This window comes from Electrophorus electricus, chromosome 2 (genome assembly GCF_041902795.1).
Source record: "Electrophorus electricus isolate QZ-2024a chromosome 2, ASM4190279v1, whole genome shotgun sequence".
Lineage (NCBI taxonomy): Eukaryota > Metazoa > Chordata > Actinopteri > Gymnotiformes > Gymnotidae > Electrophorus > Electrophorus electricus.
The window spans coordinates 39,205,935-39,350,113 of record NC_137498.1 but is presented as its reverse complement, the minus strand read 5'-3'; the positions used below and the strand labels follow the sequence as shown (position 1 = coordinate 39,350,113).

General features: G+C 42.0%; 4 protein-coding genes and 1 long non-coding RNA gene across 35 annotated transcripts in view; 2 read left to right on the top strand and 3 right to left on the bottom strand.

Moving 5' to 3' along the window:
- phf14 (PHD finger protein 14) overlaps positions 1 to 43,854 on the top strand; it is a 58,091-nt gene extending 14,237 nt beyond the window's left edge. For 2 of the 18 annotated variants that reach the window (XM_081703040.1, XM_081703029.1), the window contains exons 8-18: positions 4,910 to 5,056; positions 5,385 to 5,655; positions 6,639 to 6,745; positions 8,498 to 8,593; positions 13,347 to 13,453; positions 13,613 to 13,744; positions 15,206 to 15,368; positions 19,489 to 19,545; positions 19,737 to 19,858; positions 30,176 to 30,293; positions 42,570 to 43,854. In XM_081703040.1, coding sequence (XP_081559166.1) covers positions 4,910 to 5,056; positions 5,385 to 5,655; positions 6,639 to 6,745; positions 8,498 to 8,593; positions 13,347 to 13,453; positions 13,613 to 13,744; positions 15,206 to 15,368; positions 19,489 to 19,545; positions 19,737 to 19,858; positions 30,176 to 30,293; positions 42,570 to 42,656 — 1,407 coding nt within the window. In that variant the 3' untranslated portion in view covers positions 42,657 to 43,854. Of the gene's footprint in view, positions 1 to 4,909; positions 5,129 to 5,384; positions 5,656 to 6,638; positions 6,746 to 8,497; positions 8,594 to 13,346; positions 13,454 to 13,612; positions 13,745 to 15,205; positions 15,369 to 19,488; positions 19,546 to 19,736; positions 19,859 to 20,221; positions 20,348 to 20,728; positions 22,597 to 24,643; positions 25,850 to 30,175; positions 30,462 to 42,569 lie in introns of those variants that run through there. The other 16 variants (XR_014118779.1, XR_014118783.1, XM_081703008.1 and 13 more) reach the window with 16 other exon arrangements.
- Positions 43,855 to 52,203: 8,349 nt separating this feature from the next.
- Positions 52,204 to 54,867, bottom strand: LOC145660387 (uncharacterized). The gene is made up of 3 exons (XR_014126723.1): positions 54,185 to 54,867; positions 53,256 to 53,336; positions 52,204 to 52,560 (listed from the first exon to the last, which is right to left on the bottom strand). It is a non-coding gene; the product is annotated as an uncharacterized LOC145660387 (long non-coding RNA).
- A 1,983-nt stretch (positions 54,868 to 56,850) lies between these two features.
- smap2 (small ArfGAP2) lies at positions 56,851 to 70,798 on the bottom strand. 5 transcript variants are annotated; one of them, XR_003410636.3, is made up of 11 exons: positions 70,323 to 70,798; positions 62,481 to 62,614; positions 61,958 to 62,043; positions 61,780 to 61,858; positions 61,624 to 61,683; positions 61,464 to 61,539; positions 61,232 to 61,347; positions 60,878 to 61,079; positions 60,131 to 60,426; positions 59,778 to 59,968; positions 56,851 to 59,655 (listed from the first exon to the last, which is right to left on the bottom strand). XR_003410636.3 is itself a non-coding variant. In XM_081702975.1 (11 exons), exons 2-11 carry the CDS (start codon positions 70,084 to 70,086, stop codon positions 59,843 to 59,845), a joined length of 1,269 nt encoding a protein of 422 aa, XP_081559101.1. In that variant the 5' UTR covers positions 70,087 to 70,090; positions 70,323 to 70,798; the 3' UTR covers positions 56,851 to 59,842. The 5 variants fall into 5 exon arrangements, 4 of the variants coding, with proteins under 4 accessions (XP_081559101.1, XP_081559105.1, XP_026865938.2 ...); XM_081702975.1 differs by adding an exon at positions 69,993 to 70,090 and having other exon boundaries at positions 56,851 to 59,968; XM_081702979.1 differs by lacking the exon at positions 70,323 to 70,798 and adding exons at positions 66,190 to 66,265; positions 66,513 to 68,660 and having other exon boundaries at positions 56,851 to 59,968; positions 62,481 to 62,615.
- A 223-nt stretch (positions 70,799 to 71,021) lies between these two features.
- On the top strand, positions 71,022 to 88,199 carry col9a2 (procollagen, type IX, alpha 2). Its single transcript, XM_035529246.2, has 32 exons — positions 71,022 to 71,638; positions 73,016 to 73,090; positions 74,208 to 74,243; positions 74,437 to 74,499; positions 75,035 to 75,088; positions 75,659 to 75,694; positions 76,123 to 76,146; positions 76,407 to 76,460; positions 76,951 to 77,004; positions 77,423 to 77,473; positions 78,213 to 78,269; positions 78,414 to 78,467; positions 80,186 to 80,239; positions 80,350 to 80,403; positions 80,941 to 80,994; positions 81,084 to 81,137; positions 81,221 to 81,274; positions 81,443 to 81,496; positions 81,599 to 81,652; positions 82,242 to 82,286; positions 82,481 to 82,534; positions 82,697 to 82,750; positions 82,965 to 83,018; positions 83,179 to 83,250; positions 83,765 to 83,800; positions 83,900 to 83,944; positions 84,059 to 84,091; positions 84,267 to 84,413; positions 84,752 to 84,806; positions 85,472 to 85,660; positions 85,813 to 85,890; positions 86,252 to 88,199. Exons 1-32 carry the CDS (start codon positions 71,567 to 71,569, stop codon positions 86,455 to 86,457), a joined length of 2,076 nt encoding a protein of 691 aa, XP_035385139.1. The 5' UTR covers positions 71,022 to 71,566; the 3' UTR covers positions 86,458 to 88,199.
- Positions 88,200 to 88,332: 133 nt separating this feature from the next.
- On the bottom strand, positions 88,333 to 139,557 carry col16a1 (collagen, type XVI, alpha 1). 10 transcript variants are annotated; one of them, XM_081702951.1, is made up of 68 exons: positions 139,317 to 139,557; positions 135,388 to 135,485; positions 131,558 to 131,626; positions 129,999 to 130,116; positions 126,887 to 127,010; positions 125,674 to 125,955; positions 124,208 to 124,288; positions 121,584 to 121,658; positions 117,496 to 117,528; positions 116,738 to 116,842; positions 115,890 to 115,937; positions 115,473 to 115,508; positions 115,301 to 115,345; positions 115,110 to 115,148; positions 114,868 to 114,930; positions 114,067 to 114,111; positions 113,842 to 113,937; positions 113,291 to 113,329; positions 112,678 to 112,713; positions 112,354 to 112,443; positions 111,373 to 111,408; positions 110,760 to 110,795; positions 110,530 to 110,646; positions 110,059 to 110,094; positions 109,902 to 109,955; positions 109,134 to 109,265; positions 108,897 to 108,932; positions 108,683 to 108,790; positions 106,787 to 106,909; positions 106,518 to 106,571; positions 106,312 to 106,353; positions 105,796 to 105,831; positions 105,590 to 105,643; positions 105,439 to 105,507; positions 105,063 to 105,116; positions 104,461 to 104,487; positions 103,811 to 103,867; positions 103,611 to 103,652; positions 102,621 to 102,692; positions 101,441 to 101,494; positions 99,586 to 99,624; positions 98,901 to 99,026; positions 98,582 to 98,623; positions 98,384 to 98,461; positions 98,150 to 98,194; positions 97,560 to 97,604; positions 96,041 to 96,094; positions 95,807 to 95,860; positions 95,537 to 95,590; positions 95,371 to 95,415; positions 95,151 to 95,204; positions 94,860 to 94,895; positions 94,713 to 94,775; positions 94,325 to 94,396; positions 94,018 to 94,071; positions 93,706 to 93,750; positions 93,438 to 93,482; positions 93,258 to 93,311; positions 93,057 to 93,110; positions 92,908 to 92,958; positions 92,715 to 92,804; positions 92,563 to 92,598; positions 92,358 to 92,402; positions 91,464 to 91,658; positions 91,245 to 91,308; positions 90,901 to 91,077; positions 90,716 to 90,793; positions 88,333 to 90,546 (listed from the first exon to the last, which is right to left on the bottom strand). In XM_081702951.1, the coding sequence occupies exons 2-68, from the start codon at positions 135,461 to 135,463 to the stop codon at positions 90,350 to 90,352; spliced, it is 4,731 nt and encodes a 1,576-aa protein (XP_081559077.1). In that variant the 5' UTR covers positions 135,464 to 135,485; positions 139,317 to 139,557; the 3' UTR covers positions 88,333 to 90,349. The 10 variants fall into 10 exon arrangements, with proteins under 10 accessions (XP_081559077.1, XP_081559078.1, XP_026865920.2 ...); XM_081702952.1 differs by having other exon boundaries at positions 103,623 to 103,652; positions 139,317 to 139,556; XM_027010119.3 differs by lacking the exon at positions 116,738 to 116,842 and adding an exon at positions 116,306 to 116,341 and having other exon boundaries at positions 139,317 to 139,556.
- Between the last annotated feature and the right edge of the window lie 4,622 nt (positions 139,558 to 144,179).

The following is a 144,179-nucleotide window of genomic DNA, read 5'->3' as shown; positions in this document are numbered from 1 at the left end:
GTGATTATCAAACAGCCCCCTGGATGCTGCTGCTGCATATGGAATACTGCAGGGCCCACTACAGAGGAGAAAGTTGTCTCCCTCATTCAGGCACTGCCAAGAGTGTTAGCTTATTTTCACCGCTCCATACCTGCAACTGTTTAGTGAGATCAGACAGGCTCAAACATCAAGCTGTCAAGACACCTATTAACTCCATGTTATTTGTATTGAAAAAAAACAAGAAAATCTTGGTGTTAATTGTAATGGTTTGTTCTCCTTCCTGATTTACACTGGGGATCAACTAACCCCAGTGTAACAAGTTCAGGAATTCTCCTAGTGCTAGCCCATGGTTACAGCCCATCAATTTTATGGCCCAAGTATGTAGGCTGTATCAGAGGGGCCTGTGGCACAAAGGTGACGCTCAGCACTGATAAACACTTGGGGATGGGGGGTGTTGGTGGGGGCCTGCTCGCAGCAATCCACTTAAACCACTCAGCTGTGCAAAGGGCCTGGTATCAATGGCTAGGCGCGCTGATAGTGTCCAGCGAGAAACCTTAAGCCTAAACGATTCGGTGGGCACAGGGAAAATGGTGGTTCCACTGGTGGCCTCAGGGGGAGGGGAATGGTCAGGTTTTGCACGTGGGCGGATGTGCACAGGTGGAATTCAGGGCTGCTGAGGAGAAATATCACCTTTGTAATGGCTCAGATGTGACACAGCATTTCTTATTCTTAACATTATGGGCCTGTAACATCTTTCATCCCAAGGGAAATTTGTGTGTAACAGCAGCACTGTTTAGCATAGAACAGACACAACAATGCAATAAAATATGTTGAGATAAAACATAATGAAATGACATAAAATAAAAATAAATACCTCTAAGAGTTGCATCTGTTATCTACCAGACATAAAGTAATGTATTATCTCTCACATTACATATTGATAATAAAAACTGTTTGGAGCGATTCTTAAGTAGTTATCCGTGAGAGAGTGAGGAAGACGAGGAGTAGTTAGAATTATAGTCTATTGCGCAGTGATTGTGTATGAAGGCAAACAGCATAAGGCATCAGTAACATTCTAGTCCCATGTTGCTGCAGCAAGGGGAGGAGTTATACAGTTTAATGTGTACCTGCAAAAACATCTTTCTGTGCCTCTCGGTGGAACATTTTGGGGGGGATCAGTGCCGCTGATGGTGCTCTTCATCTTAACAAGTCTGTCCTGAAGGAGTTGGAAGGTGTTGTGTAGAATCCTCATCACCTTATTAAGCATCCTGGTTCAGTTCCAACTCCTATGACAGAGCAGGCTTTCCTGACAATCTTTTTCAGTCTGGAGCTATGTCCTTTATATCCTGGTCCAGCACACCACTGCCTAGAAGATGGCACTGGGTACTCGGTGCTGAATGATTATTGGCCCCCATGGATAATAAGATCCAATATTCAGCATTTTCCCTATCATCATAATTGCCACTTGAACTTGTTTCCTTGACAATAAAAGTGTTGTTGTTGTTTTATATATGTACGGATTTGATGCAGCGCTGATGGGGGGGGGGGGGGTGTTTGGGGGGGGGGACAGATGTCTGTAGTCTGGCCCAAATGTCCAGCCCATAGTGTTATTGGGTTACTTGAAATATGGATGACGCATCAAGTATAACACGCAAACACCTCTATAGTCTCTCTGTCACAGTGCTGTTGGATTGGTATAAATGTTGGACCACATCAGACCCAATCAAACATGGTTTTCAGTGTTTGTGATTAATGTGGGAATGAAGCAGCGCCTGCATTCATGTCAAGGTTCAGCCACTCAGCTGCCAAAAAGCAAAATGCACTTGGTCATATTTCACTCACCCTCACACACACAACTTGAGATGATGACTGTCAGTATACTTTTTGCAGAGTTTTTGTTCCGATGCACAAGTACACTCTAGCCAAACAAACGTGACTCATGCACGCAGTATAAAGCCTGCCTGAAGCATCACATTTGTTTGGTCAGAATGAGGTTTCTGTGTATGGGAGCACACATAGTGTGCAGACCCATTCTGCTTCTATAGTAGTTTGAATGCATTTGGATCATGTGAGCCTAAATCCCATTTTACACCAGATGTGCAGTGGCTGCTTGCTAAGTCACACCGGATGTGACTTACTCAGTTATCTGCATGTATAGGAACATAATGAAAAATATTCCTGCGAATTGGAATGAGCTTTACAGAAGCCTTCCATGGGAATGATAATACAGTATCTGTTAACAACTCAGTAATGGCGATTGCATTTTTTCTGCATGATTTAATCTTTAATCTGGCAAAAATTCTGTTGTACCATTTTTGGGTAGAAACTGTTGGTTTGCCACATGGCAAGCAGCAAAAATTGACCCAAAGAACTTTTGCACTTGCTGCAAACATTAGTTTCAATGCTGCATACCACATGCAACTAGTGTAAAAGATTGCACTGATAGGTGCATGTGCCTGGCTCATGACATGGAGCATCTAGGGTAAAATGGGGTGTGCACACATGGCACACTATGCAGACAAGCATAAAACATTGTTATACACAATTTCTGGTCAATTTCATTACTATTTTCATTCAGTAAAAGTACACACATCTACCAACATGCTACATCTAAGGATTCTACTGTTTGACTTGGGCACAACAGTTGTGAGTAAGAGTTGGATTATTGCAAATTTTCACACTACAAATATCAAATTTATGGTAATATCGGTTATCAGTGTCCTTGATCACCTAATAGTCAGTATTGATATCAGCCATGAAAAAAACATATCGGTCGACTCCTACTGTATACCACTGCCTGATAGAACCTCTTGTTTCAGCAGGATCTTGTTTCAGACATTGTAGGAGTGCAGTCTCTGCAGGAAGTAGTTGTCTCTGGCCCTTCGTATAGCAGGCCTCCATGTTCTTGGTCTAATGCAGTCTGTCATCTGTACTCCAAGGTATTTTTAGTAGTGGACATGGAGGCATAGGTCAAAATACGCTAATTCTGGCACAAGTCCATGACCAGCTATTCTGTCTTGCTGATATTTAGCTGCAATGGTTCCGGTTATGCCACTCCATGAAGTTGACAGTCAGTCCACTGTATTCTGCCTCCTGCTGCCTACTGATGCAGAGTCATCAGAACATTTCTGAAAGTGCCATGAAGTTAGAGGGCCACAGAGTGAACAGGAAAGGAGAGAGAACAGTCATCTGAGGGGGCCCCTGTACAGGCTGCTTTCTACTCTCACATACTGATAAGGTAGTCTGTAGTATAGTTCATAAGTGGAGCATCCAGCTGCATGTATCTGAGTTTATCTCCCAGCAGTAAAGGCTGTATGGTGATAAAGGCACTGGAGAAGTCAAAGAACAAGAAGTCAAAGGGAATGCCTTTTTGGGCACAAGCATCAGGCATGTTTTCCAGAATCTGAGAACCCTACAGAGTCTCAGGCTTGAACGTATGTGGAAGGACTCCACAGAGCTGTTCTGCTCATCTCTTGAGTACCTCTGCGCTCACTCCATTGGATCCTGCTGCTTTGAATGTTTGCAGTCTTTCAAGTTGCACTTTCACCTGTTCACATGTGAAGGTTGGTATGAATGGAGAGGGGAGAGGGGCAGTTCCAGGGACCTGAGCACTGCTAGCAGGGGGCTGTATAGTGATTTGGGAATGGTTGAGGGGCCAGGGGGCCAACAGTGATTCCAGTGTGTCAATCTTTTAAAGGTTTAACTCATTTAACTTGTTCAACTCTTTTTGCCATTAAGGAGAGTCTTTATGTCCCTAGTAATCTAGGGTTTGGTATTAGGAAAACACCATACTGTGCTGGTGGGCAGGACATTACTCACACAGAAGTTAATGTAACTTGTGATGCATTCTGTCAGCCCATCTATATCCTCACCTTAAGGCTCAGTTAGAAATTCCCAGTACTTAACCTAGAAACAGGCTTTCAGTGCTTCAGACCCACCCTGCGACCATATTGTGAAAGATTTTGGTGGTAACAGGTTGCCAATAAACTAAAGCCTTGTATAGGAGTGAGCTGGACAAAGTTATGATCTGATCTGCCAAATGGTAGGACAACCATGGAACAGAAGCTCGTCGGTTTCTGTGAAAAAATGGTAGCGGAACGTTTCCTGGAAGCCACGCCATAAAAAGTGGGGAAATTTACAGACCTGTTGTTGTGGTGTATCCGTCACAGTTATCTGCACGTGCAGAAACTACTGTCTGGTGTGCCGGGTGTCATTACCACAGAGTGCAGAAGGGGTGAGCATGCCTCTCAGTACACACTCCTATCTCACCTGATAATGAAATCATACATTAAAATTATCAGGCATACTGGGATTGGAGAACACAAAATGATTTCTTGAGAAATTGCCATGTAACAATATCTAGAAATGTGAGAGGATACACAAAACTTTAGAGCTTATATATTGTGTTTTTAAATCCATGAACTTGCATTGCGTGGTTCTCTGTGCACACTACATCAACTAGGAGCTATAATTGGACACTAATATTATAAGTTTAATTTAAATTTTGTTTAGATTGTAGCTATGATTAAATACTTAAAGGCTTTTTTGGTTCAGATCTTCCCACTGCCAGCATGGTTGTATCCTGGCAACAGCTTCTTGACCAGATAAATTGACACGAACAAATTCCAGCCCACTGGCTTGTGATCTGTCAAATTAACTAGCTGCCTTGGTTCAGTTTTGGATGCTCAATTTGTAGCCAGAAAAGAACACGCTGTAACTAGCAATAAGACAACAAACCATATTGCATCTATTTATCCCAAAGAATGCACATGCTCACAGTATCCAGCACACACTTCATCTACTTTGTATGAACATACTGCAACCTTTAGACATCTCTCCATGAGATCTTATGCACTCCAGCTTGGTCTCGTGCATTCACATATAAAACTGTTCGCCATGTCTGCCTGTCTATGGTCATGTTTCTCTGCAGGACATAGCCGACCCATTCTTTGCCTACTGCAAGCAGCATGCTGACCGCTTTGACAGGAAGTGGAAGAGGAAGAACTACCTGGCCCTGCAGTCCTACTGCAAAGTGTCTCTGCATGAGAGAGAGAAGCAGCTCACCCCTGAGGCCCAGGTGTGTTCTAAAACACCACCAAAGTTGCCAAGCCTCACAGTTCACTGCCCTCTGCAGGATCAAAGCATTCAGGTTCTCTAGTTCCTCCACTGTCCATAAGCTCTGCAGTATTAGTAACTTAATGACATTTAGAGCTCATTTCTGTCCCGTTTTGGCTGTTATACACTGTATATGGACTCAAGACAATGGAAGTGCTATTTTACAATATTGTCAGCATGCAAATAACCCAGAGATTAACCATTATTAGAAGACTTTAGCTTGAAACAGCTCTAGGATTGGATCTCCCTTGTGGTTTCTTTCCTAATGATGTGTGTGGGTCGATCCCCAGGCGAGGATCACCACACGACTGCAGCAGTACCGGGCCAAAGCGGAGCTATCACGGAACACACGGCCGCAGGCCTGGGTGCCACGAGAGAAGCTGCCCCGCCCACTCACCTCCAGTGCCTCAGCCATCCGCAAGCTGATGCGCAAGGCCGAGCTGATGGGCATCAGCACGGACATCTTCCCCGTGGACACGTCGGACACCAGCGCCAGCGTGGATGGCCGGCGCAAGCACAAGCAGCCTGCCCTCACCGCTGACTTCGTCAACTACTACCTGGGTGTGTGCCCATTCTGTGCTAACAGACTGAGCAGCTACTAACAGTAAAGCTAAAGCTGTCACTGACACAGAACAATGGTTTTCGCACTTTGTTTTGTTGACAATGTCTTTACAGCAGTACTGTATTTCGGTGGTATTTTATGCCATTTTCAGAGCCCAAAAGGATAGTGGACATTGAAGTACATCTCTTAAACATATCCTCTATGTCCAACATAACCATATCATTGCTAATAACCATGTTTGTTGTTCGAGTATTGCAGAATTTTCTATCATGTTTTAAATATTTTTCCATAAGTCCTTTTCTTGTGGTTATATAGTAAACACCTGGAGTATGGAATATAATGTGTGGGTGGCTGGCTGTGGCTTACCCTTTAAAGGCGCCCATTAGGGCCATTCCATAGACTGGCCTGCATGTTCGCTGCTGTGTTTCTCAATGGGCAGCCTAGAGAAACACATGCCTCGAACTATTGTAATGTTCTAAAGACCTTAAAATGAGCTCACTAAGCACATTAGTTGGCCATCCAGAAATGTGCTGTTTACGGCTGCCTCCGAAGCTTTGCTCATTTGAATGTAGAAATCCCCGTGTCCCCGCGTTACTACTCATCCCTCACTGCAAAACAGCAGGCAGAATTAAGAAAGTGAGTGCCAGACATGCATTTCACTCGGTATGTGGCCTTGCACAGAGCCACTCGCCCTCCAAATGAGTGATGCTAAGAGCAGATGTGTGGGGTAACCTTGGGTGCACACTCCATTACGCTCCAGCAGGAGGCCTACCCTCCTTCAGTACTCTCACTCTCTCCCTCTCCCTGTCTCTCTCTCTCTCTCTCTCTCTCTCTCTCTCTCTCTCTCTCTCCCTCCTTTCTGTCTCTCTCTTTTTTGCTCTCACTCTCTCTCCCTCCCTCCCTCCCTCTCTCTCTGATGTGCTATTTTTCCTGTAAGTAGATAACCATCTTCACATTGATCTGTGTGTCCATTGGTATTCAGAGCGGAACATGCGGATGATCCAGATCCAGGACAACATCTCAGAGCAGAAGAACCTGAAAGACAAGCTGGAGAGCGAGCAGGAGAAACTACACGTGGAGTACAACAAGGTACAGGAGAAAAGGAGAAAACCACCACCACACCCTCCAGGTCCTCTTGTGTGACCTGTGCAAGCAGGCGAGGGTGATTAATAACCGGAATCAGGGTGAAGTTCTTCTTCTCTTCCTTCTGTTTAGTGCTTCAGTGCCTTCCTTGCATAGCAGACATTTTCTTTTAAATAGCATGTGAATGACATCCTCCTCCTCTGCCTAACACCAATTGTCCTCCATTTATTTACCTGAACGTTACTTAAGAAGCCAGCCACGGGAAGAAATAAACTAGCATACATGGAATATATTGACATGGAATCCTTTTATGCAGTAGGCCACACCTACCATACTCTTCTTCTTCTCCCCCCACCAACACAGTCAGCCACCTGCACCACAACTGCTATTACATAATTTCCCTGGCTTTTCTTGAGTGTGTGACCCCTGGCAGTATGAGATTCCATGAGTCCTGGACTTCTGAGGGGGAAGGCTGTAAGCGGAGGGAGTTAATGTTGCGTTCACTATTCCTGCGCGACACATATTAAATGTTATTAATGGAGTGTGTGTTGCTAATTGCTCCGCTTGAATCGCTTTAAGATGACTCTGGCCTTGGGAGAAGGCGGTGACAAATTGCTGTTGGATACAGTGGAACTGGTACAGCACACATAATGCAGATATATGTCTAAAACATGGAGGACGAGAGTACAAACTTTGAAATATCGGTGATGCTGCTCTCTGATGTTGTCCCTGAAGAGATAACTGGAGGCCACATTCTCTAATCAAAGTGCAGTGTAAATACATAGTCAAATGTAATATAGGAGCACAAATTGCTCATATAACAAGACTCAGTAGTCATGTACCAGTCAGTTCAAAATGATGTCTCTGATGACTCTAATCTTGTGTCTTTGAACATTTGTTGATATGTGCAAGCAAACCACAGGTTTTAAGTTAATAGCATTGAGTCTACCAAGCAGAGGTTTCTGAACCTTTGACCCAGGTGTGCTTTCAGCCTCAGGATGGGTGTGAGCCTCTCGTCTACACAAACTGGGTTTTTTTACTTTTTATGTTAGCTCTCTGTGCATGGTCTCATCTTCAAATGGGAGGGAGATAAGAGGCAGCACTCTCCAGTTTGGATTCCCACTCCCATAATAACTTCACCTCTCCACTGTTCCCTCTCATCATCCTCTCTATCGCTCTGCTGCCTGCCGCTTATCTGCTGTCTGGAGCTCCGAGGGGCCTCCGCACACTCAAATGCCAGCGCTTAGGGTGTGTGTGCGCGTGTGTGTGTGTGCCTGCGTGTGTGTGTGCCTGCGTGTGTGTGCACATGTGGGTATGTGTGCACGTTTGTGTTGGTGTCTGTATGTTTGTATTCTCTCCTGTGTGAGGGATGTGTACTGGGGAAAGTGGGGTGCTGTTTCTCTATATTTCATTGTTTGCTCCAGCTTTGTATATGTCTTAAGTTCAAGATATTGTATCACATATGTGTTTTAGGGGGCAGTGATTGGGTTTATAAACTTTTTATGTTTGCTCATATACTTGCATGTGCCCACTTGAACATTCACTGCATTACCCTTGTATTTGTGGACAGTTTTTCATGCAGCTGTGTGTGTGCGTGCATGTGAGTGTGTGTGTGTGTGTGTGTGTGTGTGTGTGTGTGTGTGTGTGTGTGTGTGTGTGTGTGTGTGTGTGTGTGTGTGAGTGTGTGTGTTAATGGACAGGTGCCAGGCCTGTCCTTGTCTTATCTTATCTGCAGCCATGTGACTCTTTTATCTGCAGCTGTGCGAGTCTCTGGAGGACCTACAGAATGTCAATGGGCTTCTGAGGACGGAGGGCCAGGCCATGTGGAGCATGATGGGAGGCATCCTGGGACAGGTACACTGCCCGTCATATGTCTGCACCTTCAGCCCCACACTCCCTGTCTCTCCTCCCAGCTTTTCTGCTACCAGCACTGCTCTTCACTCACTCATACCCACACACAAATACACAGACTCTGCTCCTCATATCACTTCTCTTCATCATACCGACAGTGTGCTCACTGAAGCTTTGATGTACAGACTGAAGAATTGAAACATATCATAGTTAAAATTAACAGACATAATTATAGTCTTTGGGGTGCATTTTATACAGTCTGTACATTTATACTCTGTTGCCATGCACAGTTTCTTTGCCTTGCTCTGCCTCATAGAGACATAAAGACATAATTCCTGTGGTCTGAATGAGATGGAAGATGGATAGCAGTAACTGTCAGTAACATGTTTATAACCACATGTTTCTGATGAAGTTTAAAGGTGTGATAAGCACGTAGTGGCACATGCCCCAGGGAGAGAGTTTCTTCTGGAGCATCACCTCACCCCAAAAAAACGAGTGTCAGCTCAACTTAAAAAGAAGCAGGCGAGTCCACTTATGCATCATTATATGCCAAAATTGCTTCTGATCATTTCAGGCTTCTTTTTATGAGGTGATTTTTTTTTGTTTGTTTATTTGTTTGCTTTTTTGGCAGCAGAACACTCCAGTGCTTGAACCAGTGTCCAATCAGTCAGTGTTCTGAGATTCACATTAACAGATCCCTTGCTGTTTTCTGTTGGTCATATTTGAGTTCTCGGAGCATTGCGAAAGAGAAATCCACACGTCGGCCTGTCACGCTCACACCATGGGAATGAGATGTGATTGAGGGAAATCTAGATTGCGGGCAGCACTCCCATGGGGTTGCTAGCGTCGGGTAATTCCCCCTGCTGTAATGACTCTCCTGTTTGCGAAATTCTTTCATTTGTGCTAACTGATTGACCTGTCATTGGCCGTGCTCACAGCCCACACTCAGCAGCTAAAAGCTCCTGACCCCTGCACCCCCCTTCACTATGGCAACAGCATCGCTGAGGTGCGTCGCCATGGGTGACGGTCACTTAATGAATGAGAAACGCGAAAGTCTGACATGTTCTGTGCAACCTTTCTTTGTTAAATACCAGTGCTCACTAACAATGCCATTTGCCATGGTGTGTGAGACTCAGTACCAGCTAAGAATATTTATGTAAGAACATGTGAAAGATTGTCCTGGGCTTATTTAAACCTGAATTTTCTGAACAGTTGCAATTAGATAGGGTATAGCTATTAAATTTTTTTTTTTTAAAGATAAACAATATATAACATTTGACATATCTTTATTGAACAAATGATTTTAAATGATAAAAGTCCTTAATGGAAAAGTAAGTTGAAGCCTTAAATTTACTAAATATTGAGGCTGATATTAATGAAATAGTGTAGTCTAGCGTAGCTACCTCATCTGTTGGCAATAAATTCATCGAGATAGTCTCTGTAGCTGCTTATCTGTCCTGCACAGACGTTTGAGGTATTTTGGAATAATTACACTTTATAAAACTATTCTGGTATAATTATGCGATGTCTTGCTTGATTAGCCATTTTGAGATCACATCACAGGATTTCAATAGGACTGAGGTCAGCACTCTGACTTGGCCATTCGAAATGCAGAATTTATTCTGTGTGATGAACTCAGTAGTATCAAAGTCATGCTGCATGACCATACCCCTTTTAGATCACAGGCAAACATGGTGATGTTCTGCCATTGAATTTCATCTGGAGACCTTGCAGGAGACAGAGGATTTTAGGTCAACAAGACCAAGAGACAGCAAACCTGTACATGCTTCACAATTGGGACTTAGTTTTCACATTTGGAGGTAGGCACTTCTAGTCTTAGTAGTGTTCTACACAAGGTCTGTATATGTAATTATAAATAATAATTTTTAAAAACGCTGTAGTAGTGATGCGATGTTTTTCTTGATAGTTTCCTTCATCATAGTTTCCCATGAAACGCCACTCATGTACTGTGGTAGGCTCATGAACACAGATGTTGTTAAGTGCTGCACATGTCTGCAGAGCCTTAGCTGTCACCCTGGGGATCTTTGTCACTAGTGAGTGGATTCTATAGCAAGCACGTGCACTAATCAACCATCTGGCTGACTGGACTAATGGAGACCCACGTCTTTAGAAATCCGTTTGTCTCCCTTATCAGTCTTATTAGACCTCTTTCTGTTAAAGCACTCTCAATTCTCTTTTGACTGGGCCATATTGTACATATTGTTATTTTCATAATTGCAGAATCCAACTGTTAAAAGCAGGTAACCAGAATTGTGTGCTTTCTTGTATGTGGCAAACTCAGACTTTAATTGAATAGAACATCAGTTCCAATTATCTTCTTTTAAAGAGGTTATTTTTGTAGCAGTTCACATAGTTTTGTTGTATGTGTACACATACTTTTATTGATATTGTAATTTAAAATATGTGTGTTTGTTAAATTAGCCTGTGTTTTTATTATTATGACTTTGAAAAAGTCAGGTGACATTGTAGGAACCATTTATACGGAAATCCAGGTAAAGCAAAAGGGTCCCCAAAACTTTTCTTTCTCTAAATATTAATGTGTATACTGCAGCTAACTCCAGCTGGCAGCTCATATAAGTCCCCCAACTGGAGTTCTCTTCTGGAATCTTCCACTGAGTACTTCTGGGGGGGTCATTAGGTTGTGAGGAGTTTAGAATGACAGTCGTTACCTCAAACAGCAAGCTGCTTCAGAGAGACTCGTTCAGGCAGCCGTTTCAGCTCCTGCTGTGTAGAGGTGTGAATGAGTGAAGAGCACAGAGACGAAATGAGAAATTACTTTCAGACAAGCTGTAAGACCTACACACACATACACACACACACACACACCCCTATGCACAGAGAGATGGGTTGTCATTGAGAAAGTATCACCAGTAGTCTGTGTTTTGTCACCTTGTTAATCACTTTGATGCACACAGGAGCACAGGAGCTGAGGTGCTGTGTTAAAGTGAGCATCTTTAATACTAGTAGTAGTGTGGATTTTGTTGCTTGTATTAAAAATATGATATGAAAATCAAACTTGGAGGGGGAAAAAAACAACTTTATACACGTGCAAATGCAGATGTGTGCATGCATGCGCATATCCACAATTAAAGGTGTAATTCTGCAGATGTACTCTCCCCATCTGGGCTGTGCCGCTGGAAAGATCTGTATGCCGCATGCACCTATGAGACGTGTAAAATCATGGGAGCCATTTAGAGTTACTGTGGCATACTCAGCAAGATTTCAAACTCAAGCACCCACAATCTTTCAAAGTTCCTTCACACTAAAGAAATGGAATAAGAGAACGAAAGGCCGGTTAATTAAAAGAATGTGAACATTTCTCAGCAGGTTGGCTAAATGGTATAATAATGGAGTGGGAACAGGGAGGTGGCTGGCGGCAGTCTGGATGGAAAGTGTCAGCCAGTCCGCGACAATGGCCATAAATCACATAATTAGAAGACGTGTGCTGTTTAAGTAGCAACATCAGTCAAAGTGCCTCATGTCTTTGTGTCATCTATCCGCTACGTTTTCATTCCTGATCAGTCACTGGTGTCTGTACATTACCCCCAAATTATTGATGTCCCTGGGAGAGGGCCACATCACTCAGGGCAGCCAGAGTGAAACAGGAGTTTGCAGCAGAACACTTTGAAGAGAATTTTGAAAGATCTGTTAGAGGTGACATGGTCTTGGGTGTCTGTGTGAGCATCTAGTCATACAGTCCTCAGGGCTCTCAGGCCTCTTCATGAAGCATAGTGCTTCAGGGAAAATAACTGCTTCTTATAAAATGCTTCTTATATAACTGCTTCTTCTAAAATGTTATAAACTGATGTTTGAATGTATCATTGCTGTCATTTGAACTTTGTGAAATAATGAAAATAAAAAATAAAGATAAAAACTAAAACTGAAACTCAGAAACTTCAGCAGGGGGTTCAAAGTGTTATTGTGGACTCCCAAGTGACAGAGGATCAGTCATTCACATGACCCTTCCCAGGATGCCTTGGGGACCTCTGAAATGCTCATAAGGTAGCAAAACCCATCTAACTCCCACAGCACCGCCACCAGATGGCCCTCCGCCTGCTGCTTGTGTAAGTCCAAGATGGCCAATGTTTTTTTTTTGTTTTTTTTTTTCTTCCAGTTTTTCCTCTAATCTTGCCTAAATTGCTGCTGAATAGAGATGGGTACTATCTCTGTGCTAGCCCCGAGGGGCAGAGCGCGCAATGCGGGAATCTCACTGGCCTGTGCCCTGCTCAGAGGCCAGGGCCCTTCACCCGCCGCAGAGAGCCCTGGGGTGCTGGGAATCGAGCGCACTCAGATTAGAGCCACTCCAGAGACTAGGCGGACTTAGCTGTTGTGGCGCCTGGCCCTGTGAGAGAGTTTTTCTAATTAACCCAGACAGCCACGATGCAGTAGAGATGGTGAGGGAAGGAAATGGAGGCGACCCCCTCTGTTTTCTGCCGATATACCACCATAAACTCCCTTTCCTCACAGAGATGTCCCTGTCCTTCACTGCCTTCCTTGAGGGTCACACTCCCAAGAGAAGTTGTCTTAACTTTAATGACTTTGAATGTCTGGAGGTGGGGCTTGGGGTGGGGTGTGGGGGGGTGCTTAAAATTTGGTTAAGTCATTGTTTGCAAATCCATTCGTTTGTTTTTCATATTTATGACATTGCATATGGTACCCCAAGGAGCACAGTAAAGTCCATCTGGCTGTTTTTCCTCTAACAAGGAAGTGACATCACATTGATCTATATCCACAGAAACTCAACACGCCAGCTGTGTTGAAGGCTCCTAAAGAGCGAAAGCCCAGCAAGAAGGAAGGTGGAAGTCCAGGGAAGTCTTCCAACCTCCCAGCCGTGCTCTACAGGTGACCTTCAGCCCACCATTGAACATGTGCTGAAAGGGTTTGACCTCACTCTACGCTGGCAATAGATCTGATTAAGCATGCACATCCACAATGCTGTAGCCACGCCTTGCTGTACAGGCTGCGAATGCTGATTGTAAACTGCTGACATGCTCTCTGTAGCTGTGGGATTTGCAAGAGGAACCAGGACCAGCACCTTCTCCTGCTGTGTGACACTTGTAAGCTACACTACCACCTGGGTTGCCTGGACCCGCCCCTCACCCGCATGCCCAAGAAGACCAAGAACAGCTACTGGTAGGCTGAATGCAGCAGACAGCAGCACACACACATTAAGGGATTCACATGGTACTGCGGCATGTGGCAAACATATGACTCTTAAGCTCAGAAGAAGGTTGGCCTTCCTGTTTCTCATTGGTCCTCAAACACAAAGATGCATATGAAGTAAGCTACTTGGTCACTCCTGGAGACAAGGAGTGCTCCAGGTGCCAAGGTGCATAAGGAGTGACATTTTCTGAGAAGAACAGCCAGCAAAAAAGCACCTTGGTTAAGAAAAACCCACACAAAATTAACTTGTGTTTGGGGATTAGGGGTATTGGAGATTTGGGACAATTCATTTAAGTTCTTTACTCTGACTGGTGAAGAAGTGACCTTGGTGACCTTTCTTTACTGTGACTGGTGTAGAACTTGCACTTCTTCATTGTCACAGGTGAAGCATTTATATTTACATTTTTATCCAAAGTGATTTCCAGTCATGTTTGAGTACACCTTTGAGCAATTGAGGGTTAAGGGCCAACAGTGGTAAATTGGCAGTGGTGGGGCTTGAACTTGCAACTTTGCAATTACAATTACAATACCTTAACCAGTAAACTACCACTACCTCGTGTGCAGTGACCCTTCTTCATTGTTACTTGTGAAGTAGAGTCCCTTGTAACCTTTCTCTTACTGAAAACTAAAGTGCTCTTCCATTCTAAATGTCCTTTGTTTGAATTTGTTAGGTAAGCTTATTGAAAGGCCTGTGTATTTGGACTGATAGGTAGTTATATTCATATTTTTGAAAACAGGATTTTTCCTTTTCATTCTTCTTAATGAAAATGAGTCTTAACGGACTTGTTTCTAACCTAAGATGGTGAATTATCATAGGTGCTCCAAATGTGTGTGTGTGTGTGTGTGTGTGTGTGTGTGTGTGTGTGTCTGCTTGGACATGTCTGTACACTCCTGTGCTTGTATCTGTGTGTCTGTATGTGTCTGTGTGCGTGTGCGTATGCGTGTGTGTATTGTTTACTTGTCTGAATGAGCCCAGTGCTTTTGCTGCTGATTTGCGTAATTCATTTAATCCTTGAATAAGAAAGTGAGATGCAGTTCTGCACTGCCTGATGTAATTAGAATGCATTTAAGACAAACTTCTGAATTGGCAGTGGGGTGGGGTGTAATGCCTACTTGTTGTCACCCACATGCCAGGAACACGACAGAATCCAAAAGGTTTTGAACCTCTTCACGGATTCCAAACAAATTCTTCAGTTTCATTATGCATAGCTTTGGAAACCTTGTGTACTCAGACCTTTGCTACTTACACACAGAGACACATACATATTTGTACCTTTTTTCCATATTTAACATACTCATGACTGTGATGGAAAGACTCAGCAGGGATCTTGGGAGACCTTTTTTCATCTGGCAGATTCTTCCAGCTTGGGAAATCAATAAGTCAGAAAGGCAGCAAGTGAGATGTGCTCCTCTGTCCTTTGCCCTTTCCAGGCAGTGCTCCGAGTGTGACCAGGCCAGCAGTGACGAGGCTGACATCGCCATGGAGACACTTCCAGATGGCACCAAAAGGTCCAGGAGGCAGATCAAGGGGCCAATCAAATTCATCCCTCAAGACATGTCACCAGAGCCTAAAAAGCTTCAAGTGAGGGGCACGGTGAGTATAAGTAATAGTCGTGGACATTAGCTATATGAGGTATCTGCAAGCATGTGTGCGGGCGTGGGTGTGGGTGTGTGTGTGTGTGTGTGTGTGTGTGTGTGTGTGTGAGTGAGTGAGTGGCATTCACTGAAAAAACAAGCACTTGGAAATGCCCCACTGTCTAGCTTTTATAGAATTTGAAGTAATTTTCACAGTCAGCTTGGGCTTCTCAACAAGACAAAATGAAAGAATATTAAGGTTTACAGTAGCTTACTTGCCTCTTAGCACCATAGTGAAGTTTGAGGTTCTCTAATTCACTCACCCAGTCTTGCATGATGCATTTCCACAGGTGGAATGTATGTATTAATTAATGTATTAATCTCTAATTGCTTGCCTGCCCCTCACTCATGAGAAATAATTGACCTGCACTCTGGAGAACTCTCAGGTATCCTCAAGGTCAGGTGTACACTGCCCAGTATTTGGGAATGTGCAGTGAAGAGCTCTTGTAAAGCTTTTATGCAGCAAGCACAAAAAATGAAAAATAAGACTTTTATTTTTTAGGAAGACTGATGGAAGGCCCAAGAAGGACCATCAGTGAAGGGGAGTGCCACCCCCCTAACCTAAACTACTAAACTTGCTATTTAATATCTAGTGCACAAGCAAGCTTATGCCTGCTGTACCTTTTAGCCACATCAGCTCTATGGAATACACACACACACACACACACAGACACTGGCGCATGTGTGTCCACGTGTGCGTTCTCAGAGCTGGACGCGGGCGTAAGATAGGGCTTGCCTGTCAGGCTCTCTGTGGCTTTCACTTATCACTGTCCACCACACTCTGATCCCCAGATAGTGCTCCGACAGCCCTGCTCCCTCCAGGGAGACAAAAGATCTGTATCAGAGAAAAGACGAGCTCGCCGCATCTCGTGCATTCCGTCTTTTTCCGCGGTCCTTTTGTTTTTAAGCTCCGTCAATAACCCGGCACCCCTTCTGGGAGGAAGGAGACTGGGAGGAGCAGAGTGAGCTTTCTTCCAGGCCGCTTGCACTTGCTGACAGGGGATGGGGGGGGGGCGGCACAGAATTTGAGATGTGAAAGTTGTATTTTGTAGCCAGTTTTTTGCAGAGTGCGCGAGCTAATGTGTGTGTGTGTGTGTGTGTGGTACAGACAGGGTTTGTGTGCGTGTGTATGCTACAGACAGGGTTTGTGTGCGTGTGTATGCTACAGACAGGGTTTGTGTGCGTGTGTATGCTACAGACAGGGTTTGTGTGCGTGTGTATGCTACAGACAGGGTTTGTGTGTGTGCGCTACAGACAGGGTTCGTGTGTGTGTGCGCTACAGACAGAGTTCGTGTGTGTGTGTGTGTGCGCTACAGACAGGGTTCGTGTGTGTGTGTGTGTATGCGCGCTACAGACAGGGTTTGTGTGTGTGTGCGCTACAGACAGGGTTTGTGTGTGCGCTACAGACAGGGTTTGTGTGTGTGTGTGCTACAGAAAGGGTTTGTGTGAGTGTGTTCTACAGACAGGGTTTGTGTGTGTGCGCGCGCTACAGGCAGGGTTCGTGTGCGTGCTCCAGGCAGGGTTCGTATGTGTGCACGCGGGCTACAGGCAGCGTTCGTGTGTGTGCGCACACGCGCTACAGGCAAGGTTCGTATGTGTGCACGTGCGTGCTACAAGCAGGATTCATGTGTGTGGGTGTGTGCGCGCACGCTACAGGCAGGGCTACAGGCAGCTTTATTCCAGGACACTTGCACTTGCTGACGGGGGATGGGGGGCACAGAATTTGAGATATGAAAGTTGTATTTTGTAGCCAGTTTTTCGCAGAGTGCGCAAGCTAATGTGTATGTGTGTGTGTGCGCGTTACAGAAAGGGTTCGTGTGCGTGTGTGCGCTACAGACAGGGTTCGTGTGTGTGTGCACGCTCTATGTGCGCTTCTGCAAGTCACAGAGATGTGAAGGTGCAGTGAAGTTGTCCGCAGAATAAAGCAGTTGGATTAAGGGCTCTCTCTGCCTTTCCCTCTCTCTCTCACACACATTTTCTCTCTCTCTCATTCACACAAACCCTTGCTTTCTCTCCCCCCTCATCGACATGCACCTTCTCTCTCTCCCTCCCTCTCTCTCTCACATCAGTACATACACACACACCCTTTCTCTCTCTGTCCCTCTCTCTCTCTCTCTGTCCCTCTCTCTCTCTCTCTGTCCCTCTCTTTCTCCCTCCTTTTCTTCCCCTCTCCCTCTCTCTAGGTGCTTCAGTACAGCATTTATCTTCAGACAGCAGCATGGTGGTGCAGCCACTCAGCTGAGCCATACTTTGCATTTTTAATGCAGTGAGCAGGGTGACACAGCGATGGTGGGCCCTGGTTTAGCCACTTCCCTGTCAGAGGAATCCACAACTCCGCCCCCTGCTGGCCCGCTACTCTGAGTCACTGACGCTGATAGCAGCCAGCAATCACGGGGACGTGTTACGCTGCCATTTTGACCCATGCACCAGTCATTCTACTCCCTCCTTCTTAAAGGCCTGATCGAGTGAATTCATAAATGTCACTGTGATATTTTATCAATCCATTTCTCTGGTTTGGAAAACCTGTCTTTCTTGTTGACACTTCTGAGGGCACTTCAGATGTCACCATTTAGATAAAAATGCTGTAATTAGCGCCAGTGAGAAAAAGAAGAATCTGTAGACAGAGTTCCTCCATTGGGTTAACAGAAGTTATTATTATCATTTTGCTTCGTCCTGCAGGACCATTGCCATTAGTCTTGTGGGGGCTTGGCAGCTGAGAACAACTCCGTCCTAAGCTTCGGTGCGCTCGGCTAATTTCTCCACTCCTACGAGAATTGATTCAGGCCTTGTTAAAGACGCAGCCATGTACTTAATTAAAAGATTGATTTTAGCCAAGTTGTCCTCCACTTCATTTCCTCCGTCGGGCGAAGCCTGGCTTTGACTTGAGTCAGCCACTCTACCTGCTCACCCCTCCTCCCCTCATACCCCCACTGCTGCTGCTGCCACGACGACGTGCAGAAGCAGGCTGGTGGTGTCTTCTCGCTGCTCCATCTTTCCACGGCCTTTAATAGATAACCTCAATCGGGTTCGCCATAATGACGGCATGATGAAATAAACGAGCGCCTTTGTTTGGTCCCCTCCGTCGAGGGAGAGGGGGCAGAGGGCTTTAAGAGCCAGTTGGCAGCGTGGAAGCAGTTAGCATTTATAATGATAAGTGTTCCATCTGCCATGCGGTGGCAAGCCAAAGGCGGCAGATGGAATTGTTTTCACAATCTGTTTAAATATGTTGTCGATTTTTCTTCCCCCTTTAAAAAAGGCCTGATGCTGTCACACGCCTGATTTCATTAAAATGGAGAGGGTTCTATTTGATTTGCGCATCCCTTCATTTTATTTCATTTTTAATTAATTAATTTTGTATTTTTATTAGCTGTTATGTGGCTGAATGCTTTGCACTGTAGGCAAATAAGAGTAGTTAGCACCAGGCTATAAATCTGCATATCCATTTGTGCTTTGGGCATTTAGGCACAAAGGGTAATCCATTTCCCTGCCCCAAGGTGAGCCACCCCAGAGCACCATGTTTGTCCAAGGTGATGGGTGGAGTATTGGCAGGGTGGCAGGGCTCCACACAAACTGGGCCCTTAATTTGACACCAGCTGAGCCTGACTGGAACCAGATCTGGGTTAGAGGTTAACGCAGCTGCCCTTTGTCAATACTAAGCTCCTTCATCCGTGAGTTCCTTCATCTATGATGTCTCTGCTCACAGCTGCAGTGCTGGGTTTTTACTTGTTTATTTTTTTTAAACTGCAGGAATGGGAAACTTGCTGAACAGTAAAGCCCAGCAAGCTGTGTTCTTCTTGTGATCCATGTGATCATTTGATTACCCTTTTACTGTGAGGAGAACCATGTAACCACTGCAAACCATTTGTGCTGTTTTGATCACTGCACAGCGATGGCAGAGATCCTGTGCAGTACACTAACTACTGAAAGAGCATTGTCTTTCATTACAATAGCTGGCAAGATGTCACTGGTTACAAGTAAATGAACTCTCTGAAACCCTGGGGGGAGAGAAAGTTTATTGCTTTAAACTTATCATTAATTGTGTTTCAAGTCTATCTGAAGATGCTCTCTTCTTTTAACAGAGAACCCGAGGCCAAAAGCGGAAAAGGGTGTCTCTCTGTGAGGATGAGAAGATAGAGGTGAACACCTCTCTATTTTCCATTCACACACTGTTAATGCTAATGCCGTCTAACTCTCTTGCATCTGGTGCGATTATTGCAAGGCGAAAGGCAAGGGGATGTTTGCACATCACCTTCCGCTCTTTCAGCCTCTCACACACACACGTACGCACACGCACAGCAGTCAGCTCTAATGGCTTGTGTTTCCATAGGAACCGGTGCCGCGGGAACGGAGGCAGCGACAGTCAGCACTGCAGAAAAAGCCAAAAGCTGACGACACCAGGACCGAATGCACCACCTGCAAAGGCCCCGGCGACAACGAGAACCTAGTTAGGTGGGTGAGCACGCATGTTGCATGCGACTTGGTTTCCGTGTGTGTGTGTGCGCACATGACAGTGGGTGTTCATAGAGAGACACTAGGGTCATATTCTGCCCATGATTAAAGTTCACTCTTCATTTTGTGGCTGGTGCCCTGTGTGCAGAGGAGTAGGAGTCGTTCGATAGGCCTTCTCTATTGAGCTGCCACACGTGTTTGCTCATTTTGTTTAGCTGTAATGAGCTGTGTGATCTACTCCCGTCTTTGGGCTCATCAATGAGTCCTCCAAACAGGATGATGATTTAATGAGTACACAAACACACTGAATTATTCACTCTTTGTTTCACCCGAAACTTTCAACTGCTTTTTTTTCCTCTCAAGTTAAAAAGACCAGATCCAGGCTAGCACTGAGGTGGAGCCTGGAGATTTTAAACAGAAATTTAAAAGGGGCTTGTTGGTTTTTTGGCAGCATTCAGACCAAACAGACCCAACCTCTGTCTTCTCAGGGTGAGCTGTATATTTGTTTTTTTATTTAGTCAGTTTCACTGCTGTTTAGGCTCTTGAAGCTCTTGCACAAAAATGAGATTTGAATCATGTGCTTCCAGTGATGGCAGTGAAGTGTAGTCAGTGTACATGGTGCGGGGCAGGACATGTACTGTGTGAGACGGGTGATGTGTGTGACACGGGTGAGTGTGTGTGTGTGTGTGTGTGTGTGTGTGTGTGTGTGTGTGTGTGTGTGTGTGTGTGTGTGTGTGTGTGTGTGTGTGTGTTAGATGGACGTGTGTGTGGGAGACAGGCAGGAGTGTGGGAGCAGAGGCTGGGGTTGGGGCTCAGCTGTGGAGGGAGGTGTGCTGCCCTGACTGTCTGCTCTATCTTTGCGTTAAACAGGTCGTGAGAGGCGAGCGCCACCTCCCCCCCCCACCCCCCCTACCCCTCCGCTAAAAACGGGGACAGATGAGAGAGGGAGAGAGAGAGGGAGAGAGAGAGGGAGGCAGATTAAGTGGTTGGAAGAGCGGCATTGGGCTCGGGCAGGAGTCACAGAGGGCCACCCCTGACCGCCACCTCCAGCCATCCTCTGCTCAGAGCGGACTGCACTATGGACTTTAGCATGGCTACACGATGCTCCACCGAGAATCCGCCACAGAGAGGGAAGCCTGTCAGATATGGACGAACTGTACGAAAGGGAATACTTTCCAAAGTAGAACTTTCGGATCTTAAAGCTCACTCATTTTGACTTGACAGGAAGATGGATGCTGTAAATGGACTGCGAACAGCTCTTGGGGACACTTAGCTAGCCGGTACCGATGGAACTGGCACACAGCTGTTGGATGGTGACTGTGATCGTGGACTGCTAAACTAACATTCTTGTTGTAAACTGGGGACCAGCCACCTCTTTCCCCAATGTGTCGCGCTGCGTCTTTGGTGCAACGTCCTGCTTCGGCAGGCTCAGGCCCCACTCCCTGAGCCCACCGCACCCTACAGGCTACTCATGGGACGACGCTCTCAATGGCGAGCGTTGGCTCTGCCCCTAGGCCCCTCTCCCTGCCTCTTTCACACAGGCCCCTCTGGCCACTACAGCGCCACTTCATCCATCTGTCCAACTGCCAATCACGAGCGCCGATCGGCCGTATTGACCGAATGGCGTGATGTTTGGCTGAGAGCGTCCTCTGTGTGAATGCATTATGAATGCCATTGACCCAGACGCTGCTCTCTTTTCCTTGTGCTCTGTGAAATTTGTTGTTGTAGAACATAGGTAGAAATCAAACAGAAGGATCAATAATTCTCCTTGTGGTGTATTTGCTTGTGTTGGTGCATCCAGTGTATTTTAATGTAAGTGATACTAATTACAGCTTAGTGCTTATAGTCTCTTAGCAATGACAAGAAAATAGTAAGGGATGGAATTGAATAGTGTACGTGTTTTTAGCATCGAGAAGTCATCCCTTTTTACTCTTAAAAAGGCAAAATTCTGACATGCCTCAAAAGAGCCCACCCATCCCCTAGTGCCGAAGTGTATTACACTTGACAGCTCAGCTGCCTTGTGTTCAGTCAGGATGGCTGACAGGTGTCACCCTGTGCCCTGAGATGTCCCTCAGCATGGTGGGGTGTGGGGGATATCCTGTCTGCATGCCAGAGAGAAGCAGGCCCTCTCCAACAGCCAGCTCGCACTAGAGGAATTCAGAGCTTGGGCCTTTGACATGTCCGTCTGAATGACCTCTATGCCCTTTAAAGTTTCACCGCAAAAATACAGCCTTTAGCCAGGCGCTGGGCCTGCCATATCCATGGCAGACATGCATGCTTTATGACATAGCACACGCATGCGTAACAAGAATTTGCAAGACGTGCAGTGGGAGTTAAGGGGTGGGGACATTTTTGTGGTATTTGTTGACCAAATTGTGCAGCTATGTCACTGTATTTCTTGTGCCTGCTGTTTGCCCTTCTGCTGTTAGCATTTACGGTCAATTTAGACAGTGTTTATTTGCAATCAGCATTTTGAAATGGAATATTTTATTAATGTATTTATTAATGTAAATGTTTGTTTTCTATATCATTTGCAATTTTACATGAGAAAATGTTACATGAGCTGAAATAGTTGGTATTGCCTTTGGGACCATGAGTTGCATGGGCAGTGTCTGAGTAAATTTGTGGCTTGTGGGTGTGTGTGTGTGTTTGTGTGTGGGTGTGGGTGTGTGTGTGGTCTCAGAGCTCTGGCCTCTGCATTGAGCAAGCTTTAATAAACTCTTGACTTTTTCACCTTATTGCTTCTGTGATGAATGAGTCAGAGTCAGGGTAATTAATAGCACTCAGCACTGCCTTGTAGTAGACCCTGTGTGTATGTGTATGTGTCCAACCCTCCTGTCTTGGCTGATTTATTTCGGGGCCAGCGTATGTGTGTCCAGCCGAGTCCACTCTGCTGGCCTCACGTTCAAAAAGAAAGGAATAAGTGGATGTTCGAAACTGCAAGAGTAAATGAGAGGTGGATTCACACTGGCGTGATGTTTATTTCAGCCAAAGACTCCAGCAAGCTTGCTTTCTTTCTTTCTTTCTTTCTTTCTTTCTTTCTTTCTTTCTTTCTTTCTTTCTTTCTTTCTTTCTTTCTTTCTTTCTTTCTTTCTTTCTTTCTTTCTTTCTTTCTTTCTTTCTTTCTTTCTTTCTTTCTTTCTTTCTTTCTTTCTTTCTTTCTTTCTTTCTTTCTTTCTTTCTTTCTTTCTTTCTTTCTCTAATGCCCACAGTCTTGTCTCCCTATGGTGCCATGTTACTTCATCTGCCTTCATCTTTCCTGCTTTTTTGCGCCAAGTCCACAGCCTGAGTGAGAGAGAGGGAGTGAGAACGCGAGAGAAAGAAAGACTGAGTGATGAGAGTCTTTCCTGGGGAAATCTGGTTAACCACATAACTAAAGACCCCATGTGACGGCAGCAGGTGACGAGCATTTGTGCTTATGCAATAACGGTGGTGGAGGGGAGCAGTGGTGTGGAGGAGTGGAGCACAGCCCCGGAACCCACCTCAACCTCCAGCCCTCTGCCCTGCATGGCCTTCCCCATTGAGAGGCAGCATCACCACGCCTTTGCCCCATCCATTATATTCCAGTTCCTCATTGTCGGCCTGGGGACCCAGTGAAAGTTCTCTCTGGCAACAGCGGCATGGCTGCATTCTGGTGAGTGGGAGAGTGGGGTGCAGACTGCCGTGCGGTTCTGTAAGAGCAGTAACCTTTCCAATGATGGCCGCCTTTCCTATTACAGCCCTGACATAGGATCCAGGGAGATGATTTAATGTCGGCATTTTGTTTTTGCTGACTTCACTTCTTTTCCTTGCTCCCTGCCACCATTAAAAGAGAAAACGCAAGCACTCGACCTGCACAGTGTGGGAAGGTTGGCCAGGCAGCTAAAATCTATTACACCACAGCTTCCCCATGTCTGTCATCCCACTGAGCCAACTGTAGTATGTGCGTCAGTCTAGATCTCGTGTGTTTGTGTGTGTGCGCATGTGCCTGAGTGTGTAGGTGAGTGTGCGTGTTGGTCTGTGTGTTCATCTGTTTTGCTTGTCTTCTGCATGCAGGTGTCCTTTTCCCTCTTGCTGATCCTCGGTTCATATACTCCCCATATATGTGCGAGAGTTGACAACCCAGAGGTGCCAGATTTTCTAATAAGGGATAAGGGAGGGCTCTTTTGTCGGCTGCTTTTTCTATGTGCTTATGTGCTTGCCGAGGGCTACCCTGTAGAGTGTCCACAGCAGGCAGATAGCGTGAGCCTGCACCTGAACTGGCCCTTGTTCTATCGCCCCTAGCTATTTTAAGATCCCCTCTGTCCCTTCTCTAGTGTAGCATCTGCCAACACAGTGAAGCCCAGCATTGACTCAGCCTGACTCGCTGTCACCCCCTGCTGCATATGTAGAGGAATAACACCACCCCTCAGTTGCAGGTTATACTTATGAAAGTTTCTCAAGCCATTTCCCATCTCCCCTGGGCTGGCTTTAACTAAGTGATTGAGTGAGCTTTTCTGTAATGAGCTAATAAAAGCAACTTACTATGATGTAGTCTCTCTCTCTCTCTCTCTCTCTCTATCTCTCTCTCTCTCTCTACCTCTACCTCTCTCTCTCTACAAGACTATCTCATTGTCAGACAATGGCTTGGTAATAATACTGTTCCAGTCTCACTAAATCAAAAAGAGGGAGGTGCACGGAGCCCAATAATCCACTCCTTGTGTGGAAGGGATTCACAAAAAGCCAGTGCTACACTTTGTCATGGCCACTGGTCAATGGCTGAGCGCTTTGTGTTGTATTGATCTTGCTCTCGTGGCCTCTCCCTAGGTAATTGCGGTGGGCCCTGTGATAAATTTGCTGCATTTCATTCGGCAAGACAGCAGGCCAAGTGCCCCATGTGGATCGGAAAGGAACCTGCTGGGGTTCAGTGTCAGAGTACGCCACCACCGTTGCAGTGGCCTGGAGCTGAAATTTTTGAAGGCTGCATCCTATAATGGTGCTGAATGCTGCTACAGTGAGGCAAGTTTGCTTCTCCAGAAAGTAATCTGTCTATTTTAACGCTATATGTGTGGCTGCTCCAGAAGCTGGCTGGTAGTACATTAATGGCTGTTAAATTAAGATTTGTCATTTCCCACTGCTGTTCAGAAATGTTTTACCTTCAGTCTGAACATTATTTAAGGTCAGTCTGGAAATTGCTCTCATTCACTGTAAATTAATCCACAAAAGGGCCAATCAGAATTGGCACACAGATTAATCCCCAAACAAGAAACATTTAATTACTGCGTTTAAGCGTTCCCAGGATAATCCTGTCTTTATATTGGTGTTAAAGGGATGTTTTTCAGCTGTCTTATCTGAAATATACTTTCTCACCACAAACCATCATCCCCATATGACTGGCCTACTGTGTTTTGTGCAGGTCTGTCTGTTTGTCTCTCTGCCTGCTTGTGTGTTTGAGTCAGTCTAATTTTCCTACCCTGTAAATTATATTTTTATCCTGGCAGGGTAACCTGTGTTAATGACTTAATGTAGTTTTGACAAAAACTACATTGTTCAGTTTTGACATTTACTCTTGATGATCATGAATGCAAATGGAGCCATATCTAGAATGAACATACTTTATTCATTGTAATTGATTTCCAGTTTTCAGCAAAGCTCACTGATTTGTTATCATAAAAGTAAAAATAAATAAGTCACAATCAGTTTAAAGTATCCTTTAATCAATGGATACTGCGGTGCAGTTTCCTTGCATAAGAAATGGTGTTCATCTTACTCAAGATAAATGAGCTAGCCATGCCCATTTCTGTCCCTCCTTGAGGATCTCCTGCAAGATGAAGTATTCTGGGATTCAGCCTGATCTTATAGATTGTCAGTAAATTCCTTTTTTAAAATTATTTTTAAAGTAAGAGACCATTGAATTAACAATGACCTGATAACTCCTCTCACACAACCAAAAAGCCAACTTAAATCTGTCTTCTCTAGTTTTATCCTCCAGCAAAATCTGGAATGGTATATCTCACTAAAACAACGTTTGATTAAATGATGCCATCATGGCTGGCTGGGTGGGCAAGGGTCTCTATCCCACACTCCCCCAGTGCTCGGGTGGATACTGTGGTGAGCAGAGATGATGTCAGGGGTTGCTAAGAACTTTCTTGGAGATTAAACAGAAGATGAAAGGGGATACGCCTCACACAGCGAGAGCAACGTGTTGCAGACAAAAGCAGTCGATCGCATTCCCCTCCCCAGACCCTCACCTCGCATCCCAGTAAGATTAGCTCAATCAATAGTCGCTCTTATGAGTGATTGGATTGTGTCTGGGCTGGGAGAAGCAAGCGACAGAGAGGAGAGGCTCAATTTTCCCAATGATTAAAAACGGACCTAAATTGCTTTGATGGCATCAGAAGGACCTTGACGTGGTTAAGCCTGTAAGAGTAGTGCTGGGTGCAGATTGAACTTGGCGCCTGCAAATGCCATTATGTGGAGGGACCTTTGCATCAGTGCTCAGAATTCAGTGGCCTGTCAGCAGTGCAGCACTCTCTGGGGCATCCCCAAGCAGGGGTCGCCTTGGAGTTTGAATGCAGTGTTTGATGAGACATTGGTAAGCGTTTCATTTTGAGAGCATACCATGTAATCTCCAATAACCATTCCAATGTAAGTTTATTATTAACGAACCAGTGTACTTTTACAAATCTTTGAGTGAGTTTATACAGGGGTGATATCTGGCTGGTGTGAGGTATATGTCATTAAATGTATTAGTTATAATTAAACTTGTGTAAATGGAAAGGTGTAAGGATGGAACACAACTTCATCTAGAAAAGTGAAGCTTTTCCACTGTTCAGGACTCATCATTTGGAATTCCAATTAACCATAATCATCTGCCCTCCATGTGCTACAGCCTGCATCACTGAGCACTGTTTTAATTCAAAGATGTTTAAACCTTGATACACAACAAACAATACAAAAGGTTCATTAAGGCACAGTAATTAAAGAAATAAAGTGCGAGTCATTGCACGGTGCACTAATAATACGGAAACCTCCCATGGCTGGAGTGGTTCTAAAACTTCCTTCTGCAGGGAGCAGAGTAGCCCTGTGCTCCCTCTTTATTTACTAGAGTGGAAGATTCATATGAAATCAATCGGCAGCTGTGTGCAACAATAGCCGTGTGCTCATTAGTACAGCTCACACACGCATAAACACACACATTCCTGGTCATTTGTCTTTTTTCACAGGGCAGCTTGGGGTGTGATTTAAATGTTCTCCTCTCCTGGGAAGATATGCCTGTGTGTGTATTTGCATCTGAACATTAAACTGTCTGTGGAATTACAGACAAATGAACTTCAGTTGTACTTCAGCCTTAAATCTTACCCCTAGAATATTTATTTCATTTCATAAAACATCTCTGCTTTTGCTGTTTTATCATCAATTCTATAACAATAACAAAATCAATAATATTTAAGAATAGTTAACTATATATGCAACTACATCTCAGTTTTAAGACTAGATTTTCCCAAAATTTCCCAATACGAAGCAAGCTCTGTGCAATACTGTGCATATTGTTCACTCTCTCGCCATATTAGCTGACTAGTTTATTTAGCTGCAGTCAGCTGTATGGAAAATAATCATGTAAAAGCTTTAGCAATCATTAACTATTTGTCTCCAGAGTGACAGACAGCATTTATCGCAAATAGCAAAAGAACGTGAGCAAAGCGCAGATTCTCCTGCATCCCGGTAGTCTCTGGGCCCCCACTCTTCAGAGGGAGATCATGTAATGGAGGCAACTTCGAGCTGACAGCCTGTCGCTGGGGGCAACCCATTTCCTCATTGCTCTGTCACAATAAATATATGGATTAGATAGTGGGAGAAGCTCGGCGTGCTTGGATGCAAGCAGTATGCACCATTAAGATGAGCCCGTGGAATAAATTCTGCCATCATGTCGGATGGAGAGAGATGAGGTATTTTATTGTGAGGCGCATTAAAATGCTTGATAGTTTTACATAAGTGGAGCATGCGTGTTTCCATTGGAATTAATGCTGACATTACACCAGCTTTGTTGAGCATGAATGAGTCTGATTCTGTGTTGATTTTTTTTGCATGTCGAATGCTGTGGAGAATTTTGACTCTTAAAAGTGATTTCCTAATGGGCATCCAGACTCATTATTGAGACCAACACTTTCCTATTACAAAAGCCAATTTGAAACAAAGGAGCAAAGATCTTTACATTGGCATTTTACAGGGTCTCATTGAAGCAGAATGGAAAACTTTCCACCCCTGTTTTTCATGTCCATCATTGAGCCCAAGTTTCAGGACCAGATGAACCACAGCATGCCCCATTCGTTGCCACCTCAGATCAGATGCATACAGCATGCCTGAGAAATGGCTGGCTTACCATTTGCTCTGAAATTATCTGTTAGTTAGAATTTTATAGTGAGTGGAAGCTAGGGAGGATCTGCCTTGGTTCAAAGCCTGGAGCAGCGCTCTCCTGATCAGCACCCATTATCCTAAGACATCGTAGGTTGGCATGGTAACCACAGGTGAAAGTTGCCTTTTTTCCATCTCTCAGGGGCTCCTCGATCTTTCCAAAGGAGTTGCAGACCTTCACTAGACTATTCTTATATATCTTATAATCTCCATTGTTTGCTTATTGGTATGCAGAGCCAGATCTTTTTTTTTTTTTTTTTTGCCACTGTGTATTGGTAACTTCTTCATATTAGAAACTGTGGATTTGCAAATGATGAATCCAACCATGTGTGCATCATCAAACCATTCAGTGCCGCGGTAGTGTTGTCCTTGCTGTTTGAAGTCTCACCATCGATAGTCTGTTTTTTTTTGTGGCTGCCCTTCCTGGTGAGGTAGAGTCCATCTCGGCTGTTATGGTTTTCCACTGTGGAACTAGCCATGCTGGAATCCACTTGCAGGAAGCACTCATGGATGGAAAAGTGCTGAGTGACACCACAGTGCTCCACTGACTGCGCGACACATTTTGAGTGACATCTGGACAGTTATAGGGTTTGCTAAACTCCCATTTGAAAAGAACCCCAGCAATCCCTTGAAAGGGAAAGCGACATCGTTTTGGAGACTGGCCTGCTGCCGATGTGATGAGGTAAATAATTTCCATAAGTTAAATCAGCTTGCTGTGGCTTGACAGTGTGGGCCATCTGTGTGTATGAGTATTCTGCTCTATCCTCATTAGTGCTGTGTTGTATCCATCACTATCCTTTAATTAGCATTTGGTGTCTCAGGCGGGCAACATTTTCAAAAGGGCTCTCACATCATGAGACACTGCCTCCTACCATGTCAAGCTTAACCCCCACATCTGTGAATGTACTACTTTACAACTTTTCTCTCCTGCCTGCCAATAAAAGATGGAGTACTCTTCTTTTTTCCTCCTCTCTCCTCCTCCCGCCTGCTGCCTGATAAGGGCCCAGGGCCCGGGGACACTCCACTGTGTAATGGAGATGAATGGGGAAGGGGCCTATTGACCTCCCTAAGCCCTTTTCCTCTTTATCTGATTTACATTGCCAAATCTGAATCTTCACCATTGATTACAGCATAATTAGTTAATTATGGATAGGAAGGAGAGGGGAGACCATGCAAGCTGGCCTGAAGGACATCTGTGCACCACCAAAAACGGCTTGGGAATGATAACGGGGGAGGGGTCACATCACAGAATCCACTGCCCAAATACTCAGGCCTGACAGTGGGCACAGGTATTAATCATATCATCTGATAATTTTGCACTCTGCTGTCCGATAAATGTCAGTCAAAGTGAACAATTATTTCTGTGATTCACCCAGGAGGGTAATTGTTATATTGCCCAGAAATGTATTTTGAGAGATCCAGCAGTGATGGTGGTTGCTCACAAGAAGTAAAAGTAGGCACTCTTCTCCCTCTCTTTTTATGCTTTGGCATAGAAGTTTAAAAATAAATAAATAAACAAAGATTTATTGGCAAGCCACACTGAGGCCCATTTCAGCAGGGCCAATCAAGCCAACATGTTTTATGATGGCTGTACAAGGCCATGTGAGAGGTGGTGTGCCAATGTGTTTTGAATCTATTAAGCATCTGTTACCTGACAGGAAACGGCTCTGTCACCATCTATCAAATCTGCCTGATGAGGGCCAAGCCAGTTTCTTGGCAGGATACATATAAAGTGTGTGTGTGTGTGTGTGTGTGTGGGTGTGTGTGTGTGTGTGTGGGTGTGTGTGTGGGTGGGTGGGTGGGTGTGTTTGGGTGTGGGTGTATATATGTATGTATGAGTATGTGTTGTGTGTGTGTGTGTGTGTGTGTGTGTGTTTGAGTCTGTGTCTGTCTCTGCATTGAGCTATATTCCCTATGGTCATACCACTCTTGGTCTGCTCATAGGTGTGATGAGTGTCAACTGTGTTACCACTTTGGCTGCCTGGACCCTCCCCTGAAGAAGTCACCCAAGCAGACAGGTTATGGCTGGATCTGTCAAGAGTGTGACACCTCCTCATCAAAGGTGAGAGTTGCATAGGGAGGCAGAGGTGGAGACAGGTCCTAAAGATTCCCGATGCAGCTGGATCGCATTACCATTACACCACCAGCGGCATGTTGAGGAAATAAGTGGAACAGCTACACACAGCCATTTCGCATAAGATGGGCAGAGTCACAGAGCATTTAAACAGTGGTGAGAAACTTTGGTTTAATACCAATTATTTGCTGATCTGTGTGTGCATGTAATGAATCCTTGTGCCTTGAATTCCCAAGGAGATTGAGGGGACACTATGGCAAAAGTCACACTCAAGCATCAAAAATGTTTCATAATGTACATGTTTAGTTATAATTAAGATTTTTTTATTAAGTCATTCTTAAAATTCATTATGATTCAGATTTGTCGATTATGACCGGAAAAATTCCACTCCCCAAGTTGTTCTAACTTGTACACACATAATTGTACACACATAATAACCTGCCACTGGTGTACAAGGACATACTGCATATGGTTTTCGAGGCTTCTTTTAAAATTTTATTTTACCATTCAAGGCCTTTAAAATTTATTCAGGTGTGCTGTAAGTATACTGCAGTGCAGTACTGTTTTTAAGAACTCACAGTTGTAATATCATTAAAATTAAACATACATTTATTTGAATCAGTGTATGAATTTATATTTAGTTGGTTTGCTAATACTTTTAGCCAGAATTTCTGAACCTCCTTAGAATAAAATCAGATTCCCATGGACCTAATCTGATCTCTACTCCTACCCAAAACTGACAAATCTGTCAGGGTATGAAAAATGATGTATGTGGATTGTGCATGAAAGCATTCTGACTTTGGATTCAAATTTTTGAATTCAGAATTAGAACTGTTTACATGAAGGTTCACACACATTAAATGTTTAGAGTTATTCCTAGTTTTCAGCTAAGGCAGTTTATAGTAAATCACCTTACCAAAACCAAAGATGTGGTAAATGTTCTGATATAAATCACTGTTGAATTCAAATTCATTCTTATTTTTCATAAATTGCAGGATATTTAAAACTTACAATTTTGGGAAAGAGCACCTCTGATAGCACTGGTCAATTATGATTTTGCTTCATGTAAAATCTTATCTGTTTATTATGTATTTTTGCATGTTGAAGTTCAGAATTTCTTTATCATCCATATTTTTTGTTCTTGTATATCATTATGTAATTATGCATAATATAGAAAGGCAAGGAAAGTGGATGCCTTCACTATTGTTGACTTTTGCTGCTGGACAGGGAAGGGTGATGTTCCTGAGATCAAATACAGGCAAACCTTATACACTGGACATTTTAGAAGTGTGTATGTACATAATAATAGTGTAATAGCTGCCTTATTTATGAATAACTAATATATGCTTAATAGAAAATTTAATTGCCCTGCCACTTTAAAACCATACAAGAGAAACAAAAATAGATTTGTATTCAGCATAAAAAGTCCTACTGAGTCCACCTATTTTAGCCTTTGTAACAAACAAACAAAAAACAGCTAGCAGCACGTTAAGCGTTCTCTGGGTGGGTAAAAAACTTTTACCCCACTATGCACATCGACTCCTTTGCTCTTAATTATGGATATGTGTGGCTGGCTTTTGAAGTTTTAAGCACTTTTTGATAGTGTTGCAGACAGGGGAACTCTCATGCTGCTTTGCTTTCCCCGTATGCATGCTGTAGTTTGCTGCAGTCCATCTGAGCTTGGTGCTGGCCTTCACAGAGACGTTCCCGGTGTGAGCACTTCCCTCCAGATTGCAATTGAAGTGCTCTTGACTCAGGCCTTTCCTCCTTTATTCCTTTTCCTGTCTTCCTTTCATACTTGCTTGTCCAGGCACCAATGGGCCATCTTCCATACACATGCATACACATTTTTAATAATTTGTTTTATTTTTCTTTCTTATTGAATTACTGTGTAATCAAAGTCAGTCTGTGCCTGCTTCCAAACCTAATTAAGTTAATAAATGCATCCGCTGTTCAATTTATCTTTAAAAGGGCAGTGTGGCCCGCCAGGCTCTATCTGTGTGGAAAATGGGGGTTAATTGATGTTGCCAAAGAGAAAGTTAAATGTAAAAAGCGTATGGTGGGCAGCCCGTGTGGTGGAAATGGTAACGCATGCTTACTGTTCACCACTAAAATGAAAAGGTTAAACCAGAGTTATGATAATACAGACATTTGCAGAATACAGACATTTGGCTTTGTAAAGACTGGGTTGGCCAGGATGAATCCACACTACAATGTATTAATTTAATGTTTATTCTTTTATTTATCACCCATTCAGCCTAAGCCCTTAAATACTTTGATCTTTGCCAGTGATTGCGTGATGCTCATCTGATCTTTTTGCGTGTACAGTAAATGTTTTAATTTCATAGCCATCAAAACAAAGGATCAAATTGTATATTTACAGAAAATACATTTATTTCAAATGTGCCTTTCAATAACCAAGAGCCCCCATCCTTCACTCATAAATTCAGAAGATACAGATTCATGAGTCTACAGTAGAGCCCTTTCATGAGCCCAGTGGTGCACCTGGAAATAGGGCTGGTGTAACTCAAAGGTGCAGAAGAAAGCCTGAGATTGGTGACCTGCTGCTCCACTATAAAGCCTAAGCAGATCTGAACAAAAGCGGTGGGTGGAAGCCAGGTGGGGGCAGAGAAAGGAGCTTTAGACAGAGGTAGTCATACAGGGCAAGGGGATTAAACAAGTGGTGGCTTTTTAAACATGCTTACTGATGACCTACGGAACCACTCCATTCCCCAGAGACCCTGGGAGAGCAGACGCAATCCTCTATAATCACACACTTACACGTGGCCAGCAAGAGTCATGCTGTATGCTGTTCACTGCCTCTGATGTACACACACACATACACACACACACACACACACACACATACATATATATACATATATATACATATATATATATATATATATATATATATATATATATATATATATATATATATATATATATATATATATTATGTGCACTAAGTTTTCAGTTTTAGAAGGTGTTGTAGCCTTCTATCTAGCTTGGCTCTGTGCATCTATCTTCCTTCTTGGGTTTCTCTTGATGCTCCCCAACGTGATTCCTGGTGCTCTCAGCAATGCATTTCAGTGATAACAGCAGAGACTGGAGCGTAATGCTGGCTGGAAGAGTGAGGCTGTCGTTCATTTTCAGCCTGTCTCCACTCTCTGAGCTAACAGTTTGGATGTTTGATTTTTCACTGAGTCCCCTTGTTTGTTACTGAGTGTGTGAACTCTTATTTGCCTTATTTACCACTCACAAGATGGCAAATAAGACATGATCTTTGTCCATGATAAGAAAGCTTCAATGACCATGCATTCAGGGCACTTTCTTAAAGCTGTGAGCTTTCATGAGCTTTCACATTGTCTTTGTTTTGCTACATCACACACAATATGTCAGTAACCAAAACTGATCTGATATAATATACTTGAAAGTGTTTCCATTTGAGATTATATTCCATTTGCTTGAGACAAAACATAAAAAAAAACACAGCTGGTGGACATGTGAAAAACTGGAATACACTGTACAGTGAAAAAAAAAAAATGTCCATGGAAAATAAAAGGTTAATAGAAAACCACTTATGTTGAAATAGTTCTGATCATCACAAACACTGTTGCTTTTCTTCTTCTTTTTCAAGCCTTGAATGTCATAGGTTGCAGTTAAGTCTTTGACAGCATCTGCTACCATTCTGAGAAGCCAAATGCACTCTTATACAAGCACTGTGGCTAAGTACCTTAAGTCCTATAATGTACTGCAAATGCTATGCTCTTAAGCATTTTGGCCATTTTTGGTCTGGATGTTGTGTTTTTTTTGTTTTTTTTATTCTAATGCCATCTTTAAATGCAACCAGCTTTACCATGATTCACCCTTTCCCTCAGATAAAGGGGGGAGGGGGTCCTGATGGTGGTGGGTGGCTGTCAACATTAAAGGGGCGCCACTTTTGCGGCAGCACCTAGTGAATGAAGAAGCAGCCTTAGTGAAATGTGGCACTGAGGGAGCGATTTGTTATCCATTCCAGCCTTGACTCATAGATGAGAGCAGGGAAGTGTTTAGAGGAATGTGAGAGCCATTTCGTACTTACACACTGCCGCTCAGAGGGCCCCTGCCTGTGACCCGCATCATGTATGGTGCCACTCGTCACCTTGTGAGGCAAGAGGTCCAGAATGCAAAGTACAAAGTGTCATCTGGCCTGTGGGGCTAACTTGTCACAGGGCTCCTGGCCTTCCTACGGATCTCTCTGCTGATGCCTTTTGCAAATGGGTTACAATCTTCAGCCAGGTTCGGCCAGGATGAGTTTGCACACACACTGTATCATAAAATCTTTTAATTATGTCTGCCTATCTAAAAAAGGAAAATGCAAAAAAAAAAAAAAAAGACAGATAGAAAAAAAGAAACACTTAAAGGCGATACATTTAGTTTATGGGTGAGGAGGCCCGTGTGGGCCATGATGGGGTCAGTTTGCCGTAGCTGTAGACACGTGGCCTGGTAGTAAAGGCTTTATTAGCTGGAGCTGAGTTCATTACATCCACCGCGCATTCCCTTGCCTGCACACGTTAGATAAACCTGGAGCCGTCGAAGGCCATATCCCCCGCTGTCACCCCAAGGCCTCGCCGAATTGATTCAGGTAATAAAATGACAGTTCTGCCATAATATATGGATGGCCTTTAATTCTGCACCTTGTGAGGTGCCAGAGAGGGGCTCGTTCGAGCTTTTTTTTTTTTTTTTTAGGAACACCCATGCATTGCCAATGCCCACCCCTGTGATGGAAAAGTTCAGGCAAATCTGTGGCACATTTGAGGCATCACCTCAGATGAGAGTGGAAACCGCCCCGATCACGGCGAGCCTTTGGCACAAGCTCAGCTGCCCGGGCAGGAGTCAGAAGTGTCCTGTAGTTGTAGTTGTGGTTATGGTTTGCGAGCGGTTGTAGAAGTGAGCTGCTCTGTCGTAATAGATTGCTGCTGCCTTGCTGAGTGTCGCGTGGAGTTTGTCATCGAAGCCACTTCCTGACCTTCAGCCTCCCATTTTAGCTGCTGGGATTTATCGGCACTGTTGACTTGGTGGTTAACTGTGGAAGGTTTTACAAGTCAAATGGACACTTTGCTAAGTGCCGTAACTTTATTTATATATTTAATGTGGTGTTCAATACGAAGCCAAGTTCTGAAGACGATTACCTTCACAAGCACCATCATCAATCAGAGCCCTCGCACAATGACCTGCAAACAGCCTAATTAAGTTAGCCTAATTAACCTAATTAAATGTCTCACTCTGGCCGCTTTACTATGGAGAGTAAATTGAAAGATAAAATAGAGATCATTACTCATCAGATTGGATGGCATTTGTTCAGCAGAAATAAAAACTTGTCTTCTTAATCTATATTACCTCAGAACTGAAAGAAATATTTTGACATATATGTCACGAAAAATATGGTCTCTACTGCTGTATTTGTTTAAGTGGCCTGGATTTGTCAAAGCAAAAATATGCTGTTTTCTTATTAGCTCTGTAACAACAACGATAATAATTTCAATTCATATAGCACAACAGCTTTCACAAGCAGAGCTACAGAGCTGTTCTGTTGTCCTGCATTAAATCTTCTCAGCTGCCACCCGGATAACTGCAGTCCAATGTCTGAGGACACTTTGAAGGTCAATTGAATAAGGCGTGCTGTAGAAGCTTGGAGAGCTGAGGGCAATGGGACGCTGGGCCTGAATGCAAGCAGATGCACTTTGTGCATCGCTGTTTGTGACTGCCATGTTATCTAAAGGTGAGCGTAATTTAAAGACATATTATAGGGACCTTTGCAGATCTGTTTGTGTCTGTGTGTATGTATGTATGTGTGTGTGTGTGTGTGTGTGCGTGTGTGTGTGTGTGTGTATGTGGGTATGGGTGTGTATTTGTGTGCGTGTGTGTGTGGGGTGGGGAGCCCTGGTGCTTCCTTCGCGCCGGTGGGCCTGGCGTGGGGAGAGAGTGAAGACGGAAGGAAAATCAATGCAGCCGAGTCCCCTCCATCACTTTAACTAGGTGAGCTAGAAGCCTGGTCCCCTCTCAGGGGCCAATTTGTGGAGTAAACAGGAGCGGGGGCGACAGCAGCGGCCATCCCTGCTGCTGCCCCTTCCACCATTACTCAACTCTGAGTGGGTTTTAATAAGCCCGCTACAGGCCGCTCTTACAGGCACCCGCGCCCACAAGCAGATCACTCATCCCCAGGGTTCAAAACCTTCAGCACATGCACCTGCTAGCTGGGAGGAAAGTTCTCGCTTTCATCCGGAAGCCTGCGGTCAGCCCTCTGCTGGCACGTGACCTATTGTCCTCCGCATCACTGGGTTGACCTGCTCTGGACACATTCACACATATGCTAGCGGCACGGGGATGCAGGGCAACCTTTCAGGAGTAAGGCCAGAATGACTTTGAGCCTGTTGGTTTTGACGCTTTTCAGAGTGTAATGCCTTCGTAATAACATGCTATTTTTAGCGTTTGTCTCTACTACTTCAGTTTTCTCTTTGGCTAGAGCATTATATCAAAGATACAAAAGGTCTGAATGTAATAATCATCAGTATACATATCTAACTAACCATCCAGAATACTTCTCCGCGAAGGATTGTGGGCTATACCCTGATATGTGACTTTCTTGATCTTGAGTTGCATCTTCAGTGGCATGTATGTTCTGAAGCAGAATATGGACAAGGGGTGACTCTGTTCCCTCACCTGATCTTAATAAACAGGAAAGAGTCCCAGGGTGGGAAAGGCTCTAGTACTCCACTCCTACCAGGTGGATGACCGTGAGGCCACAGGGAAGAACAGACACCCTCCCTCATGCATTATTAAAAGAGGCTGGAGTTACCTTATCACACCCCTTGAAGGTGACACTGAGCAGGCTAAGGGTCCTTAGTGCTCACACACTACTGCCATCTGATTGAGCTGTTGCAGTGAAGAGCAATGTTCTTTCGTGTAAACATGTACACTGCAGAGATGCAGAGAGTAAACTGGAAATGTCACAGGATTTTCTAAGGCTTTTCTACTCTAAACCAAGCCACTTCTTCTTAAAAATGTCATTTAAATGCAGCAGTAGATGCTTAAAAGTTGATTAGAAGTATTCACTTTAGACGGAGTCAAGTTGATGCAGGGTAATATTTGACCAGAAGCTCATATTTATGCTGTATATTAGAAATAACATGATAATGTACTACTACTTACATATCAGATTGCTAATCAGATTCTAACAACTATGTCTAGATGTTTAATATAATTATACTTAACACTTGTTCTTCACTATCCCTGTTTTAAAAAAAAATCTCATCTGTGTGCACATATTCTCTATAAGAAACATGCTCTAGAAGAATCTGTAGGAGATTATGTCTTTTACCTCCTATAAATCTTGGTAATATGGTCAGGACATGAATTCCAGCTCATCACCAAAGAGTTACCTTCTTGGCAACTGGACCCTCCACTTCTCCGTCAGCTCAGGCTGGGGAGTGTCTCCTCATCCCTCCTCGGCCTGGGCTAAAGAGCTTCTCATCAGGCTGCCGGGTGCTTCCACACCTCAGCCCACACACTGCAAGCCAGCTATTTGAGCTGAGGGCCTGCAGTCTCTCCTGGAGCCCCCTGCCAGGCCTACTCAGGGCCTGCCACGGTTCCTCAGGGTTCATTACGCATCCTTACCATTACTCACAATAGAGCAGCTCACCGATGCGCCTCATACGTTTCACCTGCCAATCCATCTTGTAGTTTGCCACTTTATTAGCGTGCTGTTTAATGTCCCTGCTTTTATGGCTGCTGTTGGTGCTTTTATTCTCCTCTCTCTTACCCAGGAGTGAACATCCAGCAATGAAGCAACCAATTTGCCTACAGAGTTGGGGCATTCATACTTATTTGTATTTATTTGTGATTTAATGTTATGCTCTAAATATCTGAAAATGGAAATGGAGAGAAAGTACTCACCCTATATTTTTCTACTAAGCATCAGGCCTTATCAGATGTTGGCCCAAAAAGGGGGAGAAAGAAATCTCTGGCTTGTGCATTTTACCGCTGATTTAATTAGCTGTCTTCCCGTAAGTTCACCTCAGTATCTGTCACGCCTCACTAAAATGGAAATGCGTTCTTGGGGGAAAAAGGCAGATTAATGAATGCCCTTTGTAATAAACGCAAATGGGAAGCGAAAATATGCCCAGTCATGAAGTTTAATTGTGCTTTCTAGTGACTAGCTTTGGCTGGGATGATGGGAGACAGAAAGCAGGAAGGAGAAGAGCGAATAGCGGGAAGCAAAGAAAACAAAGAGATGGGAGGTGGAAGGAAAGGGTGGGGTGGTGGGGCCAGAGGTGGTGCAATGTAGCATGGAGCATGTAACACACTGCCTCAGCCATCTAATGAAGTGAGTGTTTATGACTAAGCGTGGCCATGTCACATCCCCCACTCTGACAATGGCTTTAAATCATTTATGCACATCTACTGACTTTTACTAGCCTGAACCTTTATTCACATGGAGAGTGTTACCCTGCCCCCCTGTATTTTATTTAGCCAATGCTTATTTAAAAACACAGAATGAAATAGATCTTAAAGTTAGTCCAAGCAGACATGTGGGACGTTCCCTTGGTCATGCAGATAAGTCCGTCTCCTCATGACGCTTTAGGTATTTTGGATGGTGGATATGTTGATGTTCCCTTCTCTGCGTGGCAGTCTGAGAGCAGGTGATGAACATCCTGCTGGTTCCCCCTCCATGCATGCTACCTGCGTCGCCCCTTTTCCACTGTGCACTGTTACTCTGCATGTTCCTGCTGCTGCTTACATGCTGTGTGTTTTCATCCTAGTCGTGGGACATCAATCTGTCTTGCGCCGCGTGGCCTGGCTCACGGACGCACAGCAGCACCTATCAAACAGGAGGAGGCACTAAAGCTGCTTTTCCCTGCGCCACATAAAAGCCACTTCCTGTGCGCTGCAGATGCACGCGCAAGTAAACACAGTAGAAGCAGAAAACATGATAAGGAAATAGTCATACTAATTATGCGGTTAATTCTTTGAGGACTGCACCAGCTTGATAAAGGATGCTAGAGCTCATTAAAGAAAAAGCAGCTTTGTAATTTTGAATTCTTTTTTTTTTTTTTTACCCAGCTTTATTTTAATCCCACTTTATGAAGTTCACTCTGTGCGTGCGTGTGCATGCATCTGTGGGTGTATGTGTCTGAATGCGTGTGTGCTGGTAGGTGGGCGGTCGACGGGCGAGGGGAAAGGAAGGAGGGCTTGGAGCAGCACAAGGCTGCAAGGGTCCCTGTCTTCAAGACATTAACACTCCGCAAGCTTTTGTTGCCACCTAGGGTTCAATCTACACTCTCGCCTTTCTCATCATCACTAACACTATTATTCTCTCTCTCTCTCTCTCGCTCTCTCTCTCTCGCTCTCTCACTGTCTCTCTCTCTACCCATTTAAAATCTAAGATGCAATTAGAATAGAGAATGTGGCATTTCATTAGCATACATGTGAGTTTGAGTTGCTAGAGGGCTGGCTGCTCTGTGGTGGGTGAGTGGCAGGCTGCAGTTGCCCCACTCTTCCCAGAGGAGAGCGATGGAGATATCCCACAAAGCCACTGCCTGTCAGATCTGTTGGGCCTGTAGAGAGCCACTGTCCTCAAGATGGCTCTGCCTCGCAAAGAAAATGTCACCCTGTCAGCAAAAAAAAAAAGAAAAGAAAAAGAGCCACGGAACCCTTTGTATGAAAAGGATTTGAAATGGTAGGTGTATCGAATGACACAAATAATATCTGCAAGTTTTGAATGCTCTCAAGTGTAAAGTAAGCAATTGTTCTTAGACATACATTTATAAAATTAAATTTTTATTTTAAAAAAGTAGTGTTAAAAATGACATTTTGGAGCAACTACACAGCCATGTTCAAAATTCAATCAGTGTCATTTTTTAAAATTTATGCTTCATGTAAAATGTGTTTTGATGACAAGAAAAAACAATAACATGCTACTTGTAAAGACAATTATACAAAGTCAGGCACAAACCATTTTTGAAAGAAAACAAAACACAATGTTTTCACTTTTTTCTATTCTCCCCTTTACCTGGACAGTGGGACCTAAAATTGGAACCTGTTGTACTCTATACTCTAGCCAGTGTATACTCAAGTCAGTGTTTAGTGTGACCTCCCTTGGCACCTAGGACATCTTGAATTCTTTTGGGGAGACTGTCCTGAAGTTTTATGAAGTAATCTTCTGGTATACTATACCAGACTTCTTTCAGTACTTAACAGTACTTCTTTTATAATTAGGCTTTTCTTGATATTGCTTAAGTGTAAAGGGAGGTCACACTAAATACTTACCACTGTGCCTATAGTAGATGTTTTGTTCTGATTTTTTTTCTGTTTTTTAATACTGCATACAATGTTTTAGTATTTTCTGGTTGTATTCTTAATAATTATATTAGAAATAATTATAGAATTATATATGGTCAAGGGCTAATCTAATGGTGGCATTTTTTTAACAGTGCTCTCTATTGTGGGGGGTTTCACAGTAGTGTGTGTGTGTGTGTGTGTGTTGTTATTAACATCTTTATTATGTTATTAACATCAATATTATGACAACATGTTATATACAAAAATGTGTATGGTTTTCATAACATATTAAGAATACATATTTTTACTTTATCTCTTATTGGGGAGGGTGTTTAGTCCTGATTTATTAGTTCGATTAGCGAGTACGTTCTAGTTTTGAGCTTACTGACTTCATGTGTGACACCTTGGTTTGTCTGTTGGTGTTTCACAGCAATCCATTTAATCTAACAGGACTGAACAATATGTAAGTTATATGCTTTCACACACTGATGCAGGTGAAGTTTTAAACAGTGCCGGCTCCTCTCCGCTGCTGCCCTGTCCAACAATTCTGAGCAGCTCCTCTGCGTTACATGGAATTCTGGCTACTGCACGAATGTTGCCGATGGCAATTGGGTCCCAGCTGTAACTCATGAGCCGAAACGAGATGTCTCCCGTCGCCCAGGGGAGAGGGGCGGGGGGCACAGAGCGAGATGCGCAAATCAGTCCCTGAGTGCCCGGTAGTACTGGTGTCATCCCTGCCCCAGGGCCACGCTCTAAATCACAGACAGGGGGGACAAAATGGGGGAAAGAGGCAAAAAGGGCCACTTTAGCCTAACTAAAGCGCTTAGCATTCAGTGGGCACTGCCCGCACCATCTTGTTTCTCATTTAAGCACCGACTGGCCTGGCGATAACGAATGGTGCCACAGGTAATTGCAAAATTGGCAGGGTTGTCAGGGAGATTTGGTGAATGGTGCAGACAGATCCGACACTGGAGTTCATGAGGTGTCGGCCCTCTCAGAGATTTATGACCCCCTGAAGCCAAGCAGCAACAAAGTACCCAGAGTTCAGGAAAAAGTACAACATTCTTCATAAGGGCTCAACTCTATATCAGAAGTTCCCTCCAGACAGAGACTCTGGGCTGAGACATCGGCAGATGAAGCAAAACTTCCTCGGCAGATTAAACAGACTGCTTTAGTCCACATTTACCAGGCTAAAAGACCACAATTCCAGACATTTGAAAACTCCTATCATATGTGTCATATGTCAAATGTTTTGAGGCTGCCTTACATTGGGGTTGTACAGTAGTTGAAGCTGCTGCATATTTTCAAAGGATGTTTCTTAGTGTAACATTTTATCAGCTGTTGATATGTGTTAATGGTCCCAGAAAATGAACTACATAAGAATATATAGCGAGCAGGAACCACAGAACAATAAGAGAGGCTGATGCTTCCTAAGGGGAGGTGTCATTTCAGATGTGTGTAAATCTAGCTGTGGCAGTGGAGTGACACGAGGGCAGCGTGTGGTTAGGAATAGGTGATCACCTCCGGCTCTCTGTGGATGTGGGCATTAACCTCAGGAAGAGGGGATAATTGCATCTGTCAGACTCATTTAACTGCTGAGATGGCCGTCGTTTTCTATTTACGTCCTGCTCTAAATCTGTGGGGGTTCTAAATGACTCTGGCATGATGCTGGTTCTTTCTTGCTTCTTGTGTGTTTGTGGATATCTATGAGATAACTACACAGATAAATGCCACCTGACGAATCTACTGTACAACACCCCAGTAAAAATTAGCTTGAAAACTACAGTATGTCTCCAACACATGCATCCAGAGGAAGAGACATCCCATGTGGTTGCAGAAAACACAAGCAGTGCTGCTTTAGTAGTTCATGCATATATGTCCAATCATGACAAATTCTTCTTTGTTGGATTTCCCTTCAGTGAGACCCTCTCTGTTTTTCAGGAGGAAGAAGAAATCGCTGAGGCTGAAGGGGAGTCCATGAAAGAGGAAACAGCAGAGCAAACTGAAGTACCTCACTTCCAACAGTAGTGTTCTGTTCAGTTAGTGTTTTCCCCTCCAATTTCCTTTGAATTCAGATTCTGGCAGTCTTGCATTCAACTAGCAGTACCAGTATTTTTTATTTGTTTTTTTACCTTTGTTGATTTATTTCTAGAGACATTAATCTGATTTGCCACTGAAATCTTATTGTACAGTTACTAGCCACAACTTACATTTTTTGTCAGATTTTATGTTGCTCACACAATGCCATCTTTTGCCTGTAAGCAAGTTTTCTGATATTTATATATTGTGTTTGATAATATATAGTCATCTGCATGTAACTCTAAATTACTTGCTTTAAGCGTTAAGCTAAGAATGTATGTGAGAAATTGGAGGTAATTGCACTGACATTTTTTGCCAACACCATTTATTACAGTTGCCATCAGTGAACCTATGAGATGAGTCACAAATTGACTTTCAACTATCAGTCTAAGGGAAGTGGCTTTGGCGAGTCATTAGCGATGGCTGGAAGTCGAACTCTTCAGGGCCAGCACCGCCGTCTCCTTCCTCAGTGTTCTGGAGTCATGGTGGATCCCTGGCCATCCCTGGATCTGCACTCCAATGCAACCTCTATCTGATGCTGTGCTGTGCTGGGACTGGAGTCCAGTCCAGACTTTTTCTTCAGCCTATTTTCATACACTAAATGGCCCTCAGTCTGAATGTGAACATCCTGTGTGATATATTTTTTTATATATCTTTCACCCGTTTCTTTCTGTACAAAGAGAGATTAACTATTAACTATTGTTAGATATTGTTTATTCTCCAACATTTATGTCTGCATTTAATGTTTTGTTTTTTCCTTTTTTATACCTATCTGCATGTGCCCATTACACAGAGTGAGGCAATGACCATTTCAGTGCACTGTGGTATATTTACATTGGCTGAAATGGTTTTGCAGCACCTAGTAAGAGTAAATAATTATACATAGCCCTCAGATATCAGAGCAACCCTATTTTTGCATTTTTTACAATACTCTTCATACAGAATTGTGCGAGGATGTGCACATGCTAGCATGTGGCCTCTGATTGTGCGGCTAGTAAATGGTGGTCATGCATTTCAATTCTTGCTTTCATTTCACCATGTTGCAGAATTTTGTAACACTATGCCTGCTACACAAGTTTACACAAGAGTCTGTATTTAGGTACTTTGTAAATGTGTAATTCTTAATAAACATTACTTTATGCCCTTGGCACTGATGTTTATCTCTCTATCTAACCGAATGCCATTCAACATGAAATTAAATTGCAGCACTACAGAATCAAAATTGTAATGTTCTTAATCAGATTACTAAATATACCCCGTAACTCATAAATTCTGCTATTTCTCTCTATTTGAGCTTGGGTCATGCTGGCCAGCATCAGCCAAACTGAATGTCCTTCTAGAAGCAAGAATGTGTGATGTTTCCCTGGAAGCCTGAATGCTTGTGATGTGTTGTGCCCTCGGAAGCCTGAACATGTGTGATGTGTTGCATGTGGTGTCCACTACATGGAGAAGAAAAAACTAAACAAAAACAAAAACTGTTGGATCTCTATCTCATTGGAACTGCACCACCCCCACTTCTGTCAGAGAGGTGTCTGGGCATACTGACATTAATCCATTGAGGGGTGTAATTCCAATTTGTTTCAAAGCAACTATTAATTTACCCATTTCAAGGCCATGCAGGAGGGAACCCCTGTAAGGCCACTGAACCATGAAAGACATTATCTGGAGGACTGTCTCTTTTTGCCGGAGTGGGCAGGAAACCGTGCCGGCGATTGATGCGCTTTGATGAGGTGTCGTGGGCTTGTACTGCCAGTGGAGACGGGCCCCCTGCAGCCCAGCTCCCAGCATGCCATGTGAGGAGGACGTCATTAGGGCTGTGATAACGGCGTCGGGTGTGCTAATGTTGGAGTGGCCCGCTCAGTCAGATGCTCAGAGCTCCCTTTGCCCTGAAATGTACGCTTTCAGCATAGCAAGCACACCATTAATGATAACCAGCCACTCCAAGAGCAGGGCTGTGCTCAACAAGCAAGTCTGAGGAACATGTGCTCCCATTAAAAGTCTTTAAAAGACCAAAGTGGTCTCTGGAACATAGTGAAAAGAAAATGACTGTAATGATCATGACATGTTCTGTTCATGATTTCCCTGAAATGGCCAACCTTTATGATGTAGTGTCTTTATAATGTGCAGCTTTTTTTTTTAATTAATTTATTTCAAAAGAGAACAGAAGCAGTGTGGAGTGTATAAAGATTCTCTTCAGGGGAGTGGACCCAGGTGTATTTGGCTTTCCTTATTTCCTCTTCCCCCTTTCTGGTCATCTGTTTACACAGTTCAGTGTTGACAGTGTTAAATAAAAGTGAAGTGAAGTCAGTTAAGTGTAACTCACTAAAAATGCTTATGCATAAAACATTGTCATAATATATTACTTAGTGATGTGCACAGTAACATTTATGAAAAATCTTTTAGTTGCCTTGTAAATGCTGATTACTAGAGCAGCCAGATCTATAGGTTTTCATGCAGAGTAGAATGGAGGAGGGTAGGCAGAGCAATATGAAACACTCTAATGGTTAAAAGTGCAGTCACATGCTCTGGGTCAAAGATAAATTCTTCCACTGAATGTGTTGGTTGTAACTTGATTAAAACAGCAGCAAAATAAATGAGATAATTCTGAGATGATGGACTACTAAAATAAAAGAAAGCAAGGTTAGATAGATAAATGATAGTATAAACTGCACCTAAATGCTTTGGGTCAAGAACTGAATCAGAATAATATGTTTTGGCTGTAGTTCAAAAGTTCAAGGAGTTATATCAATAGCTTTGTATGGTATGATAGAGGAATGTAAGGATCGTTGGCTACATGAGTGCTATCAATATGAAGTGCTGTTATGTGCTTTGGGTCAGCAGTTAAATCTTTCTGCCAGGTTTGCTGTCCATATCTATAGTAAGTATAAATATGTATAGGTGAGAGCAGCCCTGTGCTTGGCCATCTGTCTGTACTCGCATTCTTTACATTCTAAATAAATTGTGTTCATCGTGTTGTCATTTTCACTATGCTAATATCTTGAGTCACTTTTCACTAATCATCAGCATGGGCCACTATATCATGTGAACGTAACAAAAAAGCAGTTAAATGGGCTCCCATCTGTTTTTATTAATAATAATAATAATAATATTATTATTATTTTCCTAAAGGTTTATGGTCATCCAGCTTTCATGATCAATGTGAGAGATTGCACAGAGAGTATTATGAAAGGGATTAGAACTAATGCAAAGCTTTACAGTCTTTAAAACACTTATATAGGCTGTGATCGTTTTATTTTATAAGTTATGAGTGCACTACAACCATTGTAACATTCAAAATATATTATATATACAAATTTCAGATGTAAGTTTAAATATTCCTCTTGTATCACTTGTTGTTAATCCAGAAACTACTTGAAGGCCAAACAGCATTAATTCCCTTTACTTTTTGTGCTTAGCCATGCTTTGCATATGATAGCCTTATCCAGATCAATTTAGATTGATCTTTCTACTGACAGTTGCTGTCTGCCTCAAGCCTCCCTGTTAGTCTCTATCAGTGACTAATTTCCCCCCATGTTGCCTGATGATTAAAACGGCAAGGATTCACTTAGCAGACAGAACGACATTTTGATTAGAGCTTTAAATGCTGTCCCTGGCTCACTCACTCTCTCTCTCTCTCTCTCTCTCTCTCTCTCTCTCTCTCTCTCTCTCTCTCTCTGTCTCTCTCTCTTCCTTTCTCTTCCTTTCTCTCTGACTCTCTCTGTGTTTTAATTGCTGTGAATAATGCTTAAAATAACATCTCTTCAGGACCTGAGAGCTGCTTGGATGACCTTTTCCAGGCTCTGCTGTGTTGTGACAGTCATTTTTAAGTCTGAAATGTGTGCTTTGTTCAGAAGCAGTGTTCGCAGGGTGCTAATCTCTGCCTCTCAACATCTTGCCACACACATTCATTAAGAGCAGAGGTCCTATAAGGGTCTCTGACACCTTGGAGTTAGACCTGCTAATGACTTGCACTTCTGAATCTAAAAGATTATCACATTTTTTTGTTTTGATTTCTATTAGGACTGACAATGTAAGATTTAATGTGATTCTACATAAGAACAGAGCTTCTTTAACAAGAAACAATTCACAATTAAACACTAAAGGGAATTATTATTATTATTATTATTATTATTATTATTATTATTATTATTATTATAATGTTTAACTACAATTATTTAAAGTTTAACAACATTCATAAAAATGATAATACAAATAATAATAGTAATAATAATAATATAATTCTCTGTCTCACATGGAATTTTTTTTTGTACCCAGTCAAGCACTCTTTTCCTCCAGTGTCTTTACCATAAAAAGGTTGGTTTTCACTGTCTTTGGAACCTGTAAAATTTATACCCACATAAAAAGGTAAATACCTTGCTAGGCCTTACTGATATAAGCTACTGATTGTCTGCCTATTAGTATTTTATGGTGGGTGTAATTCAGATGGAGATGCCATGGCTTTCCAGCAGTTGCTCTAGTTTGAACCTGCTTTGAGATTGCTAGGCATTCCCCAGAGACAACTGACTCCATTACTCTGTAAATCAACCTGTGAAATTTATGAAAAAAAAAAGTGACAAATTATTATTTTCATTTTAAACAAAATTAAGAGTGTACTCCAGTACATCAAAGCCCTTGTGTCTTCAGTTGAAGATATAGAATGGGAATAAAATTATATTTTGTCAGAGTCAAATAAGCTTCTGCCACGTTAGTCTAGTATCTTGCTAATATGATAATGTGATAATATGATAATATGTTAATATGATAATATGATAATATGGACCTAAAGCTGAAAATGTTAGAAATTCTTCATATCTCATGTGAAAACATATCTTTATGTAAACATATACTTTGAAGTCAATTTTGCAATGTAATATTTGAAGATATGTTTGTCATAAAAAGAAGAAATTACACATACACAAGAGTCAAACTACAGGTAGGCTACATGAGAAAACATACACTATATTACAATATATACACTAGATTAAGAAGGACACACCTCTTAATCATGGAATTCATGTGTTACTTACAGTCCCATTGCCACAGGTGTATAAAATCTAGCACATAGCCATGCAGTCAGTCTTTACAATAATTTGAGTATATGTTGGTCATTCTAAAGAGCTCAGTGAATTTGAGAATGGTACTGAAATAGGATGCCACCGTTGCAACAAATCAGTTTGTGAAATTTCTTCCCAACTAGATATTCCACGATCAACTGTGAGTGGTAACATTGAAAATTGGCTGCATTTAGGAACCACAGCAACTCAGCCATGAAGCGACAGTCGACACAAAGTTACAGAGCAGGGTCGCCAAGTGCTGAAGTGCATAGTGCATAAAATTCACCAACGCTCTGCTGACTCAATAACTGCAGAGTTCCACAACACTGACATTACCATCAGCACAAAAACGGAGCGCCAGGACCTTCATGTCATGGGTTTATGTGGCCAAGCAGCTGCATACAAGCCTTACATCACCAAACACAATGTCAAGTGTTGAATGGAGTGGTATAAAGCATGTTGCTACTTGACTCTGAAGCAGTGGAAATGTGTTCTGTGGTGGACCATTCATGCTTCTCTATCTGGCAGTCTGATGGATGAGTTTTGGTTTGGGTTTACCTGTTTGACTGCACTGTACCAACTGTAAAGTTTGGTGGATAGATATTGCTGTGGGATTGTTTTTGAGGGGTTGGCCTAGGCACCTTAGTTTCAGTGAGGAAAAATCTTAATGTTTCAGCATACCAAGACATTTTGCACAATTGTATACTTCCGACTTTGTTTGAACAGTTTGGGGAAGACCCTTTTCTGTTCCAACATGACTGTGCCCCAGTCACAACGCAAAGTCCTTAAAGGCATGCTTGGGTGAGTTTGGTGTGAAAGAACTTGTCTTGTCTGCACAGAGCCCTGACCTCAACCCCATCAACAAACTTTGGGATGAAGTTGAATGGAGACTGCGAGCCCGGCCCTCTCCTCCAACATCAGTGTCCTCACAGGTGCTCTTCTGGATGAATGGGCAAACATTCCCACAGACACACTAATAAAATCTTGCTGAAAGCCTTCCCAGAAGAGGAGAAGCAGTTATAGCTGCCAAAGGGGGACCAACTCCACATTAATGCCTAAGGATTTAGAATGGGATTCCATAAAAGCTGCTGAAGGTGTAATGTGTAGGTGTCCCAATACTATTGTCCATATAGTGTGCCTGTGGCTGGGCCAAAGTGAGATGAGCCAAATGTGTATCAGGTCAATAATAACTACTGCTAAAGCCACTGTGGAGGTTTTCAGGCTAAAAAAGTGGAACATTCCTGACTGGCCAAACTTAATCACCTAAGCTGAACCGCAGTGTACAAGCACTTCGCAGAAGAGATGACCAAAGGCAAAAAGAAGTGAAATCATGTCAGGAAATGATTGTATTTTCAAGTATGGCATGGCAGAACAGCCATCGGGACAGACATCACCCAACATCTGGTCATGTCTGTGGGCTGCAGGCATAAGGCAGTCACAGACTGTAATTTTGCTCAGAATATATTCATTTTATTTAAGAGTCTAAAATCAACCATAGTAGTCATAGAGTTTACCTGTCACATGCTGGATAATGATAACAAACCTAGAGCTATGCACTGCCCAGTCAACACACTCAGTCACTATAAGAGCTAATATTGTATTTCAAGGATCCAACATCCTTAAAGTAGAACATTCAAAACAGCAAATGACTCCAGTTGTTAAACTGCAATGTTGAATTTCAGTTTTAGTTCTTCTGTGTTAAATCTTCATCCAAATCTTCATTGGTGCTTTTTGTATTCGAACTGCAAATACCAGCGGCTGGGAGATATCATCTTGTATGTGTGCAGATTGGCAAACACATCACTGGGCTTCATATAGTTGCTCTGTGCAGCTGCCGAAGTTTAAGCCAAGAGGCACTCACTATGTGCAGAGATGCCACCATGCTGTGATCACAATGAGCTGCAAATGCCACAGCTTAATGCATTCTGCATCTGTGCTACATACCAGCCTCCTCCACAACACTCAGCCTTCCCTGTCTCTGCTTCCTCTGCTTTCTCTCCCTCTCCTGGCATGTTCCTCCCCTGTTCTTAGATTGAATACACTTCTACATGGATTCTTTTGTTTCTGTAAAATTATAGAATATATTTAAACAAAGGTTGTTTGTTTAAGTAACAGCATGGTGTAAAGAGATGCTCGTTGCACTTAACAATTAAGAATTATTTGTTATTAGACAATTTTAAACGGGTCCTATCATAAATGCGTCTTAGGTTATGCAACTGAAAATATAGGTCTAGACTATCTCCTAAAAGTTTGAGTACACCTTTCAATATATATATATATATATGTCATAGATGATCATAAAAATATTTTTGACTGATATCAACTTTTGACTGATACTGGTTCTAGTTCTGTGTTTAGAGAGGTGCATCTAAAAAGTTTGGACATCTCCCAATCTTTTTCAAACTAACATTTGCTGAGATGTTCCAGTATTGCATAGCCACCGTGTTCCAGTGCTCCCCATGACCTGCCAAAGATAAAGAATATGTTTCCTGTAAATAGCACCCCCACTCCCCTCCAACCACCATCTGCTGCCTATTGTGCTGCTGTGGAACCTCTATGACAAATACAGCCAGTGATTAACTTGTGTGGAGACAGGTGCCAAAGTTACCTCACATCTCTGCAATATCCTCATCCGTGGATTTAACTAAAAACAAAGAAGCCAAAAACCCAAAAGTATATAAACCATACAAACCTATTGACGTTAAGCAACAACTAGCCAATCTAGTCAATCAAATGCAAAGTGCTTTTTTTATAGTATTCATTCAGCATTCATAAACCTGTTCATAAACCTGCATTGTAGTTTCAACCAAATCCTCAGCAATTCTGAAGTAAATCAAACTCCACCAACTTAAAGTCTGTTCACAATAAACAACTTTTTGGCTTTTATGTGATTGTCCAAGTTGACGTGCCAGAGTTACAGGTAAGAGAAGCATGGAAATATCTGCAAAGGACACATTTTCCCAGAGTAATATGATTCCAATTTAAAAACAATTGTAGTTCTTTTGAAATTCCTCTCTTATTCTCAAATGTATACATTTACTTAGTCGAATACCCATAAACTTGGGAATTAGTTGAACTTAATTATTTTTATTTACTTTTTTATTTTTAAATCTTAATAAAGAAAGGAGTTTATGTTTTAACCAATCATTTCTTATCAATGAGTCACTAATGCAATGATGTGGAGGGCAGGAGGCTAGGTTACTCGTGCAATGAATTGGAAATCATCAAAAATCACCATAGTGAATTTAGGAACTAAGAAAACCATGTCTATTGGACTCACTGAAATGATACCTTCAAAACACTCTGTATATGAATGCACTTCAGGTCAGGGCCGAATCCGGATTTTTGATTAGGAGTCTATAAATAATGTATGGATGTTTTTTTATGACAAAATACTGATATTAATGCTGTCCCTTTGAAGTAAAGCAACATGTTTAAAATACCCTAATCTTCTTAGGTATAAATCCTGGTAGGTACTTACTCTAGGGATGATACAATCTAAACTCTTAAATAGTTTTGATAAATCATGGTGTTTTGAGTTCTGCATTAGTGTCAGGACATCTATGACTTTTACCTTTGGAACTGAATTTAGCAAGTCTGGTTTTGTAGACCAAAACAAGGAAAAGTTCATCAATGTCGACTGAGTAAAAAAAAAAAAACTTCTCCTTGTCCAAACTTCACCAAAGTGTCACTATGTGCCCAGGTGATACAGACGCCTGGAATTGAGGCTGCTATAACTGTACCCCCCTCCGCCAGCCCACAGGACTAATATTGTTAACCTAAATGAACTAGGTGTATGCATGCAGCTGAAATGAAGAGGAGAGGGGAGAGTTCCAAGCAAAGCTGCCATAAGTTTTTCCCCATGTTTTCCCCTTCTCGGGTAGCTCTGCAGGCAAGCTGGCTATAATTGGCTCACGGCGCTCGTTCACAGCTCTGTCAGTGTGATGTGCCAGTTTGCTGATGTGGGGAGACAGAGGTGCCGCTTCTGTGTCTCTTTGTGTTTGACTCTATGGGATCGGCTAAAGTGTTATCAGAGGACAGAGGTGTGGTGAGGAGGATTCTAAACCTGTGACTCACTTAACCATGTTCACACTCACACCGGGATTGGAGGGATACTGTTTGTATCAGCTTTTTCTGGACCGGCTTTATGCAGATCAAATATAACTTGCGATTTCTAGCTTGTTATATTGCCCATCATAAAGCTGGCAGAAGGTCAGCTGCAAAGACATGGAACTGAGCATATAAAAAGACTAACTCAATATGTAAAATAATGTTTAATGATGTGCATCAACAGGTCCAGTAAAATTGAGGAGAGAGATAAAAAACAGACTTAAAAGCATAATTCACAACTATATGGCATATATACCATGTTTTGTCCTGACATTCTGAGCTCATTCACTGCCCTCCAAACAATGGAACTTTTTTTTTAAGTGGGACAGCACACTATAAGATGAAATAATCCTCTTTAAAGAGATCTGCTGAAGTTATAATAATTTTTTGCAGATGGCAGCCATATCTCCAGCATGCCACATATTTAAAGGTCATCTGTGGTTTTACAAGAGATGGTAATGGCACTGCAGTATTGGGTTGAATTGGCCGATCTGTCACAGAGAGCTTTGTTTATGGGCACTTGGCGGCCCCCCTCCCGACCAGCCCATGCACAGACCTCATTCCCGTGGCCGTAAAACCCACAATTGCTCCGATTCATCACGGAATTAGTAGGAATGTGACAGCAGCCGCTGAGCCATCCTCCACTGGTCCAGGTACAGCTGTTGAGGGCTGCATGTAGAGGTCTGCTGCTGCACTGGGACAGTGGGGTGCAAGCAGAGTTAAAGTGAGATGAGCAAAATGAGGAGCCATTTGCACTGCAGGACTTCCACCAATTGCCCACATAACTGCAGTGAGAGTTCAGTCATATTACACCTTTGGTGTGTCTTGCTGATATCAGTACTTGTGGATGCCTAATTGAAGCACAGGCCTATTAGTCCATGTGTCAGCATACTAACCTCTGCTCTTAAAACACAGGTTTATAGCAGACTTCCAGAGCATATTGCCAACTCTCTTCCAGTCTATATTCCTTTGATTTCAAAATACTTTATTTAACCAACAGTTATAAAAGACAGAGTGGGAACTGGTTAAGTGGTTCCAAATAAAATCAGGTTCACCAATTAAACAGCAAAGCATCTGCTTGACTAATGGGTACTAAATTTCTATGCACATCCTTTTTTTTTCTTTTATATAGATAAACGCTGTACAATTATTCTGTTTTATGTGATCACAGTAGCTGAGTTTGTTATTAATTACATAATAGGTTCAAATAGATGACCATCGCAATTCATATCATGGTCATTTCAGTATATACAAGGTTAGGATTTAAAGTCATAGTTTGAGGAAGAGCCTGTGTTTAACTATCATGGCCTGCTTCACACAGATAGGGCTGAGTAGCTGACTGAGGTCATTTCTCTCTCTCTCTCTCTCTTTCTCTCTCTCTCACCTGAGCAAGACTGCCCTTGGTGAGAGCACTCAAGGCGTAATTTCCTTGCGTTTTCTCATCTTTATCTTTAGCGGATTCTCTCTGACTCAGAGAGCGAGAGAGAGAGAGAGAGAGAGAGAGAGAGAGAGAGAGAGAGAGAGAGAGAGAGAGAGAGAGAGAGAGAGAGAGAGAGAGAGGACATGTCAGACATATATCCAGCAATGTAATCTTCACTTGGGCCAGTTCATTTAAATGAGTTCCTCTTTCAGGTTCAGAACTGCTTTCTCTTTCACATACACAGAAAGGTCAGGCAGAGTGCAGGTCCTTAAACATAACTGGACACCATATTAGTGATCTTGGGGGCAGGTATTAATGGTTAAAGGAGATCTTTAATATTTATCATATGTTTATACTAAAAACAAAACAAAACATGTACTATATACAAACAGGTATGTGGCATGTATTAACTAAATTAAAATCAGAGTCTAATTCAGAGGCTAATATTCAGAGTCTAATTCAGAAAAAAGAACTGCAATATTGAACCAAATAAATACAAAACTGTACATATGAAACATAAAAGTAAATTAAACAAACCAACAACAACAACAAACAAACAAACAAACAAACACATACACACCAAAAAAAAACAAACAATAAACATGTTTATGATGTGGATGATCCTGAGTGAGGTTTTAGACTCTGAGAAATTATGGGAAATTGGGGAAATGTTTGGTTCGTATTTTTACATATTTAGATTTTAATCTATTCGAAACATAATCTTAAATAGTTTAAAACCAGTAGTAGCCCACATATCCTAATAGAAATATCAAACTGTCGTTTTGTTGTCGTTGTTGTTGTGGCTGTTGCTAGTCTAAAAAGCTTGGCGTGCATGTGTGCTTGAGAGTCATTTAACAAAAAAAAAAAAAAAGGTAAACTATTGGTTGGCTGACCTGACACAAGTGAGGTGCTTCATCGTGAATGTGCATGCAGACAGAAGCGGAGGAGCTCTCACCGCTGGACGACTCGTCTTGCGGCCTGATTAAAGCTGCACAATGAAAGGCAACACATGCATTCAGCGGATGAAACAGTTTTGTCACAAAATGGAGACAATGGCGCCCTCTCTCCCCGTTCTCGCCTATCATTCGAGTAGCGGCCCCGCAGCGGTGAGGCAACGCGACTGATCTACAGCACCGGCCGTCTGTCGGGAGGAGCGAGAGGACGGGAGGGGGAGTTAAGCTCTGAGCATTAGGATGTTCTGGACCACAGACAGTTGGCAACTCAGCGTATGCGTGAAGCTTCTGCTGGGTGCTGGTGGCTGACAGACAGGCAGAGCCCATCACACTCGCATCTGAACTGTCCACGATAAGGCTTCATTACCATACGTTTATTTCCGTCTATAGAAGAGGCTGACTGAAAACAAAGGCCAGTTGATTATTTTTCGCTTGATCATTGTACCATTCGAGGCATTCACTCGAACACAGGGCGTAACAATGGGCACTCCCGCAGGAGCGCGGGAAATGATCAGTACAGGTGAGCGCAGCTCCAGACACTGACCGCAGATCCGCGTGTCCAGGCGTGACAACATGCCTGTGGGACTACGGGTGGCACCGGTGGATACGCTCGGTCTGAGTCTGTCAAGGGTGCCCACTCAAACGGCTACTGTCTCCTGAACAGTAACCCCCCCCCCCCCCACCCTCGCCGTAATTAAATAGTATCAACTTTATCACATGTTGAAAAATATCCGGCTAGTTTTGCCATTGTTTCACATATTACTTGAGTTCTGGTGGGGATCTGGTGATGCTGTACAGGCCTATTTTACGTGACTGGATTTTTTTTTTTTTTGTTCTGAGGGGCACGAGACACCACCGGGGATTAAACGTTAGTGTTATTCAACAATAATGAAGGGAATGTAAAGAAAAAAAAGACATTTATTTTAATCAACAAGATTGCTATGCTTAATAGTACGTAAAGCATACAAGAAGCTTTTTTCCCCCTAAGAGGATTAAATTGCTTGGAAATTGGCACTGAATAGAACAATAGCAGCACAAGTAAGAGGGACAGGACACAGGATTACATGCAGCTTTCTTCTTCCTGGTGTGATTTTTAAAAGACAGTTTTACCTTTTTGTCTGCACTTCAATGCGAAGCGGGAGGTTAAGATTAAAGTAATGTACTTTTTCTTCAAAGCCGATTATCCTGAAACAGAGCCAACTATGTTATTTTCCCTTTCAAAAATACTGAGGGGCGAAATGTGAAATAAGATTTTGTGTCATTAGAATTTCTCAACGTTTAATGTTTCAAAAAAATATTTTCATAAACTATTATAGGAATTTTCCAGTGTTTATTACTATGATGGGTGAGGGGTTCGTTCTTAAATTTCAACAAATAGCCTAATTATATGTCTGTACTCTGCGTGTTAAATTGAAATACGTATTAATTAAAATACAGACATTGGATTTATGGTATTTTATTACAGCAAGTAGTGCGGCTCGTTTATTACAAAGGAGATGCTTTGTTAAAATTTTACGTAGAAAAATAGGCATTCATCTTTTTAAAAGTACAGTAGGCAATGCTCTAAAAGTTCTTCCCATTTTCTTGCTCTTGGAGCTAGATTGCCATCTGGTGGCCAAATTATATTACGAACTAAAAAACAAAACAAAAAAAACAATAATTAAAGAGAATTAATTTAAGACAAATTGGTTTAAGACAAATGAAAAATACCTTCGATCGGCTATGGTTGAATTTAGGCTGGTATAAACGGCTTTTAAGGGGACCAGCTCAAACAGTTACATTGCACTGTAAAGGAAAACGTGTTCAAAACGTATTGGTTTAGTAAATACAGCTAGTGGATAGATCCAAATGTACTGTTTGAATCGTTTTATAGATATGCTTTATGGGTGTGGATAGAGTTGACTATAGCAGCCTATGCTGAAGTTCACTGAAAGCTCATCATTAACAGGACATTTTGGTTTTGAAAAATGTTTAAATTTAACACATGAAAAAAAAGGTGATTTTAAAACCAGTCTGAATTTTAAAAGGGAACTAAAACAAGAGTATGTTAAACTGGACCCCTTATGCACATCCCAATGTGATTTTGTCAGGCTGTCTTTGCTGTAGATTTGTATGAGGGTCTCTAGTGGACTACAGTGGCAATGCTCTGTTCATAACGACACATTTCTAAGATACTAATCTCTCACAAGTGCAGGTGTACTTTACACTGCATTAATTAGATCCGAATATAAGCACGTTTCTATCTATCATAAGCAGTTAAGAAACAAATTAGGAATCTCTAGTAAAATGTTTTACATAAGACATATGGACAAATACTATTTCAGGTATGAAAAAATCTCTAATTGCCAGTTTATAATCAACCAATAAAAAACAATAAATAAACAAGTATACTACCTCTATCAGTTTTTCATGAGATAACATGTCAGAGATTTTCTTAAAAAAAAAAAAAACCCAAAAAAAACAGTGTCAGCTACTTATGAGGATTCTTTCAAATGTGAAATGTGGTTTATTTAATTCATTATAACTTGTGTGACAACACAAGGATGAGCAGTCGGATTGAAGGCACTGACTTAAGTATCACAATAAAATCAACAAAAATCCAAGCATTGCAGATAAAAGATATTTATTACTCGGTTTGCTTCGAGTCTTTGTTATATACACATTTTCAATATCCTAAAACATATCAAAACAAAGCAGACATAATTAAGCATTAGCTACAGATTATAAATAATCCACAAATGCATGTATTGATAACTGTGAACCATGTCATCATAATAATAATAGTAATAATACTTTGACATTAAGGATTATAAATGCTCCCTTTTTGATTCACTTTGATACTGGCAATTCCGAGAAAACAGAAATATTCCAACATCAACTCCTTAGTTCAAGTCATATGGGCTGACCACGCTTTAGCACCAATTTTACCAAAGGGAACAAGACCACACCTTAGTCAAACTTGTCTGCTCCAGCATGAGGCCATGTACATGTGGTCACCCACTGCTCAGAAACATTTAGGTAGCTTCTTTGAAGAATGTTTTTTGGAAAATGGGGAATGAATCATCAATCTGCAGTTATGCACCAATGAAAACCTTTCTTAATCTTTTTACTTAGCATTAAAGTCTAACGCCTATCAGACTGCTGGGCTTTGTGCTGTGCACATGTGTTTAATGACATTCAGTCTACATTTGCAGAATACATCAATAATGCAGTACAAACAGTGTAGAGTATGGATGACATTTGAAGTTGTTGCTTTTTCTTACAGAGTTGTTTCTTGCAAATGGCTGATGAGACAAACAGTCAATTATACACTAAAAAGATTTTAAACAGGCTAGCATCTTCCACTTATACACTTTTTTGCAATATTGCTTTATGTATTAATAAAAATAATAAGTGCTGAAGCTGAGTAAATTGTCACTGCAAGGTAAAGCGACTTTAAACTGTCAGAAATATTAAGACCACCCAGGAACCCTTCTTCCTCTAAGCTGATCAACCCTAGTACCCTTTTATCCTGCTAGAGACAAATACTTTCAACATTCAGTGGTGCCTGCTTAGGGCTTGGCCTGACAGAAAACAAAGCCAATCAGAAATAGGACAATTTGTGCAAAAATACTTTTCTCATGGAATGACTTAACATTCTGAAGTGCTTCTCCTCCAAACTGCAATATTATTGGTTCATATCTCTGACTATACCATCACACGCATGCATGCTTCTTCATTAATATGTTATACCAGTGATTCTGAGGAAGTAAATATTCAAGAAGACATATAAACATTATGTACAATGTCTAAATAATTAACTTGGAATGTGTGTACATTAAAGTTTATTCCTATTTTATGGTAAAAAATGAATGCAAAAAGGGGGAAATTGCAGCATATTTAACAGCAGTTAACACAAATATACAGCAGAAAACATTCAGCAACTTTGCACATTTCATTCTTAATGTCCTGACCCTCAGCCACTAGGGGCAGTGGTATGTATTCACAAATCAGTCACAGACGACGAGCAATAGAGACAGAGAGAGCGAGCGAGCGAGCGAGTGAGCGAGCGAGCGAGAGAGAGAGAGAGAGCAATGACTTATGTGACTGAGCATCTGCTTTTGTCAAAGTACAAACTAATCAAATTGCTAAATCCATTTAGAGTAGCATTGCTTTACAGCAGTCTGCTTTGTTTACCATGCTTGTATGCCCTTCATAACCCATTAGCTTGTACATACTGTCACAAGGCAGACATGTCTATAGCTACACATGGCACCACATGCACGTGAACAAGTTCAGAGGAGTCTGGAATGCTTAATAAAGGAGCCCGTCTACTCCAGAGTCTGCTATTAGAATGCCAACTCTGACGAACCTAAAATAAAACTGCAGAAGGCTACTGTCTGAAGGAGAGATGGTAAGTAAGAGATTCATTTAGTTTCCATACAGACTGAAGCAGAGGTACAGTTGATCTATTAAAACCCTGCAGTTAGTCACCTAAGAAGTCTGACCCTCAACAGTTAGAAAGCACCACTGAACCACCCACAGTGAAGGAAAAGACAGTGCTCAGTTTATACAATCAGAAGTGGTATTTGAGGTGAATCTGGATCAGATACAATCAGATAAGTACATCACAGGACTAATTAACAGCTTGTTGAGCATGTAATATCTTTTTCTGCAGACATTTAAATCCAGGATTGTTTGGCTAACTCATTTACTGAAAATCTTTGGCTAAGACACAAACATCTCTCATTAGAGCTAATCATATCAGCTTGATGTGCGAGCTGTCATCTTTCCCTGCCTACCTGTGAAACTCCTGAGCTGAGAGCATGTGAGGACAAGACAAGCAGAGTGTAGACACACTACAGCTGGCCAGCAGACCCCTGGGTCACATGGGGAGAGAGGGTCCATATAATGTACACCTCTCTTCTAAACTTCAGCAGCCACAGCAAGGGGTAGAGCAGCGATCGACTGGAGCACTGCTCCAGACTGAAACAGCAGTAACACATTATGCAAGGCAGAAAAACCTAGATGGTTTTCAATGGTGTCTCGTTGCTTAACAGACAATCCGTTTCACCTTATGCATGTAGGTTGACAATCAGTGCATGCATGTTTATATGTGTTTATAAATGTGTAGCATTAATTGATGCGTTACAAAAAGACAACAGCTATAATGAAAGAAAGTGGACATCAACAGGTCCAAAGCTGTTCCAAATTCTGAAAACATAACCCAATGACTGAGGTACATTTTCCCAACCCACATGCAATCAGACTTTGTTGTATGTAATGGAAGTGAGCGGAGGTGACAGCGGAGGCTGGAAGAGGGTAGCTGACGACCATGGCGAGACCCGGTGCAGCAGGCTGCCATAGTGGAGGGGACAGAGGTGCTGTACACCAGCCACATCATCTCTGGGTCTCCAGGCAGGAAAATGGCTCTGAAAACAGGGGAGGTAGAAACTCTTCCTCGTAAGTTTGTTGCCCTAATTATAAATACATTCCCTCTTCACAGGTGACAACTCTGTGAATATCTGGAGAAGAGTGTGCACAGATCATTCACTTGTGTGGTTTACTGCAGTGCGCTGGAGTCCACCCACTGTAACACCACATCCTCCTGATGTGCTCTCACTTCCACACATGCGAGCCAAGCATATGATTGGTGCCAGGATCCGCCGTCCCTCCCATGGGCTGCCCGTATCCCATCATGCCGTTGGCTCCATAAAAGTTCATACCCGCCATGTGTTGAGTCATCTGAGAGGGGACACAGGAAGGTACAACCTCATTATGGTAAGTAATTTCCATCTAAAGTCGACACACAACTACCTTAAAAACAATGGTGACCTCACTGTCTGCATGCTATATTTCAGTACAAGGTGTGCGCTATGTAGTGGTAATCAGCAGGACTGCTCTCACCTGTGTGATATTCCATTGCATTTGCTGGGCCTGTTGTACTCCATAGGGCTGCTGAGGTAGGGCCCCCATGCCCCCCATCATGCCCCCCTGCAACCCCATCATGCCCCCTGGTACCCCTGCCATGTATGGAGCGGGGGCCACTGCCGGCTGTGCCATCACTCCCGCCTGCCCCAGCATGGTCATCTGTGGGGCCATCACAGTCCCCATCATGCCCTGCTGGGCGGCCAGAGCCTGGTATTGGCCGTATCCAGGTGCAGGGGCATAGCCCATAGGAGTTGCTCCCACGTACAGTCCAGCTGCAGATCACACACACACAGGCACCCACATATATATACACACCGACACAATTGCTGTGAAGTACACCGCACAGGTGATATCCTCTGTCCAACGGACCTGTTTTTTTGTGTTTTTGATTTTGATGACCTCAACATATTTTAATACAGTACACTGTGTCTGTGTGTGTGATTTATATATATATATATATCTATATATCTATATATATATATATATATATATATATATATATATATATATATATATATATATATATATATATATATATATATATATATATATATATATGAAATTGCAGAGTAGTACACAAGGTTTAAAATGATGCAGTACTACACAACTACTGAGAAAGGCAAGGCAGGGAGGCATATTGTACTTTTCTTTAACAGCTGTCTATTCAGCATTTTGGCTGAATACGTCATTCTAGATAAAGGTAAAATGCTCATTCTAACTTACCGTGAGCAGCTATATTTGTCTGCGGTGTTACACTACTGTACAGGGACAGGATGGAGTCTTTCGACAACTTCTTGCTGCTTTCCTCATTTTTGGTGGGTGGGTCCAGAAAGAGGCTGAGGTTCTCTGGCACTGATGCTGCCACGCGCCCTTTTGGCATGGAGCTGGAGGAGGAACCAGAGGAGGAGCCTGACCCAGAGCCAGGCTACAGCAGGAAAACAGAATGCCATTATTCCACATTATACTACATCAGCTTCTTCCTGTATCATTTAATGAAGTCTTCTTACAAGGTAAAACCTTGGGGAAGTGCCTCAAGGCCAGCTGCTGGCCATTAAGTTAAGAAAGCAGAATTCTTACTGTGTTCCGGGCAGAAGTCGAGCTAGCAGCCTGCAGGGAGCTGAACAAATCCAATGCAGGGCTCTGCTCAGGGGTGGCCTTCCCACTGGCTACAGCAGCCAGAGGAGCAGGGGCATCTGCCAATGACATTTAGATTCACACTTGGCCAGCTACCTGTAGCCACAACTGTAAAAACTGGTCATGCTGCTGCTTTTTTGCATGGGATGAATATGGGTGAATGTCAGGATGTTACCTAGTCCTAAAAGGTCATTTACTGACTGGGACTGTTTCTTTGGGCTGTTCTTGAATTGCTGAGGCTCCTCCCTCTTCTATAAGACAAAGAGACATGTTAGGTCAACGCATAATCCCCATTGAACAGCATGTTTGATATGTTTTTCCACAAAAAAACTAACCAGCTTCATTTTCTCAAAAACAACAGGCGCCTCTTTTGTTACAGTCTCCCCCTTCTCCTTCTGTAATTGATAGAGGAGATAGCCCTTAATATTTTAAAATAACATTCAGAAAAAGGTGTGTTTTTTCCCTTTCTCTGATGATGGCAACAAACTCACTCTGAAAGCCTGGATGTCAATGCACTTGTCCATGTATTTTTTCTTTTCATACTTGTCCCGGATAAAGCCCTCAGCCGATCTACGCAAAAGCATTTAAAGAAAATAGCAGCACTAAAAAAACAAGGGTTGGGCTGTGTGTTTCAGCAAGGGAGAGTAAAGAACCATTGGAGAAGGATACTGGTCTGTCTCTGGCCTCTGGAAGCACTCTGGTAAAAAGGCCTCATAAAGACGCCTTGCCTTGGCATTGCCCATTTCCTGCACGCTCTAAACACAGACAAAATCATTCTAGAACATCCACAAATTAGCATGTTCTTCAAATTTGATTCTAAATATTTAAAGGAAGAAATGACACAAAAAAGGTCCCATGTTGCCCAACACTGTCGGAACACCCACATCTACAGTTGTACTCATAAGTTTACATACCCTGGCAGAATTTGTGATTTTTTGATGTTTTTTAATAATTATAATGAGAATAATAATGAGAATACAACAACTTTTCTTTCATTCATGTTTAGTGGTTGGGTCAAGCCATTTATTATCAAACAACTGTTTTTGCCCTTTTTAAAATCGCCCTTTTTAAAAGTTGTTGTATTATCATTATTATTTTCTGAAAAACTATCAAAAAAAATCACAAATTCTGCCAGGGTGTGTACATTTATGAACACAACTGTAGTTCAAGCCCAACACAAATATATAAAGACCTGAATTTGTTCCTGGGTCCATTCATCCAGGTTGACGGATTTGACCCGGGATATGTGTACACCAAGATTCCGGTGGATTCCTGCACAACGGATACAGATGAAGATTCCCAAATTCCAGGATGCCCATCTGGGGCCTAAGAAAGGGTTAAGGGTAGAAGAGGGTGCACAAGAAAAGATAAATGAGACAAAAATAAAGTGATAAAGGGATTCTTTCTGTTCACAGGCAATGCAAGATAACTCGCACTCAGATGATTCTACCACTCAAAAGGGAGAATGTTCCATCAGAGTGTTTTTACAAACAGGAAGACAAGAGTAACACTTTAAAATAATATCGGTAGCCTGGGTTGGTTTGGTTGATTGATTAGTTGATAGTAGTGCTTTGTTGTACACCCCAGCATATTGGCATGTACGGAGAACATAGTGAGAAAGCCTGACAAATGCAGGAGAGGGGAAGACTGTTTGGATTGTTTAGCACGTGCTCAACTCCTCCTCTCACATGACAGTATACATGACACAGTGAGCTGAATGACTTCACAGGCTTGTGAGCCATCATGCTCTACTCTCTCCCTACATTACTTCATCCAGCCCACGCCAGAGTGAGCCGTGAGTCAGACAGGAGCCCGCAGGTTTGCGTAGGCCATACAGAGCGCATCTGTCTACCGAAGGGTTTCTGCGGACACTAGCTGAAAGAATAATGATCAGTATTCCCCCTTCTTTTTCTTTGGCCCTCATGAGACATGTTATGTAAATCCGCTCTACCAAGAAGTGAGAGGTCTTCACGGTGAATTGCCTTTTCTGAGAAGGGTCTAATAAACTCTTAGACCATGATGGTGCAGTAACAATAGTGTCCATTAGGTGGCACCCCTATCTTATGTTCTGCTTTGACAGAAAGAGCATAGTGCTCTGCCTCATAATGGGTGATGTCACAAAGTACTGTTGTGGCAACATTTCTGTTGGTCCCTGCAGCATGTGCCAAGCACATTGGGTCTGCATAACGAGTAGTGATTACTTCATTTCAGAACTGAAACTTGTACAATACAAACTGGAAATACACATTTAAATACTAATTAAACTGATTCAGATCCTCTTTTCTCTTACAAAACAAAAAAAAACTCAATTTATTCCTAAGCAAAATGACAACCATACAGGTTTTGTTTCATATTTAAAATCAGCCATGCATGCACTCAACACCCATGGTATAAGTGTCTTTAGTTTCTCAGTGTGAAGAGTTACTGACAAATATAGTACAAGTCTACAACATGCTAAACTAAGCAGGCTGAGTCCATGAACACCTGCTGTTTTCTACTTGTGTACTGTGACAATGGCTGGTTGCTGTAGCTTAACCTTCTGCCTGCATGGCCTTTTTGGTCGTTTTCAGATCTTTGATCATGCTGTTAACACGAGATGGTGGAGATTATTTCCAATGGAACAGTGTATTTCCAATGCGTTTCACACGGCTGGCAAAGTTCAGCCCCAGAGAGACCTGACAGGCTGTTACTGTACTCCTCTCTTGATCCCGTTCCTTTTCCCCCTGCACTTCTCCATCTCTGACCCCTGCCTGCCTGTGTGGCCTTACCGAACCATGTCAGCTGGCTGGGAGATGATGGCACACCTAGCAGCCATTGCGAGGTCACGTGTTAGTTAGATCGGAGGAAGGCTGACTGCGGCAGGCGGATGTGTGACAGACTGCATGAGCTTCTGATCACCTCCTACGCTGGAGCCCGGGCAGCTTCCAAGCGGACTCTCTTGCTGGAGTCCAGCAGCTCCCAGGCTGACTCATGTGCTTCTGTGCTGCTGAACTCCAGCCCTCCACAGAGCTCTGCCACAGGACTCAACATGCCATGCTAATTAGCAACATGTGGACTCTATTAGTGAAAATGCCAGTAATAGCATAGCGTTAGGAATCCAGCACCTTTGGGAACATGTTTTCCCCTCAGCTTCATGACAAAAAGTAGATTCTAAACTTAGAATTTTCAATAGGCCACCAGGAATAACTGCAGCTGACAGGGGTGGGGTTTGGTGCTGCAACCGCAGACTTTCAAATATTACTAATAGTAATAAGAATACTACTACTACTACTACTAAGAAGAAGAAGAAGAAGAAGAAGAAGAAGAACAAGAAGAAGAACAAGAAGAAGAAGAACAACAACAACGTTTAATTTATATAGTTTCACAAACCCAAGCATACTTTACATTGAAGGGAAACCCCCCCAAAAAAAAACAAAAACAAGGAAGGATAAAGAGCAGCAAAGAGGAAATATTCCCAGTTCATATTTAAAAGGAAGACAGGAGAACAGTTATGGAGAGATTGTGACAGTTTCAAAGTTTAGGAATAGCAGCACTGAAGGATCTGCCACCCATGGTGGTCAGTCGAATTTGTGGAACAGTAAGAAGACCAGAGCTGCAGGATCAAAGGGTGTGAAAGCGACAGTACGAATAAGCTCACAGACACAGGTAGGAGTAAGATCACAAAGAGCTTTGAAGGTTGGAAGGATTTTGGTACTTTATCCAGGAGATAATGGGGAGCTGGTGCAGCTTCTGAAGGATGACGGTGATGTGTGCAGTACGCTTGGTAGATGTAAAGACTATCTGCTGAGTGTTGGATGTACTGAAGACAATTGATCAATTTAGCAGGAAGACCATTAAAAAAAAAAAGACTTTTTTTTATTATTGCTGAGCAGTGTGAAAGTGTGCATTGTTGTGCAGATGATAAGATGCAGTTTTGGTGAGTGATTTGATATGAGTCTCAAAAAGTGAGTCGGAGAGACAATCCAGGTTTTTGAAGACTTGTGCTCACCTGATAGTAATAACACCTTCAACATCATCAATGAGGTTTCAGAAACAGAAAAGTAGCAATTTGGTCCCTATTAGTAAAACTTCAGAACTGAGTTTCTAGTAGTTATTGTGCAGACAGAGTTTTAAATCTGTAACACATGAGCTCAAATCCTAGGCAGAAGCTGTCAGGGAAGTAGTACTATTATAAATCTGAACGACATCAGCATAGCAGTGAAATTTAAGGCCATAATTATGAATATCTGGCCTAGAGGAGAAATATAGAAAATGAAAAGAAAAGGTCCAAAGACAAATCACTGGAGCACTCCTTGAACAACAGGGGCAATTGTCAATCTGTCAGATTCATCGCAGGTTGAGTCCCAGGAGTCAGTATCAACACATCGCCGATCTACCAATTGCTATGTGCAAAATGAAGACAACTGGGTGGAACCTCATATTGATAACTTCTGATTTGACTTCTGATTTGACTTCTGTTTTGGGCTGAGCTTAGGTAACATTTTTGGATAACAATTCAGGGTTGTCAGCAGACTGTACAGTCACACGTGTTTTTTTTTTTGTGTGTGTTGGTTGCTCAAAGCGGTGTCTACTTGGACTGAGGTTAGCCAGTGCGCTCACCTACATTGTGTATCACATAGGTTAGTGTGCTATGTCTAGACACCCTAGGTAAGAGGGCAGGTGCCACCCCTTTATTTTTTGTTTCGTTTAGCATAGCATAGTCAGGTAGTTATTTTTATTTTATTACAACAGGACTAGATCAGTGAGCTATATTACAGACTACGTTAGTGTGATGTTTATTCTTTTCTTTGCATAGGTACTGTCCGAGTTCTCTTTTCTGGCTAGCACCTTTGTTGGGTTTCATTTGTTTTTATATATCATGTTGAGTTGTGGTGTTGTATATTGGGTATGGGATACTTTCCAGTGTTTTCCATCCGTACGGGTGTGCTGGTTTCCAGCTAGTGTACTAGTTGTTCACTTCCTCACCTAGACCAGAACCTACAGGTGGGCATGTAACAATGAGCACAAACAATTAAGAGCTGTCAGTAATACTAAATGCCATGTGAAATCATTAGCAAATCTTAAGAGTAAGAGTACAAAACCTGCAAAACCTGGGAACTTTGGATCTTTCCACATAGTGCAGTTATCTTGAGCAATTAAGTAAACATGCTTCCCCTGTTCTGACAGGAAGTGCTTATGTTCTTGCCATGTACTTTCACAGAAATGCCCAGAAGTGATAACTCACTGAGGATGGCAGCCTGTAGGGTTAGTCGGCAGATAAAGCTGTAGGGCTGGTGAGTGGGGCACAGAGAATTGCCATGTACCACCATCATGATACTCAAGATTTTTACAAATGTCTGATCACTGGTATTTGAACACCAAGGTGCCACAATATCCTACGTGAACAAATAAGAACTTGAAAGAGGAGAGAAGATGGTTTAAAAAAGAGGGTAAATAATGAATAAACAAATGGGAGTACACAAGTTTTTCTTCCTTCACCTGTTATGACAGATGTTTGTACTGAACAAACAGTGACCTTCTTAAACATGTACACACACACAGAAAGAGTTTAAATAAACAGTCATGTTACTAAGAAGGAAAAAAAAAAATCCACATATGGTCCAATTTTCCAGGTTCACTATTCCACAAGGTTGCAAAAACCTAATTCCTCAGAAACACAAGCAGGCACACAGCACACCTGCCTGTAATACACATTAATGCACATTCTAGAAGACACAGCAGGACACTGTGTGCACAGCCATGTGAGCCTGAAAATCCCCCGGCTTCGCAATCTGGAGAAGGAAACACGAGGGAGTTATGACTGAAGACCCAGTTACTCAAACTGAGCTGAGGAATCCTCATACTGAAATTCTGACAACTGCTTGCTTCACTTTCTGCCAAAGGGCTTCTCCAACCTGGAAATAACCAGAGGATAGAAAATGACCTAGAACAGACTGAGCATGCATCCACAGAGCAGATGGACTTTACACTTTATTTAGCACACCCCCACACACACCCACACACCCCCACACACCCCCACAAACACTGAAGATAAAGAAGTGTGTAAATTATGTAAACATAGGCTGCCTAGTTATCGCCCACAAGGAAAACATATGGACCTGCAACCAGAGTCGAGCCCATGATTAGCCCGTGATTGCTACTAATCTCTGGCACATCTGTGACATCTGAACACCACCAGTGGTCTCATCTTTGTTGCAACATCAATCAACAGTGGCAGTCCTTCAGAGCTATGGATCCTGTAGTTTTTGACTGGGTCTTTAGCAGGTTACTGCTGTGGCATGCTAACATCATCTCCACTAGTCTTCTCTAGTGAGGCCTAGCAGGCCTGCAATGAGAAAACACTTCGCTTATGCACATCTGCACGCACGCATGAACACACTTATACAGTAGGATTCATTCAGCTAGAGAGAGGAGCAAAGAATCGATGCAGGCAGCACTGTCCCTCCTCATCCTCATTACATCCTCCGCTCACTCCTCAGCCTGCAGGGTGATATCTCCATGACAACCATGGAACAAGAGAATGCAAATGGGACTCACTGCTGAGGTGTTCTAGCAGCAAAGGTCAATTGCAAAACTACTTCCTTTTTTTTTTTTTTTAACACCATCTCTGTTTCAGTTCCAGTATATGAGAGCACATACAGACAGACACAAACACATACACGCACACCTCCACTGCCACCACCGCACTGCCTCATTGCTGAGAACCAGCAAAAGGGGAAGAAGGTAGGAACAGGAACAGCATTTCAAATAGATCTGAGACAATAAAAGCTTAGCTAAAGCACAACTATGCATGCTTACGTCAAAGGAGCTAGCATGCTGTGCTCTTCTGAGTGGAATACATTCATAACCAATGAGACTAGTTCAGCACCAGTGCAGGTCTCCATGTAATCCTGGACTGCACACAGAGAAGCTCTGCAATCCTAAGTGTAATTGTTTCCTCCAGTCTGGTCAAGGCCATGTCCACAATAACCATACCGTTTGTGCCTACCTTTGGCTAAATCTCTCAAAAGGTTCAAATCAGATCACTTTTGAATGTTTCGATTTGATCACTTCAACCATTAGCTGACCATATATGCATAGACAACGAAGCCCCTCGCCTCTCAGACAGACCAAAGGCTAAAGTCGTTCTGGCAAATTTTATTGCCGTCTACCTCTTATGCAAACAAGATGGTATGAAAAAAGTGTGGTACACAGATGAAAATGAATGGCATCGCCATTTCACAGCGTAACACCACACACACACACACACACACACACACACACACACACACACACACACACACACACAGAGAACATGACTTGTTAATCAGGTTTTAAGAGTGAGGAGATGCTATAGTAACAATCAGAGAAAATGTGTAAATTGTCACTTTGAATTGCTACTGTGTTTGAAATGTACTATACAAATCAACTTACCTTGCAGAAACAGTGCTACTGCAAGGTTTCTTTCAGACACAGCCCAGAAAACCTCACTGATTTAGACATCTTCACCTGCAGCTCACATGTAGAAAAAATAACCATAGCCATGGTGAACTTGGGCATGAGCGCAAATTCTGTTGTCTGCATGCCTGGTACATTGTCCAATACCACCAAATTTCTATCATATACTGCGATCCAGATGAAGAGATGGGCTTAGCAATTAACATTCATGCATATTTCATTTTTTTCCATGCATGTTTATATTGTACATGTACAGAATAGTTATTTATATACATGACCAGTCTAACAAACTTTACCTGACTGCAATGTTTTGTCATTTAATCCTATTAAGTGGGACCAGGTCGAAGTGTTTCATAACTGGCAGCACTACAACACATGAAAGGCAAGAGTGCAGTATTTTCCCTTTGCTTTGATCTGTACTGCTTCAGAACTTTCTACCATTTCTGGAAGGACTTTGGTGTGTGTATGCATTTATCTTTCCCCCCCCCCATCACTACTGCAACATTAGATGAACACTCCAACAGGAACAGAAGATGACCATTCAGCTCACGGTTAATGTTCTGTGAATGATCTGATGAATTGCAGACAATGAACCAATCAGCATTCAACTCTCCTCAATTCTGCAATAAAACTATTCTGAATTCCGATGTCACTGCATCAGTTATGCTGGCTGGGGCTTACTGAGATTCCAAGTGAAACGGCCCAAATGGCTTATCCAAGGGCCTCTGCTTGTGTAGCTAGGCCTGGTACTGCCTTGGTACTCTGAAAGCCCAGAAAAGCCAGTGGTCATGACAGGTTCATGAGAGTTTTGCACACCTAATGTTCCAGACTCAGTCAGCACAGGGCATGACATCCCCAGGCCAGAGTAGCAGGCACGCAAGCCATTTGCATCTGATGCATGACAGATCATGCGAGTCTGAGCTCAGACGTGTTGGGTGGTTAATACGTTTGGGCGTGGTTTATTCTACGTATTTGGTCCTTTTGCTAGCGGCTAAAAGAATTAGTAGTACAGCAATGCTACTCCACAGCAAATGGACAGAATGTGCTCATATATCACGGCACGTCACAACGTCACTGATTATGCATGCTCCGTTAGTATAAAACAAATCTGGCTAGAAATCCTATATGATTATCTTAGTGCTCTAGTGTGTTATTTCATAGTGCAATATAAGTATAGCCTAAACACGTGTGTGTGTGTGTGTGTGTGTGTGTGTGTGTATGTATATCAAAACAAAACAAAACAAACAAACAAACAAAAAAAACTTACTGCCTTTTTTGGTGCATGCACGATTACCCGAATACTTCCTGTGCTGGTTAGTGACGTCACTGCAAACGCTACTTAGGTTAGCAAACCAAGCCATGCACCTGCACAGGAAAGATTAGGTCCCATTTCTTCCTTCATCAGATCCCGGCAGCACCTTTAGTTGTTTCATAGTTTCTTTGTTTTTTATAGAAATATCCACGTTTCGTTTAATTTAACCAACTTAACGGATCCAGCTATCTAAACCACGTCACGTGTGGTAGTAGAGTTAAATTTCCCAGTTATATTAACGTTAGCTACTGCCATTAACCACGAGGCTCCATGAAATAGACTTACCTTTGGCTCGACAATCCGCACAAAACTTGTTTTCCTCCAGAGCGAGCAAGGAGTTGAGGACAGTTTGATATCGGTCCACATCTTTGACTGATTTGCCCGTCATTCTGAATTTCTCCAACTCTTCTGCGAATCTGTTAATGTCCGCGTCCTGTCTTCAGTATCAGGTGTGAGACGTGGCTGGCTCTTGGCGAGTGCAGCGGACGATTCAACCGGCTGGGAAGTAACGCAAGCTAATTTAACGGAGCTAAATTAGAAGGAACAAAAAACAAACAAACAACAAAAAAAAACCAACAACCAACGATATGTGGCTCGTCAGTAAACCACCAGGGTCGTTCCCAAACAGCTGATACTGTAAATATCAGCACGACATTACACACATTTATATCGGCCGGTCCTTGGTATTCACTACACTATTAGAAAACCACGCATTACGACACGCCGACTGCTCTCGTACTGCCGCGTTCTCCTACACAGATGACCACAGATTTCCTGTTTCCGCTGTCACTCGGAGCTGCTGTTCAAAATTCACCAATATGGTGTTGCGTTGTTTGAAACGAACTCCTTGCAAAATTATGTAAAATTAAAAAGTCACCCAAAACCAAACCTAGCAACTAGTAGCTAACATTTTTTTGTGTGTGTTACTTTTATTATTTAATAAAACCGCAACATATCTGCGTTAATCGGTCGTGCCCCCTGGTGGACAGAAGTTGCAGTGCATGTTCCGCGTCCACCTTTGGTGATTAATACAATACAATATGAAAGAGGATGACATGCACACCGTGCTAGAACAGTTGAGATGACAACGTTTATAGATAGTATTTAATTATACCGGTATAGTCCAAAATAATAACTGAATCCAATTAACTTGCCAAAGTTAAGCTGACTGTTTCACATGAATGAGAATGATAATAAGATTGATGCTCCACCCCTCTGTGGGTGAGGGGTCCTCAGGTCTACCCGGTTCTCAGAGTATTGGGGTCGGAGCTTGTTGAGATCTCAGGGGCTGGCTCTACAGTTTGGTTACACCTCTCATCCCTCCTCTCAGCTCCCTGCAGTGGAGTTTTTGTCTTCCTTTCAGGTCACCAAGTACTCGCCCACGAATACACACACCTTTCTCCTTGCCCGGAACCCTTCTGTCTGGGGCTAAGAGGCCAGGAAAGGAGTGGAAAGGCAAAGCAAGGTGAACCATAGACCCTGGGAGTGGAGTATCTGAAGGAGAGAGGAGCCAGACATAACCCTTCACCATGGCTGGACGCTTTACGGTCCTCAGAAGCTTGGCCCTCCTGGAGATGCTATGCCTGGCTCTGGCTCAAGTGGTGAGTGAAGTTGGGAGTTCTGTTTTCTGCACTATTACTACTGGATTGTCTAGGTGCTCTGAGACTGGAGGGGAATAAACAGAGGGCAGGGAGAGAGCCTGGCACCGCAGTTCATATCGTAATTGTGCTCAGTTAAAACAGCACTCTGCTATTGTCAGAATCACTAAAAGGCAGTGCAGACTGGGATATTCAGTAGCTGCTCTGATGGCAGCTGTAAGACAGGATTGGAGTCATTCTCATTTAAAGATCACACTGTCAATTTCAGCAATATATTCATTTGGACTACACTTCCCTTTAGGTATAATCTGAACATTTCTTGTTTTATTAACTGATTGATTGTTTAACTGAAAATAGTACAATATGGGATAAGTGGTCTAAATGTACTAGTATACTAAATAGTGGGATAAGTGGTCTAAATGTACTAGTATAATAGTATTGCGTGAAATGAGAAGAAGGATCAGAATGTGGCCTAGAAGCAGAAGGAATGTGATAGTTGAGTGAGGATAATAGACACACACACAAAACACACACACACGCACACAAACACATGCATGTTCCACAAGGGCCCCTTTCAAACGTTCTGTCAACGGTTGCTATTCAAACATCGGGGAAAAGGTCTAACCTAAATGTACATGCAGCAGATTCACACCTGGGTGAAACATGGAAAACCGAAACTGAAGTTGAACATTATGAAACATAACAGGTTTTTGTTGCAGCATCGCATGAAAGGTTCTGTTGTGGTGGAAACACATCGGGTCATTGTTGTCATTGTACTTGGGTATCTGATAATAAACCGAGGAGGTAGAAAGAGAGCCTCAGTAAACATACCCAGCCTCTTAATCCAGCCAAGCTTGATCTGCACATTGCACTGCTTTACTAGGATCTGTCAATCAGTTGAACAAAACATGTTTTGCAACAGCAGGTTATTAATAGTATTAAATGATGTATTTTCAAGCAGAGGTTTTTACACAAATACTTGCCTAAAACTAAACTGCTTTGCTAAAACTTGACTGCATTATAGATGTAATACATGGTAAATTATTTATTGTGAATACTAATTATTCAGATATTGTTGATATTACACTAGATATGGTCATATTGTTATGTCAAGAAAATTTTGTCTATCTGGATTAATTATACTGAATTATTCTACTGTAGTTTTCATATACTATTATTAGAAACTCCATATAAACCTCTTTCTCTGCTTCTGTTACATGTGAAAATTTACCATCAGAAAACATTTGAAAGAGAAAGTGTACATTTATATGCCTATATAGTTAAAACATGTACACACAGTAATACTATTTGTGTATCAGGATTATGAAACCTGATTAAGACTGGGAAACCAAATGTCTATTTTGCTGGCCTTAATTTCAGAGTGGTCCACCTGGACCACAGGGCCCAGCCGGTCCTCCAGGCCCTTCGGGAATTCCCGGAGCCGACGGCATTGATGTGAGTACTGATGCCGCACTGTGGTGCCACAAGCTTCAACGTACAAAGATAGTCATTGTGTACTCAGTTACTGGTGGAGTGAGGCCATCAGCAATGCTACAGTTTTATCGGCAGAGGGCGCTTGAAATGAAAACGCATACAATAGAGTCCTGTTATTACGCAGCACTAGATAGAACTATTTAGAACGATTAGAGATATTTTCACTCATACTGAGAGTCACGCAGTTTGATAGCTAGTGGACGTGTACTTAGACTTTAAAGAAATGCAATCTAACATATAAAAGTGACCTCATGATTAGCAATGGTCTTACTGTACCATTAATTACGAGGTGTGCTGTAAAATTATCATTCTCGCTATATGATAGGATATAAGGAAAATTGGTAATGAATATAATATTTTATGACTTTATATTAATGGATCATTGCATTTGGGAACTGAGACATCCAAGTGATGCCCTTGATAAGACCAAATGCATACCTAGAGAGGTCTGTGTTAGGGTGGAGCATATTTGTGCGACGATTCACTCAGCCCCTAAAATGAGAAAGCATGCGCACATGACAACAAAACACTCTTGCTTTTCAGGAAATCAAAATGACATTAACTGACATCAGAGTCACGATAAAAATGCTTGCCCTCAAAAAAAAAAAAAGAGAATCATTAAAGAAAGAAAAGAAAAATTGTTCTTCAGTTATACATTATATAATACCTAACTGATCTTCATTTTTGAATGATATAATACCCCTGTATTATTCATTATTTATTACTGGTTCATCAGATATTAAAACTCATTAAATTAATTGTACTATGGTATGGTTTACAGTTAATCAGAAGACCTGTTTATATTTTTACAATAGCAGGTATCTTCAATCTGATACTTCTGATAGGTAGTATTGCATTCTAATGAATTTAAAGTTTACAGTCGAGATAACTTGGATTTAGGAATGTGGATTTTCTCCCACAACTAATGAATTGTGGTTGAGAACTGTAGGTTTGAGATTTCAAATCTGGCACATATTAATCTACAATAATAATAACAACTACAATAATAATAATAATAATAATAATAATAATAATAATAATAATAATAATAATAACTCTTTTTAATTCATTTTGTCAGGGTGAAAAGGGACCTCCTGGCCCTTCTGGACCACCTGTGAGTCACTGTCTAAGATAACTGTTTATACCATTTCTGTAAGGGCTCTTTTAATAACTCTTTTTGTTAGAATATGAGCAATATTGTCCTCCCAGCAAGAGTCTACATAATGCCGCTTGATCTGTCTGTACTTCTGCTCATGGTATGTCAAATTATATTAAATGCATGTATGTACGTGTACTTCCCTTCCCAGGGTCTAAAGGGGGATCCTGGTGAACCAGGCCCAGACGGACCTCCTGGGGACGATGGGATTGATGTGAGTTCAGCCGCAACCCTGGGACTGCCACACCACATATCAGTCTCCTTCAGAAAATGAAACTTAGCTTAGATTAGTCAGTCTTCAGGTACAGGATGTGGATGATCTAGTTCAAGAATGGTAAAATTGACAAAAACACTTTATCTCCTTTGTAGTCTAAACTGATGAGTTGAGAAATAATCTATTTTGCAATGCCATGGTTAATGCACCATGGGTGTTTTTTGCACATATTCAGTCAGCAGCTTCATGATCACAGGCTAGTAAGATTAACAGGAATAATACTGGGCACACTGAGAATGCCATTACCAGTCATATGATAAATCACAGAGATACCTCAGGGGGGTTGTGGGATAATCCGCATTGGAATGTTACACCTGTGATGTCTTCCTGAAAATATGATGATGATGATGATGAAGAAAAAGAAAAGCTGCACATCTCCTCTGATAGGACCACAAACTACTTCACACAGACAGTCTTCATGAAAACTGTACTGATAATTATCCAACCCCCACCCACCCACTTTATCTTTCTTTAGGGTTTGATTGGGGGAAAAGGTGAAAGGGGTCCCATCGGACGACCTGGTCCAAAGGTTAGTAAAGGGGTGAATGTGATAAGATACATCTAGTGATGGTAAATATGCTCATTTATTCATATCCTATGACATGTATAGCTGATAACAAAAAAAACTCTGTTCAGTCAAATCAAAGGTCCTGAAAACATCCATAATCTGAGACCAAATGCATATAGAAAATGTAGCATACATACAGTGGATATATGACATCCAATTTGTATTTTAGCATCTATTTTAGCCAGCAGCTATTTTTAAGAAGTTTAGGTTATCCATTTAAATAGATTATCTCCATTTTTAATATGAGGTGTGTTTTACTTTTACCTGGGTGCAATTCAAATGAAATATCACACTTTTTTCTCTGCTACTTTTCTTTAAAGAATTTTTATTTCCAATTTTTATACCGCTGAAAAAGTTTTATTTATGCCCAGTAATACTGTTTGTCCTACAGTGGTCGTTCCTTCACAAACCGCAACAAATTTTCTCCATGACTGAGATCAAGCTGAACAGGCTGAGATTAATCTTAAATCAGTATTCAGTATAGGTACTGAGTTTGTGGAACACGTTAAGATTCTTTCCTTATTTCCACAGGGTCAGCCAGGGCCTTCAGGTCCTCCAGGACCGCCTGTAAGTAAAATATCAATATTACATGTGGTATAATAGTGAAAAATTAAATGATACATTTCATGCAACAGTATTTTCCATATTAAACTACACCTCTGTGTGTAGTAATTGTACATGGTAATCCTCAAAGTGTCTAGAAAGACTTCTGTTGTATTTTGTCTCAAAATGACTATATTCTCATAACTTTTTTGTTTTTTGTTTGTAATCTATTTTGACATGCAATAAAACAAGTTCTATTAAAATGTACATTTTATGTAATATTTTAAAAATAAAACTTCAAAAATAACTAGATTCACAGAAGCTAGTTAATATACTAGAGGTGGTTTGGTTTCAAAATATTAAACACCATTATTATTATTATTTTTTTTTTTTACCATATTATTTGCTCTTTTTTTCGTTTTACATTTTTATTTTTTTTCACATTACCACAGGGACCTGGGCTTCCAGGACTTGCTGTAAGTACTAAATCAGAAATAAATAACATCTAAATCTTTCTAGTAAACTTGGTGCCATCTAGTGGTTAAAAAGAGAAGAGCATGGGATTAACAGCCAGGTCAGAGAGACAAAGCTTATTCTTACTTCCTTTCCTTCTTTTTCTTTATATTAGGAAGAATAATATTGTGGAACTAAATTTACCACAAAAGGTTTAATTTATAACAATTATACTATGAGGTTAAATTAGTGCACAACTGTCCACACTGTCTTCTGTCAACAGGGACCACCAGGCCAAATTGGATTTCCTGGAAAAATTGGCATCACTGGACCTAAGGTTGTTACTCCTCCTGTACATTATTACAAGAAACTAGTGTCATGTCTTAACATAACTTGTGACAGCACAAAATTATTGTTACAAGTGTTCTCTTGTTGTTACAATTGTAAAATTACCTAGATTTAACTAGATGTACCATATGGCTATGGAATGACCCCTGCTACTAGAGAAAGAAGAGTGTGTTTCAAATACAGCTAGAAAGGCTGTGTGGAGTCAAGATTTGCTGCCTGCCTCCTTAGTGCACGGTGTGCTTCAGTCAGAATGTTGCCCTCCTTACTTCCACAGTGAAGACGTATGAAATCCAGATGTCATTGCAGAACTCATTATGTCTGAGCCTTCTTTCAACTATGATACACCCTATGATAAACCCTTACCATTATATACACAATGTGATATTATAGTGAAACAAAATGGTAATCAAACTCTATCCACTAGGTTATTTTAATCAAGACCACGCCCTAATAATCTCTGTATTCATATGCATTGCCAGGGGGTGATGGGAACTCCTGGACCACCGGGGTTGCCAGGACCTCCAGGGAAACCTGTAAGTCATTCCAGGAAGACTCCGCTAATGTAATAACCTATAAAATAATCTGGAAAAGCTTTAATGAAGAGAAAGTTGCATTGTTAATTTTTTTGCAGTTACAGTTTTCATGTATTCATGCAAATCCATGCATACTAAGGGACATTCTGTTCAAAAACCATCCCTCCAGTACACATAGTTATAAAGCATCTAGATACTGTAAGTATTGTTATGCCTATAGGCATACCTCATACTGAGGGTATTTGTTTTGAAGTGCAAATACTCAATTACGAGTTCACCTTTATTTCTCAAAACACATCACTTTTTAAGCTTCACCAGTAAACCTCTCCACCACAGTAAACAAGATGTTATTCCCTGCCTGTCTGTTTGACTTTACATCTCAGCATTTTCAGTTTCATTATCTGTTTATTTTATTCAGGGACTGCCAGGAAAGTTCTTGGGGGGAGAAGAAGGCAGTGCTGATATCCAGGTGAGATTCGTTTTGGGTCCCTATTTGCAATGTGCCTACAATGTGACAGTATGCCAGTGACACCATGAATGAAACACCAACTTAATTATTTGGTACTCTTTGGTATGTTTTCACACTTTCTGCAGTTTGCTGTGTTCAGCTCTGTCAGTTATGCAACTGGTCATGTAGTTTACTATAGGACTACTATAGCATATGCACTGAAACTTTCTGTGGTGAAGTACTCTATACTCTTTATAACAATCACAGCCAATTTGAGCCTTACTCTACTCCATTACCCTCTGATGGGCCTCCCTGTCCTCATATTGATCTCAGAGTTCATGGATTTCCCTAACAAGGTCCATTAAATGGATTCCATCAAAGGCCTGAGTCCATTAACACTCTCTTAGATCCAGGCCCATGGCTGGTACAGGGACTAGGGGCTCACTCTAACATGCCTAGAGTCCACACACTGTGCAGGGAGGATCATTACAACAGCTGGCCCAGTGATTCACCTTCATCCCTGCGCCCTACCAGAGCCCCTCCAAGTGTGGATCGAATCCCATCTTCTTTTAAATTAGATGCTGCTACTGTGATATGGCAGTGGATAAGTTCCCTCCCATTTTGCCCTGTGCAGTACTAAAGGCAGGGTCTGCAAATGTGCTTGGCTTGTCTGTGGTTTGTCGGCTGTGCCACAGAGAGATGATGGCGTTGAAGACACAGTGTGAGCTTTGCATACTGATGCAGCTGTTTTCTGTTGTAGTGCCCCACCAACTGTCCTCCTGGGCCTAAGGGTCCACCAGGACTACTCGGCATAAAGGTGAGTGGCACCTCCATGACATCAGAGAGCCCAGTCTGCAAGTTTGGTGATCTTTATATCACCCATTCTAGTGTGTGGTAACATATTTGTGATAGTTTCAGTAAATGGTCAAAAGAGGTAATGGATTGATTTTTGCTTTCCCAGGGGCACAAAGGTCGTGCTGGTATACTGGGAGAGCCAGGAATCATTGGAAAAATGGTACAGACAATCTTATTGATCTGTATTCCTAGTAGATGATCAAACCCTTTGTGTGTATTAACTTTGACTTGTGCATTGTATTAGCCTGCTTTGTTATGTTTAATCAATGACCCACAGGGCACCTAAAAACTAATGGACATAGCTGGCCAATAGATGGAGTAGAGCTCTGAGAGCCATTACATAGCTTCTTTAAGTGGGAAAGAGTTCTCTGGGAAAAACAAAATCTTGGTCAAAATGAACACATATAACTGAAATAGGCCTTCCGTACTTATCTAATTTTGGGGTGCCATTTCTCTGGGTAATGATGTCTAATTTTTTTTTAAATTACCAATAAAACTAGTGCATTTCATATTTTTATATGCAATAGATAATGGTAAGTTTGGAATATATTTCAATTTAAGATTTGTAGTTATTTGAGGAAGAATGGTAAACTATAGATTAATATATTGTATATTTTGAATGAATTAGAAGGTTTGAATAGGTGGCCCAGCAGAAAAAGAACATGACAATTAATGCAATGTTCCTGTTGATGCAGTGAAAATGAAATAGTCTTTTAATAGATTTACTTTATAATACACATACACTAGATTTCAGAATGTATCATTACCATAGATTCACTGCCCACTGTTTAATGTATGGTTGTTTATTCCACAGAAACAATGGCAAGAAAGGAATAGGATAGTGCACAGTATAAAGATAGAAAACCATTAATACCAGCCAAACACAGGGCTGGAAGACATCCTCACTGAGGTTATAATGGGCAGAGTATCACTGAAATCATCTTTATATTAAAACATTACATTTAAAAATAAAGATGTTTGGTTGAGTAATAATAGCTTCTGGGCTTTTTTTTAAAAGCATGTGGCAGAATAGAAAAGATCAGGCATCTTGCATTTAGACTTCAAGGAATAGATCCTTACAGAGAGTCCTTCTGGAAAATTAGATGCTTCAGAGCTCACATCTAGGTGTAGAGCTTTACATATACACAAACACACATATAAATAGACAGACAGAGTTAGTGAGTGGGAGGCAGACCGAGTGATAGCAGACAGATAAAAAGAAAGCTGAAGAAATGAACAAAGAAAACTACTCCCTTGTCTACTCATTCATTCATCCAGTGAAGATCCAGCTTAGCTCTAATGAAGCCTCCCGGGGCACATGAATGTCACTAATCTGTTGGTGATTAGTCTGGCCCAGTAGAAGAGGAAAGGGAATAGCCAGGTACAGTCAAAGGAAGAGTGCCTACAAGGCTGGGCATTAATCAGATTTAATGAGCATCCCACAGTCTGTGACGCTGATACGAGAAGCAGAGAGGATTTACCCACAGAGCATTGCATGGTGACATTTGAGACTTCAGTAGAAAAAAAAATATAGGAACTGGGCTTTAGTAACTCCTACTAGGAAAATCCTAAGAAGAGATCAGCACTTCTGGTGGCACAGCAAAGCAGTGACTAATGAAGAAACCAGTTCACCGATGACATATTAATCCATGACAGAATATAATAAAGTATGTGAGAGGATATTTGGCATGCTCTCAGATTTGAGCTGGATTAAGCACACATCAGTATTAAGCACACATCATAGACCTGAATACACCTGCAACTTTTACAATACAATTTTGTCAAATATTTTGCCAAATCACACCCCTGTTTACAAATCCTAGCAGATAAGGAGATATGTTGATTTTTTGACTCAACATTATGTACTCTTTTTGGTAGGGCACAAAGGGAGATGTTGGAATCTCTGGTGAGCAAGGAATTCCAGGCCCTCCAGTAATGTATTCATTTATGTTTTGCTTTATCTTTTGCTATGAGCAGATGTATTTTAAATGCACATTATCCAATGCCTCTTGGAGAATGACCTTTCCTTCCACCTGTTCCAGGGTCCACAGGGACTGAGGGGTTACCCAGGAATGATAGGGGCCAAGGGGGAAAGAGTAAGTCTTCCCACATCTGTAATCGCCAGCAACTGCACCTAAGATTATTACAAAAGGGAACAGCACCAAAGCACACACCGCCATGTTTCCTTGTTTATTTTCTACTCGTGTTTTCATACTTGAATTTAATTAATCACAAGCTTTTAGAGACAGAGCCATATAAAATATTGAGTCTTTGCCAGTAACAAGCCATACTGGCTAAGTTCCATAGTGCTCCATGTGTGTGTAATGATCCCACATCATTTATCTGGGGATGACTGCCCAAACACTGTTCCTAACTCTAAGCCTTTATCTTTTTACTGGTGAAACAAGTCAGTGCTATGTGCCCTGCCCTTCATTAGCAATAAGCTTATTCGCTCCCAGAACTGAAAAGCATCAACAAGCACAACTTCTTTTCCAAAATAAATATCCGTGGATGCATGCCAGCCAGTTGAACTGAACTTCAACAACATTTGGATCAAATCTCTCAAGAGCCCATGCTTTTATAAATCACCATTTCTATTTTGGTCACAACAACTGATCTGTAAACTCTCTTAGGGCCCTACTGGTTACAAAGGCATTACTGGACCTGTTGGCATCCCTGGAATCCCTGTAAGTGTTGATGAGTCACTCTATTTTCCGTGACAACAACAAAAAGAAAAAAAGTTTATTTACACCACAATTTCCTCCGTGTCACAAAGGGTAAGGAGGGAGCCCAAGGGCCTCCTGGAGATGCTGGGGAGAAAGGTTATATGGTGAGTACTGCTAATCTGTATTCACCTGTTCTCTAAAAGATACAAGCTTGGTTATTTCCTTGTATCTAATGGTTTGCTTGTAGGGTGAACGAGGCATCCAAGGGCCACAGGGAGGAGTGGGAAAGAAGGGTGAGAATGTAAGTAAAGTTTAAGATTCTGACCAAAAATACTTACCCAGGGAACACATGCACATCATGGAAGCAAATACAAATGTGAATATAAGCACTATCATGTTGTACTATATGCAAAGAACAACCAGTACACATTTCTTTGTCAGTAATGGAATTATGAACTTGAATTGTCAGGGACTTCCAGGGATTGATGGAAAAGATGGCACACCTGGTATCCCAGGAATAAAGGTATAAACAACATTAATGCCAGATCTAAATCCAACACTGCAAATAGACAGAGCCTAAGGTGAACCACAACATCTCCAATTGGATTTTGTCATCTCTTTCTAGGGATCTCTGGGTCAGAGTGGCAGACCAGGTCCGCCTGGCCACCAGGGGACAGCGGTATGTATGAGCACCAGGTCTATTATCTCCAGCACTACTTGTCTGCAGAACTGCAGTGTTGTGCAGCACTTGCCTGGGGACACACATTTTCATCCAGCTCACGCACTCAGAGAGTCACTCTGCATTGTGCTTTACTCCTCCACTCCCAACAGCCAAAAAATAAAAATTAAAAATTAAAAGAGGAAATCATTAAACCAAAAGGCAAAGTGTGTCTATTTTATAGGTAAAGGTCCATATTTACCTCTCTATCCTTGCCTCTTTTAGTATTTTTCTCTCTCTCGTGTTCTCGTTCTCTCTCTCATTCTCTCTCTCTCTCTCTCTCTCTCCCTCCCTCCCTCCCTCCCTCCCGGCAAACAATTCATCATCATCAAACATGAGTCGTTGTCCTGGTGGCTGGGGGTAATGGAGCATATTGAGTGTGATCCGCACCATCACTGTTTGCTCAGCACACAGCATAATGGACAAACACTTTCCTTCAGCGGGAGTGATCACTGAATCTCTCAGGCAATTGCTCACATGGGGAGTCCTTAGAGGAGGGACACAGGGTTCACCTCTTTGACCTTTTCCATTCTTTGTTCTTTTTTTATAGGGTTTGCCTGGGAGTCCAGGGACCAAAGGTGGAGTGGGAGATAAGGTAAAGGAATGTTGCCCAAGTTCTTCCTGTTAATAATAGTCATGTCTTCTGGGAGAGCTCAGTTGCCACTTGATAACACAATGTCTTATTCTGTGTGTTACTCTGAAAGTGGAAAGGCAGACGGTTAAAAGCTCTTACTGGATTGTCATTAAGACATACCACTACAAGCTCACCCTAGTTTTCTTTGTCTGCAGGGTGAGTCAGGACCCAGAGGCTTGGTAGGAATGTCAGGATCTCCAGGTCCCCAGGTTGGTGAAACAAACTCAAAAGTTGTTATTCGGTGCACTGCAGAATAGTACTCAAGGAAATACATATTCAAACAATATGTCTCTTGTCATCATATATTTTCCTCTTATTATTTTTCCACTTAATATTTCCTTTGACTGATCCATCCTCTTTCTCTCTCTCAGGGTGAACCTGGACCTCCAGGTGAAGCTGGCATGGAAGGGGTTCCAGGACCAAAGGTGATGAGTTCCTCTAAGATGTCTCCTTAATCCATCCCTTTGGCAGGATTTTGGATTAAACTTAGTCTTGGTTTAAATTACAGTGAAGGTGGCCACTCTTGACTGGAAATGCTGTTTGGTTAGTTTGAAATCTTTAGGACTAACACTCACTGAAATGCACTGAAAGTGCTCCTTAAATTCATTTACTGTTGTTTCCATGTCCCTTCTCCTACAGGGTGACAGGGGTGAGAGAGGACCAGTTGGGCCTCAAGGAATTGTTGGCAAGCCTGTAAGTCGATGAGTTATACCTGATACTCCAGCAGAGCATCAAATTAAGATCTTCCACACCACGTTTTCAGCATTTGTTGTCAAAAATATTGATACTCAGTCTGTCATTCACAAATTCTAGTTTTCCTACTTAATGAGCTCTCTGGTGTTGCTGATTATAGGGAATTAAGGGAGAGAGAGGGCCAATGGGCATACCAGGAGCTCAAGGCCTTCCCGGGACCAAGGGTGACAAGGTATTTGTGTGTGTGTGTGTGTGTGTGTGTGTGTGTGTGTGTGTGTGTGTGTGTGTGTGTGTAAACAATACACCTTCATCTGTTTATATTTTGAAATGTATATGTTTAGACTGAAGGAGTGACAGAGAATATGGATGGTGCTCTAGATGTTGCAGTGATATTTGATAACCATATGGTGGCACTATTAACCTATGTACCGGCAGAAATGAGCCTTGAAGTTGCTGCAAAAGACATCTCTTACATTCTTTTTGCATGATCTACGCCACATAATTCCCCTATATCAAAGATGAAATATCCTCTTATGGACACTTTAATGTTTATTGTCCTTTTATCTATAATATCCCTAACATTTAATGAAAGGCACTAGACATTGCCACTTGTAATTTAGTACACTGGTCCCAGAGTGTCTGTTTAAAGAAAGATATTGCAGACAGTATCTTTGGCTCAACCATTAGATTATTCATGTATAATCATATAATTCATGTATAATCTGCACTTGTTTTGTTTTGTATAGGGATTTCAAGGCAAATTGGGATCAAAAGGAGATTTTGTGAGTATATGCTAAGATAAATAGATGGATGTGTTTATAAATCCTAACAGAAATTTAGCATCATAAAATGGACTAACTGAGAATGGCTGTCTTCTGTAGGGTGATCCAGGTGTAGAAGGCCTGGCTGGAGAGAAAGGAGAAAAGGTAAAGTTGTTAGAATGATGGTTCTATATCTGTTAGAGAAGCAAGGACTTCTATTCAGTCAAATTAAATGCACCATATTGTCCTCATCATTACCTCATTTTTATCGATCAACAGGGACAGTCCGGTGAACCTGGCCCCAAGGGGCAGGTAAGAAGAAAAAGAATTCTATGCAACCTCATGACTGGCACTACCCTGATTACTGCAGCTGAGCTCTGTTTAAGAAGCCTACAATGTGACATTTCCTAGGGCTTTCACCATGGTCATTTATCTTGTGCTCTTATTGCTATGCATCTCCTGTCTCTTCCTGGCTCTTCTCTGACAGCAAGGAGTGAGGGGTGAGCAAGGACACAATGGTCCCACTGGTGATCCTGGTAAACTAGGAGACCAGGGTCCGGCAGGTCTGCCTGGACCCCGTGGCCTGCACGGGGAGAGAGGAGTACCAGGCATGCCAGGAATACAGGGAGCAGCTGTGAGTATCCTTCCCAGACCACAGTGCAGAATCTTTACAGTCTTTTCAGCTGCATATTTCGTTTGCCTTGATATTTTCAAGATCTTTCTCAAGTGGTTTCTTAATGATGTTGCTGTGATAGATTGCAAATGTACACTGATGCTGCAAGACAGTGTCACAGTCAGATATTTTTAGTATCAGAAACTGTCCAAACTATGCTAAATCAAATAGCAAGTATTAAATATTCTACAAACTCTGGACAGTTGAGAAAGCAGATTCATACATGAAGCTCTCTACTTCTAATTTGCATTTGGCATACTCGCCTTTCCTTTCCTTTCTATCTTTCTTCTTCCCCTCAGGGCCGGGATGCTTCAGATCAGCACATCATTGAGGTGGTCTTGAAGATGATACAAGGTTAATATGAATTTTTCTTTTTTCCTTTTCCTGAAAATAAGTGTTACCCTGGGCTACAGATTAAACCGGCTGCAATCACAATGTCAAAAAATGATGACAGCAGAAATGGGTGGAGCTAAATCCATACTGCATGTTTTATCTGTAAAAATGGAGCTGATATGAAATCATCAGTCTTGTGTGAGATGGCTGTCAGACAGCATGGATGGTGCAGACTATAGACATATCCCCCTGCCTTTCATACTGACCTTTTCATCCCTCCTTATTAGTTTTCTTGGGGTTTGTAAGTCTCTGCTTTGTTGTAGAGTGCCAGGGTTAACTCGGGATAACCTGTTAGCCCTTATCAATTCAGTGTAATCCTTTGGTCTGATTGCCATCATGCTCACACACATACACAAACAATTTGAGGTTCAATGTCAGACACTTTGAGCAGGGGGAGAATTTTGGCCTTGCTCCATGCAGTGATCCTGATTAGATTTAGGCTCTGAGGTGTCTTGGGAAGTTGCCAGCACATGCGGTGTCACTGCTGATACACCAACTCTCCACTGTTGTCTCAATAACATTTACCCTCATGTCACTGGATACACATAGAACTTGACTTATTTGAATGTTACTTAGGTGTTTCTAGGGCTCTGAGCACTGTACTGTGTATCCTCTCATCCTGGCAGAGAAGTTAGCTGCCCTAGCAGTGAGTGCTAAAAGGGGTGCGCTGGGCGGAGCCGGAGTGATGGGACCACCAGGCCCTCCAGGGCCTCCTGGATCTCCAGGCTCACAGGGGCCTCATGGACTCCCAGGTTCTCGTGGCATTCCTGGCATGATAGGAGCTCCTGGTCAAATTGGGAACACTGGGCTTAAAGGTAAAGCACCTGTAATTATCTTAAAAGCCAACTAAAATGACAAGCAACCATTTTATAGGGTGTAGTGTACACACTTGTTAACAACAGGGTGTGGGGGGTTGGTGAGGGATAGAAAAATATCCTTAACCTCTTGCCTCTGCCGGGCCTTATAGGAAAGAGAGGTGCAAAGGGAGGGAGAGGAGACCCTGGCCAACCCCACCCAGGCCAGCCAGGGCCCCCTGGCCTTCCAGGTAAGTCTTGTTAAACTCTTTTTACTCAAGGTTATTATTTAGTCATTAATGTTAAGGAATATTATTCAGTAACTTCAAGGGGATTAAACGTTTGTTGCTACAAGAGCGTGGAAAGAGAATCTAAAACCTCTGGTGGTTCTTTGGATTAAATAGTTTACTAAACTTTTATATATAACTTATATTTTTTATATAAAACTTAATAGTCATAAGGGTTATCAAGACTTAATATTGGCTTTTAAGAATGCAAAGATCACACACTGATTCACCAAAACTCAGGTATCTTCAGCAAAGCCCTACCATGAAGCCATACTGTTTCTAAGGCCCTAGGCAGTGATACTCACCCCATAACGCCCTCTCCCAGGTCCTCCAGGTCTGGATGCCGTGGCCCGGGACGGAAAGGCAGGAGAAAGGGGGCCGCAGGGCATGGCAGGTGAGGCGGGCTATCCCGGCAAGGCTGGTCCTCCTGGCCTCCCTGGCTTCTGTGAAGCAGCGGCATGCTTGGCGGCTTCAGCTTACACTTCTCCCAGACTGCAGGAGGCCGGAAGTGTCAAGGGGCCATCCACTTAACACAGGCAGCTCACTGGAGCCTAACAACATCAGAGAGAGAGAGACAGAAAGAGAGACACACAGTCCTTTCCTCCACCAGACATCATCGTGAAAGGCAGTGGAATGTTTCATATACAGACTTTTCAGTTTAGTGTGCATGTGTGCACATGTGTGTGTATTTGTAAAAGATGACTTTAGATAATTTGATTACATAACTTTGATTATGTCGGCCAGTGTTAATCATAAGGATAATCTGGGCAAATTTGGGGATTAATGGGCTGGCAGTGTTAATTACATTGGCACATCTGACAATGAACACAGTAAGATGTGAACATTACCAATATCTTGTCATCAGGATCATTGTGAGCCTTGGACAGGACCCCGAGTTCCACTCTTTGGTGCTGGTTTTTTTTTTTTTTTTTTTTTTTTTTTGCCATGTTCCCTTTTTTGTTAATCATCATCAGATTTATTTGGGCAAATGTGATTAATATAAAATTACAAATGATAATCTTACATTTAAATTACATAGATTTTCCCTTAAACCCTGTGCAGACTGCACCAATAATAAAAAATTATAAAACCATAGTCGATACCCTTGTAACTTATTAATTACCTCATGAAAATGCTTCCCCTGTTTTTGAGTTTATAGATCCTGTGTACATTATGCCCCCTTTGTACTTGTTTCATCTTAGAAACATAATCTATACTTCTAATTGCCCAGCAACAAAATAGTATTCTCAACAACATTATCACTGATTCAGTGCTGTAAATCTTTGTAAATGTGTGATAATTTTATATGAAAGGTTGGGTTTACAATATGGACAGAAACCCAGAGTTAATGAATATAATCAGCATTCAAGATCTGGCATAAACCAAGTTTATAGATGTCACTTTCCTGTTAACAAAAACAAAGGCAAACTGATTATCTTCATTAACAAACACTATTTATTGGTCTTTATTTGGTTCAATTGTAAACTTTTTTCATGGTTGTTCAGGTCAATTTAAATAAATAAAAATTACAGTTTTGTAAGACTGAATGTTCTTCTGCATCTTGTAAAGATCTCATAAGAAACCAAAGGTAATCTGCATTGTAGTATGCATTCTTGCAGATTGTTAATCTGCATTAATATTAATATGCATTGTTTCCTTGTTCTTTCTACTTTCTCCACATTATCTGGTTTGATAAAATAAATGCATTTGTGTTGATGTATAGCCTTGATTCATGGTGGGAAACAAAAGTCAGTATTAATCCCATTCACGGGCCTTGTTGCATGTGCACAAAATGAGTGAAGAGATCTCACGGATCGCTAAACCCAGTTCCGGAAGAGCATACTGTGCACTGCCAGAACAGAGTCTCACAATTTTCCCAGTATTGACAATAACAAGAAATGTAGTTGACACTGAAAGCTACTTAGTCAGATAAAATACTATGTAGTCAGGTAAAATTAGTAAAGTAAAATACTATGTATGGGACTATGCAGCCCTGAGTTTAGGTTTGAGATCCATGTACCAGTATTATTGTCATGTTGAAGACATGGAAAGAAACAGATTTTGTAGAGAACAGTGTAACTTTGCTTTAGGGGAAACCTTTCCCTAACATACAGTATTTGTTGCAACTCAAATAGTTAATCACACTGCTACTACTGTGAAATAGGTGAATTATGACAAAGACATTCCCCAGAACCTCCTCATATGAGTAATCAATAAGGATGACACGTTTTTGAAATAATGCCATATGGTTCCAAAGGCTGTGAAAAGAAGGAGAAAATGAGAAAGATCAATAGCCAAATAATGAAAAAGTACACATTTTTGGTTCCAAACTGCTTGTAGCTATTAATGTTTGGATTAATGTTTGGATGGGTACAGTTGATATTTCAATAAATGAATCCATACCAATTTGCAGTAAAAAAATTTATTGCTTTTCTTTTGAAAATAAATTGCACAGCTATAACTAAAACATGAATGGCACAATGATTGAGAATTTATTTTCTTTTAAGCTTTTACAAGCATGACAAAACAGATCATCAAGAGGATCTGACTAAATTATCTTCATGTGGTTAATTCACAAAAGTAATTGAAATTCAACTTGTGGCTTTGAGAACTGAAGAAATATTACTTTATGTTGCAAGGGGTAGCTTTGAAGGTGCATTATATGAGATTTTTAAAAAAAAAGTTTAAACTGCACCAAGAAAAGATTCATAATTGATTAGCACTAATTAAAAGCCCCTAATGCCATTTGTCACAGTTGTTTTTAGTTGTCTGAGACTCAGACAAAGAGGTTTGACTTTGATTGCTAATATTATAAATGTGTTCATTGTTTCAAATGGCAAGAATGCACTGTTTACACAGAGAAAAGAAAAAGTATTAAGATGAACTTTTGAAATAGAAAGCTGACCTTTATTCCTACATAGAGCACCTTTAAGTGGTCCCTACTCTGACAAACTCACTCCTCCTCCGCCTCTTTCCACACACACACACACACACATACACACACACACACACACACAGTTTTGAAGGCCTGTCAGAGAGTAGATAAAGTGCTGACTGTTTATGCACCAGGATAGTAAGCTACCTGGCTGACACAGCAATGTGTCAAATGGTATCAATCAGAAGAGCTTTTAAACATACAGCATGAAACCTAAACAAGAGATGATGGTGCAGCTAATGTCTTTCTTATAATGCAGAGAAAAGTAGAGTCAGTTCTGGATGATACAAGTATTTCAAAAGCAAAAGAGTAGCTGAGAGGAAGCATGTGGTGAACCTGATATTTCAAACAAAGTAATTCAAGTTTAAAAGGAATAAGAGGTTTGAGTGGAGGTTTGAAATGCCGATGGTAAGGTCACAAAGGTATGTCTCTAAACATTGCTCAAATCAACATGATCTTTCCATTTCATTCTTCAGTAAATGTTTTCACTCAAGTAATTTCAATTTTAATATAAAACCAATCAATATTACAAAAAGGCTTGTTTAGTCTTACTGAAAATACCATAATATCTGAGATTACACTGGACAAATAAGATCTCTTGTGCTGCTGGCAATCCATTAAAAATGTATAAAAAAGCCATTATATATAAATACAAATATGTACAACACAAGCCCTTAAGGGAGCATAATTATATCTTGCTTGTACCTTTTTGTCAAGTGCCATAACCACAGAACAGCAGGGCAAGAGGATATTCTAGAATCTATCTAGCAATGTCTGGTCCCAATAAGATCCAACAGACTTTCTTTCACGACATGTCGAGACATTAGGTTGATGTAAAGGAAAGATATAGGGATAGTGACAAATGTTTGGGATACATTGACTCAGTAAAGCAGTAAATCAGAAAAATGCAGTAGCTGCCAGAAAAACCCAAAATTGGAAGACTATCTGCAATTCAGGAGAGAAAACAAGGCACAAATAGTTACCCTTGGCAGAGAATAAGAGTGGCTCATAGATGACCTGATGGCACAATCAGAAGCAGTAAATCAGCGGCTTCAAGGTGGGGAAGCAGGAGAAGGAAAAGCTCTTTTTTGGTTGGGGCACTTAATCCAAAGATCTTCAGTCAAGCATCAGTGAACAGAAACTCTAAATCAGATGTTATGCAATTCCAAATAAAAGAGAGGCATGATGGATGAGAAACAGGGTATTCCCAGAGAGTTTGTAGAGTTGCTGCACTCATGATATTGAATGAAAATTAAACCCTCCTTGCATTAATTCACCTTTAACAGATTTTAGATTATTCCCATGGTGGCCCAGAGGCTTTGGCCATATTAAGGTGACACAAATGCCGGATAAATCCTCTGGTTCTCCAGGGATCCCATCAGGTGAGTTCACAGGCAGACTGAATGTTGTGATGAGAATGCTGAGCTATGGGTCTCATCCTTTCCCTTTAGCCTCTCTAGTTCCCTAATACTCTCTCATGTTCTCAATCTAGTACATAGGACCTTTGACTTGGGGGCCCTTAGGGTTGTACTCCACAGGCCCGCTCATACAATCAGAGGGGTAGCAACGGCCATCTTTGCCCTTTTGTCCAGCGGGCCCTGGAGGTCCAGGAATGCCAGGGATTCCCTGCTGACCAGAAGGGCCTGTTGGTCCCATCTTACCATAGCCAGGAGGTCCAGGAATACCTGAAGTAAAGAAGAGGTTAGATTTTGGGGGACAGAATTAAAGAACACAAGCAAAATCAAAGAAAAATATCATTAAGAGCATAAACCAAAGATATTTGACCCAGGAGGGCTGGATGTACCCTCTGGATCCTATATGACATGCTCCTTTAAATGTTTATCTAAACTCTACCTGGAGGACCTGGTGGTCCACTGTCTCCCATCTCTCCCACACCTTTGTCTCCTTTCTCTCCCTTTACACCTGGTGGGCCTGCAGACACATCCAAATGGAACCAGTCATTCCAGTGAGGTATTTACCATGAGCTCAGGGAGGCCAGTCTTTATTCAGGGAAACACAGAGGCCACTGCTGTTCTTACCTGCAGGGCCAAGTGGTCCCTGTCTGCCCTCGCGCCCAATCTGGCCTGGACGGCCCGGCATGCCAGAGGGTCCTGGCAAGCCCGGGTTCCCATCTTTACCTGGTGGTCCTGGTCGGCCAGGGGATGCTACCATCTCCACTGGCATCTGCATTCGTGACATGTAGTAGGCCATTCGCTCTAAGGAGCAAGCAGAATTCAAACACGGGCTCAGGCATTCAAAAACATATGTGAGAAACAAACAAACAATCTCAACTTCTAGGAAAAAGAAAAGCTTTAATTTATCCTGAAGGAAATTTGTGGGCATGGTTTGAGTGAAAGACAGCTGACAGCATAGGCTCTCTCACCATCAAAGATCTTTAAGACCTGTTGCCTGATGAAAGCTCTTATCTCATCATAGTTAACAACACCCTGAGTACAGAAGAAATAAAAAACAAAAAAACAAAAACATAAACAAGCCTGCTTTGTCTGGATAAACTGATTACCCCCATATTCCACTTTTACAAAATGACTCCTGTTATATTTATTTCAATGCTTCTCACTCACAGACTGCTGATTAGCCTTACATCATTTCCTGGGGCTCCTGCTGGCCCCGGGGGCCCTGCCTGTCCAGGGGTTCCAGGGCTGCCTCTCTCCCCACGGGGCCCTGTTGGTCCCATAATTCCTCCAGAGTCTTTAGAAGAGTATCCCCCTCCACCAGGGGGGCCAGGACGGCCACGCTCTCCAGGGGGACCTCTCAGCCCTGGGGAGCCTGCTTCACCCTGACGAGATGAGACATAGGTAATTAGGAGCCAAACAAAAAGCAGATAATTAGGAATCAATTACCCTAAATAAACCAGATGACCACTGATGTCCATGAAAGTATTTTTGGCTTGCATAACATAACAGAATATTCAACATATGCGGCAATATTCACTTTACTTTGTGTGTAGTTAGAGAGGTAATGCATAACCATCCATGTTGTATTACAGTTAGCAAATGCAATATTCAGTCAAAAAAGCTGGATCTACACTTTGGATGTACTTGTTAGGGTGTATTGTTATGAAATTGCCCTCCCAACACTCCATTGCAACTCTCTAATCTCCAAGGCAGAGCTGGTGAACAATAACATCCTCAGAAGCAACAGAATTAACAAGAACAATCAGCTGAGTCTTTGCACACTAGTGCCCCCTTGTTGTGAGCAAGAGGGAACCACAATCTACAACTGCAGCTGCTCAATGCAGCTGTATAGCTTTCCAGCTGATCGTGGTGCCGTCACTAGGTAGATATGGAGAGGTGCTGCTCACTCATGCCAGTGAGGCAGCGCCCAGTGAGGAGAGGGTTGGGCAGAAGGCTGAGCTCACTTTGTCCCGGTGCACAAATTTATCAAGCAAACTGGTGTCACAAGTTTTAGGCATCATCATGGCCCCACCCAAAAAAATGGCAGACAAAAAAAATAATAAAAAAAAATACAGACATACCTTTTGTCCATGTACACCAGGATCTCCTGGCAAGCCTGGTGCTCCCTGAGAAACAGATTAAGGAGGTAAATTAAAAAGAAGGTTTACTGAGTTTTAATCTTTGTGCAAGTGGACCAGCTGCTACACTGACCGATGAATAAGGATGTTAATAGTGATCTAACAGGCTCACAGGATCAGGATGTGACCACTCAGAAACGTGACTTACATCTTTTCCAACTGGCCCATCATTTCCGGGTTCTCCCTGGTAGAAATTGAAAGAGAAAAAATGCAACATTCAGTTACTCCCAAGTGTTAATGCTGAAATGCAGGGGTTAAAGTATGCCCCATGCAGAAGTGTAATGAAATGAAAGCACAGACCATCTGTCCTGGATGTCCGGGTCCCCCAGGGGGACCAGGCATGCCTGGCAGCCCTCTCTCTCCTGCTTCGCCCCTGTCACCTTTAATCCCCTGCACGTTGACAGAGGGACAGAGTGCCCCGGATTAGGCTAGATACCAGCAGAGCAGGATATTATTAACACATTAAACAGATTTGTTTATCTGGTTTACTCACCATGCCAAGAGGCCCAGCTGGTCCGGGTGGACCTGGGGGACCTGCAGGACCCTGCAGCGTGAATTACATAAATCATTTAATACCAAATAATTTGTACTCTTAGAGGATTAAAATGTAAGAATGCAAGGATGGAATTCCTAAACACTTACCAGATGTCCTGGTGCTCCTGGTGGTCCTTGAGGACCTGGTGGACCAGGATCACCCTGAAAGCATGGGTCAAAAGAAGTTAAGTGCAAATCAATCACACAGCAAAGAAAGGTTTCATGGTTTTGTAATCTAATACTTTGTTCAGGTGCAGTTTGTGACTAGCCTGAGTGCCAAATCCTCTGGTCAGATATGGCAGAGCTTACCTCAAGCCCAGGTCTTCCTGCTGCCCCTATGGGGCCCTGAGGTCCAAGATCTCCCTACAAAATACAAACCGGGAATGGGGATGAATGAGAGAAAAGAAGCAACAGATAAAAGGTATAGTTTTCATGTGTTCTCTTAATCTGCATGGAAAAATGTGATGAAAGGAAAACAGCCTTCCCCACCTTTTGTCCTGGGAAACCTGTATGTCCCTTTATGCCTTTGAATCCCTGGTGAGAGAAAGAATATTGTTATCAAAATACAACGTGCAGACTCTCAAGAAACAAGCCATCTGTGAAGTTTAAATTTGTATGGTTTAGAAGGTTTAATCCTAATATCCAAACGATGGTATTACCCTTCATTTATTACTGAAGAAAATGTCCACTGCTTCAGCTGCTCAAAAGTCAGTAAACAGTGAAGAAAGAGAAAAATATGTGTGATTTGTGCTTATACCGGTATTCCCCTGAGTCCAGCTGGGCCAGCTGCACCTGGCTCTCCCTGCATGAAGGAGAGAGAGAGAGAGAGAGAGAGAGAGAGAGAGAGAGAGAGAGAGAGAGAGAGAGAGAGAGAGAGAGAGAGAGAGAGAGAGAGAGAGAGAGAGAGAGAGAGAGAGAGAGAGAGAGAGAGAGAGATTTGGTTGCAGGTATGCATTCACATATTACATGGACCTCACAAGCAATGTGATGATGTGTAATGTTAATGCAGTTAATATTCAAAAAGCAAACTATAAACATATAAACTATGGCAAATTATGTGTCTTCTGACCCGTGGCCCTGGCTTTCCATCCTTCCCATCAAGGCCATCTGTCCCAGGAGGACCCTAAATGGGTACAAAGAAGTCAATTACACAAACACATAAATAAAACACTGACAGTTACAGATTTCTTGTGGGCAGATGCACTGTAGATCTTCACTAAGCACTTTTCATGGACTCTGTGCCAACGTATGACTATTCCCTCGAGACTGTGGTGCTGGCCTTGGTCCTAGCCTCCCACACTCGTACAGATGCTACATAAGCTGCACAGATGCCACGGTCTCAGGACTCATGCTGGGTCTTCGAGAAGCTCCCTCACCGGTATGCCTGGGCTTCCTGGAGGTCCAGGGGGCCCTAGAGGGCCTTGTGGCCCCTGTGCCCCAGGGCTGCCCTGTGGAAGAAGAACAGAGAATTAAAATTAAGAGAATCCAGTTAATCCCAATATATAGGTGTGATGTACAGCATAGCAGGTATACATATCGTCTTTTGTATGTGTGTACAAGTGTGAGAGCAAATGTATGTGTACACATAGCGTAACAAGCATATCCAACCATATTCAACCATTTCACTGCGAGTTATACTGTGTATGACTATGTATGTGACAAATAAACCAAACTTGATATCCACAGTGTCCCATATTATGTATTATGTATTAGCATCATATATTTTGACTACCAGTGAGACACACTGGCCATACTGTTACTTGCCGGCTCTGCCTTTGGCCCTGGGGCTCCAGTAGGACCAATTTTTCCTGGGAAACCTGGTGGGCCCTGAAAAGAAACTGAGCTGTTAGCCCAGGAAGATCCACAGGAAAGCAATATGTAGAGAGTAAAACCTCGATAATTATTTTCTACCTGCTGTCCTGGGAATCCAGGTGGTCCTGGGAAGCCCTACATTGAAACAAAATTCCAGGAACCACTTTTACTGTGTGTTCTGTAACTGAAACTCTAAGAAAGCTCAGACAATCCACTTGGGACTTGCACTTTTTCCGGTTTTGTTTTGCAAGTTATAAATACATGTTGAAAAGAAACACAGCACCTTTGATATTTCACACAAAAGCAGTATCAAGAGATGTAGCAGATGTAAAAATTCTTTCAGAACAAAAAAGCTGTTTGGTAACAACTGTGACCCTCTTTCTTTCATACCTGATCCCCCTTTGGTCCCATGGGTCCTGATAATCCTGCTTCCCCCTTGGGACCCTACAAGCACATGAACATATGGAGTGTTACAGAAACACTGTAAAGACAACACAGACGTGTTGGTGTTCTTGCGAGCCCAACCCAAAACTTCTATACAATCTATAGAACTGACAGATGAGTACAAACAGATGTGCATGAGCGTTTTAATTGTGGTGCTTTTTCTTACAGCTGGGCCTGGTGGTCCCTGGTAACCCGGAAGTCCTGGTGGGCCCTGCAGATACAAACCAAAACTGTCATGCCTCTTTCCCTTTACCATCTTGCACAAGTTGCATGAAGAAACAGTACCATTAGGAGATGCTGCTGAGATATGCTACAAAAAGAAGAGCTCTCACCGACTCTCCTTTCTGCCCCATGCCACCTGGGCTGCCTCGCTCTCCTTTCAGTCCCTAAAGAAGCAGACACAGGGATAGGTTCATATAACCACACATATCTGGACTCTGAACCCATCCAAGTTGCAGCTTGTCTCAGTCAATATCCAGTGTAAATCAATCCAACACATGAGAACAAAACAACAATTAGTTTAAGTCACGTAAAAGTCATGTAAAACATGTAATCAAAAAGGCATGTGGCATAAGTTCATGCAAGAAGTAAACATTACTTACAGGAAGCCCAGGTGGTCCCATAGTTCCTGGGTATCCAGGAGTTCCAGGTGGGCCCTGGAGAAAAATGGAGAAAAACAATTGCTGGGATAATAGCATTGCTCAAAGATGTTGAAAATAGGTTACAAGTAGAATGGAAAATCCTTGGAATGTGAGCATTTCAAAAGTCTTTGATCTTCAGTGCATTCCCCCGCCACCCCCCATCAGCCAACAAAAGCAAATGATGAAATTACGTACTTGTTCCCCTTTTTGTCCAGGAAGCCCATCTGAGCCTCTTTCACCTTGTTGACCCTAGTTTGTAAACAACAATTAGAAGCAATGGATCAGAAAAAGGATGAACAAAGTAATGCTCAGTGCAAGAACATGACACGTATTCATGTCACATGGAACTCCTGTGTAGTGATGAGCTCACCAACCAGTTTCAAAGTGCCTGTTTACAAGTGTCCCACACAGCTTGTGTTCTTCATCATGATTTGAGCAGATTATATTGTTGCCCACAGACTGCCTTGTAGTTCAGATCACATTTCTGTGAGCTTGGTGCTAATGCGTTTTGCTGGATCTTGACACCATCTCATTATTTACTTCCTAAGCGAGGTCTGGTAATGAGGTGAATAAATTATTGATTCATTCTCTCTTGTCATCTCTCTTGTATTTCCCATAAATAAACAAACGATGCTGATATTACCTTTATTATTAAGGGGCAAAATGTGTCTATTGGCTATTGGAGATGCATAATGAAAGATTGTGCACCTGTGCTGAATCTCAGATGGGATTATCCATTAAGAGTCTCCATGCATGGATACATCAGTGGCAGCTAGAGTATGATCTGCAATGACTTGTGCAAAGAAATCAACATGAAACTCCTTACTGCCCTTTTAGAAAATGCCGGAAGTCAAGCATGTGTCCCAAGTCACAAAGTTGTTTATTTTTTCAGTTACCTTTTTTTCTTAAATGGGCTTGAAATTTAAAAAAGAACCAAAAACCTACTGCATGGAGATGAAGCGAGAGGCAGTGTGCAAAGTGTACAGCTACTTCATGAAAGTGTGGATTACTGATCTTAAATGAGTTGCCAGGCTACACTCAGTATTCAAAACTATTCTCCACGCTGGCAAAGGCAAAACGAATTGCACTGGACGACTGCAATTTTTGGCAGCTTTGTATTATAGTCCACTAAAAGCTGACGAGCCACACTGCCTACATGGTTCAGTAATGTGTTTAGTCAATCTGCAGATCAATGGTATACAAAATACCATTGGGGAAAAAATGCGCTATGATGTCCTGCTGTTCTGCTTTACTCTGATAATGGCTAGAAGAGAAACAGTGATAGAAGAGACCAACTGAGCAGTTTTAAAAGGTTAGGAAGCAGAGTGAGGCAAATTGGAGGGTGCAGACAGTGCCCATGTGGCCCACACCTGGGACACATGCACTGTGTAATCTGGCTCAGACAGAGCGTCTTAATGAACCTATCTCGCTGCTAAAATGTGGCACTCGGAGCAGAGCGAGACAGGCTGTGAGCAGTGTGCCCTCACCGACAGGCCTCGCATTTGTCAGAGCCAAGTAGGAAAGTGTGAAGAGAGCCTTCTTTTCTCTTTTTAACATTCTTGTGATTACTGACAGTGTCAGATAAAAAAAAACAACAACAAAAAAACAACCTTTATCAGGAACAGGAGCATGGCAGAAAGATAGAACATTTCTTATGTATTCGTGTACTGTATGTTGTGTTTGGCTGTGTCTGTGAAGGGCACAGTTCACTTACGGTTAGGCCAGGTGAGCCTTGAGGACCAGGGAAACCAATATTACCCTAAGGAAAGAGTGAGGTTAGGGTAATTGTCTGCAAACACTAAGTAAGGAAATAAATAAGATAAGATTGGAAAAGGATGGTAGGATGGAAAGATAAAACAAAAATAATCTCATCGGACATAGCAGGGTGTCCTGCTAGTCAAATGCCCAGTCTAGTCAACTGGCTTCATCACTCACTGCAGTTTTAAAGTGTGACAAAAGAGGGCTCTGTGGTCTCACTGTTAAAAGCTGTAGGGGTTCTTTCTTTTGTTTGTTTGTTTTTTTTCATCTTGCCTAATTGAAAACAGCGAACCTGAAATGAAGTAGCTCATGTAAACAAGCAGAACACAGGGCCCAAATGTTAATGGCTGTGTCGAGGCATGAAGAGGCTCTGGCATCTGTGTCACTGGTAAAACAGGAACGCTTTTGCTCACGGCGCCGTGTTTGTACCAGAGACATCTGGTCAGTGGAAACCATAGAGGCAACGAAGACAAAATAAATAATCTTGCTTTGAGGGAAAAAAAGAATTCCCAGCCTCCTGTAGTAAGATCGACCAGTCCAACTTACGGGGCTACCAGGAAGACCAGGAGGGCCCCTTTCACCTCTCTCACCCTACAAGAGAGAAATCCACAAATGACACAGAGGGCAACACACTAAACTACTAAGACAACACAAACATATTCATATACTGTATACCAGCAAGAGAATATGGAAATGTAGCAAGCAATATATATCATAAAGAGAAAACAATATTCTAGAATTCTCTCCAACATTCTAATAACTAATGAGCTTCTTGCTCACCGGATCTCCTTTGATCCCTGGTTGCCCTGGGATACCGGGTGTCCCTGGCACACCTACACAAGCATTGTTGCTGTTTGTCTAAAAGGGATTAAACAAAAATGGACTGGGGTGACTTTAGGACAAGGCAGTGGCCACTTCTCAGGATGGAAGGGACACTGTGATTAAAGAGAGCATCCAGAGAGCTTTGCATATACTCACCGTCCCTCGTGGTGGTTCCTCCTTCTGTAGCTTCTCTAAACACTGAAAAGCCAAGCAGAGACTTTTACAAGCTTATTCACATACAGCTGCCAAGGAATCAAACCTGCACAGTAGCATATCAAGTGTGACCACAAGCCAATCCAGATGATTAACTAGGCATGTGGGTGCAAAAGATTATGCTACATATCACTACTTGTGTCACCAATGCCTTGATAATGCATGATACTGCACATTTCAAGCATAATATCAGATAAAGAAAAGTTAAAATGGCCAAGTCAACAAAACCCTGAATGAGCCCTGCTACTGAAGCCCCCCTCACCCTCTCACAGTCATCCAAATCAATGACGCCGGGCTTGCCCTGTTCTGGCTTCTCAGGCTTAGGGCCAGGCACACCGGGTACACCAGGTACGCCTGGCAGGCCCTGGGAGCAGTCCTCACACTGCACCTGCAGCAGAGCACATTCAGCATCAGTCATACAGCGGGGAGTCTCCTGTGTACAGAACACGGTGCTGCAGAACAGCCAAACCGAAGGAGCAGGCACATAATGGCATGTGAGGTCACTGCATGAAGAGGGCTGAATGGAAATACTTTATTTATTACTCAATGAATAGGGACACGTACATGACAAAAGTGAATCTTTGTACTATGTTTGAGCATTTAGCAGAGCCTAATAAACAGAAACTCTGTATGTGTACATGCATGGGCACAACTGAAGTACCTAAACACCATGCTGAACTTCTAAAATGATAAAAGCTGGATTTGTAAGAATTTTACAAAATTCTGTTAGGCTCATAATTCCATACAATGATCTGATCTGATTTTTGTAAACTGAGGCATTCTAATTCTAATTCTAATTCTAATTCTAATTCTAATTCTCCCTGACTAAAACCTGACTAAAACAGCCTGAAGGACCAGCCTGAGGACCATGTAGAGGATAAGACCTTTGCAATAAAACCCAGGCTGTTGGTTCAAATACATGCAATCAGTCTTATGTTGTTGCTAACCTTTAAGTCAGAGGAAGTATCATCCTTTAGAAGGGGATTCTGAAAAATGGAATTGAGAGAGAAAGAGATGAGCCATGCAGATGCAGCATGGCTGGCTAAAAAAAGGAGGGTTGCAACATCACAGGCAATGTTTACTTGGTAGATGTACTTGTTTGAAACATCTGGCATTTCATAAAGATCTGAACAGCAGCAATATGTTTATGTATTTTATTTAAATTTCAATATTAGGAATAATAATGTAGGAATATTTCATTTGAAACCAAAATAATGCCTCTAAAATAATGTCTTATTTTTTAAAGAGATGATTGAAAAATGAGTAAAACATTTTCAGAAAAAGAACTATTATTTTTCATTAATCACTATCATTCATTACTATTATTTACTATGTTTTTTTTTCCCATTACAGTTCGGGAAAAAAGTTTTTCATAACACACAGCAGTTTAGGAGGTCATACAAATCACATAAGCCTACTAAGATTTCCAATAACATCATATTCAAAGGACCAAAATCACTACTCCATATCCTGTCCCACTCATGTAAACAACACCAAATATGCAAATAAACTGCAAACACAGGCAACAATGTTAATATGGGTCCTTAAAGTAAAATAATTATTTTGGCAAGGTGGACTGGCAATAGACTAAAGAACCTGCCAGCTGGGTGGTAATAAGCCAGGTGTGTTCAGTCACGGTGCATGTATGAAGTTCATATTTCATCTGTCAGTACTAGGTGGTCTAGACATGTGCATACTACTTCACAGTAAAGACCAGTGGTGTGTGAAGTGATTTCACAGTGGGATCATTTGCAAGGAGAGAACCTGAAAATTATAGTCTACTTCGTGCGATATCCACCCAGTAGTTGGCTAACGTTGCCTAAACCGCTGTAATCAGCAGGGGCTGTAATTTTGGCTTAGCAGCGATGTGATCTGCAGCACCTCGGACTATAGCTATGTTCAATTATAGGATCTCAAATAGTATTGATAATTACATATCAAGGCGGAACTATGGATGTATGGATACTCTGCACTTTTTTGTTTAAAATGGCCATTTTTTGTCATAAATCCTTTGTTAAAATTTCTTTTATCTAAAAGACATCTCAGTGGAACTGCTCCTAGAAACTTTACCAGGTTATCTTAGTGACTAAACCGAATAGTGGCTGAATTTTTCTAAGAGGTTGGGCGTTGGCGAAGAATAGAGGCATTGACATTTAACAAATGTAGTTTGGCTGACAGAGGAGCTGGTGGTTGGAGTCTGGTAATGTTAGAAATGGAGCAGTGCATGCAGTGGGATTCTGAAGCCTGGCCAAGTTTCCAGCACAAACAATACACCTGAAAACATGAGACCAGCATGGGTCTGTGGCCAGTGGAGTACACCGGCCTGCAGAAAAACCAAGGCCCAAGCAGTTCAGGGTTTTATGGAGAGATCTAATGGCTTTTACTGTACCACACATCATTCACCTTAATGACCACCCTGCACAGCAACACAATGGCCATGTTCATGACTCCACAAAAGCAGAGCACGCAGCATCAACACTGAGAGGGCAATAAGATCATAGGTCTCCATAAAGAACACAACCCAACACAGATAAGTCACATAGTGCTGAGTTAGGACACTGACAAGTGCTTACCCATTTCTTTCAAACCATAAAAATACAGATGGTACTTTGCTATTGTTCTCAAGATGCCGCTCTAGTGAGTTCTGGCTCGCCGCATCATTAATTCCACTAACAGCCCATTTAAAATCAGGTCTGCTCCAGTTCCAAACCAGATGTCGACCAACCAGGCTCTTCAGCTTTAGTTTAAACCCGTTCCAAAGTTACAGCACTCCACTAGCTCCTCCCCTATCTGGTTACTCACTGCTTGGCCGGGCAGACCCGGTTGCCCTGGTAAGCCATCGTTGCCAGGGAGACCCTGTAAGAAGGAACTGAGGTTGAATTGGTTTAGCCTTCGGCTGCACCCTGGACACGTCCTTCTCCAGCAGGGTAGGGATAAAGTAGCCAAAGCCCTGGACCCTCTCCTGGTTTGTGTCCCAGCTTGTAGTCTACATTTGTGTTTAGCTTGCTTTTTTTTCCTTGCTTATAGTTTTAATTCTTCTTATTCAGGCTTGGGACACAACACCAGGTTAAACACCAAACAGCACCCACGGTGAAGCCTCACTGAAATGATGCTTGGCCCAGTTCATTAAGACAATGGGCTTTTTTTAAAAGAAAGCCATAAAATTATACAAAAAGTACTCTAAATGAAATTTAAACTTACAAGCAATTCATATGCTCAATGTGTATAGACAGTAAAGAGAAACTGCATTAAGCAATATACATACTTCACAGTGAGCTCTGCATGGCTTTTAGAAGAGAAAGCAGAATGATATTCTTAGCTACACATAATAATCACATTGGTGTTGCAAACAAATTAAATTTTAGAGATTAATTTTATTTCACATTAAATTTAATTTTAAAAGATTAAATCTGCTGTGATTCCCTCTTACATTTACTTTTTGCTTTTAAATCACAGCCTTATCTTGTGTCTAACATTCCCAAGCCCCATATTACAAGTGTTAGTGCAACTTAAACATAGGCAGCGCAGTTTAATACCGCATTAAACCAGCAGCGGTCATCAAAAGCAACTACATTACAAAGTTACATTACAAATGATCCTATTTTAACCTACGGCATTTTTACATTACAGTTACATTATATTACAATTACTTTTCTAAGGTAATTGAAAGCAATTGCTTTAAATAAGCTTTAATGTAAGGTTTACTTTACATTAATATTTTATTATTTGAAATATTTTATGATATTATATAAAAATTGTCATGGTAAAATCTGTTTTTATTAGCTTTAGCCAAAGCCCATAGCTACCCATGCAGGGCACGCCCCTACAAACATACCAACCAACCAAAAAGACAACACGCAAGACAGACACACACAGCAGCAGAGGACAGGTAGGCTCACAAAGACAGAGGATTGACTCCCATACCAATAGCAGCATGGGAGGTCCATGGCCATGTGAAACAGCCAGGCCACTAAGCACTTACCTGTGGGCCTGGAGTACCTATGAAGCCCTGGGGCCCTGGGGGACCTGGGGGGCCTGGAGGTCCTGGAGGCCCCTGAAACACATGCAGCATGAGGAAGCCATGTGACCAATGATATACTCACTAGCTGCATTATTATAAATGTTTACCTTCTAAGGGGACAATATAGCCCACGTGTTAGCCAACAGTTAATTTTCAACTTTTCAATGGTCAGGTTTTGACCAGAGCTTCTGGTGGCTTTATTAGAAGTTTCGATTTGTTGGCTGTTCTGGAATAACCTCTCCTTTGAACCCACAGTGATGCTGACCCATGTAAAAACTCCAGCAACAGTGTTGTGACTCTCAAATTCGGTAGAGGATGTATAACAGATTGTACATGGACTACTGTAATTGGGCTGCCTGTAATTGTACCCATATAAATGACACCTGAAAGGCAGGTGTACTTAATAAAGTAGACAGAAATTATAAGTGAGAGGTAGCTGTTTCTAATGAAGTGACTGATGAGCATATGATTTCCATATATTGCATCTCAGAGGATCGATGAAAAAAACGGACACAGAGAAAAAAGTGGTTATACTATATGCCTGAATCTCAGAATGATAATCTGGGATTAGTTTTTGGTCTTCATACCCAAATTAGTATGTCTATCAAGTCAGGCAGAGCTGACTTTTGATCACCACTCTGTACTGAGATGTTTGTTACATATTGCCAATGTGTTGCAGAATCCTTGTAGCTCATATTTAATGCACTTTTAGATTTTACATAATTTGGAAGCTGTCATAAATTTTCTATACAGGGACATATATATTGTTAAGCCCAATAAGAATGTTTCCAAATGCCACGTAATGCAAAATTTCCAGTGGAAATAAAATGACCATTTTTTACGGTTTCTTCTGGAGGTACTGTTTCTACTGCACACTGACAGTATGAGGTAAAAGGCATTCTGTCATCCAATTCACTGCGGTTAGCACAAAGTTGAGCATAGGACACAGACCTGAGGACCCACCTGCAACATGTTCCCACCACCAGGAGCACCCTGCAAAACAAAAGCAGCCCAGTTCAGAGCACACCCTTCACCTGCACACAACATCACCTGCATTGAGCACCTACAAGTGTATGTTTGCACACGCGCGTGGGTGTGTCTTTAGCTGGTTGGCCAAAAAGTCTTTAACAAGAAGATGTAAACGCACTCACAGGTCCTCCAGCTCCTGGGAAGGGAGAATGCAGACAGTTGCACTCTCCTGGTTCACCCTACAACACAAAAGAAAACACAACATGCCATTTTCCATCATGCTGTGTCATTTAAGCCTGACAAAGTGAGTGCAATGTTGGAGATATCAGCAGGGTAACTGAGCACTAACATAATGCATGGAAACAGAAACAAAGGAGTCTACAGCAGAACTCAATCCTAGTACTCCATAGCAATGACAAAGCACTATGTCACACTGAAAGGAGGATATACATCATTGGCTATTGGCAACCGTCATCTTCTCTGTTTAGATGTCTGAGACATAATGGACAACAGCAGAGAATGACGTATTTAACAAAACAGATTTTCCCTCTTTCTTCCTCTGCCAACACATCTGTAGATCACAGCTGACAGTTAATTAATAGCCTCATTTCTGCTCTTATGGGTACGTTTAGCATTTTCTTTCAGCACAAACCTTTTTGTCATCCTCTCTCTCGAGTTTTTCCTGTGTCTCAGGGGCAGACACATCACTGTCCACACAAACATTCCCCTCAAGACTGTTCCTTCCACACACTCACACTCACATTTACACCCACTGCTTCTGCTTTAGGGGATCTCCTAACTGCCTCTGCAGCCTACAGAGCCTAAGACTTACCTTGTCACCCTTAGGACCACTGGCTCCCTGAAAGACAGAACACACGCACACACACACGCGCGCGCACACACACACGCGCGCGCACACACGCGCGCGCACACACACGCGCGCGCACACACACACACACACACACACACACACACAAAAGTGCTCAGTTTATCTCTGCTCTTCAGAATAAAGCCCTCTGGTTTGTGAGATGAGTGCAGATCAGAGAGAAGAGGCTACAGCTGATGAGATGAAAGCAGACAATGTGTTGCTGTTATGGATTCAGGTGTAGGTAGAGATGGCCCTATCTGTCTCTGCCTCCACTCCTGGATACTACTGTATAAAGCCCCTGGTAATTAACAGTTGATGCAGTAAAAGCTGACTTCCTTTGCTTCTTTAATGAGCTATCGCCAAGACAATAAACTCTCTCCACAGCTATTGATAGTTCATCTGATACTTGGAGTATACTTCACTTTTTAATTAATTGTATGTTCTATTGAGTTATGCAATAAGTCTTGTTTTGTAGCAGGGTTTGTTACAGCAGCAAAAAGACTGGTGTGAGGTAAGGAGATCAAGCAGACACGTTTAGCATAGAAAGAGCTGAGAACTTTACTCACCGGTCTCCCATCTTCCCCAGGGATTCCAGGCAGACCTGGAACACCTTCCTTGCCCTGAGACGCACAACACATAAATCATGTCCTGACATACACACACACGCACTCACGCGCACACACACACGCACGCACACACACACACACACACACGCACGTACACACACACACACACACACACACACACACACACACACATACACACACACATACACACACACATACACACACACATACATACACACATACATACACACATACATACACACACACACACACACACACACACACACACACACACACACACACACACACACACACACACACGTCAAGTCACCTTCATTTATACTGCATGTTTATTCTAAGCCTACCACGTCCTTACCGGGGGTCCAGCCACGCCGACACCCATCGGTCCCTGAGGTCCTGGGGGACCAGTCTCACCCTTCAGGCCCTGTGGAGGTCACAAAATGAATGTTGGCAAGCTTAGAGCCTGGATGGCCTAAAAACTGCTGAGTCATCATGGCCACACCTACCCTCTCTCCAGCTGGCCCGAGCAGCCCAGGTGGGCCCTGGGGTCCTACAGGACCCTGCAACATACAGATACATTACACAGGCAGAACGGAAACACAGTTGAGCTTGGAGCATGTGGAGAGCTAAGGCTCATAATTAGGCTAATCTATTGCTATGGGAACTGATGCATTTGTTAAAAACGCACTTTTAATAATCATAATGCACTTACAGCAGCTCCAGGAACACCTTTCACTCCTGCTTCACCCTAAACAGAAAGAATGAAGGAATGGATTAGTGAATAATACATGCTTTAAAAAAAAAAAAAAAAAGATAAGACAAAATTAACTGCCACATCGTGCACAGCAACAGATCAGCAGGTCTGTGTAGGTGTACCTGCATTTTTCATATTTAGACCATATATTTATATTTAGCCTAAATCTGCGAGTACTTCAAAAATCATCTTAATGAAATATGTATTCTCAACCAGCATATATACCACTGAAAATGAGATTTATTTTTATATGGATATTGGATATGTGTGCTCAGAAGAACATTTACAATGTAAAAAGGATTTCTGCCACATGCCTATGAGATATTAATGGTGTCCAAATTGGTGAAGATCACACTGCAGGTGATTTTTTTTAGCAGTGTAAAGCACATTTTTGAGGACAGGCACCAGAAACAGGAATACAAATCAGGTTTAATTGCATGTTTAAACAGCCTCACACTGTTCTATTTAACACACCTGAGGTCCTGGCAGACCAATTCCTACAGGTCCAGTATCACCCTATAGAGGAACACAAACACACACATGCACAGTGAAATGACTACACCACCTGATAAACACACAATGTGAAATGATTACAACACCTGATAAACACATATACACACTGCATATCCCACACACATATAAACAGATTAAAATATTCTACAGGTTGAATGCATTGTTACCTGACTTCCTTTAGGTCCTGGGGGGCCCTGGACACCTGGCAGACCTGGCTTACCCTATAGAACAGAGATAAAAGAGAGACAGTAGAGTCAACATCCAATCTAAAGAACACATTTGGCATTCTACATCATTCTATATCATCTATATCAAAATCATTTGTACAGGGCACAAGGATTAAATATTTAAGTGGAGCTGTGCATCTTATTTTATCTTTAAAGTAAGAGAAGCAAGCGAAAGCATGTGAAAGAGTGTGACGCAAACAGGCACTCACAGGTTTCCCTGCTCTCCCTTCACCAGGTGGACCTGGATCTCCTCTCTCTCCCTTGGGCCCAGGGAAGCCCACCACATTATTCTGCCCCTCAGGGATTGATGGACAGCTGTCACATGCATCGCCCTGGCAACACAGTCAGGAGACAAGTGGCCCCATGGGTGATGCACTTGAGTAGCTCTGCGCCTGAGCTGAGGCTTAAGAGTGCACCTCTTTGACATGTAAATGGTATGTAGGTCATTTAGTTTAACTGCTGCCACGCTTTATTTATTAAACAATTTATTTATTTATGTAAGCAATCCCAAGTGAAACTGGTGCAATCATCTCTGTTTACACTTCTGAAAGCATTGTCTGTCAGCATTTCCTGTTTGGCACAGGCTATAGTTATAATTTACCCCCACCCTGTATTTTGTGTTAGGTTCAGCATTTTACAGCTTGCCTGAATGCAGCATGTTAGTATTAGTTCAGACATTGCTCTTCTACTATAGACAAAGTAGCTTTTTACAACCCAAACAATGCTGTTTTGCTTTGTACTGACTACACTGATCTGACAACAGTTTATACAGCAGATTGTGTACAGCATTTAGTTGTTTGAATGAAGTACTGATCTATTAGTATATAATATGTATATAATGCATTACCATGTAACCTTTATATCCTTCATATTAGCACTCTAGCACTCTGGATGCTAACTATGAAGGCCAATGCTATACTATGTCTTGTCTTCCATGCTATATTTGATTCTGTCATCCATGCTATACTGTGTCTTATCATCAACCGTGCTATACTAATTTCCTGTCTTCCATGACTTTGTCTGAATGGAGTTTTGCTCATTGTTAGGTTTTGTGCAAACACAAGTGTTGGGAACAGCATACCCAATCTCAGATTTTAATCAAAACCCGAGTACTGTCAAATGGATGTTAAAGAGAATCCCCCCCATCCATTAATGGGTCACATTATGAGCATATGCATATCTAATAATGCAACTATTACATTTCCCAAAACAATCAGCATGAAGTGATTTGTATACTACCAGTTTAAATAAACTGATGTTAACTAAATAACTGCATTGTTGTTTCTGTGAATGCTATAGTTTGCAGTGCAATTTAATGTAATTACAAATGCTTTGAATCTACATGATGTGCTCACAGAGCTACAGAAATGTTTTTCTCTCATCCATTATTGGTCAAAACATTAAAGTCCTACACATACAATACAGGACCAGTAGCTTATACAAGGACCATCGAATCAAATGAAAGTGGTCTGGTCATCCATTTTTGTGCCAGCTCGTTTATCACCTAAAGTTGGCTTCTCAAAAAAAACACTGATTTGTCACCATGTGCTAGTTCATTCTTGCCAGTTATTGGCATGTTTCCGATAAAACACCTTTACTCTTCTAATCCGACACTGTTACCTTTTTCAATACATCATACCTAAGCAAAGTAATAAATGTTGAATTTCCTGTTTGTGCCATTTCTTGGGTACACAAAACTATGAAGGATGTTCCGAGGTTGCATTTTATGCACTGAACTTGATAAAAACATTTTGTGAATCAATACTTCCAGTGATATAGCAGACCATGCACACTCCATAGATACACATGAAACTCCCACTGTTATAGCACTACAAATGACAGAAAGAGCTTACATGAACAGTCTTACATGGAACCATCTGCTAGAGCAAACTCTGAATATGTCTGCAATGAGCAAGCTTTTAGTAAAGATAGGGTGACCAAAGATCCTGACATAAGTAAACTAAAATCACATAACCCCAAACATAGGAGCATCACAAAACAAGATACATCTGCTATATCAACATTTGCAGATAGAAACCTGTATATTGATGATAATGTTTATAGATAGAGGGTTATGAGGTATATCCTAAACAAGGAAAACTTACCTTTTCTCCTTTGAGTCCATTAAGGCCGTCTCTTCCTGGCACACCAGGCAGTCCTGGGGCACCTGAAGCTCCAGCAGTTCCTGGGTCGCCCTGTAGGCCCTGGTCACCCTGTGGATATGGATGGGTCCCTTGTTTACCACGCAGTGCTAATCTGAAGTGCAGAAAGTCATTCAAAGAAAAGCTGGCATTCAAGACTGCCTTGGCTGTAACTTACTTTTTCCCCTTTTAGTCCTTGAAGGCCAGGAGGTCCCTGTTGAGGCAGAATGAAAGTCTGATTAATGCCTACATGGTTTACCCATTGGTAGGTCTGGACTCCTGCTATCAAGAGCTGTGTGGTGATGTCTGGATGAGAAGCAACCACCACATGTCAATAGAAATTTCTTCAGTGGTAGTGATACCCCTGCCAAACAGTGGAAATCACTTAGAGAAATGCTACATTTTTCTGGTTCACCTGTTTGCCCTCCACTGCCTCTCCTGGGGGCCCTGGGGGCCCCTGTGGTCCAGGTTCCCCTGCCACCTTTATAGTGGTGGGGCCTCCTCCCACCTCAGAGCCAGTGGTTTGGCACACACCACACGAGTCTCCCTGAGATACACCATAAAGTTAAGACATGCCATGGATGCATACTCATACAAAAGCAAAACACAGCACACAGCGCACAGCACACACACACACAATATTACCCCTGCAAAAATTGCAACCAATGTGTATATATGAAAGTAATAACCACAGGTCTTAAATTTCACATAAAAAACAAATGTTTTCCAGCTCTTTTCTGCATCAGTGCAATATAGAACTTCAAAGGTACAGAGAAGCAAATATGCACATCCATAGACATTCACTTATCATTTGAAGCAATTCTACCCGTCATATGAGCTTAGAAAAACTCAAACCTAACACAAGTTCAGCAAGTGATGAAATGAACTGTTCATACTCGTGCCTGTATGATCTGGCAAAGACTAGTGAAGGTAAGAGTAGCCGAGAAGAACTATTTTTACTGCTGACAAGTTTAAATATTCAGAGCAGACAAATAAAATATTCATTCAGAGTTTGTGCAACCATGGATGTGGGTTTTTGATCTGATGTTGAGCTAAAGCTTTCTTGCTTTCTTTCAAGACCTCTGGGAGATGCATCTCAGCTCCAAATTAACCCTCCGCATTGTACCAAAGACTGAAAAATGTTTGAAAATCAGGAAAGAGTCTGTAGGTACAATTCTCCTACCTTTTCTCCTTTCTGTCCATCCTTGCCACTGGGACCTCTTGGACCAGGCTTCCCCTGAAAATAGTGAACTAAAATAAGACAATAACCCAAAAGACATGGTAAATGGCCTTGGTCGTTTTATCTTATCCAGGGACAAGTTAAACTGTGGCATACTTACTATTCTCCCCTCACTGCCCTTGCCGCCAGCATTACCCTAAAGATTAACAAAACAAAAGGTCACTAGTGTCAGCCATTAAGACACAAACCATCAGATACCAACATCAGCATCTGCATTAGACGCTTTCCTCAAATGTTTATTATGCAGTGGTAGATGGTATAATAATATAATCATTTCCAGATGACAAAAGAATGTATATGTCCTAAGTAGAACCAAAGTAAGTGTGTAATGAACACTCAGTAATGTCGACCTTTTCTCCTTTGAGCCCAGACAGAAATGCAAAGTACAACAGATTAGTGAGGTACTCACAGGTACATTTACACGTACAAGTAAATGAGGGACATCTGAAGCTGATAATTAGGCCTCGTTGCATTAACTTTTAACAACACCCTGCATTTGTGCAAAATTGTTCTTATTGAGCTACTAAAACAAGGCTTCTCTCCAGCTCCACTCAGTAATAAGATGACGCACCTGTTCCCCTTTTTCTCCAATCCCTGGATCTCCTTTCTCTCCCTTCAGCTTCTGAGTCTGAGTAAAAATACTAGCAGGAATTTCACCAAGGGTAGGACACACAGCACACGGCTCACCCTGGAGAATGAGAGGGCAGACAGGCTTGGAAACATACAGCCCGAGAGCCACCAGGGAAGCCATGACAGGTCGCTTCATCCCTCCTCTTCACTTCTGCAGAAGACCAACCTTACCTTTTCCCCTTTGGCCCCGTTTGACCCGGAGTCTCCCTGTGAAACAGTCACACCATCATGGATGAGAGAGAGATAGCCAGGAGCCTGGTGCAGAGTGTGAACCTTCAGCTGTCCAACATTGTGTATCTTTAAAACTGCAGAAATAAGTGAGGTCTGGAAGAACGTGCTAGCCATGCAAGGGTGTATACCAAGCCTGTCACAGCTCTGGCTTTCTGAAGGTGCAGAATACAAATCTGCTTTCAGTTATACTGCTGTCAACTTGGGTATCTGTTATAGGTATCCTAAGTGCATATATGTGTGTATGTAATTAAACTTTGCTGTGTGCTATTTGTGCAGCTCTGAATAATTCAGTACATTGATGTTATGTCAAATGTTCAGAAGAGCTGCAGCATCACACAGTTTAGAGATTGCTTTCTTTAACCCAGTTCTTCACCTCAGCAGATGACCTCTGTGAAACAGTGAAAGTCTACCATGGCCCTCCAGAACGCAAGCTGAACTCACCTGCTGATTACTTTTTACATGATTACTCTGACCCAAACTTCTGTTGGTTAAAGAGCACATGAAGGAATTTGTGTTTCACTGGTAACAGCCAACAACATGAAATAGCACAAACCTTTTCGCCCCTCTCACCATCTTCTCCTGGAGAGCCCTAGAATAGGAGAGAAAGATCAAAACAAGATCAGTCTCCTTGTCATTAATGCCCTCCATGATCAGTGCTCCTGTTTCACTTTATGCTATCACACCTATCTTCCCTCTTCCCCCTCTCTCTCTTCCCATCCCAGGCCCATATCTGAGCTAGAGGGATCGGAATGCTAATACTGTAATGCTTTTTTGGAAATTGTTATAGAGAAATGCCCACAAGTGTCTTACGACGCAGCACACCAAGCATCTATATGCCATCTCCTATCCCTTGCACACAGGGGAAAAGACAGCAACACAAAATGGGGGAAAAGATGGAAGAGCCAAAAGCTTGCATTACACTGCAAAGGTTTCATTTACGACTTTCTGAATGCAGTGAAGAGGAAAGAAAAAGATGAGCTATCTAAACGGTCCCAGCCACTAGAATTATCAGGGAGCGAATATGATTGTGTGGCTTGCTTGGTGGGGAGTGGTGAGAGTAAGGACATCATTACTCATTCGACAGAACGGCAGCAGGGTGGCAAGGCACAGCCTGAATGCAGCCTAGCGCCAGCATCTCACAAACCAGATACGTGCTACAAATTCTGAGGTGAGGATTAGTTCCCACAAGGTAACCTGAATCTAAAAGATGAGGCTCCGCCTCCTCCCAAACAAGGTGTTGATCGAGCATGCACATACACAATACTACTCTGGCTTCTTAAGGTCCATAAAAACCACCTGTGTTAGATTGGGGCTTAGTGAGTAATAGTCATTCACCATATTGCTGCCCATGAAATTGTCCCATGTAGTCCAGATTTTAAGGAGCAAGCGTAGAAATGTATTATAATTCTCTAAAGGAAAATGTTAATAAACATGGTCACTATGGCTTGCAGGATTCTGAGGTGTTAAGTTGGAGAATATTAGTTATTACTAAAGTAAGCTTGTAGTGAAGAGGTTACAATTGATATGATCTTACATGTTCACCCTTCTGTCCAATGCCTGGAGCCACTGGATCTCCTTTGTTAAAACCTGCAGGCAGTACTGGACACACTTCACATGGGTCACCCTTAAATAACATCAAATTACATTCAGAAACTACAAAAAAAGGCAACAGCTTTGAGTTAACATATGGAAAACACACACACACACACACACACACACACACACACACACACACACACACACACACACACACGCTCACTGGCAAAACAGATCAGTAAATATAAGACAAAAGGCAAACAGATTAACCATTTTCCCACAGAAATGATGACAATGAGGCATCACACTTGGGTTCACTAACCTTTTCTCCTTTAGGTCCCCCTGGGCCTCTTGGCCCCTGCAAAAAAGGCAAAACCCCAACGTTTCCATCATGGGTACACCAGCATGGCCATTTTATCACTTCATAAAGGATTACGAAGGTAATGGTAATCGTCGCAATGACATAAACAACGACAACAGTAACACAGAACCACTTGGGCTCTTCTGTGCAGTCAGAATACTGAAGGGACTGAAAAAATGGTCATAACATTTCAATGCATTCCACTGCTAATGAGCACCTGCACTGCACTTCCACCCCATCTTTTCCAGGTATCCCAGCAACCCCCTGGATGCAATAAGGTAGATACAGGGAAGTGGCAGCTTAGTGGTTAAGGTACTTGACTTGTAATCAGAAGGTTGCTGGTTCAAGTCCCACCACTGCCAAGTTTCCACTCTTGGGCCCCTGAGCAAGACCCTTAACCCTCAAGTTGTACAACTTATAATTGTAAGTTGCTTTGGATAAAAAGCGTGAGCTAAATGCCATAAATGTACATTGCCTTCACCCTTAATCAGATACAGTTCCCTCAAATGTCTTATGATGAGGAGAAACTTCTGCACTTTGGTCTAATATATTAATTAAATTTCACTTCACTCACTTTGTCTCCTTTTGATCCCGGAGGCCCACCTGGGCTCCCCTGTGCAAAAAGAGCATGAAGAATAAGAACAGCAGCAGGAAACGATTAAACGATTACACCACCACTTAAGCCATGTTATACATCACATTCAGTTATTCCTTTGAGGCCATTTATAGTAGGGTATTCAATTCACACCTCCCAAGGTTCATGTTGTACACATTACCTTACATCCTTTTGCTTAAGAGTCAGGTGTGATGACATAGTGGTCAATCAGTTACTTAACTGTTCAGTTACCAACCGGTGAAAAAAAAATCCTTGAACATTTGTGGACTCCAGAAATAGATTTTAATGCTTCTGGATTATAGCCAAATAGCTCATAATTTTAAAAGCATTTATTTGCTTGTTTGTTTATCACATTACTTTCTCAAATTTTGTTACACTTGAAATTACAACAAGCCATTGCCCAAGGCAGCAACGTGAGGACCCATGACAGTGATACGTGATGCAAACTAGACAGAGAATGAAGGCTCAGTGTTCAGATGAATGCGTGACATCACGGTCACTCTGCTCACGGGTGGTCCTGGTTTGCCCAATCCAGGTGGTCCAGGAGGTCCTGGTAATCCTGGCTCGCCTGCTAATCCCTCTGGACCAACTGTGCCTGGAGTTCCCTGTCAAATCAATCCCAGGAGATGCAAGACTTCAGAGGGAAGATGCAAGACAGTAAAGTGAGGCATGTAAACAGTGAAATCAATGTTGCGTTGTAAAGTGGGCAGCAAAAGGATAAGAGCCAGTCATACCTTCTGGCCCTTGGGACCCACCACACAAATGGAGCCAGCCCGGCCCTGTAATGACATAAAGCATTATCTCTGAAATCCTTGAGATGAGCCCAAAAAGATCCTGACATTTCATATTGATAGCAATGACAAGCATACCTTTGAAACAAACCCGAAATAAGCCATGCTTGTTGAAGCCAACACAATCTGGGTCATCAGTGAAGGTTGATAACCAGATAAACAGTTTAAAGCTAAAATTCTACACACACTTTAAGGGCTGAGCTGTATCGCCATCCTGTTAGCATACTTGTATACTGAATGAAAAAGATTAGGGTGTTTAAATCTTGGTTAATACGCTCCGACTATCCATTTAAAAGAATCAATGAGGCTGCATTGATTTACGGGCCTTTGTTGGTCTAATGTAATCTATGTGGCATTAAGAAGATTTAACTTCTAAAGAGATATCTTAGGAGGAGAACAGGCAGCAAGGAGCAGCACAGAAGAGAGTCTAATTCTTAATAACGCCTTTAAAAGTTTCTAACACCAGTGTAGGATGCATGTATGGTACCATTCTAAACATGTTAGAAAAGCTGAATGCTTGCACATACTTTGACATAAATAAAAGTACTTTAGAGCATATTGACAGGACCTCAGATTAATAAAACAACCCTTGCAGTTCTGTGAAAAGTTGAAGGGGATTTTAGAATGAAGGGGCATATGAATGATAAATACGAAAATACATTTTGGAAAGAAAGTGTAAGCTTGTGAATGTGTAAAGGAAAAGCACAGCCTCGGGCTACCAGTACTCAAAGCTTCTTGACATACGTCTTTGCCTGGACTTCCAGTCAGACCTGGGGATCCAGTTTCACCCTTCTTTCCTTTATCACCCTGAAAGTGAAAGAGGAAAGATTAAGTGAATAAGTTAGTGAGCGAGGGAGTCATAGAGAGTGTGTGTGTGTGTGAGAGAGAGAGAAAGAGAGAGAGACTCAGAGATGGATTCTGGGCTCTGCCTGTAAAACACATATAAACTGTAAAATTATTTATTTACTCAATTATTTATTTAGTACCTTAATTCCTATAGCTTCCCCCCAGTTTCCAGACAGGGCCTGAAAAAAAAAAAAAAAAAAAAAAAAAAGAATTAAAAAAACAGTTGAATCAATGGGCAGAAACAGGACCAAGATATCCTCTTGACTATCAGTGGAGCCTGTTAAACAAGCCATCGATCGCAGCCTTCACAGAGACTGCAGCACACACTCACCGACTCCCCCTTCTCCCCTTTCTGCCCCTTCACTCCTTCCGAGCACTGCAAAACACAGGCAGACACATGCAGGCACAGACCAGGCTGGCAAACAGAACCTGCTACCTGTCATGCTAAACAGTCAGTAGCTACACTGTCCATCATGAGCACTGGGTGAAGGTGGAGAACTTACGCGACCAGGAGCTTCAGTTGATGTGCAGTCCACACCCTGCAGAGGAAAAGCAGCATTGCCACAACTATCCAGCCGATATATAAGTTTACCAAAAGGGGCACACACAAGCCATCATGGCCATCATTAGGGAGATGTTTAGATGCGTTTTATTAATGCTAATACCGTATGAGAATTGATGCCAAAAAAGTACGTTTGGAGAAGTCAGCCAGTCAAAAGGAAGCTATGCCAAAAGGGCTGGTCCATAATGAAGTGCTGGGAAATGATGCCAAAACAAATTAAGCTTCCTTTGCATCTCAACACGCCTGAGCCTAGAGTGGCAGCCGGGTTTGTGCGTGTGTATGTGTGTGTGTGTGTGTGTGTGTGTGTGTGTGTGTATGTTGAGGGAATGGCTTTTTAGCCCAAATGGTCCGTTGTTACCGGGTCTCCTTTCTCTCCTTTAAGGCCAGTTTGTCCTTCCTGGACCACCTGCAACACAACCAAGAACCTGTTACAACACAGTCAGGGAACACACACACACACACACACACACACGTGCATAATACACAGCGTGCTCACGCAAGCCCATGTGTTGAGAGCAACATGCTTTACATAAAATAAAGACTTAATGAAGGACTAAGCCCCGATTTTCACACTCACCACCAGGGACAACCAGATCTCTACTCATTCTCTCCTGAAGCTGAATGCAAAGAGCAACACTGTTCCCGCAGGAATAATATCACTAGCATGGATAGTAGCAGTGTAAGGCTCTCACATGCATTCATGCTTACGCCATTTATTCCCTACGTAGCCATAACACATGCTGGATATATGGCGAAATCTACAGAAATACCCACATTCTCTTGCTCACTGACCAATACACAGCCAGCACACTAGAAGAGAAACAAGAACCAAACTGTTCACTCAAATATGTCTAACCGTAAACGTTTGGCACACCGAACAGAAAATGTCGCATGTTGGCCTGCGGGTGGCAGTAAAACACAATGCAAGGGGCCCGGCAGAGCAAAGGGGTTGAGCGCACAAAGTTTCTGAGGAGATGGCTAGGCAGAGGGGGCTGTATCGGTCCATGTCTTCAGTGAACCGCATCTCTCTCACGGAGGACAAAGATCGATAGAAACATACGTATCCCCGCGTCACCACTGGCTGAAGCTTTTAGCGTAAGAGCGTAATTAAAACCAAACCTTCGTTCGCTAAATCCCGCCTCACATACCAGCCTGTTAACGTGTATAGTTTGTGATGAAAGGTAACGGAAAAAAAGTGAAGCGTGCCGGAGTAATGGTGACTGTGAAAGGCCTTCTCTCGTGTTGCGCTACGCCGCGGTGGAAATGGCTGGCGTGAGCGGAGCGGAGCTTACTCGTTCTTTCCGGCGACGCCTGGGAGGGAGGGATTAAAACGTGGGCTTTACTATTGAACACGTCAACTACCACTCGATGCCAGAGTCTTTCTTATTCTTTCAGCAGAGTTTTTCCAAGCCTCGGTATGCATCCACTTGTGTAGGATTAACGTGAGGTTTCTTAAGTATTAATTGTTTTTTGAGTAAATTACATAACGTAAAGTAAATAAAGGTTTTACGAGGCAAAACTCCAACAAACTCTTCATTCATCTGAAAATCAGTTAAAACGCTTTCCATTAGCGTCCTTAAAAGACTCAGAGGGCTACACAGAGAAATTGTGTAAAAGACAGGAATTTTGTATGCTAATCTGAAGCACTATTCCGTTATTTTACAAGAATGACAAAATTAGCAGGCAGCAGAAAACCCCCGAAGATCTCTGACGCATAGTACAATACAAATCGCTCTGCTGTCAGGATATCATCCCAGCTTTCAATCTTGGATGGTGTTAATATCTTGGCTAGCTCTACCGCAGCTTCGTATTATGCGGTTATTTGCTTACCGTTTAAATTGAATCATGGGTAATAGATAAAGTCTGTTGGCGTCCTGACTGAGTTAATGTACCACGTGGCAGATTCTTGTCCTCTACAGGAAAGATCAACTGATGTTTCTACTGGCCCAGTTCATGAGACTTACTTTTTCTGTCAATTCCTTTGATCCATGAATTGCCTGTAAGCGCGCACACACACACACACACACACACACACACACACACACACACACGGGGACAAAAGTGATCAGATCACTGACCCCTGGCCCCATCTCATGGCCCCTGGCCCCACCTCAAAGCAAGGCCCATAGTACTGCTATAATAGCAGGATTTATGATGAGCACTGGCACTGTAGTACCATATGAGCCTGAGTTCAGCAGTGCTGTGTGTGTGTGTGTATGTAACACACATCCATGTCATATCGACACATTGTTGCAATGGGCAACATTGCTATGACTTGCAGCACATATGAATGCATGAGCTGGAGGAAGATAAGGAGAGATGAGAGAAGAAGGAAAGAGTGAAAGAAGGAGGAGAGGAGAAAAAGACGAGGAAGGCCCATGCCATGTTGCTGAATGGGAAAGAAAAAAGTGTGTGCTGGGAGACTGGTTGATCTGATGCTGGCTTTGACATTGGCTGTACTTCCCGAAAGCTCGGAAGTCTAACCGATGTGGTTGCAAGGAAGAGAAAGTTTTCAAAATGATGTCCTCTGTCACACAATAAGCATGTTATTTATAGATGTTACCCAAACTCAGTATGCAAAAAGCAACCAAGGAAGAGACACTGAACTACGACATTAAATAAAGCTCAGTGCCTAATCTCCATTTATGCCTGCAGGACCAAGGAACATTTTAATGGAGCAACTAAAGCAACACATGCTCTCACACACAAGCATGCACACATGCCAACAGAAATGGGCACACTGTAGGAAAGCTGGATTAAAGTGACCTATTCTGAAGATACCAGTGTGGAATGTAGACCTTAATAATGTATGCTGTTTTGTTCAGGCTTCCTGCACTTCTCACTGATGATCTTATTCCTGCAGCGGATGGGGGAGTGGATACACATGGGTGTGCTGGCGTGGCAGTGAGCAGCTTTGCTCTCAGACATGCACAAAAGGAGGAGGGCTAATGTAGCAGTGCTGGGACTATATCCGCCTCTAATGCACTGTCTGGAATTCATTACACCCCCACCTCACCACACGCACAGACAGTAACGCATGCGCATGCGTGCACCCCATGTAGAGTAGCTCTCTGGCTGCTGTGCTCCTCAGACCTCAGGCCAGGGACATGGAACAGCAGCTGCATATCGAAACTGTCTGCTCACAGTAGAGAGGCAACTGTGGTGTTTACAGGAGCATTTCTTTGTTATGAGTTACCTGCATATAGCCTTTGCTTTCAGAAAGAGTACAATTAAACCACTTTCTTTCCATTCTTTCTTGATGCTGTCTATCTAAGCCAATCGATTGCTTTCCACTGTAGCCTAGAACAGAGAGGCAGTTTCTCTGAACACAAAAAAATTGGAGATAAGACAATCAATATGAATCTTAAGCCAGGGGATATATATTTGGTCGTAATGGAAGTGGTTCATTGCATTTCAGTCTAGTTGCGTTCTAAGTGCACTGTGTAAATTCAGGGAATTGCTCAGCTCTTGTGGCAGTGTCAAACAAGAATAATGACGTTGGTGATATTTTATCAGTTGGATGCTAAAATGACCAATTATCTGAACATGAAGCACTACGAACACGCATGTGTGGTTCTTCCTAGGTGGTTTTCACCTTTGCCCACACCACACTAGAGACAGCTGACACACACACACACACACACACACACACACACACACACACACACACACTCACAAACACTCCAAGTAAGAGCTTTGAAACAGCATAGTACTTCTGAACTCTTACTATTAGCTAGACTTGGATCTCTTGGCATGATTGAATGTTTGCGTGTGTGCGCTTAAGTGTGTGCAATCTGACAGTCCTGCTGGAAAACGGACGCTGCGCGACTTTATGCCGCAAACAGAGAAGATGAAAAATGCTTAATGTTTGCAGGCAATGCTTGGATGTATAAGTGCACTGCCAAGCACAAGAACCACAGTGCATGCAAGTGCACGTACTTGAAGACATGTGCATCCAGACGTATTTGCGTGCGTGCTTGGCTCAAGTCCACAGCCCTCTGGGACATGATTAGGGTGCATGTGCGAATGGGCCAAACGAACAGCAGAGGGAAGAGGGCAGACGAGGACAGCCCGCGCCGTGTTCAGAAGCGAGCTTGCTCTGAAACACACGTCTTTATTAACCCACTAATGACCCCCATGCACTCCTGCCATATGCTGTAAAAGCAAACCTGCGCCATGACTAAACCCCTAGCTAATAATCACATTACTCCTGCCTCATCCACTTCAACCAGTTCCCAGAAACATTTACAAGGATGGAGAGCTGTACCACAAAGCAAACCAAAACATACAAAAACATTCAACAATGGGCACACATCAATCAAGAGCAAAGTAACAGCACCAAAACATATCAAAACAAACTACCCCTATTCTACAGGGGAAGCCTGATTACAGGGCATTGTCTTTTGGGAACATTCTGATCAGTTCTCCATTTTGAGTCTGCTCATGTTGCTTCTTTTTTCTCTAAGCAATTGCAGAGTACTTACATGCTGCCTTAAGCCCAGCCAGCCCCACTCACCCTTAGGAATCAGGACACCATAGCGCTTCACACAGCCGCTCAAAAAACACACAAATGCAAGCAAACGTCTTCATGGCCAAGATTATAACTCTCCTCCGAGACCAGAAGCACTCCACAATGCCATACCACACAGTTACTTTCTGTGCAACAGTACTTTCGATCATTTAGGGACCCAAAGTGCTGTAATTGTTGGTTCTAAGAGCTGATGCACCTGGCCTACACAGTGTTATTTAGTGGAAGATGTATAGGTTTTGGCAGAAAGCAAGACGCATATAAGAGGAAAAAGCTGGCCTGGCTGGCAGAGAGGATTTGAGTAACTTAGAAAAACAGTCCTTGCAGAGGGAAAGAAGAGGATAGCAAGGGCAAGAGTGAGCTGTAGAAGAGAGAAAGAAAGGGAGAGGTAAGTGGGTGTGGGAATAAGTAGTGAGAGAGAGAGGAAGAGAAAAAAGTGCAAAGAAGGTGAGCGAGACAGCAGACTGAACTGAGGTCAGAAGGTTGACATTATGTTAGCAACTGCTGGGCTGAACCCTTACTCTGACTTGTGAGAGGTATATGACAACTTTGTTTACATCATTTGCTGGAACACTGGAGGACAAACACACCGCTGGTGCAGAAAACAAGGCATGCGCTTAAGGTATTAACAGACGAGCAGAGATGAGCAAGAACCGCCAATCCGCTCTGAATGCAAAGGAGATGAAACTTCTTTTGGGGAGGGGGTGGGAGAGAGAGAGGGAGAGAGTGAAGGAGAAAGGGAAAGAGGGAGGAAGGGAGAAAGACAGCAGGAAGGCCAGGGGAACAGGAATGGTGTGGGTGGGAGCAGCCGAGGACAGGCAGAGACAGGGAAAAGCAATTTGGCAACTCAGCACTTCCAAATGCGCCTCGGCCTGCCAAGGGCACTGTTCATCTCAATCGATGCATTTTTAAGCATCTCTGGTCATGTGGCTCATTCACCTAGCGTTGTAAGTCTAATGCTAAACATCTGCTAACACTGCCGCTTTGTGTTAAATACCGCATTGTGAGACCCAGGCATTAGCGTGTACTATGTCTCAGTTTTGTGTCTCCAAAATACTCTGCTCTGCTGCCATGGCTCATCAGCAGGATAGCTGAATGCTAATTACAGCTAACCATGCTAACATTAGTGGAGCTCCCGGAGCTCTCTATGTTGGACTGGCCCTAAGGCCACAAATGGCCTTTGTTTCTGGAGATGTGCTTCCTTGTGTCTCACACAGGCTCATTCTGGGCTTTGTTTCCCTCCTTTGGGATTGAGTGGGCTAGAGTCTTTTAAACACAAGCTTTATCAAAACCTTCAGACAGGAAAGAAACCTACTCACACATTTTGTTTTCTTTATTGAGAGCTGTTTAATTACCAAACCCTTTCATCTCTTTGAATGGTTCAGGTAGTTTTAACAAGAAAGGTTATGAAGTCACAAACCAATCCCAGTTGTTATTCATTAGGTATGTTGCATGGGGCTGCAAACATTAGGTTATTTAAAATAGTACATCACTAGTTGAAAGTGAAATGTGAATTCCACCTACCTGGTTAATGGGATTGGGAACAAACTCAACCAGATTTTCTGCTGCTCGTCGACTCTTGGGTGCATCTGGGGGACACTGAGAAGGAACCAAGGTCAAGCGCCATACAGAGAACATACAGAGAACATACATCCTCCCTTTGTGGGGCTAATGTCTAGTAGCATGTGTGCTTGCTACTAGAAGATGGAAACTAGCTGGCACTGATTATGGTGTGAAAGCACATATGGCCTTAAAAATAGTTGGTAGGGATGTCTTTATAATGGTTTTGTGACAGCCACAATGTAGGGCTCTGTTTTCATGAACACAAGCTCAGAAATAAGCATTGCAAACAAAAATGTATGGATGGGCAAACATGCATACTTGTCAGGCAAGTATAAAGTCACCATGCCAACATATATGGCACTCAAAGCATTATTATGGTTGTTTACTATGATGAGAAAAAATACATAATTGATATTTAATAGGCTTGTTTTCCTTTAAAATATGTAAATGAGTTGCATTTATCTAGTAATTGGGAGATATATTTCAGTGGGGTGATGTTCACTGTAAAACTCCTATTGTGAGAAATTGGATATGTTTTTATGTGCCTGATTTGAATTGAGGAAAACACCATGTTGCACTTGTGTTTGCGCTAAAAGGAGGTCCGGGGACTTGGTAGCAAAGTACTATTTTAAGCTAAAATGGGTTCAAAAATACCAGTGCATGGGCAGAATTTCAATGTCACATCCCCTTGTTTCGCCACTCCACCCACCTTGTTGCAGGCGTATTTATTTCTGTGGACCAAATTAACAACTGGTAATAAATGCGCCCGCACTCTACGAAATTTGTAAAATGTGGCACTAGCTGACTTTAATGCCCCAGCGCAGCATCAAAATGAAAGCCTATGGTGTTATGTAATGTGCGTTATGCTGATTATGACACCTGTGTTAGTGTTATATCTGCATGATGGTATTATGACGTCAGAGTAAAGTGGTGTGTTTGAGGTTATAACACCGCAACACCCACACCTACTAAGTCAGACAAATAAATGTCTGAATCTTGTTTTCTGCAGCGATGCTGAAGCATTTGTTCAGGGGCAACTGCTGCCCTCGTTTCCATTTTAAACACCACCCGCGGGAAGCCCCAAGCAGACGCCTCCAACGTGACACCACACGAGGAAGTCTTGCTACCTTCTTCCTCATTAAAATCGCTCATTAAAATGTCTGACTGCGAAGAGTCATACAGAACAACAAGGCCTGCAACCTCCAAACTGTTTTACTGACATGATTGCAATACTGATGCACGCCCTCCAACATAACATCACCACGATGCTTCACTATTACTCACCACATAATTGTATGATATCTACCATTTTTTCTTGAGTGGAATTATAAAGTATTCCCAATCCTATAGATTCCAACCTTAGAGCTGAACTGGTTGCACATACTCTCCTGTGGTCTCCTTTACTCGAATGCATCTCACTGTCTATTTTTTTAATTGTTCAAGTCTTTATTTGTGAGACAAAATGTCTTTTGCAAAAGCTGGGTGAGAGCAGAAAGTCTCAGTGATCCAGTGAGATGGACCCTGCAAGATCGATTGCAAAAAGCAAGACGCCACATGCCGATGAAGGTAACGCATAAAAAAAGCAGTTCTTTAGAATCGATGAGTCAAGGCCCACTCCTATGATGTACAGATGATAGATGAGGCTGCTGGAGCGCCACCTCAATCATTGTCAGGTACCGGACTAACGTTTTGTTTTGAAGTTTCGCTTCTGGTTTTTTGTTTAAAACACTGCCTGCCAGGGTCTCCTGCTGGCATTCTAATACATAGTCTTTTGTTTCCTCAGCTGGGATGAACACCAGCGTTATCACCTAGCAACACTGGAGAAATGAGGACCCCTGGAGATCTCCCTAGAATCAAAATACATCAGCCTACATTCATTCCTATATGCAGCCTGAGCTACAATTCTCAGAAAAGCTATGCATGTTTCATTTTGACTATTGGAGATGCTCCCTTTGCTCTCAAACAGTGAAACTTTGGTTGCTGGGTGATCAACCAAATCTACCGCTATATTGGGACAATTTGCTTTTGCTGTCACACTAAGCTTCTAAAATGAAGTTTAAGTGATGCATTAGCCACTTTTTCACCCACATGTCAAATAAATGGTATGTTATGTAAACTACAAGAAGGCCCATATAAATTTTGCTACAAAAGTGTATTTCCATAAGAGAGACTGAAAGCAAATCAAAACATAATATCATCACAGGTCCAAACTCTGCTGCATAATCATAGCTTGTAATACCAGTAAATCATAGTCACCTCCAGACATGTTGTCTATCAAAATATAGTCCACAGTGTTATGCTACATATTAACCTATTTAGCTGTAATACACTATGCCAGAGTCCAATCACAGAAACACCAGAAGCATAACCTACCAAATACCTCATTATTTAATTCTGCAAACGTTCAAAATAGTTCAATTCACTGTTCACTGCTAAAAGGGTGGGAAATACCTCTTGTCAATTGTGGGAGATTTTTTTTCTGTTCTTAGGCACAATGAAAGTGAAAATATCATGAAATATCATCTAATGGTTTTGACATTTTTGTTTGTGTTAGAAAGTGATGTACTGTTGTGTCAGATGCATACCCGAGCTCCAGGAATCTCACAGCAGGCCTCCTGGATGGCCAAAGAGGGATCACAGTACACCATCACCTGCTGAATATCCATCTGAGAGAGAAAATAGTAAGCAGCAATTTAATCTTTCAGATCTTACAACACTGAATGTTGCTGTAACTGTACAAGTAAAGGTAGGGCAATTGAGTGTAGTCAAAAGAATTCTTTGTGAAGACATGAAGAGAATGGTATAAAGAAATTGTGGTAATGGAACAAGAGAAATTTAAATAGAACTAAAGAACATTTTACACCCCAGATATTATTATAAATCTTGTTTTCCTTTATTTATAACCTCACATAGCATTATAGGTTTATTACTGGGAAGCTTACCACTCTTGTGCAGCTTCTCACAGTGTTTAATTACAGTCCAGTGAGGGGATTGTTTAAGTCTTCACAAATAATACATTTCCTGTATAATTACAAGTGTAGTCATGTATTTTGCATTTATTCAGAACTTACTGAATATGAGCAATCCTTAATATCAAGTTTGGGTTTTGGAACAGCTTCCAAATATTATACTATTTCTCAGCCATTTGTAAACATTTGCACAAACAAAGTCAATAAAATCTGAAAGAAGATATTGATGCAGCAGTTTTGCCTGCTTCAATACTATTCTTCATACCAGAGCTATTGTTGAGGTAGTATTGTAAGCACGCTTACCAGTAAAAGAAACAACAATAGCGAAAAACTAATGAGTTCTGGAGAGTGAAATTGTGGACCTGTCCCTAACTCCACCTGATTGTGTCCACACATTCCACCTTGCTACAGCCATTCTTTAAGCTCACTTCAATTCTTTATACCACTCTCCAATTCCCCACCCGGGGCTTCTAATTCCTCTGGCTTGTCATTCCTTTTCACAGTTTTATTTCTGAGTCAAAAGCAGGGGACCTAACCTTCAGGTGCTCAAGTGGGCGAGCCCGAAAGGTCTTTTATGTCCGCACTGTTGTACACATGCCCATTTAATTTATCACTAATTTACTTGATCGTGCTTGTGGTAAGGAGTTGATTTATAAATAATGGTTGAAGCTCATTAAGACAGTCTCTTTGGAACAGGTTCTTATTTCATCAAGATCTTAGAAAGGTGGATGGCACACTAGCCCTGTGGAATGGTGCCTCTGGTACTTCTCCTTGCAGATGTGTCCTTATTTAACCCTGCACAAGACACACACACACACACACACACACACACACGCAAGCACATATGTGCACACACACCTACATGCTCACACACAGACACCCACACACAGACCAAAAGGCCATATCTCAGCCTTTAGGTATATTGCGCACAGAAAGCAATAACTCTGAATACTTTAAAAGTACTCTACACATTTAGCATTGGAGAAGGCAGGACAAGGCCACAGCATTTCTGCCAATCATCTAACGGGCACCATCCCACCAACCCTCCACTATTCCAGCCCCTCCTCATCCCCATCTCTCACCTCCACAGGGGTGGCGTCCCTTGCCCTCAAGGCCAGCAACGTGTGGCCTGTGGTGGGCACTGCACCGCGGGGCTCCAAGGGATGGGTCTCGATGGTGCCGCAGTCCACATGCAACGAGGCAGCCCTCTTCTGCACACTCAATGCCACCTTGTGCCAGCTCAGGTCCAGCAGAGACTGCACAACCTCTCCGTCGAACACGCACCCTACAGGCACGCCACTGCCATCTGCGGAGCCCGCACGCAGGGCCAGTGTGCTTTCAGGCCCATTCAGGTCCAGTGAGAGCTACAGGGGGGATGTGTGGAGCAAGGAGCTTTATTATTTCAGTTTAATTTGTACTTGTTCCAAATGATCCAGGCTGAAGTAGAGTAAAGGAAATCAGTGCTAGCTCATTAGCTGCAAAGAGGTACTTTTAACTTCTCATTATCAGTGAAGCAATACATGGACACTAGTTACATCATAATTCAAGCGATGAGGTTTAATGAAAGACTATGTAGCAAATGTTGAAGTGAACAGTGGGCCATGGAATTTGTAACCTGTATGCATATACTTAGGGAAAGAAATTGGTCTCAACTAATTTAGAAACTGAAAATAACTGAAAACAACATGTAAGGGGGATGAAAGAGCTGATTTAAATTGTAAATTTATAGTAATTTAAACACCATTTAAAGCTTTAACTGATTTCTGTTATTGGGAAAAGCTTTAATTCATATTAAGCAAAATCTAATTGACACACCTACATGACTGTTCTTCAATACTTCAACTAATCTGGGCATGTTTTTTGGATTTCCATTGGATTCTGTGAGTATGGCAATGTAATGGAACATGGACTCTCGAGTTTGGACAGCAATCAGCTAACAGGATGTATTTAAGAATGATGACATTCATTCCTAGGTTGAAATAAGATGCAATGTGAGAGCAGAAGTTTCCAAGCAGGCTCAGAGGACGAGTCCCAGAACGTTCAGAGGACGAGTCAAAGCAGGTTCAGAGGACAAGTCCAAGCAGGTTACCCAGAATTTCGGCTACTGCCAGATTCACTCATGAGGAAGAATGGCTTTGACATCACATCGATTATAGAGAGAAAGATGACCATTTTATTGATCCCATGGGATCAGGGCCTCTTGATCAGATTTTTGGCTATAATCTGTGAACCACTATAGATGAAGATGCACTCTACAAAATGAAGGTAAGAGCAAAGTGAGAAGAGGAGCTATACCTGAGGGTATCCCTGCTTATCTGAGATCTGGAAAAGGTAGATGTTTTCCCGCAGACTCTTCTTCTTCAGCAGCAGAGTGAAAACCAGCGTGAACTCCTCAGGCAGGCCGTGAGGAAACACATGACTGCAGGGATTTGTAGATGTGTCATTAGACTGCATTCTACTCCACGAGCCACCAAACCACTCAAAGACACACACACAAACAGATACACACACACAGATCCAAACAGATACATAAAGCTGCATCCCTTCCCGGCAGTAATGTAGGGGGTGAGGGACACAAAGGGTTCCTTGATATTTGTAATGTTTGACTGCAGAGAAGAGAATAACCTCTGACATGCATTTTCATAGGAAATGCAGCCAGGCCAACCTCATCTCTGGCCCTTCCTGGGCAAAGTGTTTGGCAGCCATGCTATAGGTCAAGGTCAGGAAAACTGTGAGAATGTTTACCACACTTATTGGCTCTCTTAACACAGATGTTATTCGAAACTTAAATGCACTAGTTGGATCAGAGTTTGAGAGAGTGTATTAACACAGATGCACATGCTCACACAAGGAGTGGAGAAATTTGTTTGTCTCTGTACAACAGACTACTATAATAGTGATTTAAAACAGATGAGGAGAATTTAAGGAAATAACAGAGTAGCTGCCAACTAAGGGCCCCTCTTCAGCACGCACACACACACACACACACACACACACACACACACACACACACACACACACACACACAGAGAGAGAGAGAGAGAGAGAGAGAGAGAAAAAATAGACAAGACTGGAAGAGGAAGGTTAAACTGAACTGCAAGGGAGAGTCATTTTCAAAACTTGGTTCTGGACACTACCACCTTTTTATGCCCCCTTATAGACAGTTTCTTTTTTCACAGACAAAAAGACAGACACACTAATACACTGCAGGAAAAAAAAAAAAAAAAAACCCAGCATGGTGTCAGAGGCAAAGGACAAAGGAAACTTAGTCTGGGTTGGCAGGATGACTCACTCACATTGAGGAGACTCAGGGCCAGAAAGCATGCAAACCAACTGCTACAATGAGCCTAAGTCTGAGTCTACAAAACCTAAAATCAGATAGGGAGAGAGACAGACAGAGACACACAGAGAGAGAGAAAGAGAGAGAGAGAGAGAGAGAGAGAGAGAGAGAGAGAGAGCGCACTAGTGTGAGAGAAAAGGAGCTAGCAAGAGAGAAAGGGAGAGAGACAGAGGCAGAGCCTTGAGACCAGAGATAGAGATAGAGAGCCCTGAGATCAGAGGCTGACACATAGACAGGAGGGAGGGGCAGACTACACGTAGAGACAGGAGACCAGTGAGAGAAGTAATGTGAGAAATAAAAGAGAAGAGAGAGCAATGAGTGTATTAATGCAGGCTGCACTGAGTGTTAAATAAACAGATATGACAGGGTGAATTCTGAACATAGTCTCTCCCTGGGCCCTGGCTAGAAGACAAGCATGATTTAGAGTGGGGGAGAGAGAAAGAAAAACTGCTCAGCTTTCAAATGGGGAAAGCACCCGGGGCACTGGAAAACTCATCCTGAATGAGGGACAAATGCCCTTGCAAAAATTAAGGGCCACAAAAACTTACTTTGACAATAGCGATATTTATGACAATATACATTCTACCATGAATAGAACTGGAAACCAGCACCTCCCTGACAGCAGGTTCATAGCTACTATGTGATCTGTGTGCCGTTAGCTCTAATTGGGTTATAAAGTGCAAAGCGACACCAAAAACAGACCAAGAATAGACCCAATATTGGCTATATGACAGTTTGACACACTATGCAGCCATATCTAAATGCAGATCAGCAAATGAAGCCAAATTATGCCACAGTGTTTACTGCAATGCACATGATGCTCTTGACAGGTAAAAAGGAACTTACTGCCTGTCTCATATGGAGGCATCTTACAGCAGTGCATGCATGCACCGCTAGGCCTGTTCTAGAAGAATCCATTACCACACTCAATACTGCTCTTTCGAAAACTGTAGCAACATCTGATTTCATACAACAGAAACAAAAGAGGTACAAAAAATTTGCTTCATTCCCTCATCCACTTATTTGTTTACAGCTGTTTTAAAAAAGCACTTTTGTCAAAGAGTTGGCTAGGGGACAGGCTGCATGTCACAGTGAACAGGAACGCAGCACAGTTGGAGCTGGTCGCATTACGTGCTCACATATCTGCAGATGAATAGGGTAGCAATCACGGGAGGAGGACGAGTGATGAATCTTCCTGCCTCCCTTCAAACTGGGAGAATGCCACTCAAAACAGCTTGAAGCTTCTTTCTCATTGCCTTCTTAGATCACAGCTTTTCAAGGATCCAAATGCTCTGATACATGCTTGACACACTGAAAATGATGGACCTTTCAAAAGAACACAATGACAACAAAAATCTCTTCCTCATCAACAGACTATACTACTTATCTCACCTATTTGGCAAATATTTTGATTTCCCTTTCTGTTATGTCTACAAAATAATAAAAGGTGACATGGAAATCCTGAAAGCAACCCAATGTGTAGACTTAACCCAATGTGTGGACTTTGTAGCACCAGAACTCTGATAAAATGTATGGCTGGAGATTGCTTAATGCAGTGCTTTATGGTTACACCCAAAGCTCATTGGGCACTTAGAGTTATTGTTAATAAAAAACATTTACCACCTTAGTGGTGTGTAGGCAGAGAAATGTGCGCTACGGTCTGCTCAGATGCCTGCTACTAAACACACTTACAAACTCCAACAAGTATTAGCATTTTGATTTTTCTGTGCTTCAGGCCCGAGTTGTTAATCAACATTGAGCTGTCATGGCTGGGTATATTAGTCACAGTTTGGCTGAGCAGCAGGCTATGTTCTGGCCTGCGTGAACAGCTGTGTTGCTGCAGGCAGTTATGATCAGCCCCAGCTCCATATGCTGCAGGTGGGAGAGAGGAAAGGCAAGAATGGCTCTTACGTAGCTTCTTTTTAAATAGCTTTGAATAGACAGAAAGCAGAAGCAGAGGAAGACTTACTTTCATGTATTATTGAACAGTAATTTCAACAGCATATCATGAGGATTCTTAAAGAGGGGAGAGATATACAGAAAGATAGAGAGACAGTAAAGGCTTACTCAGTGGGCTGGATGAGGCGGACCTTCCCGAGGCGAAGAATGACTGGCCCTCGTGGGTTACGAATCTTCTTCACCTCACTGTTCTTCAGCAGGGACAAACGCCGCACCAGATTGAAACCTGTGAGTCAATCGATCAATCCATTAAGCTCCCGGCAGGCTAATCAATCAACTGCATGCCAGATGACACACACAACACAGCATGTAGCAGCAGGAGCTCAGCTGAACAAGGAAGGCCATCAGGTTACAAAAAGATCAGGGACCCAGATTTCAGGCCTCTATGGCACTGAGCGTGTCTGCAACAATTCCCCACTGGTCCACAAAGCTTAGATACTGAATTTCGAGGATATTGTATATACAAGCATAGTATTGTTTAAAACAAATGTTTGTAGGCTTCAAACCTTTAAGAAAAGTTAGTTTTTTATAAGGGATGCATGAATCATCAAAAACATCAGAGCTTATTATACTATTGATAGCCTAAATACCAGTTATGCAACTATTAATCTAAATACCAAGACCAGACTGATTTACAAATATGTAAAGAAAAAAAGATTCTATAATATATATATATATATATATATATATATATATATATATATATATATATATATATATATATATATATATATATATATATATATATATATATATATATATATATATATATATATATATATATATATTATATATATATACACACACACACACACACACACACATATATACATATACATATACACACACACACATACATACATACATACATACATACATACATACATACATACATTCATTCTTAAAGTTAGGGTTTTGAAATAAGGCCAAAAATACCAAGGTATTGCAATAAAAAATATTTTAGACAATAATGATTATCATAATAATATTTATGAATCTTTTTTTTTCAGCAATATTAGTAAACACTAAAATCCAAGAATAAAAAAAACCCCCCTGCAATTTACAAGAACATTAAAATATAGAAAAAGTCCTGCTGGAATTATTAAGTACCAAAACTAGCATTAGAGTTTAGTCACAAAGATTGTGGTTCCTTAAATCCTTACTTTGTGGAAATTCTTGAAATAAACTTGATGTTAGGTTAGTTACTTTATTATCACCATGCTAAAATGAGTGGCAGTGTAAAACTTTAATGATGGGGCTTCTGTAAACAGGATATCAGGAACAACACATGAAAGTCTTATATCAAACCACAGCAAAACACCAATTAGTGTAGACAGTGTAGCAGATCACAGACTCAGAAAGTCAGCGTGAGTCAAATGCTTTTGGCATGCTTCTGGCATGGTCTACATGGAAGTGGTTACGTTACTTCTATAAACTGCTAAATAGATTCACAAGCTAGAGTTTCCAAGTATCCATGGAGCTGGACTATACAGAGCATGCAGACCAACAGTAGTCTCTAACAGGTGGCAATCATTAAATATATTTGTTGCTTAACCACAAATCACCTTGTGTAGAAGAAATATTATTATTCAGTCATTTAATATTCAACAGACATTGCCATTTTATTGCTCAATCTTAGAGGACATTTGTCAGTAAGATCACTGTACCAGTGATGTTGTGTCTGGCTGTCTGTGGAAACTTCCAGTCCTCGACCTGCAGGGATGGACAGTTCATACCTATTGAAAGAAGCGGACAGACAGACATGGAATTTTATCACACCCACTCCTGAGAACCTTTACTGTAAAAGTTTTCCCAAAGAAAAGTTTAGTGTATAGCCAAGGACAGCTCTGTCAAATGCTGGACCCAGGTAAAGAGAGCACGTGTTAGAGTGATCAAAGCTCGCCTGCAGAAGACAGATGCCATCTCAGATATGGAACTAAATATAATTTCTATCTGTTTGTAAGAATCACTCAATAATCCAGAGACAGGTCCCTCTGACAGCTGGCCTGACGTTCTGTCGGACAGTGGCCATCACATGACAAATCTGCTCATGGTGACACTCACAGCTGTGATGCAAAATGTTGTCTGTCATGCAGCTAAAAGAGACATCACATTAGACAGGGTTCAACAGTGGAACACCAACACCAGAACTGTCTACTTAACCAGCCTTTAAGCAGAATGCCTCCAGTGATGTTAGCATTACAGTATGGTTACATCAATAATCACAGATTACAGAAAGTCAGGACTTTGACCAGCTCAAAGATGCATCTATCAATCAGTGAGCAGTTAGTAGAGACTGTCTCTGAGTGCAGCTGTCACTTGGATGTTTAAAAGATCAGTCAGATACAGTATAAAAAAACTGAAGTAATAACTGAGTAAGCAGATCTATGAAATTTTGGGGACAAGGTGTAGTGGGTGGCAGGGGGGCAGGATGAGAGACACGGCTACAATTTGCTTCTCCCTGTCAAGCCCCATACATGTTTTACAGACACATCTGAATCTCTTCTAAGCCAACTCACCTAAGATGAGGAATTATTTCTCCCAAAATACTTACTTGACCCACAACTCATATTTGATATTGTTCTCACATCTTAGGGTTTTGATGTCCAACAATAACCAGGTGAACCATATTTTTTCATGCCAACTTTCCAACGCTTCTCTTCTCATTTTGCTCAGAAAGGCAGAAGGCACAATGGGAGGCTTCCATGAAAGAACCTGGGAGAGTGAGGCCTAGGAGAACTCTGGATGGTTCAATGGAGAAAGAGGGAGCAAGAATAGAAGGAGCAGGAGGAGGAGGAAAGCTTTGTGTTTCTCCATGTTTCACTTGCACCGACACCAGATGTCAGCAATACTTGCAGACAGAGAGCCAGGGCTAAAGGCTCTCTTAAATCTGGATGATGCTTCCAGTTTTCAGACCAATGACTGATGTCACAGATCCAACCTCCATTAATAAATCAGTAATAGTGCTCAGTTTAGCCAAAACAGGATATTTTTTAAAAATGGTGTGATCACACTGCATCCAAAAGAGCAGAGCAGCTTTGACAGCAGCTTTGATTCGATCTAGCCATGCTCTGCTGCTGAGGGGGTATCAGGCCTCCGTTTCACTCAGTCAAAACACTTCACAGGATGAAGCGGTTTAAAAATATAATCTCAGGGCAGTTCTCTCTGTACTTTGCTATACTTGTGCTCCGAGGGGCCAAGAACTGAGTCTGTCTGCTTTTTTGTCCCCCACAAGATGTTTACCTCCAGAACTGGCTACAAGGACTCATTATGGAGAAGGTCAACAAGTGCTCTGCGCAGCAGGGAAAACCAAGATTGAGCTTGAGAAGTGCCTGATCAGCTTTACTGGTACAACATTCAAGACTAATTTGATAAGGACACAGTTTTGGAGATGGGCTCATTTGTGGTGGTGGTGCCTGATAGCTGATAAAGTGAGATTTTCAACATGTCAGAGTTAAAAGGAAAGTATTCACCCATAAGGAAGAGTCCTCACATGCTTATTTTGCTTTAATGAGGTCTCTCATGAATCTAAATGATGCACAGTGTGGACAGTAAATCTTTAAACTACACTTGGATATCAGTGCTGCAATCAGCAGGCAAACTGAAATTATTTGAATGAAATCCAAAGAGAATCAAACAAGACAGAAATACCTTGAACATTCACCACACACCATGTCCCTTGCACTCCCCATCCAACAGCGCTAATGAAATTTTATGTGTGATAGTAGAAGGGACCCCCTGTGTAGTGTGTGGTCTGCCCTAGTTGGGGTGATGTAGGGGAGGTAATTAGTGAGTTATTTTAATGGAATAAATGTGGATTTATATAAAATTTCATTAGTGATTTTAAATAAAGGTGATATTGGTCTTTTCCAGGCTCTCACTTTTTCATTTGTGGACTCAGGGGAAACATTACTGAATGAGTCCTTTGTGCATTTTGGGCTTACGGTCTTCATGTAAATTTGAGTTATTAATGGCCCACTGGTGTTCTGAGCATCACATATGAATGTATGAAGCTACTGATTTCTTAATGGATAAAAGCTTCATTACAAACACAAATGTGATTTTATATATATATATATATATATATATATATATATATATATATATATATATATATATATATAAACACCATGAATGAGTGGAGGAGATGCAGACAAATGCCTCGAGGCACAACTCTCTCTGCCTCACGGAGTAGCCAGTGTGGGACAAGCCTGATGAAAGACACAGCAATAGTCCAACGGGAGGTTGTGTGGGGACTGTCTGACAGCCTCCTAGTGCAAGGAGGATATCAGCTTTCAAAGCGAGCCCAGCCTTCCATGCTCTGTCTGTTACGAGATTCTTGGGAAGTGGAACAGCTTGAATTTCACTTCCTTCCCTCATTTCCATGCCTCTTCTCGTTCAAAGTTCACAATGCAGACAAGGAGAGGAAAAGAGCAGAGATGGGGAGTTAAAAAGAAGAAGAACATGTGTTCTGGGCTATCGTATGGATTTTGCAGTGTCTTCTGCAGAGAATACCTGAGTATCCTTCGCTCTAGCCCCATGAAAGGACAGTTGCCCATCTAAGGGAAAATTTCAAATCCTCCATTTGAATCCTTGATTTTTTTTTTATCAATTACATGAAAGGTAATAGAAACTTACATGTTCAATATCTGTTCATTTTTGGATTAATCTTACTTCATAAGAAGGAGGTTTTGGAGTTACTTTTAAACTTGCACTTCCACGTTCGCTTTTGTTTTTGTTCACTTCATTAAACGCTTCAGTGGGAGACTCGCTTATTCGTCCCCTTTTGTCTCCTGCATGTATATTCTTCACCAATGACTTCGTTTATATATTCTAATGACAACGCATGGTACTACTGATCTTCCATTACAGATTTCTTCATACTGTTATTAAACACATTAAAGGCCTATTGTTTTCAGCAAAATGACCATTGCCAAATTACAGATTTTATAGTGTATTCAATATAATATTTATATACTGAGGTCATGGTATGAAATTATGTGTGTACATTATGACCAATAACTTTGGAAAGATTGCTGCAAAAGAGGCCATGGAAAAAGAAAAAGGCTGGCTCCCACTTTCCGCTAATGGAAGTTAGACATTGAAAGATGCTGATCAGTGCAGATCTCTTTTTCAGAGAGGCTCTCCAGAGGCAGTTTATATACGTTTAGCCCGTAGAGGATACGCTTCCTACAAGAACAAATCCCGTGGGAAATTTTGCGGAGGCATGCTGAGGTCCCCTTCCCAAAAATGTTATTTTCTGCAGAACAGCTGCATCTCAAGTAACTAAAAGTAGACCGTGATTAATTTTGTATGTTCAACAATCTGTCCATGAATAAGAGTACATTGAGCAAGAACCACAATATGGCCTATTGAAAAAGACACATGTCCACAAATACAAATACTGCTCAAAAACAGACTATGATATAAGCAGATATAACCACAGCAATTTAAACAGGCATTTGCTGAAGCCACCACTTAAGCTAGTGCCTCTTACCTTCAGCAGATGCCAGCTGACCCCCATGACCAGAGCAGATGGTCAGCAGCACAAGGGAGGACAAGATGACCCTCATGGTTCCTCCCTTCAGTGCCAACCTAGGACAGAGGACACTGGAAAGTCAGGCAGAGGAGAAAAGAGGCAGCAGGACCATATGACATCCATCAGAATAAGTCAAAAGCCTTAACTTTAGCAGTCAGTAAAGAAAAAAAGGTAGATTGAAGTTGATTATAGTGTTGGGGTATGGTGAAAAATGGTCCATGGTTGAGCACATAAATACCAATAGATTTTGCTTCAATTGCTCCAGCTAAGGGGGAGATTTTAGGGCAAAAAAATTGTAAGAGTCGAGGCAAGAAAGGCCCTTTGCAATGTGTTACTAGGCGCATTGGTTCGTAGCGTTTATGACATTGTGTTGTGGCTTAACCCATGTGGTAAGACATGTGTTTTAATAATCATTATAATGCTCATCTGTGCCTCTCTGTCATTATCATAGTTGCCCCACACACACACGCGCGCGCACACACACACACACACACACACACACACACACACACACACACACACACACACACACACACACACACGTTTCATGGTCAATTATAAGTGGACAGTTTAAATGAAATGTTTAAAACTACATCTCTGTCAAGAAACATAAACAACCCTTCAAAAGATATTAAGTAGATATTTACATTTGCAGTAGACATGCACAAGACATGTACACATTTGCAGTAAACATGTACACATTTGCTACATCTGCCTGCTTCCATGTCTTGCAGACACAATTACCCTTCCCTTCATAGAACACACATACAAAGACTCAATATGCTTGTTGCATGTCAGTCAAAATCTCCACCCACCTAAAAAGCCAAAGGTTCACTGAAAGTCTATAAACCCATTTTGGAACTACATTCACTAGTGCTCTTACAGTCAAAGTGACCCCTACTCCAGCATGTCTGAACACATATCTGTCAAAATGAAGGACAGCCATGAAGCTCCAGGAATGAGACTTTATGGCTTCTATGCATATTGCAACCTGTCTGGAACGGTTGCATGATGGACATGTAGCAAGCATACCCCAACAGATGTCCAAGCAGAGACTGTATACCACTACCTGCTTAATATGATGGTAGTAAATTGAAATGCACTGGCCAGAGCACACTTTTCCACTTAATCAATAGGTTGATCTTAAAAAGTTGACTGTGGCAGATCTAACATTGATTGCGTTATTTAGAATCATATATTCATGGGATAGTTCCTTCTCACTTCTCACCTCTAAGTCAACTATGGTCCATATATACAGTATAGGATCCATTAAGGCAAGATGCAGTTACATCCTATCACCTGCATTCACTGAATCAGAGCTATTTTTCCAAGACCATTTGCTTCCACATTCCGAAATAAAAGCTTGTGGCAGCTTTGTTCTCTTTCACTTTGTTGGGCTTGTAAACAGTAAAGGAGCATACAGCTGGCAGACACTGATAAAAGAGAGGATCGTCTCTCACGCGTGGACCTGGCTTTCTGCCCGGTGCACTGACGTGAATTCAGCGGTCAAAATCATCAAGGTACCGCACATGCAATCGGGCTCCATACACACAACCAGTGCAAGTTGTGAGTGTTTAATGCTAGCTGAATAGTTAAAATGGATTACTTCCATGCCAGGAGAGCTTCAAAAACAGCGATTCAGCAGCCTCAAGGGGGAAGATTAAAACTGACAATGCGCTCAATCAACAGACGAGAGGTAAGGCATAATGAGCTGCTGTGTGCGGAGTGCCAGGATCTCGTCTTGCAGGGAGGGGGCTGTCAGACACACCTGCAGTGTGTTGTTTTCCTGTCAGAGTCTGAACATCACTTAATGTGTTCTTGACTTGTTGCCAGATGACAAATGCTACCATAAAACCGTTTTGTGCAGACGCCGATTGTTTGTCCTAATTGTCTGTATGCACTCTATAATTTGGATGGGTTTTGGTACAAAAGAACATGCAAAGCAGAATTAGATAAACTGCATATCATCCACACGAAAAACAACACCACCATCGCCACCAACAAAAACTCATATCCATACCCATCAACATTCACACATGGTAATCTCAGAGATATCATAACGTTGATGGTTAAAACATGAAAAATGTTCTGCAAAGACATGCAATTCACAATTTGACCCAGATAAGGCCACAGTCACAAAGGATGTGTTCCAAGAATCTGTGAGTCACCATCAAAACAGATTTTGCGCAGATAGCAAGGCATAAGGCCAGGAAAGGCATTGATAAATGCAGAGCAACGGTGAGTTGGGCTTTCTTACAACCAGGGGTGTGAAGGACACAGCTTCAGCTCGGCTGCATGAGTAACCTCCACTCTGCATATCACTCTGCTCATGTTCAAATCAAGATTTATCGGGTGGCATCCAGCTTCACACCTCCACACAATTAAACGTATTTTTAGAATCCTCATATGCTCAGCTGTGCCTTTCATGGGTTTCAGGGTGAACGCTGTATGCAATAAAAGAACTACAGCATTTGAAGTGAAAATTCACATTAGCAAAGACATTACTCATTTCATTGTTGCTGGTACATGGGGCTAAAGTCAATGATGAACTGTGCAACCCTACAGGATCCCCTGGAGGCTGGGCAATAAACCTAACCTCATGTATTTCTTCTACACAATTTTCCTGCTTGAAATATGCATCAGACAAAACTGGGGAACATTATAAAGATCACAAAAACACAATCCAGTAGGCTTGAATCGATAAAAATAGAGAAGTATACAGTTTTTATGTAACACAGAGGCTTCTCATACAACTATGCAATACGTGGAGCCTTTAAAAGCAAATGTGCTTTGGAAGCACACTTACCTACAGAGTAAGAGAATTGTCCTTGACATTTTGCCTCTCTCATTCAGATGGAACTTAACAGGGAACTTCTACTGGTGAGCATTTTAACTCTGCCAAGCTGAAATAGAAGCCAACTTTCCATCTGCATCAAAAGTGAGAGCTCAATAGCTTGTTCATAAGTCATGCATCAGCCATCTCTTTACCTTTCAGCTGAAACTCTGCCAGCAGTTGAAGGATTCATTAGGGTGAGTGCATGTTCTTTCCATTAACTCACGGACTCCCATACCGTGGGGAAAGACATATATCAGAAATCCACTACAGGACAGATTCAACCTGAGGAATATGATGTGCAGAAAATGGTTTTGCTGGGAGACAAAGGACATGAGCAGATTTTAGGTAATCTTTCAAAAGAACCCAACCAGAGGGCATTCACATAAATCATTGTCTGTATTTATGCATGCAATTTATTTATTTATTGGTTTATTTATTCATCCATCACTCAACAACACCCAACAAAACTCCAAAAAACTTAATGATTATGTCCCATCTACAATGAATCACTGAAAGCACAGCTACTCCTAACCGGAAGCTGCCACTTTTTCATCCTGTAGAAAAGTGGCCATACCGCGCGAGACGTTCCATCCAGCGTGCATTTTTTGGTTCTCCGCGCGCTGACCTGCATCGGCTCCATACCAGCTGCAATACAGTACTTTGCTAATGGAGGGCTAACTTTGAGCAACAAGTCAAACGTTTATAACAAACCTTCATCAAAGTAAAGTGGGCCTATTGACACGATCATTTGTATGCGGCTAAGCCTGAATATGCTTGCTGTGTTTAACAGAAGTTCGCGTTAGTTGAAGCTGCATCATTAAATGCATTTGCTCAAAACAAATTATAATATGCTCACAAATGAATCATGGGTGAGCATTTGTTTCCCAGGTTAATGCAATGCGTGTAAAAATTATAGATAAAAGAAAGCGCATCGTCGAACTCTGTAAATACACTAGAAATGGGTAAACAATTCTTCCTTATCTTTGAGGTAGGAGCGCGTAGAAAAGAAGATTTCCAGTGGCGCAGTGATGGAAAAAAAGTTCCCTCATACCTACAAACAATCGATAGTTCCACTCAGTAACGATAACATTAATCCCAAGAAATCCAGTTCGTCCAAAACTTGAAACTTGTTACTGGCAGAATCCACAATTTGCTCTTCAAGACTCTTCCCTGAGTCTTCTTAATGGAGAAGGGGAAGGTTATTGCACAGGACTCTCCTGACTAACTTCGTTCCTTTCCCCTCCCCTCGCCCCCAAGCCTATACGCTTTGCTGGGATATCCAGATGAGCACGCGGTGACATCACCTAGGCCGGCGTGTGCGGGCAGTTCTTGAAGGTATCGCCTCCCTCAAGCTGATAAAAGGGTTATGTTACTCGAGAAAGCATGCGCTGTATTAAAGAATCAGTTGGCGGGTATCACAAGTTTTTAAACTGGTTTCAGCTATTGGCGTACTTTCTGCATGTGCCAAACTGAATAAACTGACGTCGGCGTAGCCTAGAGCTACAGTGTAAAATTAATCTAAATAATAACGGATCATTGCATATTTTCAAATGTGTCCACTCACACACAGTATCGCACATGTAAAGGAGATCGACCTTATACAAAGGTGTGTGTGTGTGTGTGTGTGTGTGTGTGTGTGTGTTCACGCGATAAAAAGTAGCTATTAAAACATGCAATTGTAAGCCTTCTAACCATTTTACCATAAAGTAGCATCTAGGGTTTTTTTTTAATCAAAGTCATTCCTCAAGTGCAACTTTGCAGAGACAGAACTGTAAATTATGTTTAATGGTTTGCCAGCTTTGACACTCCATAAACTCTTGGTTTTAGGCTAAAGTGGTCGTTGCTGTCATTCCCGGCTACAGTGCCACCTTCTCGGTGGGATTCCATTAGCGAGGGCTCGCTCACCACTGTCCTAACTTTGACCTTTAGCCCCGTATGCGAGTATGCGAGTCTTTGAATCTCTGCAATTTAGGCTCAGCAAATGAGTTAATGCAAAATTATTCATATTATCATATAATATTCACACTGCAATTAACATGATTATCAATATTCTATCAGTCAAAATTTTGTTTTGTTTGAGTACTTTTGTCCAGCTGACTCGTGTTGTGTAGTTTTTAGGTTCAAAGCAGGAACTGAAACTATTTATCCTGAAGGAACACAAAATGTGTGGAGTCAAACAAAAATTTTGTAATACTGTTTGACCAAATCTGATCTCTACAAAGACTGCTACCTCCTGCAAAGCCTTTCCAAATAAGAGGAAATGAGCCTTCTGAGGTAGTATCATGACAGCAAAAACATTATGACTTTAAATAATTCATGCTTAGGTAACGGGTTGTGTGTCTTTTTTATTTGTCACAAATCAGATTAGCCCACAAGAATACTTTAACTATCTATGTATATGACTGAAAATGTTGACTGAAAATGTAGGTGTCCTCCTCAAATAGGATATTTTATTCATTCAATCAATCAATCAATCAATCAATCAATCAATCAATTACCTTTCTTTTCTGTATTTTCCTATTTGTAGCTGTACTTGGATTATATTCTATGTTTTATTCTATGTTTTGTTTTTGTTGTGTTTTTTAGACATTATTATGATTAACAACTCTGGTATCAAACAGTACAATAAAATGATAATGGAATATGCTATAAACATGCCCAGATCCAGAAATCAGTATCAGAACAGGTTTTATAGGAAATCATTAAATATTATGACATAAAATGCATAAAACCACCAGAAGCATTTTGTTCCTGGACTGGTGCCCATCTGGTGTTAGGTAACATGCATTAATACAGAATGTTTTGTATAATGCCATATGGAGGAAGGACAGCTGCAGTTAAGAAGAGCAAGAACATGATACAAAATGAATGGATTCAAACCTGAAAATTTGTATTTGAGACACATCCCCACTGTGCCAATGCTACACCTTCCAGAATTTTTCTGAAAAATAATTGTCTAAAGAATATCGTTAATATTGCAAAGATGGTGAAGATTATTTTGACTGCCAATTCCCTAGAAAGAAAAGGAATTTTTTTGGCTGACTGGTTGCAAAAGGCTTCATATTCTATCAGGAATCAGCAAATGAATGTTTATCACGATTGTCCTGCATCATAACCAGGCACCATGCCAATTCCTGGAGTTGAAGCAGCATCAGAGCATGGAGTGTTTTCAGAGCACTGAATATAGTGATCTCTATTAGAGAGTATCACTTAAAATCACACTCAAAGCAGTAAGATTGGGTCCACATTCATTTACACTTTCCCTGATACATTTAATTGATTCAGAACCTTCATGATTCAAAGTATATCAGGGTTTCACAATAATACGGACACTTTTAGAAGGTTGTTCACACTGTTGGCGGAGCATCTGTAAAGGGTAGGAGGGGATGCGGGGAATATAGCATGTAAGGTCAGTACAGGGTGCAGTGTGTTCTTGGCTGGAAGTACAGCGAAGGCCTCTTGATTTATATCAAGGAGGCAGGCATTCTCCCTTTCTCACTCTTTCTTTCTGCTTCTAGCTGAGAGGATAGAGCCAGGCAGTCTCTTTATTAGCCCTCTATTTTCCTTCTATGCAGCTTTTGGGCTCTTAAGTGAATGAGAGACGGGGAACACACAGGGACAAGGACATTAGAACAGAGATAGAGGCCCCTAGATAAATAGATAAATAGGATCACTCATAGCAGTCAAGGATCATGAACTAAACAATTCATGTCACCATTCCACAGGATTTCAGTGGATTTCAAAAGGGACCATAGAGAAATACACAGTCATCACATGCACACACACACACACACACACACACACACACACACACACACACACACACACACACACACACACACACACATCAGGAGATCCAGTCCCCAAAATGATATGGAATGCAACTGGCACATACAAACACAAACACACACACACACAAACATCAGGAGATTGAGAACCCAAAAAGATATGGAATGCAACAGGAATAGAATAAAGTAGAAACTGTATAACGATTGCTAAATAAGCACAGTGACCAATGCAAGGGCTATGGCTGGCTGAGTTTGCGGTACAAAGACAGGGTAGTGCCTAGCAAATGAGAAGAGATCCTGCTACAGCTCGCTGGGCTGTGTTATTGTACCAACAGTCGGAGTGGTTTGCACAATGGCTTAGTACCCAATAGATAAGCACTACCAGCAAAGCGACACTGAGCCAACAGTCACAGATCCAGCCCTTACGATGCAGCCATGATACCAGCTTCATAGTAGTTAAATGAATGTGGAATTGGGTGTTGGTAAAGGAGAGAGACAGAGTGAGAAATGCTGAAAGGCAATGGGTTACATGGTGCACAACCAGAGCTAAGGAGTATGGAACTCCAAACTGACAGACATTTGTGGTGTGTGTGTGTGTGTGTGTGTGTGTGTGTGTGTGTGTGTGTGTGTGTGTGTGTGTGTGTGTGTGTGTACTTGTGTGATTCTTTCCAATTATTTGGGAGGAGAAAGAAGTAAGACTGGGAGAGTGCAATGGAATATGCTGAGGTAGGAAGAAAGCAGAACTGGATGTACAGAAACAGCTAGAGCGTGTCCTGTGTTCAATGAAAAATGCATGTTGAAGTGTATGTGAAAAATACCGGACATGTATTTGAAGCTGTAGTTGTAGTTGGTAATGACAATGATTTTATCATTCTATACAATATGTGCCCCACATTTCTTTTAATAATTTCTAGGGGTGGGGGTTAGTTTAATGAAAACAAATAACATGCCTTCCAGATGTCACAGTCTCTGAGGGAATTCTTTACAGACTGCTTTCCCACTTTCCACAGAGCTTTCCAAACATGCACCGCAATACTACTTTGAACATGAATCCCCACTCCATCGTGCTAAATGCCTTTTCCAGGAAAGACTCTTTTCTTCTTCACCTTAACTTGAATATGACTCAAAAATCTAAATATTACTAAAAAAAGAAGTGCTTCTCTCAAAGTTAGTGCAGCCACACTAATAAATGCACTGATGAGGACACTTATAAGTGTAAAATGCTGCAGCTTGCCAGTGTTGCTTGGGGAATTCTGGCCCATCTGAAGGTTAGCTGAAAAAGAGTCCCCAATGACATAGCCAATGCCAATGCAGTCTATTCTCTCATCCAGAGGGGGGAAATGGCAATACAGAGGGAAAAGAAACGGATTTTTGCAATTTGCCTGATATATTTTTGCTTTATTCTATAAATTGTCCACTTTACTTGCTGCCCTTCTGAAATACCAATAAAAAGTTCCAAAAGTGTGCATCTCACCTCACATATTCATCATGAAAAAGTTGAAAATCAATCCTGATTTGCAGGATTGCAATCCTGACTTTCCAGATGAAGTTCTACTGCCTTTAAAAATCTGATTTTAAGAGATTTCTTTTTCTCACATCAAATATCAACCAAATAAAAGTTATTTGTGTGCTTCTTACCAGGCCAAAAATAAATAAATAAAATAAACCAAGGGAAAAAAAACAAAACAAAACCCTCTTCCAAATCATTTAAGCCCTCAAGGTATAGGTGTAGGTGTAGGTCTAGGTCTAAAACACAGGTGGATACCATAGTGAGAATGTTAAGGTTCAGGTTATGTTTGTCTTTACATTATATAAAAGAACTGGAGAACCGGTAGCAGGAGGTGTGTTGACTGTGAACTAGGTAAGACAATTCTTTTGGCTTGATTCTCACCAGAAAGGAAAGTTTGAGGAAAAAAAGGATGAAACTTCCGCTGCTGATGAAGTCTCATATATTTTCCCTATTAGACACCTGATAGGCTGAAATAACTGCTCTCCACCTCACAATTAAATCCTGACTGAATTTGAGTGCTGATGCCTCTCCCCAATTTCTGCGGGCATTGAACACACTCAGTCCCTTTTAAAGGCAAAAGTGCACTTAAAATGAATTGCTGGGATGCACCTGGAAT

Excerpts from the sequence above, each read along its gene's own strand:
- smap2 (XM_027010137.3), bottom strand. The coding sequence starts at position 70,425 with ATGACGGGCAAATCAGTCAAAGATGTGGACCGATATCAAACTGTCCTC. Across the intron at positions 61,080-61,231 it reads CGACTTCTGCCCGGAACACA|CCTGGCTCTGGGTCAGGCTC; the intron begins GTAAGAATTCTG and ends TTCCTGCTGTAG. Across the intron at positions 60,427-60,877 it reads GACAAATATAGCTGCTCACG|CTGGACTGTACGTGGGAGCA; the intron begins GTAAGTTAGAAT and ends TGTGATCTGCAG.
- col9a2 (XM_035529246.2), top strand. The coding sequence starts at position 71,567 with ATGGCTGGACGCTTTACGGTCCTCAGAAGCTTGGCCCTCCTGGAGATG. Across the intron at positions 76,147-76,406 it reads CTGGGCTTCCAGGACTTGCT|GGACCACCAGGCCAAATTGG; the intron begins GTAAGTACTAAA and ends TTCTGTCAACAG. Across the intron at positions 76,461-76,950 it reads TTGGCATCACTGGACCTAAG|GGGGTGATGGGAACTCCTGG; the intron begins GTTGTTACTCCT and ends ATGCATTGCCAG.
- col16a1 (XM_081702951.1), bottom strand. The coding sequence starts at position 135,463 with ATGAGGGTCATCTTGTCCTCCCTTGTGCTGCTGACCATCTGCTCTGGT. Across the intron at positions 131,627-135,387 it reads TCAGCTGGCATCTGCTGAAG|GTATGAACTGTCCATCCCTG; the intron begins GTAAGAGGCACT and ends TTCTTTCAATAG. Across the intron at positions 99,027-99,585 it reads ATACTTCCTCTGACTTAAAG|GTGCAGTGTGAGGACTGCTC; the intron begins GTTAGCAACAAC and ends GCTCTGCTGCAG.